Here is a 144,179-nt window from a genome sequence, read left to right on the forward strand (position 1 = left end):
CAAAGAACAAAAAATTAGTTCTGGCCCAGGCACACCACCAGCACCTCGGGGACCAGATCCCTTCCCACAACCAGGCACAACATCAGCGCCAAGGAGCATGCCAAAAATATTGCCTCCGTGTGGGTAGCCCACCACAGCCACCGCAATAACCACAGCTGCTGCAAAAGCAGCTAGATGCTACAAGCACCGTGCAGATGGCTGCCAGCCACTGGAGTGCATTGACACAAGGAGAGTCACTAGCAGAGACCAAAGAAAAGAAGAGGATGTCTCTCTCCACAAAGCCCATTCTAGAGTGACAGAAGCATCTGCTCTACGATAATATTGGGGGACCTGAACACACCTCTCAGCATTGTACAGATCATCCAGGCAACAAATCAACAGAGTAACCATTACTCTTTCAGAGGGAGAGAAGAAATCTAGGGTTATCAGAGGTGGGAGGGGGAGGGAGATGGGGATAGGGAGAGATTGGACAAGGGGCATAAAGAATAAGTATGATTTGTAACAATATCTATGCTAATAATATTGATTTGATCAACATATGTCAACATTGAACCTTCAAAAGATGTATAATCAATTATGATTCAATAAAATCTTTTTTTAAAAAAAAGACACCTTGGGTACTGTCCTATACAGCTAATTGGCTATAAGTCTCAAAATAGGCGTTTTTTAGAGGACCGAAGACAAGCAACATCTGATGTGCTCATTTCCAAGCACTTTTTGGTGGTATGGAACACTGTAGGAAATCACCACAGAGCACTGTTAAAACCTGTTATGTTTCATAAATGACAGTATGTGTCACCAACACCAAACCAGGAAGGGTGGGACAGAGCCTGTTCCAGTTCGTTTATGACTTCTCACACCCCACCCACCTACTTCCTGTCACTCCCAGGAACACAGTAAGATCAGCTCTTTAAATATGCAAGTGAATCAACTCTTTAAAACAGTTTTTAGTCAAATAAGTAATAAATTTCATTGCAGACAAATCAGAAAACAGGATAAACAAAAAGAAAAGCTAATACCTTTTAGGAATATATCCCTTCAGGATGTTTTCTTCACTCACATGCCTATATGGTTATACTCCAAAACAAGCCCGTTTGGGTTAAAGTAATTATACTTTACAAGAAGTTGCATTTAGTATTGCTACTTTGGCTTCTGAGGCATGCCTTCACATTCGTGAAGTGATTTTGATTTGGGATATGTTGTAAACCCCTGAGTGTCAAAGAAAAGCCGCCATGTGATCATCTTTGCAGCTGCGATTGGCTTAGTCTTCTTCTTAGTTCAGTTCTCTGCTAAGAATCCTTATGGTTTGCTAGGTCAGAGCATTAATAATCTGGTGCAGAATGACCCCTATGATGCCCTTGCATGTATGGTGAGTGTCATATCATTTGCACTGTTTTCAATGAGTTCTTTTTACTTGACTTCCCCCTTTTAGGGCATAGGGGAATATACTAACAGCTGAATTACTTAAACAGTGAGGGCCATGTGTGTTTTGTTTGTGAGCATGGCCTGCAGTATAGGCGTGTAATAGTTACAAAAGAGCTTAATAAGAGCGGATAAAAAGTTATGGAAGACTGGCCAGTTAGTTCACTTGGTTACAGCGTGGTGCTGATAACACTAAAGTTAAGAGTTTGGATCCATTTACCAACCAGCTGCCAAAACCCCCCCAAAAAACTTTTGAAATAATCAATGAAGGGAAAATCCCCTCATTCAAATAGGTGTGGAATAGTCTCCAGTCTGTTTCCAGTTGTGGGATTCAGAGAGGCCGCCCTGAAGAGATGTCACACTGGCCAGTGATGATCCAAGGCCTGGCTTGTTTGTAGTGGTATTATAAAGAAGCTTCAAAGGCTTTAAAAACACTATCACAAGTCTAAATGCACCTTGATTATGTAAAAAAAATATGAAAGGTTCTTACCATTAATGTTACTGATAGAGCAAACTATAGTTATCAATCAAAGAATAATCAGGGTCATCTGCAAAGGGTAGAACATAGAACAACATTAAAATAATATATTTTCATGATAAAATCTTTTCAAACAAGGCATTCCACTTAGAGATTTTGGTGAGTACCCTTTTGTAACAAAAAAACATATCTGGCAACAAAACTTATAAATGGTAGTCATGACTACACACCAGAGAACACTCTGGAAGTCACTATTAGGACTTCTTTGCTCTCTTTCATCCATGCCCAGATAGCAGCATCCACAGTGAAATCATCTTTAAAAATGGACAAAAATAATGTCCCATATTATCATGGGTAATTATAAAACAACAATAAATAAAATAACTTATATTCTCATATAGTTCAAAGATATAATTTCAACCACTACATTTTTCTTCAGTCACTAAATTTTTTTTTTTTTTTTTTTTTTTTTTTTTTTTTTTTTGCATATCCATCCTTCTGCAGTTTCTTTTTTTTTTTTTTTTTTTTTTTTTTTTTTTTTAAATTTTATTTTGTCGATATACATTGTAGCTGATTAATGCTCCCCATCACCAAAACCTCCCTCCCTCCCCCCTCCCCCCCTCCCCCCCAACAATGTCCTTTCTGTTTGTTTGTTGTATCAACTTCAAATAATTGTGGTTGTTATATCTTCTTCCTCCCCGCCCCCCGGTTTGTGTGTGTATGTGTGTATGTGTGTGTGTGAATTTCAGTCACTAAATTTTTACAGAGCTGCTAAATGCAACATAAGTTGTCATCTTTTCTCTTTCCCCTGAATGTAGATAGGTATATATATATTTTTTAACTCAAATAAATATCTGTTGAATACCTGCTATGGGCTAGGTGTTGTGAGTGATACAAGAGAAGACAAAGTGCCTGCCCTCAAGATCTTATAATTATCCAGGGAATAGAACTAACAAAAAATGCTAGCATGTGTGGATCTCCCAGAGCTATCATAGGAGTTCAGAGAAAAAAGAGACCAGTGTGATTAATGAAAGATTTCCTATGGGCAGTGTACAAAACATATAATATTAAGTTACATGTTTCTAGACATCTATGCTTTCTACAAATTATATTTCTGTATGATCCAAAGGGGACTGTATCTCAGTTCTGCTATTCTCATAGTCCAAGATGAAATAATCTCTTAGGTGAGATTGCCTTATAAGAAGTTTCTTTTGGTGCTTCAGTAACTGAATTCTCTTGGATAACGATAAAATACACCACCAATTACCAAATTCCATTCTGTAACAAATGCTACTATAGTAAGATTGTAATATAGGCTTGTTCTCTTAGGAATTTAATTTTATTTAATCCTTTCATTCCTCTTATTTCAAAATTCTAGCTATTCAACTTTAAAGAAAATCTAACATAAGAATTTCAAAAGGTCTTTCTTGGTGGCATACCTGGTAAACTTTTAGGAATTGGGAGAGGTCCTCTCCTGTAAGAAATGGAAACCAAAGTCTTTTAGGTAAGTTTTTGTCATTTTTGTAATTTTCTACTTCATGCTACAAGCATATCATACTCTGATCAGATCTGGTTTCTGCACTGGAGAGTCAAGAAAGCTCTGATGAAGCAAACGAACTGCAGCACTGACCTACTGAAATCTAAGTTGCAGACATTACATTGTGCTGAGAGGCAGGATGCATGGTGATCAGGAGCACAGAGCCCTGATCCCACACCCCAGACCAGCAGGATTAAAATCTCAGCTCTGTGGGCACCATTTCCTGAGCTCCTTGTACACCGGTGTCTTCACATGTAAAATAGGAAATACAAACAGCTCCTGACCCATGGTGAGGATTAAATCAGCTAATTCACATTAACTGTTTTGGCTTTTTTTGGTTTTTGGTGGCTGGTCATGGCCAGTGCAGGGATCAAACCCTGAACTTTGGGGTTATTAGCACCACACTCTAACCAACTGAGCTAACCAGCCAGCCTCATTAACTGTTTTGAGGAGTGCCTGGCATTCTTAAATATCGATAACGATTACTCAATCCTTCCCAAACACTCCCCATCTTTACTAAAACTGGACTGAAAATTCAACATCTTAAACTTCAGGCCGACTCTGTGTGAAATAGAAGTTTCTTCTCCTTCAGGATCCGTTATATGAGGGGTAGCAAACTTTTTCTGTAAAGGGCCAAACAGAAAGTGATTTAGGTTGTGCTGGCCACATACCGTCTCTGCTGCAACCTTACTCAACTCCAGTAAGAAAGCAACCATAGACAAAACGTAACCCACTGAGGGTGGTTGCGTGCCGATAAAACTTCATTTAGGAGCAATGAAATTTGATTTTGTATAATTTTCACGTCATGAAATAGTATCCTTTTGATTTTTTTTCAGCTATTTAAAAATGTGAAAACTACTCTTAACTCATAGATCCTACAAAAACAGGCCAATCAGATTTGACTCACAGGGAGCCATAGTTTGCTGACTCTGGCTTTCTACAGGCTATAAAAAAGGTATAGGATTCATAAATAAGAAATAATCATCACACTCAAGCACAATATAGTCCTCCTTGAACTATGACTAGTAAAATCCATTTAACATTTGCCTTAAAAATGCTATTTACAAAAAGCTTGCAACCTCACTAAGCAATATGTCTTTTAACATTAATGATAAAACCATTTCTTAAAAGTATTTTTCTCCATATGAAAGGCAGCTGGTTTTTACCTTGCCAAGTTAGGCCCACTAGCCTTTCCTGGTGAGGCTGCATTCTTCTGGGGGCAGTAGAAATTCTCATACTTGATGGGTGCTAGAAGAGTCATAAAGATACAAAATATTGATGCAAATGTCTTTTATCCTCAACGACATCTAACAAGAAAGACTAATAGAATTGCTTAGGTAACCATCCCCTTCCAGCTGCTCCACTCACCTGGTGGAGTCTGTCCAGTCTTGCGTTGATTCACAAAGAATTCAATGTCCTTCTCAATGCTGCACAGTTCTAAACTCTTACGAACTTGTTCACACATCTAACAAAAAGAAGATAAATCAATAGGCAGAAGTATGTCAATGACAACAGAGACATGCCTTGTTAAAACAAGAGGTTTGATGAATGGCTGACATTTTTCCAAATCTTGTTGTTTTGAAAAGAAAAAGAAGACATTCCCTAGTCTGAGACTCTTATAAAAGACTTATCTCTGATGCATACCTGCTATTATTTTTTTTTTTTAAGATGACAAGAAATGTATCTCTATGGCAAGATAAAAACCTTGGCCAAAAAAAAATTTTTTTTTTTTTTTTTTATAAGATGACCGGTAAGGGGATCTTAACCCTTGACTTGGTGTTGTGAGCACCACGCTCAGCCAGTGAGCGAACCAGCCATCCGTATATGGGATCCGAACCCGGGGCCTTGGTGTTCTCAGCACCACACTCTCCCGAGTGAGCCACGGGCTGGCCCCAAAAAATTTTTAAAATACTTATGGGACCAGGCTGGCAGATTAGCTCAACTGGTTAGTGCACGGTGTCATAACACCAAGGTCAATGTTTGGATCTCCATACTAGTCAGCCACCAAAAAAAAATAATAATAATAAAAAACAGAGTAAAATACTGATGGGACCAAAAAACAGATACCAAGTCCCATGACATAAGACCAATGCCACACACAAATGCAAAGACTATTACTTAGCTTGAAGAAAAGTTCTTCCATTTAATCCTATTGGTTCCCTGGGTGTTTGTTCTTCTAAAGTGAATGTTGTATCTAAGTGAGGGTGGCTATTTTCTTAGCAAAGAAGGTTGTGATAACTTGATTTCATGCGTCTGAAATCTGGGAACCCCATTGCTATCGGCTGTGCATAAGTTAAACTTGGTGAATGACACTGGGAATGCTATTGAAGTAAAACCCTGAGCCCTGGAATGACCATCAGCCTGGACATATGCCAGTCTGCTAGTACTTGGTACTGTCCTGGAATGACCCCATTACAGACTGCAGCAGTCTCTGGGATTCACATTCACACTGTGACATCTCTGTCTTCCATCATACATTAAACTGCATTTGGGTTCCCTTCTCTGTTCTCCCGCCCTAACTCTGAATTTCTTAATTAGAAAATCATGGTGGTAAAATGGACCAGGCAGTTTACAAGTTTATCTGGGTCCTTCTATCAACTCACTGTGTGGCCTTGGGCAAGTCACTTTACTTCTCTGGGCCTCAAATAAGGTGGGAATGGTAAACTAATAAATGTTTACAATTCCTTCCCCTAATGAATCCAATATGCAGAGCCACAGTCCTCCATGGTTGCCTCTGACTTACATCATCACTTGTGACACATTGTTGTGACAGCTGATTTACATGTAACCACAATGCATTCCGGAAGAAGTTTATTCGTTCACATTCTTGAGCCTCAAACACCTACAAAAAAACAATTACATGTACATACATATGCAGAGAAAGGGGCCATTCATTTAGACTGGCTGTGACTTAAGAAATAGTATCAACTCTCAATTATCTGTAAGCTTATTGTCAAATTTAGGGTACTCCCCCTGCCACCACTAAGGAAACTCCTAAACTCTTACCACAGACAAAAAATGCAAACGGATTCAATACGGTATTAACACAAACTGGATTGGATATGGTTTCGAAAGTAAAAAGGAATGATGATCCCAGACACAAATGTTTTTGTTTTGGGGGGTTTTTTTTGGCAGCTGGTCAACACCTGGACCTTGGCATTATCAGCACCATATTTTAACCAACTGGGCAATCTGGCCAGCCTAACACCATTGTTTTAACCTGAGTTCCAGCTCACATTTCCAATTACCTAATGCACATCTTCGCCTGGGCAGCCTGCCAGAGCTCCAGATTCAAAACACTGCCCCACCCACTCTGGGTTGAATGAATTCGACTGGCAAGATGGTCACAATTGTTGAGTTGGTTGATGGATACATGGGGGCTCTTGCACTTGCCTTATATTTTTGTCTATGTTTAAATTTTTCCTTAATAAAAAAGCTAAATGAAAATCCCTGCCTGCACAATAGTTCTTTCTGGGTACAAACAAATGTCAACTTTTGAAAAGCTATCCTACAAAGTGGATACTGGTCTATTCAACAGTGGATGTTATATATTAATGTATTTTTGAAATATTGAATACCATAGCTATTAAACTTGAAAACTTTTTATAATATAAAACTTCAAATATATATGAGTAGAGAGAAGAGTATAAAAAATCCCTATATACCCATCACCAGCCTAAACATTTACCAACTCAAGATAGATTGTTTTACCTATATCCCTACCAACTACCCTACTCCTTACTCCCATTTTGAAACAAACGCATTATTTCACCTAAATATTTTAGTATTCACATACTAAAATGCATGTAAAATGTAATATTTACATACTAAAGTATTAGATTACTTTTATTGTAGAATATTTCACACAGAGTCATGGAGAGCAGTATAATACCCACATACCAACCACCTAGCCTTGTCAAAAACTTTGCCCAGGCTTGCCAGTTGCTCAGTTGGTTAGAATTGGTGTTGTAATACCAAGGTCAAGGGAATAGATCCCCATACCAGCCAGCAGACAAAAAAAAAAAAACAAAACTTTGCCCATATATGCTTCAGATTCTGTTAAAACCCTGTGCAACTTCCCCAATCTCTATCACCTTCCTCCTTCCCCAGAGATAAGCATTACCCTAAGTATTATCAAACCTATGCAGGTTTTTATTCTACATATGTACCCATAAAATGTATCTGATATTGCTTTGCATGTTTTTAAATCTTATAAAACATGGCCTCATGCCAGGCTTCTCATGAGAGTGTGGAGTTAAGGAAATAAAGCATAAGAGAGTGTTTTTAGGAGAATGATAATGACTCACAGTATCAGATGGTAGAGACAGGTTAAATAAGATTAGAAACTGAAAAGGCCCACTGGACCTCACACCAAGGAAATCACTGGTGTCCTCCAAGAGAGCAGCTGCAGAGAAGCAAACCCCAGTTGCCGCAGACTGGGGCAGCACAGACAATAGGCACTTGAAACAACACCTTCAAAAAGTGTGGTTACGAAGAGAGGAGAGGGTAGCAGATGGGAGGCAAGAAAGAGCTGGTGGGTTTTAAAGCTGAAGAATGAGCTAAGTCTGTGTACAAGATAACAGAAGTTCACAAGTTCACTGTGCTCAAGGAGGAGAAAAAAGGCAAGCAGGATAGGATTAAGATCTGCATAGAGCAAGAAGCAGTTCTTTTTCCACTCTGATAGAAGAAAAAGGAAGGAGGTGCGTGAACCAGGGGTTCTCATAATTGGATTCGCATCAGAATCACTCGGAAGGTTTCTTAACACAGAGACTGCTGAGCCCTACCCCCAGAGTTGCTGATTCAGTAGGTTCGGGGTTGGTCTGAGAATCTGCAGCTCTAACAAGTTCCAAGTTGATGCTGATGCTACTGGTCCTGGGAACTTACTTTGAGAACCACTGGTAAAAATAAAAAAATAAAGTATAGACAGGGTGACAGAAACTTGAGGAGGTTTCTAGGTTATGTCTTCTATTTACTCTGGAAAATTGTGAGGTCATGAGCTGAAAATGAAGAAGGGCAGTGGTGAAACAAAAGGTGTGAAGAGAGCAAAAAACTCCAAAGCCTGCTTACCTGATATCTGCATTCCCCTTAGAATCTAGCAAGTAGAGGCAAGGCTCTGGAAAGTTAATTATTTAATCAATGATTAACTGATTAAGCTGGTTCATGCCTGTACTAATCAAACATTAAAGTGTTGGACTTTCAGGATGGGGAGGAGGCAGAAAAATAAAGTTTAGGGGAAACTATTCCAGTTCCTTCCATTCTTCATTTAAATTCCTGATTCCTCATTTGAACTCAAGCTCTTTAACTCCATTAGAATTGGGGTGCTATAATAATGAGGTGGAGCATTTTTACAGAAGTAGATTCCCCAGGTTCTAGGTGGAAGACCCGCCTCCGTCCTGAGCAGCTTCCGGTTCCGGGTACCTCGCAGGCCTTGATGTGCTCGCTCTGCCATTCTTCCCGGACCTTATCCAGCATGTTGACGTGCAGCATGTACGCTTTGTCTGCAATGGAAGGGAGGGGCCTGGGTTCAGAAGTTAGAGAGGAGGGTGACTCGCGGACCCACCCCACAGGCTCATCTCAGATGGCAAAAGGAACTCGTTAGAGTTGCGTTGAGCTCACAAGGCCCCAAGGAGCTCTGAACGTTGGAAGGACTTAATTACACTCTCACCCTCATAATATCTTTGTGAAATAAGCAAAGGAGGGTATCACTTCGTTTTTAAACATTGAACCAAGCACTGAGCAACAAACGCTCCAGGATCAAGTGAAAGCTGAGGAGGAACCTCAGCCAGAGTTTTCTTTGTCTAATCCCCCCTCAGTAGCTCCCGTCGCTTTTCACGTTCAGGAAAATTATCCAATGAGGGATGCAGAGAAGAGAACTAACATGAGCCCTAAAGGGGCACCGAGTTATTTTAGTTTTGGATTTAGAGACCTCTTAAGTGACCGGGGTCACAAGAGGCTTGTTCTGCAGGATATTCTGGGAATGAGAAGCCTTGCAAACACTTGGTTTGTATTTTAGATTTTGATGATGTCGAGGCCTTGCAACTTGTCTGTTTCTTTCACAGCAGACAAAGGCTACCAGGGCTGAAAAGGGCTTTTAGACGGATGTCCCCAATAAATCAGAGCGAGCATCTGATTACAAAGTAGCTACCACGAGACTCCACTGCTACCATTCACTCACATGTTAGGCAGCAAGAGGTAAGCAGGCAGTAGCCAAACACTGCTGACTCGTTTGCTTCCTCCCACTTTCTGGGATTCAGATATGCACCCCCCTTCCTCCTTCCACTCCCTTCCTCCTTCCTCTCCTTTCCCCCCTCCTCTCCCTTCCTCCCTCCCTTCATTCCACCCTTTTTCTCTTCTGATACCTTGTTAATCCTATTGTATATCCATGTATTATTTTTGCAAGGTATATAAAACTGCCTTTCTCAGAGACACATTTAGGATCATGTAAACCCCACCACTAACCCTCCCCCATCCGTAGGAGCGGCCTCCTCACCAGAGTCCTCTACTGCAGTCTTTGAAGTTGCCAGTTTCACAAAAAGCTGTGAAAACAGAAAAGAACAAGAATCGGAAATGCTGGGCCAGGATTTCGCAGGCAAAACATTTAAAAGCGATGACTATGGAGAGATAAGGTCTAGTCCAAGTCCTACCTACATTTCTTCCATGAACAAATCATTCAACTTGCTCTCTGATCTTATCACTATCTGTAAATATCCATAAAGCATCTTGCCCCACTTCTTCCTAAAGACATATCTCTGCCCTCTGGTTGCTGAAATCTTATACCCAGATCTTACAAAATTAAATTTACAATTTACCCAAGAAAGAGGCAGCCTGGCTATAAAGAATACATGAGCCAAGTTTTGAAGAAAAGGTGAAAAAAATCAGAAACACCCACCTCCAGCCTCTTATGACCCCTCTTCCTTCCTCATGGCTGTGCTACTCTAGTTCTTCCCCAAACCCCAAAAATGTGACAAGGGTTTTTCTGGTTCAGATGACCCTAATAGACTGAAGGAAGATATTGCCAGGAGCTTAGGGCACAGGTCTATTTTTTATTAAGATTCCTAATGGCTTTAACCTGATATATGTAAATCTCAGACTGTTCAGGTTGTCAGCCCTCCTAGGTACCTTTTCTTGTTGCTTTGGGTTTACCAGGTTGGCGGTCCGGTTGACAGCTTGTTCTGCCTCATCTTTGTCTCGGCATTTCTGCTCATAGTTCTTCTTTGCCTTTGTTGTTATGAACAAAAAGAACCCCATCAGGTGAACAGAGTGTAACCCTGAAAAGCAGACATTCTAGCCCACCAAGCCCAGCACAGAACAGGGCACTCTGATTAGTGCTGTGAGCATCACTAGACTGTGGGGTCCATGGTAAGATGCTGTGTCTTACCAATCTTTGAAAGGTCTCTCTATCTCTAGCCCTTTTCCAGATTATGCACATAGTGTCAACCTGACCAAGGAGGTAGTGACTCCTATATATATATAACTCTAAGATGTGTAATCCAAATTTTTGAAACATTCATAATCCTCAGAGTTTATGTACATTCATATGGTCATTAGTACCAACTCACACTAATTCTAATTATGTGTCAATATTCTGATATGCTTCACCATGACATGTGGACAGTGGGGAGGGCATCAGTGTCACCATTTCTTTTGCTTATGCATGGCCATGTTCCTTTTTGATTTAAAGATTTCTGTTTTATTTAGTTTAAAAGTAGGCCATGGTCCAACCTGTGCTACCACTACCACTAATGTTATAGAAACAGTTCACAAACTATAATCATTAGTGAATCAAATAAATAATTTTCTGTTTCAACTATTGAAGCAAAGATTTAACTTGTGCAAACAAAGCAAAGCTGTGAATCAAGCATTTAGTTAATAAATAAGAATGGTTAAAAAAAAAAAAAATGCTTGACTAAGAATGAAGACCTCCCTCTGAGTCCTTGTTTGGCTGGTTTCTCTAAGGCTGTGTGCAAACCAGAGATTAATGGCTGGAGCTGGAGGGCCTGGGTTTGAATCCCAGCCCCACTATTGTCTATGTCTTCTTGCACAAATTAATTAGCCTCTCTGTGTCTCAGCCTTGCTATCTGTAAAGTGGGGATTTTATATATAAATATATGGAAGGGTACTTCAAAAAGTTCATGGGAAAATATAACTAAAAGATGAGGCTTTCCATGAACTGATCTTTTAAAGTACCTTCATATAACATATATTTATTCTCAACATGTTTGAAAATAAAAGTAGATATAAACCATACTTCTAAAGCTATTGCATATCTATAAACAAATTGTGTTTATAAATAAAATTCAAACCTACAAAACCAATAAAATTCAAATTAATAATAATAAAAAAAGAATGAAGACTCCTTTGCAGAGATGTGGTTTGTACTCATCAAATACTTCATGTGCTTCCCTGCATTTCTCAGTATCCCCTGCAATTCAGTTGGGATTAGCCTTTCAGTAAACAGGCTTACAATTCTCTCTCTATGCTACACACACATAGAAATATAAGTTCATAATTTTTCATAATTGGAAGAACATAAGACAGTCATGCAACAACATTAATGTAACAATTCTTTATTTATGCAACAATATGTTGGAGACATTTCTCTGTATCAAGCATGATCCCTGTAGCTCAACAGTTTTAGTGATTGTAAATACACACACATATATATTTCATATATGTATATATGCCAGAATTTTCTTAATCAGCTGGCTATTGGTGGACATTTATTTTGTTTCCCATTTTTTCTAACATAAAAATATTCTGATTTTATTTTGAGTAATATGAATTTATTTACACAGGACAAATTCCTAGATGTGTAATTGTCTAGCAAAGGGGTATATATACATCAGACTTCCCTCCGAAATGTTTGCACCAGTTTATGCTCTTACCAATAGAATATGAGAGTATCTGTTTTCTTAGGCTCTGGCCAACATCAAGCTTAGTCAATATTTTTAATATTTTCTAATACTAAGGTAAAACTTAGCATATTGTTGTTTTATTTACATGTCTTTTATTATTACCAAAGTGGTATATCCTTTCTACTTCATGTCTTTTACTTTTCTATTGAAGCATTCTTCATTTTAATTGTTTTTTTAAATGCTCAGTGTATATTAGGCACGCTTACTGGCTATAAGCTATATAAACCAGAAATGTTTTTCCCAGTTTGTCATCTATCATGGAACTATGTATAAGGTGATAATATCTTTTACTATCAAGAAGTCTTAAATTTTAATGTTGTCAAAGCTATCAATTTTTCTCTGTATTCCTTTATTTTTAATATGGAATGTTAAATGGTTTTTCTCTGTTGCAACACAGTCATCATAATTATATTTTTATTTTAAAGACTAATTTATTTAATCCTTCCCCAATTGTTGGTCACTAGATCACTTATCATTTTCATTATTATAAGTAGTGAGCATGTTCATGCTTTGTTTTTCTTATTTTGGATGATTCCTGAAGATAGTCTTAGATTCTTAGCATAAGATTGATGGGGTATGATCACATTTATGGCTCCAAAAACGTATAGCAAAAATATCTTTTAAAAATATTATACAGGTTTCTGGAAAGATGGAGAAGATGTACTTTCCCCTATTTCCCCACAATAGTACAATTAAAAACCCTAAACATTATATATAAAGCAAATCAAGGATACTTCAAAAAAGTACATGGAAAAATACAATTGAAAGATAATACAAATCTTTCCATGAACTTTTTGAAATTACCTTGGGTAAGAAGACTCTGAAAGGTAGAGAGAAGAAGGCAGACTGGCTAGCAACCCTGGACTTGAAGAGTGACCCAACAGTGAGCTCTTTGGGTTTTCTTTTTGCGTCATATATCACGGACTGAATACCAAAGAAGTAGTCAACCCAGAAATGCCACTGATCACAGGCAAAAAAAAAAAAAAAAACCCAAGAGAAGCCTGCTCCTTCTAGCCAAAAGACCAGAAAAGGGGCATTTCTAGCAAAACAAAAACCTTTATTTCATTTACTTATTTACTTATTGATGTCTGGCTAGTACAGGATCCAAAACCTTTCCTATGGTGTTATGAGGCTGTGCTCTAACCAACTGAGCCAACTGGCCAGCCCCAGGACAGAAGCCTTTAGAAAATAACCGTTTTACTGCAGCCAAACACTACATAAAAACTGGTGCTTTACTCCCACACATGCCAGCAAAAGCCAAATGGAGAGTCTAAACTTCTACCCTCACCAGGCTGTAAAGAGGCACCCAACTCCCCAACCAAGGTGGCATCAGAGAATGACAAATAGGGAGCCAGGACTTTCATTCCCACCAGCAGGTAACAAAGCCCCACACAAACATTCCCTGCCAGGGTGGTGTCAGAGGAGGTATAAGGGAAGAGTCAGAACTTCGACCACCCTCTAGTAGTAACAAGGTGACACTTGCTCTGTGGTGTCAGTGGAGACCAAGCGGGAGAGCCTGGACTTTTATCTCCATGCAGGGTGATGCCTCACCTGTCCCTGTTGAAGTGCTGTCAGAGGAAGCCAGATAAAACTGAAGGTTTCAATAAGACCCAGAGTCTTGTAACATAATACTCAAAATGACCAAAATCAATCAAATGTCACTCATCATACCAGGAACCAGAAAAATATTAAACTGAATTTTTAAAAAATCAATAGATGCAAACATCAAGGTGACAGAGAAGTTAGAATTATCTGGCAAAGATATTAAAGCAGCCATTATAAAAATATTCAGCAAGCAATTACAAACACATTTGAATCAAATGAATAAAGCAGATAATATTGGCAAAGAAATAGAAGATATAAAAAAGAACCAAATATAAATTTTAGAAATGAAAAATACAATAACCAAATTTTAAAAATGAATGAGTTTAATAAGAGAATGGAAGAGACAGAAGAAAGAATTGGTGAATCGGAAGACAGAATAATTGAAAGAACTTTATATGAACAACAGAGAGAAAAAAGGCCAAAAAAAATTAACAGAGCCTCAGGGACCTTTGGCACTGTAAGAGAAGGTCTAACACTCATGTCCTTCGAATCCTAGAAAGAGAGGTGAAGAAAGCTGAGCTGAAGGAGCAACTGAAGAAATAATGGCTGAAAAGTTTTCAAATTTGGCAAAAGACATAAACCTACAGCTCCAAGAGACTGAGTAAACACTAAACAAGATGAACCCAAAGAAATCCAATCAAAGACTCATAGCTGAACTTTTGAAAACTAAAAACAAAGAAAATGTCTTAAAACAGAGAGAAATGACAACTTATCTAAAATGAAAAACCAATTCAAATGACAGCAGATTTTTTATTAGAAACCATGGAGACCATTAGGAAGTAGCAAAATATAGACCGTGGGGAAGTAGCGAAATATATTTCATGTGAAGAAATGAACTGTTAACACACAATCCTAAATTGAGTGAAAATGTCCTTTCAGAATGAAAGGGAGACAGAAAGTAGAATGGTGGTTGCCAAGAGCTGGGGGTGGGGGTGAAAATGGGGAGTTACTTAATGGGCATAAGATTTCAGTTTTTCAATATGAAAAGAGTTATGGAAATACATAGTGATGATGGTTTCACAGCTTTATGAATGTATGCAATACCACTCAACTATGCACTTAAAAAAATGGTTCAGGTGATAATTTTATGTTACATGTATCTTACCACAATTTTAAAAAATTGAAAAAAAAGAATAAAGGGGAAATAAAGGCACTTTTAGATGAAAGAAAACTGAGCATGTCTGTCACTGGCAGACTTATTCCGAAGCTAAAGGAAGTTCTCTAAACAAGAGGCAACTATACAAGAAAAAGCTTTGGAACATTGGAAGAAAAAAAAGAACACAAAAACAAAAAATAAAAATAAAAGGTGGTGGTTTCCAGTCAAGATGGTGAAATAGTCCCCAGCTTCACTGTCTCCCACAAATCAACCAAATTACAACTATTAAAAAGTAATGACAGCCAAGCTGGGGCCGCTAGAGCTCAGAGGAAGAGGAGGAGAGACCTACAGAGTTCACGAAGGCAGGAGAAGCCACAATGAGAGAAAGTAAGAACCGCTCTGACCATTTTGAGCCCTGGCTATTTCAAGGCTAGAGCTGCTGAGCACATGGAGCAAGAGCTGGCAGAAGCCATAGCTCTGCCCTTTGGATGCAGTTGCTTGGAGGCAGCAGGGGAGATGACAGCCTTGGTGGCTCTCAGGTGAGCAAGACCTCTAACAGGGTTCCTGTGGAGCCACGTAGGACGGAGGAGCCACAACAATTGAAAAAAGGAGCAACTAAGAGGCAGATGAGTCATTGCCAGGGACAAGTGCATGGCCCATCCCATGGGAAGGATTTGGAGTGTGGGTGGTGAGGGAGATGGGCCCATCACAGGAACAATGGGGCACAGCAAGGACAGTTGATCTGCCTCCAATCAGCACAGGCCCACTCTGTGTAGGCTGGTCAGGAAAATAGAACTGCAGGGGGTGCAGTTTGCTGAAAAGTTCAGGTCCAGACCAGAGTTTCCACACACCCCAGATGTGCCCAACCTCACAAGACCCAGAAGTACAGACAAGGTCAACCATGAAAACATGAGCTGCACAAAAAGCCTTCCCCAGGGAATCAGCAGCAAAGCAGCAATTTAGCTCAACCACAGAGCTCAAGTCCTGGTCCCCACAGGAAGTTCCCCCATATTAGAAGTAAGCAAAAGACAACAAATTAATTCCAGTGCAGAGTTTAAGTAGTGGGAACAGTAAATAATCCAACACAGAACTGAAAGCAAAAACAAAATACCCACAGATCTGAGACAAAGTTTGATATTAACTAGTAAAGGTCTACCACCACCAAAGAACACCTCTAACACCTAGAAGGACCAGAAGCCCCCTGGACTCCCAAGCCAGGGATTGGGGAGGTCCAGGGGCCTTAGCGATGCCCCACAACATCCACATCTAGCCCAGCAACAACTGCCCCAGGAAGTGCCCCAGGAAGTGCCCTGGGCTCCCAAGCCAGGGTAGTGGGGGGCCAAGGGTTTCAGCCACATCCCCCTGACATCTGCATTCATCCCAGCAATGACCAAGCCACCACCAGAAGATCTCTGGTCTCCCCTGCAGGAATGAGGGGGGCAGCATGGACCTCAATCACATCCACCCCCCTTCCTCCTCTCCCACCCTATTTCTTTCCTCCTTCTCCCCTCCCCCTCCCACCCAGCTGCTCCACAACAACATCTTAGAATGTGAAAGCAGATGGATCCGGGACCAACCCCTCCTCGTGCAAACAGGCAAAGAACACACCAAAAACACCACTTCTATGTGGGTGGCCCACCACAGCCGCCACAATAGCCATAGCTGCCGCAAAAGCGGCTAGACACCACAACCACCATGCAGATGGCCCTCCAGCTACTCAAGTGCATTGACATGAGAGTCACCAGAGGAGACCAAAGGAAAGAAGAGGATGTCTCTCTCCACAAAGCCCATTCCAGAGAGACAGAAGAAGCATCTGCTCTACAATAATAGTGGGGGACTTGAACACACCTCTCTCAGCACTGGACAGTTCATCTAGGCAACAAATCAACAGAGTAACCATTACTCTTTCAGAAGGAGAGAAAAAATTGAGGGTTATCAGAAGTGGGATGGGGGAGGGAGAGGAGGATGGAGGAGAGATTGGATAAAGGGCATAAAGAATAAGTACGATTTATAATAATATATATGCTAATAATATTGATTTGATCAACATACATCAACATTGAACCCCAAAAATATGTATAACCAATTATGATTCAATTTAAAAAAAGAAAAGGGGGTAAATACAATAGTCTTTCTTCTCTTGGATTTTCTAAATTATTTTTTGACAGTTGAAGCAAAAATAATAACATTGATATGGCTCTAAATAGAGGAAATAGTTCAGAAAATTATATTTTGATAAGACTTCCTCTTTAACTGTGAGAAAGTTTGCTCCAGATTGCTCAAAACATAAAAGGTCTAGGAGAAATCATATACCAACCAATGGTATGTCTGCATTATACTGATATCATTCCCTATTTATCAATTGCTTTTGAGATGATCTGCATCAAAGAAAAAAACAATGCAGCAGAACATATTGTGTATGCCATCAACATTGGTGACACTTTCATATCTTGTCATAGTCATAGAATATCATGATGATATTTCTGTACAAAGGTTGTGTCATATATATATATGAGTGAGATCCCTAGCAACTTATCTTACCTCTGTCTTGTCAAGCATTTTTTATAGATTACTTAAAGGAAAGAAGGCTTTTGCAATGTTCAGGTATTTTATAACAGGAAAGGGCAACTCAATAAAAAAGGTAAGCAATCAAGATTCAAAATAGTCACAGGGTAAAAGCTCAAATCCAACAAGATAGATGGCATCTTACAGCATACATGCTCTTGTGTCTTGGCCTGAAATATTTAAATCAATTTGCTATATTTTCCCAGGTTACAAGAAAAACAGCACCATTGTTTTTCCACTATCTGGTTTCATCTTTAACCTTTCCAAGGCCATAAAAGAAAGAAAACTAAACACTAAAGGCTGTTTTCTCTAAAACACCTCATTGATAAATTATAACATCATTGAAATGTTATTTGAGTAGGAATATGTTCATACACAGCATAACATTTCAGAAAATGTCACCATTACAAAAAAAGGCAATAAAATATGACTCACTTCCATGGTTTTCTTGAATTGTAAGCTCTTTTGTTTATGGACAGCATCCATTACGAGCTCTGTCTGTGAAGAGAGCACAGGGCTATTAATAAAAACAGAAGTTACGCTGAACTTTCAGAAGGAGAGAACAGAACTATGTTACTAGAGGTGGGAAAGGGGGAGGGGATTAAGGATTAACTGGGTAAGTGACACAAAGGGTAATTACAATTTGTAATGATGACTATGCTAATAATATTGATTTGATCACCACAAACTGTACACAAATACTGATAGTGAATTCTATACCCGATAAATATGTATAATGAAAAATAAATAATTTTTTTAGGAAATAAATTTAAAAACACAGAAGTTATTATTAATACTAGCTTATCTTGAGGGCTAAGTGCTCAACATGGATTATCTCATTTAGTCCTCACACCACCCAGAAGGTAGAGGTGCTATTTATTACCCCCATTTCACAAACGAGGAAACTGCAGAAGCAAAGGCTAAACAATTTGCCCAAGGTCTTATGGCAAGGTAATGACAGTGCCCATCTTTGACCTTGGGCAATCAGTAACAGAGCCTGAACTCTCAGACACTGTGGAGACTCAATGGTCAACTTAGAGCAGTCTCTTCAGTAAATCTGGAATCGAGGAACTTTGGTTGCAAAAAGGAATTTTATAACTCTTGCTAAAGTACCATTTATCTTTAAAGGGGATCTTTATTCTGTAAGCTTATGTCAGCACACTTAAATTAGGAACCTACAGACACTCACTTCTGTGGTCCATCAATGACACACCCCTAACCAGTAGGGTGCCCGGGCACTATGAGGGAAGAAATGTTTGTGGGACAACTGAGAGAAACTGTTTTGTTACTCTTTATCCCACCTAACCCAAGAAAGTTAAACTCCTCTGTCAAGTTCACCTGGGAGTAATTTCTTTATGGCTGTGTTGTTAATGCTTTTATTAGTAAAAATCATGGTGCTAATAATAAAGATGTAGCACTCAGACATAATCATCGTAGCTCCCATTTGTCAAGCATTTATGTGTTAAGCAGTTTTCATACATTACAACTGTGTGAATACTACTATCCTCATTTTCTTGATGGTACTGAAGTTGATTAAGTTACCCAAAGTAACACAGCCAGTAATAGAGTTGAAATTTGAACCGAGGAGCCTGACTCCAGTGTCCTTGTTCCTAATCATTGCCCTAAGTTACCATTATCCTTATGATAGATCTATAAAACCAAACACTGTAAAAGACTGCGAGATGCAATAATTAAAAATGAGTAATGACATTAATTTTATGCAAAAATAATATAATATTATATTAGAAATGAAATTCAAAAGTAGTTCTTTCTGGGTACATAAAAATTAAGTTTTTTTCTGTTATCATAACACACAAACGTGGTTGAATGAATTTTCAAGATGTCTGGATGAAATATTTGGGATAGTCTCACTTCAAACATGAACTTTATGGAGTATACGAAATTCCCTTTGAAGAGCTTGAGCCTTCAGAGAGCCCTGCAGTCATCTTCCAGCCCAGGTGAAAATGAGGTTCTAGGAGGCGGCCATTCACCTGCTAATGGTTATCTACAGCTTAAGCACAGAGAAACTTCTTCCTTCCTATCATTCCTCCATCTGCCTTCAGGGATTCCTGGTATTTGAAAGTTGGCAGGAACTTAGAAAGCAGCAATCCAACTCTTTAACCCGACAGGGGTGACCCCAGGGACCCAAGAGGTGATATGCTTTGCTCAAAGCCACTCAGTGAGTTAGTGGTAGAGATTTCAGACACCAGGGCTGGCTCTGTCTGCTACACCTCCTTGATATAAGTCTCCTCATGTCCATGTTCACTCAGGGGGATCTACTCACAGTGTCCCCTGTGATTCAAATGTTCTCATTCAGGTCTCCTTGGGGAAGTGCCTCCTCTAGGAATTTGAGACTTTCTGCTTAGACCAAATCCAGTGATTGTATTTTATTATTGATAACATGAAAGAGTGCAAAAATCTAATTGTCTCTGCCACAGAGTAAGGAAAAGGAAGATTTGCAAATTATTATCCTTATTTGCAAAGACCCAAATAACCCTGAGGTAAAGTATTGAAACAGCTGCATTGTTGTCCATTTTTCTGTCTACCCGCACTCAGACTGTATTCTGAAAACTGGAAGCATTGCTCTTTGTAACCAAGGAGTTTCCTTTCTTTGAGATGGCTCTTTACACAGGCAGCACATGCCCATCCCAATCTTAGCTGAGATGGCAAAACAATGTGGGTTCCAGAGGACACAGTGTCTGATCACATGTTGTCTTTGCACACTAAGGACATTTCTGGGCTGGGGAAGAAACCTCAGTACCCTCAAAGGTCAAGACACCTGAGAATGGCTCCTAAGACCCCTCCCTGCCCTGTCAACCCCAGAGGTAGGGGAGAGCCTCACCTGTCACCATTTCACCTGTATTGCCTTTCACTCTGCTGGTTTTAGCTTCAATGTATTTTCTCCAATAGGTCATCCCCAGCCTCAAGAATAAGGGTATGCTTCCCGATTTGTGTTCAGGTGGCACCATCACTTCCCCTCTCATATTAGGCTCATCACTCTTTATCATGATTACTGTGTCACAACAGCCTGTCTGGCCATGCTCTATGCTTAGTGAGAGAGGTATGACCACATCCATCTTGGTCACCACCCTCAGAAAACATTAGTTGTATGAGTGAGCAAGCCACAGACTTCTGACCAGCCATTCCATCCACACCTCCCCCACCCCAGTTTACTAAAAGAAATCAAGTGATGGCTTTCCTTGATAAGTGGAAATAGCTTAATTTCCAAGAAGTGAAACACTAAAGTGGGCAGAGTTTGACCAGTGAAAAATGAGAAGTTGCCTTTGACACGTTTTCTACTAATTGATTTTTTTTTAAAGTCTCTAAATATGGAAGGGGTACAACCACAACCCATAGTTCATTGTAACATAAGTAATTACAAATTTATTAATAAACTTTGGACTTCTCAAAAAACACTCTGAAAGCATTTTCCTGCTGTAGAGAGTACACAGAATATAGGGAACTTGGGTGATAGCAGTGGATTAAGTATAGGCTCCTCTATTGCTTAACAGAATTCAGAGCGTGTTACCCTAGCTACAAGAATTTGGTCTATGTAACTTGTTAGGAGGGGAAGTTTCAGTAGCCTTGCAAAATTATCAAAACTCCTTGCAAGAACCAGGGCTACCAAGGGCACTTGCAAATGTGAGGAAATGACTCTCCTCTCCTCTTACTAGAAATCATGTGTGCATAGACACTAGGTGTCTAAGGCATTTTGCTTCTGGAAAATTATAATTCCCCTAGGGAGGCAAGCAGGCCCGGAAATGTGAGCCAAAAGGGTCTGACCACCCCATGGGTGCAATATACACACTATTTCTGCTCTGAAAATGGCTTTGGGCCAGATACACCCCCTGAGACCTGATATATGAAGCTTGAGACAGTGTGTGAAAGCTCTTAATAGGGCACTCCCTAAATGTTCGTTTCTGCCCTTCCTTCCTGGTAAGAGGGAGAGGCAGTAGTATGCTAAGAGCAGCTCATAAAATGACAATTCATGTAAGGCACTCAGGTTCTCAAGCTGCTGCTGTCCACCCCAGATGCAAGTGGCCACCAAGGCAGCTAGATCTAGACTCCAGCTTAGAACCATAGGCAACGTTGCTGAAATTGAAGTAAGGGAAGAATCAGCTGTATTAGCTGCTGTTTATTGGATACACACACGGTAGATGATAACCTCAGGGGATGGATGGTGAAGGGTCAGAATGAGGAAAGGTTTCCCAAGGGATATCCAGGAAGGGTGAAAGAGGTCACTAAACATCTTTGCAGAGCTGTCCTGGAAGACCCAGGTGGAAATCTTTGGATGCCAGACAAGGAAGAACTTGTCCCCATGAGGACAGAATTCCAGTCTTGGAGACCAGATATAGAAAGAAATTCCGGAAGGGCCTTATTTGGCTGCAGGATCAACCTAAATATACAAATTTTTCAGGAATAAAATAGAAAAGAGTCAGAGTAGTGGTTGGACTAGTCCAGGTAACACTTTAATATAAACCTGGACTTCTTTTCTTGATCCTTACAACTTCCCAAACGTTTGCCAGTTTTATCAATTCTTGTTTACCCTCATCTCCTTCTGTGTAGTTTGTCAGAGTAAATCCCATCAGTGACAAAGAGCCTATACCTATCTTCTCTGAAGACTAAAAGGACTTGGGTTTTCCAGGGCCTCAGTTTTTGTATTTGCAAAATAGGATGATTTGACTACATTAAGGTTTTCAAGAGAGTGTAAGTCTCCTCTTCTTCCCCCTTCCCATACTGCCTTGTCAAGGAGGAAGAGTGTTGTTTGGGAGCCTGCCAGCTGGGATGTGCTAGTCTCTCCTGAAGACAGATGGGTTTCCCCTTTCCAGTCATAGTTTTAATAGTGGAAGCAGATCTGAAAAGAAGAGGGCTGCAAGGTGGACCACTAAATCCTGCAAAAATTTTAAGAACTGGCTGGGGTGTGGAAATGGGTACAGCAGCATAGCCAGCTAGATTGAGTCCCCATGTGAGGACTCCAATAAATAATTTCTCAGGTTTAAAGAAGAGCACAGTTACATGAGGGTGGAAACTGAGGGTGGTTGCATGAGGAGTTTAATAGACAAAATAGCCTGGGTTTTTCTGAAGGAGGAAAGGCAACATCTGAACAAATATGCAAATCCAACCTTTTTCCTTTGTAGCTTCTGCTTTTCCCTGAATTCTTCCATCTTCCTGGCCTCTTCTCTTAGAGTCTGCGCAAGCCGAATGTGACATTGTGCCACACTGTCTACTTCTGCAAAAAGAATATGTATAAAAAACAGAAATAATTAAGGTCTACATATGTATGCATTCAAATATATAAAACCATGCAAAATAAAAATACATGGATACAAAATATTGGAGCAAGTGGTAAAATCAAACATTAATTCATTTGTTCACCAACATTTATTGAGCCCCTCCATGTGCCCAGCATTGCCCTGGCCACCAAGACCAAGGCTAGAAAATCTTTAGCTTGGCCTCCTACCACTAACTGCTACTAACCTAGTGTGTGTTCAGACTGGGGAGAAAAACACAGCCAACATCCCAGCTCATGGCATGTACATTCTAGGAAACATTACTAAAGCCATTACGTCTTCAAATTTGATTCTTCATTCTCTTTAGATGGCCTCTATGAGACTGAACATTTATAAGAAAAGCCATATACCAAAATTTTGGCTACCAATAGTCATCTCTGAGTAGAAAAATTATTGGTGATTTTTTCCCCTTATTTTCTAAGATCCTTACAATGAGCATGGCTTGCCTTTAGAATAAAAAACAAACTTTTCATTTTACTTGTTCTAAGAAAACAAATCGAAGCATAGCATTAAAGCTAGAAAGACTGACAGATCCAATATAAGAAAAAATTTTGAAGAAGTTTAGAAGATACATGACAAACCAGAAAAATATTTGCCATTTATATAATAAAACAGCAAATAACTGCATTAAAAGACCTTTCACAAATCAAAAGAAGAATATATATACTTCAGTATTTAAAAACTGGTTAAAGAACACGAAATTCAAAAAGGAGTGGTTAGGGCTGGCTGGTTAGTTCAGTTGGTTAGAGCACATTGTTATTAACACCAAGGTCAAGGGTTCAGATCCCTATACTGGCCAGCTGCCAAAAAAAAAAAAAAAAAGTGATTAAATGACCAAAAAATATGCTTGGCTTTAAACTATTTTAAAAATGCAGAACTTTAAAACTAAAATCTTTCAGTTTAGCAAAATTTTTAAAGTGTGGAAATTCTTGGTATTGGTGAGCACGGGGAAGAGCAGCACTGTTGGGAAAAATCAGCACCACCTATCTGAAGGAAATTTGATATTTTGCGGACTCAAAAATTTTTAATGTAAAAAAAAGAGATAAATCTCTATGAACTAAGATGGAAAACTATGATATATTAGGTAAAAAAGCAAATTATAAAGAAATATGTACAATATGATCTCATAAAAACTCATTCAAGTCTATATATGTCTCTGTGTCTACAATTAAAAGAGAGTTGTAAATGCCTAGAAAAGGGTCTGGAAAGACATATACCAAACTACTAGCATGACTGAAAAATGATAACTTCATTTAAAAACATATGCTCTGGCCTTCCCCAGAAATTCTGAACCACTGCCATGGTATAATATTATTTACGCATATGAATAAATACATATATATTATACGTATATATGTTTAATTGCATTAAAATGTCTGGAGGCATATTCACCAATAACTGCTTATCACTGGGAAGTGAAAATTCCAGTCTTTACTATCCCTCTTTATAGTTAGTCATCTCATTTGAATTTTTTAAGATAAGTATATATTATTTTAATAATGAAAAATAAAACTTTTTTGAGGAAAAAAAGTTAAATAACAGCAAATATATAAGTGTATATGTATGTATGTATGTATGCAGGAGATCTAGTCTATGCAGAATTTCCCTTGGGGCACACCATGCTTGGCCTTAGAGTGCATATAAGGAATATGAAAAGATACTGTCCCTACCTTGAGAAATGTATTCATTGATGAGTTAAAGGGGGAAGAAGACACCTTCTATGGAAAAGTTAAGATGAATATTTATTTAGCTAATATTTACAAAGGTCTAGAACCATCAACTGCAGAAACACTTTAAGCATATATCACACATATAAGAACACATTACAGGAAAATATCTTCAAATAAGTTGGGTTTATTCAGGAATAGAAAATAGGATTTTAATCCATAATGCATACCATGGCAAGCCATGAACACATTTGATGAGGGGAGGGTAAGAGAAAGCTTTTATTGGCAAAAAGGGAAAGGTTCACATAAGCTGCTTGGAAACAGATCACTGGTTTTTGAGGCTCAACGTTAGATTTGTCATCAGTTCATTGGTTGAGATGTTGTTATTGGGCAGTTTCTTCCGGAGCATCTTATCTGAATTACTACAATTCTAAACAATGTTCAGTGATAAACCTAGCTGCAGAAACGTGTGTATACATGCAAAGCAGGGGATGTGTGAAGAACATGAAAGACGTGAAGGGATTTCTCATGGGTTTTAGAAAATCCTTGGAAACAGTTATTATCTTAGACAAGCCAGCATGAGCCCCTCACCCCTCCACCTCTATATGCCTTTCCAGGCCCTATTTTGTCTGGATCGGACAGAAAGTGATTTCATCAACTTTCACAGAAACACCAAGTATTCCGAAGAACAGAAAGCCTTAGAGGCAGTTTCTGAGCAAGAAGAATATTAGACCTGGACAGGACCCCTTGAAGACCAAAGTGCCAGGGCCTCACTCTATATTTCCCAACTCCTGGTTGTCATCACATTAGAATAAGCAAACCTAATAAAAATCTGGTGGCTGAATTTCAAATTACATTTACAGCCAAAGGCCACGATCCGGAAATAAGAACTGAGAAATTAAGAAAGAAAGCTGAGGGCACGTGACGTGTGTCTTCTATTTGACTTCCAAACATGAGACCAAATAAATAATTATCCATCCCAGAAAAGCAAGAACCACAGGAAGAAAATGACTCCTTACCCTCAAAAAAATGCAGGGAAGTAAAATTTCAACCCAGCAGAGATGAACAGAAAATTTTGACATTGGTATTTCCAAAGACTTTCTATTTCCTTTGTGAACCAGCCTTTGCCATTGTCAAGAAGTATAATAAAATTAAAATGCCCCATTTAAAATAGGAAAATAAGTCTGAAACATGAGGGAACTACCTCCCACTGGAGTTTCCTCTGAAGAAGCTGAAGGAGAAGAATGGGGAAGATGCCCATCATTTCTAGAATATAACATCCTGACCTTGGTGAGAAAACAATAAATAAGAATTCTCAGAAGATAAGAGGGTGTGATTCTAAAAAAAAGATCTCAAACTTCCTTAGGCAATCAGCCTGGAAGATCATGAGTTCAGTTACAAACACTGTTGAATTTACGGTGCATTTGCAACATCCAAAAAGAAACATTATGCAGCAGAATGTAAGGTCTGGGGCATAGAGAGTTCTGGACTGAAAATATCCATCCATACGTTCTCTGTGTAAAGGCAGTCACTAACGCCAGGGAACGGACGAGTTTCCCTAGGTAGACTGAGAGGTGACGGTCTAAGACCAAGCTCTGAGGACCTGCAATATTGAAGAGCTGGATAGAGAAGAGCAAAGAAAGGGACAGCAGAGTAGCCAGAGAAGCAGGAAGAACCCAAGGGAGACGGAAGGGATAAGGGTTTCAAGAAGGAAGGAATGCTCAACAGCATTGAATTCTACTGAAGATTCAAGTAAGAAGAGGACTGAAATTGTCCACCAGACTTAGTGACACAAAAATTGGAAAAAACAGTTCCAAGTGAGTGGTGGGCACACAAGCCAGATTAGAGTACGAGTGAGGAAACCAAGACAATGATTCCTTTGATGTTTGTTGTGACGGATTTCTCCTGGATAAAAGTGTCTGGTGATCTTGGAGAAATGATGCATAGGGAAGGAGGGTCCTACAGCTCATTTCAACTCTGCAGAACTATTTCTCATTGTAGGAGCTCTCTTAGTTTTTTTCACCCAATGTGAAATTATGGTTCAAATTAAAACGCACCTTTGATGACAGATACAGAGCTTGCTAAAGGCAACAAATACATTTTTTAAAAATCACTTACGCTGCTTGAAGACTTTGAGGGCCTGCTTCAGGGTGCTAAAAAACAAGCATATATAAAATTTCAGTTCTGGAAATTGTCTGTACAATCATGCTTCTCTCTGCCTACATTTTAATTTAGAGCCTACAGACTCATGTTTGCCCATGAGCTTGAGAAGAGAGCGAAAGACCAGGACTTCTACAGTCCTTCTTCCTCAATCCCAGCACATGCAATTCTTCACTGTCTGCCTGGGTAGGGAAAGATGCCAAAACTTTTTATGCTTCATTTCCCCCAGTGATAATACAGGCATTACGGTCCCTTTCTCATAAGAATACCAGTCATTCTTTAAAGTATGGCAATTAGAAAGGGTTCAAAGCCAAGCTCCTGATTGCCTCGTTTCTCATTCATCCAATCATTCATCACATACTTATTGACTGCAAACTATAGGCCAGGCATTGTGTCAGATGTTGGTGATTCCATGGTACAAGACAGGCATTGCCCCAGACATCAGAGTTTAATGGAAGAGACAGACGTTAAACAGATTAAATTCATATTTATATCGCTGCATAACCAACTTAGCAGCATAAAACCATACACGTTTATGATCTCATTATCTCACAGTTTCTGTGAGTTAGGAGTCTGGACATGGTTTAGCTGGGTTCTGTGCTTAGAGTCTCACAGGCTGCAATCAAGGTGTGGGCCAGGCTTCATTCTCATCTGAAGGCTTGATGAGAAGAATCTGCTTAGAAGTTCACTCAAAGTCTAAAGTTAATATTTTACTCTTATCCTAAACAATAAAATACCTAGAATGCCTTAACTCTCATTATCCTTCCTACCAAGGTATATGCTATTATTGTCCAATATTTTGGTTCCATCTTGTTTTTTAAATCCCTGGAATTGACATTAATATCATTTCTTTATCCTTCTGTAAAGGTTTACCCATGTTTGCCATATTCTTTGCTCACTATTCCTTTTTGTACTTGAGACCTTTTTTCCTGGATTATTTTCTGTCTTCTTGAAATATATCCTTTAAAGTTCTTTTATTGAAGATCTGCTCATAGTTAACTCTCAATATTTGTTTCTCTAAAAATATCTTTTCTGAATTTATTGAAATTTATTGAAAAATAATTTATCTGGGAATACAATTCCAGGTTGACAGTTATTTTCTTTCAGTGATTTGGAGTTTCTGGCTTCATTGTTGGTATTAAAAAATCAGCTGTCACTCTATTAAATGTTTCTTAGAGGGTAATCATTCTCTTTGGATGCTATTAGGACTTTTTCAGTATCTTGGATCTTATTCAGTTTAACTATTCTTGTGTACTTGTTAATTTCTTTTTAAATTATCATTTTGGGGATTTGTTTTTCTTCCTGAATCTGAGGGGTTATGGCTTCCATCCATTCTAGAAAATTTTCAACCTCTGTTGCTTCAAAAATTTCTTCCATTCTCTCTATTATATCTTCTGGGATTCTGATTAAATGTGCATTAGACCTTCTCATTCTATTCCCCATGTTTCTTAATTTTTTTCATTTTTGATCTCTGTTTTTTTCTGTGATGAATTCTGGTTGTTTTGTTTGTTTAAAATTTATTTATTTCTTAGTAGATAAAAATTGTATATATTTATCATGTACGATTTATCATGTATGATGTTTTGAAGTATGTATATATATTGTGGAATGGCTCAATAGAGCTGATTAACAAATGTATTACCTAACATCATTTTTTGTGATGAGAACACTTAAAATCCACTTTCTTAACAATTTTTAAGAATATAATACATTGTAATTAACTATAGTCACCATGTTGTACAATAGATCTCTTAAATTTATTTCTCCTAACTGAAATTTTGTATTCTTTGACCAACATCTCCCTAAAACCCCATGCCCATCCACTGGTGATTTCTCCATTTTTATTTTTCTAATTCCCTCTGTAGTTAACATTTAATGTGTTGTTTAATGCATCTACTGAATTTTTAATTTTAAGTATTTTATATATTATTTCTACAAGTTCTACCTGATTCCCTTTCAAAATTTCTTGGACACTTCTGAAAGTCACTTTACTCATGCTTTTAATTTACTCTTTTGTTTTCTTTAAACATAGTACATATACTTGTTTTTTGAATCTGTTAATTCCAGTATCTAAAATCTTTGCATGTCTATTTCTGCTGTTTATTGCTTCTGCTGACTCTTATTCATGGTAACTTATTCTCGTGTGTTTGTACATGTGTGTGTGTTATAATCTCAATGTCCTTTGCATGTGTGTGTGTGTTATAATCTCAATGTTCATTGCATTTGTTTAGAAAGGATTTGTGTTCACATCTGCCAGGTAAGTAGAAACCTTAGCACCCAGGGCCACTATAAACTAAAATTTTAGCTTAGGATTCTTCAGACCACTTTAATGAAATCTGGTAATTTGGAGCTCCAAATCTGCAAGAGGACTGGCTTGTAATTACAGATTCTCAGGAGAAGCCCCTCCACCTTTACGCATAGTCAAGGATCAGAGAGGTATCTTTCCTTGATACATCTTTTAGAAACTTTTTTTCTGGTTTAGCCTTTCTCTAAGACATAATTTCTCTTCCGGTTTCTCTGAGAATTAAGAGATAACACAAACACTTGACTCCAGAGAGCTAAGTGAGCACTGAAGCATGCCTTTATCTTTGGCCTCTGAGGATTTTCCTTACGTTCTTGGCAGCATAGCCATGTATTTATTTTTAATTATTAAAACATATTTTAAACTAGCATTTTTAAGTACTTTAAAATGGGAGGGTTTTTCCCGTATCTAGTCTACCATATTGTGGACATGGAAGACCACGATTCATTTTCCATACCTTCTCTCAATCTCCCGCTTCCTCTCCCTTATGGCCCGCTCCCCATCGCCCATTATTTTACTTCTCTCGCAACCTACCCTTCCTTAACCAAATCCCTTTCTGAGGCAACTTGGCCCTGAGAATTTTCTTGCTCATTGCTGCCTTCCTGGGGGCTGATCTTCATAAGGAGATGGGCTCTTCATGGAGCCCCCGAACTGGGCTCACCTCACCCATTCAAATAGATTTGAGACTTTGTAAATTCATGGTCCCCTAGCCGCAGCAGCATGAGATCATGGATCATTTTATATATGTATGCAGATATGACAAATTCTGCTATTTTACAAATTAAAAGCCCTGTATTTTCCAACTGGCCCCTTCTTTTAGCCACCTCACTTTTCCTACGCTGTTTGTTTATATCAAAACAAAGTGTTCTTATTTCTCCTTGCCTCTTCTCACATAAACATTTGCACCAGTTATTATAAACATATCAAGTAGAAAATCCTAACTGCACATTCTCCATTCACTTTACCCATCTTAGGATACAATTTTTCAAGAGCACAGTGCTCTAGAAGTGTCCATATCCAAACAAAAACACCAATGGCCCAGAAGACAAATGAGCATCTCTGGTGAGACTTGGTAATACCATTACTAGAATTAGTGAGAAAGAAAGACAGATATGGCAATAGACAGAATTGTCTTTCCCTACAGTGAGTCTTGGGGTTGAAAAGCCAGCCTTACAGATAAATAGTTTGTTCAGGGTTTAAAATTTCTCTCCCACCCCAAATGACTGACTGAAGGGCCACTAACAGAGTAGCCCCATCTTCCTGTAGTTTGTCATAGCTTTGTTGTCTCACCTCATCACTTCAAGGCCATTTCCCGTGTTCGGTACATAACAACTCTCCAGGGATCAAATCTGAACCTTAAGGACAGTGGCCTAGAAACATGCATCCCCTCTTCTCCACAGTTCTCCTTTACTGTGGGGGGAAAAAAAATGTTCTACCACCCTTTAAAAAGCCCGTTAGCCTTAAATCCTAATGAGTTCCATCAGAGCCCTGAGTCGCTCAGGTGGAAAACCTGATGAGGTGAAAAACCCTACCTAGTCAACCCATGGAAAAGCAAAGTCATTGCACGCTCATCTAGGGCATCCTCCTGCAGAACATCCTAGAGGCGGCAAAAACAGAAGTCACCTAAATAGCTTTTCCCTTCAGCTTTGAAAGCACAGTCCCAGTTCTCATTTCCTCTTCCATCTTCCTCTCAGAGGTATGTTCTTAGAAGGAAAACTGACTGGCTTTTATCACAAAACACAAGAGAATGGTGTTAGAGTCTCTCCATGAATTTGCTAGGCTGTAAGTGAAATGTCAGATCTGTAAGAATGTAAACCATCATTTTTGATCAGAATCATTCTTCTAAATATTTTTTCCAAGAAGTAGTAGAAAGAATATGGCTATTTTCCAACACATCACCTCAAAAGTTTTTAAATGTATTTTCAAATAGATTATTGTTTCTTTGTAAATAACAAGTTTTTTTGTCAACTGACCCACTAATCTTCCATAAAATTGTCTAAACCCTCCTTGAATAACAGTGAAACTTATCTAAGTTGATGCAGTTTTGATCTTTGAACATGTAAATGTTTTACATATTCAAAAAATAAAACTAAATCAAACATGAAAAAGAAAACAATCCCTAAAATTTAAAACAAACTGAAACAAACTTAACTGTATGTTAAATTGGTTACATAATCACACAGAGAAAATAAATATTTTAAGCAAACTTAGAACATAGTATTCTTAGTGGGATATATTCTAAGATCAAAAGGAACTGCAAAGAAATGTTAAACTTCATTCAAAAGTTTTATTGCTAGTAGCAATACTGATATTATTTTGAAACACTTTTGTATATATTGTTACATAAAACAAATAATTATACTAACTGTCAAGTTTCCAGTAAGAGGAAAGAGATACAAATATAAAATTGAGAAAGTTAAGAAAGACCCTATAAACTTAAATTAGAATTGGAAATATAAATATGAACTCATGCTTTTAAAATCTGTCCCCTGTAAGGTTTTGAAAACAGTGACATATTTAAACTGAGAGTTTGGGGCCGGCCCGTGGCTCACTCGGGAGAGTGCGGTGCTGATAGCACCAAGGCCCCGGGTTCGGATCCCATATACGGATGGCCGGTTCGCTCACTGGCTGAGCGTGGTGCTGACAACACCAAATCAAGGGTTAAGATCCCCTTACCGGTCATCTTTAAAAAATAAAATAAAATAAAAAAATAAATAAACTGAGAGTTTGGTCTCTAAATGCAATTAATCACCAAAAGGAACCAGATATTCCTGTAGAAATAGCTGATCGAGGTTTAAATTTAAAGTGTTTAGATGGTTAACAATTGTAAAATCTAGGTGACAAACATGAATATGGTAAACTCTAGGTGATGGGTATTTAGCGATTCATTATGTTTGCCTTTTTACTTTTCATGTGTGTTTAAAATTTTCATTTAAAACATCAGAAATAAAATAAAATAAAATAAATCAATGAATGAACAAATTCTGCTTGTACAAATCTCCTATGTCTGAGGGTTAGAAGTTTTTTAGGCTAATGTAACTATTAATATTTTCAATATTTCACAATGTTTTCCTCCTTCCATGGAATCCAATACCTTTCTTTCCAGTCTGGGATGTATGAGTTTGTGTTAGAAGCAAGAGAAGAAAAGAGGAAGGACAATGCCTTATCTGCCCCCATTTGGACCTCTGAAAGGCAAAGCCCTCCAGGCATCCCTGTAGGTATCCACAGAACAGCCAAAGCAGCATACAGTAAGTATGTCATGTGATTAGGTGTGCAGAGAGAGGGCCTGAGCTACTTCTCCCAAGTCTCCATCAATATGCTTATGTTGGAGAAGGAATCTAGAAATTACCATATGAGCAGGACTACCTACACTGCAAAATGAATATGTAGCACTCCTTGTTTATGAGTTATTAACAATGACAGAACAGTACAGCAGAGCATTAAACCAATTATGAAGCCATTTTAAGTGTAGATTCCTGTACAATGCCCATAAAGCCAGCCCTGTATATTAGAGAGTGTATTTCTAAAGTAGGCACCATGTCCTGGTCATTTCTGTATCCTACAAGTATTCAATGAATGGTTGAAGAATAAATAATTATGGTATAGAAATCTCACACTGATGGTGAGAACTATAAAATGGTGCAAAGACACTCTCTCACAGTTACCACAAACCATAAAATACATATACATAGTCACATATTTTATAAAAGTACATTATTTTATAATTATGTTATTTAAAATATATATTATTTACAAATATATATAAACAAGAAGGCCCTCTATTAAATTTTTAGTATAACATTATATATAATATAATCCTATCTACAAAATACATGTAAAAAACATACATATAAAAAGACTTAAAGAGAAATTTAGAAAATATTAATATTGGGTTGTGAAACAGAAAATAAAATTTTAAAAAATAAAGAGAATGTAAAAGAAAAGAAAAGAAAAAATAAAAAAAGAAAAGCAAAAAAATTAAAAACATTTAAAAATGAAAAAAATAACTAAAAAAAGAAGAAAAGAAAGAAAAAAATAAGACAAAAAAATAGTAATAGGTAAGGCTTCATAATGCATTTTAACATTCTTTCTCCTTGTCTAGATTTTTCACAATTGTAAAGAGAAAAAAAGATTAAAATTTTTTTCACCAAGCACACTTTAACTTGCTGACCAACTCTGTTAAAGTGACGGGGGTTCTGGGGCATTATTAGCCAACCTGTAAACCAGAAAGAAACATGGCACCTACTTGATCTCAGACTGCCCACATGGCTTCTTCCTAGAGAGGTTGAGCAGATCTTTGCCATATTTCTCTTCAATCGCTGCCCTAAGGAGAACAAAAGAGAAGGTTTTGGTTCTTTCTCAGCACTGACTTTTAGTTAAGACACACATGGAACTCCCCTCAAAGGTAAAACTGAACCTTTGACAGTAGAAGCTCGGATATAACACAATTCTCTAAAATGCAAAACTCCCTCTATATAACAGGGAAGAGTTACAAAAAGACCAGTAGCCCTCATCTCTAAGGTGGTTTTCTCCAGCTAGAAGTGCCTAGCATGGACATTTTTTTGAAGTGGATAAGATATTTCCATCAAATGCTGCATTCCTGAGGCCCAATCCCTTTTACCATCCTAGACAGCATCTATATACCTATATCTCACATACATGCATATATAGAACTTTTTTATGCTTACATAGTTGAGATCATGCTATTATTTGCTGTTCTGTTTTTCACCTAGTAATACCTCATATAGAACTTTCCTCATCAGTACCTGCAGATCCACTGTGCTCATAATATGTGCTCCATAGTTCAGGGTCCCCTGATTTGTTACTGGTTTTCACTATCACTAAAAAAAATGTAAATCTTGGACATATATCCATGGGCATTTCTGAATGTTCTTCTGAGAGTCTTAAGAGAGTGAATTTACTAGATCAAAGAGATAGGCATTTTAAGTTTGAAAAGTAGTGTTAAATTGTTTTTTAAAAAAGCCTTCTTGAGATATAACAACCACAATTACTTGAAGTTGATACGACAAGCAAACAGAGGGGACATTGGGGGGGGAGGGGGGAGGGAGGGAGGTTTCGGTGAGGGGCAACAATAATCAGCCACAATGTATATCGACAAAATAAAATTTTAAAAAAAAAATAAATAAATAATGAATAAATAAATAAATAAATAAAAGCCTTCTTGAAGGGGATTAGGTATGGCTCTGAGATGATGAGTCCAAGTTCACAGGTATCAAGAATGAAATTAAAGCTTTGCTTCAAGCTGTAATAAATAAATAAATAAATAAAAGCCTTCTCAGTTTATACTTCCACCAAAAGTGTGTAAGAGCTCCCATTCCCAGAAACCCTCACCCACACTGAATATTAACAGTCTTTCTTGTTACCAGTTTCGGAAGGGAGGTAAAAACAAATTTAAGAAGGATCTCTCATTTTAATTTTTATTTCACTGATTTCTAGTGTGGTTGTGCATCATTTTATATGTTTACTGGACATTTGCATTTCTTCTTCTATAAGTTATTATTTCAATGTTTTTTAACTGAACAAACGTTTCCCCCCCCTTTTTTTTTGCCTTTTTCCTATTATGTGGTAGAAATTCTTCATATACTATGAATAAAATACTTATTCTTACATGTGTTACAAGGTTTTTGTCAAATGTCTGTTCTAAATAATGACTTTATCCATTTCATTAAAATAAAACATACTCATCATTCAAAAATAAGCAAAAAGAAAACAATATTAAGGCCCTTTTTTTGGCTGAGGTGCATTTGCACAGCTGGTGTGTCATTTGGCTTCATCTTGCTCTAGTACTGTGAGCACCCCTATCTATTTGCCCTGAGACTGTGCAAGTGAATTCTCCTTCATGCCCTTCTGATTTTATATAGTGCTCAGTACCGCAGTTGGCCTCTAGTCCCTATGAACCCCGAATATCCCAGGGTTCCACATGTAATTTATGGCAGCTTAGTAAAATAATGCTCAAGACCCAATGAGGATGTTTCAGAAATATTAGATTATGGCCCAGACTCTAGGCACCACAAGGACCCCACATCCACCAGAACAATAGGAAAGACTGCAACCCCATACATGAAGAGGACTGCATTTCTTCACATAAATTATCCCTGAACAGGATGCAGTGAATGGAACACATACCATTCAGTGACAGCTGCCTTCTTCCTGCAAGTACACCCAGGAAGGGACACCCAAAGCCCAGGCAGGCCATGTACTCAGGGGCCTCATATCCCCACACCCAGGGCATGCATATCTGACACCAACCTAATGAGAGAACATGGGATTGGTTTCTTTTGCTATGAAACTCATGGAAGGAATTTAGATAGATAGATAGATAGATAGATAGATAGATAGATAGATAGATAGATAGATAGATAGATAGATAGATAGATAGATAGATGTATACACACACACTAGAAATACAATACAAATATTCAATAATTTTTATTTTGCATATATTTCCTTATCTTTCTATGTATTTTTGTGAAACATTGAAAAAGTGAGATCTTAGTTTCTGGGTTCTGTTTGGATTAGTGTTTTCCAAACTTGGGTCATGACCCATTTGTGAACCCTAAATCAATTCAACAGGTTATAACCAGCATTTTTTAATTAAATAGAATTGAACAAAATAATAGGGTAGTCCTGTTGTAATCAACTTTCGTTTTATGCATATGTGTACTGAGTATAAAATGTATTTCTTACTGAGGGTAACATTCAAGAAAGTGTGGAAGGCACTGATTTGACCACCAAACCCCATCGTATCAGGGGACCCTTGGATGATCCCGCCTGGCAGCTGAAGCCTTGGCCATTCGCTGACACCTCTTTCATCTGTGGGTGTCTAGCAAGGCCCTTTCATTCCCAGGAGAAAATGTATCGAAGCCACAACTGAGGGAGAAACACAAAAACAAGGGGTGCTCTGCGACCTCTAGATCCTGCATGATGATGAGCCTCTTGTTTGCCTCCACGCTGTCATAGTGCTGCTGAAGAAAGGAGGAAACCACTGCCAGTGTCCGTAAAAAGAAAGGAAAGTTGTAACTGGTGCCAAGTCTGTCAGCCACCTGGTATGGGAGAGAGGCAGCTGCTCCCTCAAAGGAGGAGGAGCCATGGACGGCCTCATGGACCCTGACTGTGGATGAGTCTCTCTCTGTCCACCCTTCCTAAGACCACTGGTGGCAGAGCTCCAGTTCCTCTTGGACCTTTGGAACAGTTCAAGGAGAGAGGCTTTGCCATCTGAGGGCAACCAGTGTGCATGATGTCTACGTCTCTGAGTTATAAGCCTTTCACTCACTGCCTTAACATATAGAACCAGTTCATAAAATTGGGTCTTGGCAAGAGTCCTGATCTTTGCCCAAAAATCCCCTTGAAAGCATTCCTCCATCCAGAACCTTTGGGAAATGAAATATTCCTGATGAATAAGATTTTCCACAAAACTGACATAACCCATTAAGTACAGAATTTTTCTAAAAACATCTTGTCCATTTAAAAAAAAAGAAGAAGAAAAGAAAATTCTCCAAACCATGCCACTTCCCCATGGATCACCAAGCCCCGCTGCTCTCGCGAGGGCTGCGACCTGCCCTACACCTTTCCTGAGGCTCCCTTGCCTCCTAGTTTCCAAATCAGGCTCTGCCTCCTTCTTACCACTTGGGCTATGCTCATGCCCACCTCTAAGTTTGCTGTCTTCCCAAAGACATCCAGATATTCCTTCACCTGTCAAATCCACTTCATCCTCCGAGGACTGCTGCAAGGATCTCCTCCACAAAGCTACCCACCTCCCATTTTTTTATTTTTTCTTTCACCAGTCCTCAACAATCTCCCTTTCCCATGGAGTCTTTTAGTGTAATATGTACCATACTATTTAGGGTATTTTGTTTACTTAATATATTTTGTTTGCTGTTTCATTTATAAATCTTATCTTTCAGGCTGGTTTCTAAGAACTTAAGGGCAGAGATGTCATTTAATTCTTTGGTACCATTACATAACCTATAGCAGAGGGTCTTCAGAACGATTAAATACAGAAAACAGAAAATCGCTTCTTGTTTGTGTGGTGGCATCTCAGCCCACCCTCTTCAGAGAGGACAAAGCATCATACCTTTCTTTCAAAAACTCTTCAAACTCCTTGCAGTTCTTACGGCCATTGTTCAGATGCTGGATTATGCTGTCGTAGCCGATGGTGCTGAGGATGTCCTCATTCTAGTGGAAAAGATAACATGGCATCAGACCAAGAATGGCATAGACGGCAGCCCCAAGGCCTGGAGAGTGGACAGGGCAGAAGAGGTGGGAAGTTGGCAATGGGACATTGCTGAATCACTTTACCTCCGAGACACACGTGACAAAAAAGAACAAATAGAAGAAGAAAGATATGCATGCAGCTATGGAAGAGTTTTTTAAATGATGAAAACCAAAGTCCACGAAACAGGAAGGAAGCGATGGAGGAATAAGAGGAACATGGATGAGAGAGCTGGCTAGGCTCAGGTCCCTCTCTGGGCCCTCCACTCACGCCCTAAGGCAGGCCAGGAGAGGGAAGAGGAGCTGGCACCTGCTCCAGCCTTCTACGGTGACTTCCTCCTACTGCTAGGTAGAAACTGACTCATGCTAAAGACCCATGTTAACCAGGGGTTATATAATTTCCACTTTATCCTTAAATTTGCCACCAACCTTGACCCTGACATCACTTCCCACAGCCAGTTATCCCTATAAAAGGCAAGCAGCTCTGAACAAGGAGCCAGGAGCCAGGACTGGGAGAAAGGCGCTGTCTGCCCCCTCAGAAGCATGAAGGGGAGCCCAGCAGCCAGCGTGTTACATGTGGTCACTGTCCCCAGTTTGGGGGAAAAGACTTTTTAAAATTTTTAAATTAGCAGTTTATTCATACTTTATTCGACTGTGTTCTCTGAATTATAGGAAGCTAAGTCCCCCAAATGAGTAGCCCCAGATGCAGTACATTTTAAAAAACAAGGTCCCTTCAGCTCCCCAAACCAACAAATCAGAGACTCTAAATAATATCAAAGTGTCCTCTAATGAGGCTGGGTCCCTGGTTTCTACTCCCAAATGCATACAATAGGTTGTCTGGTTCAGACTCCAGTCCCTCCCAGAGGTTGGCTAGGCTGCCTCTGGGTGTGACCTGGAAAGCTTTGAATTCACCCACCCCGAGCCTAGCCAAGGTGGACCATCCCTTTCAAGCCCCAGTCTGCAGAGGGAGGTACAGCTCTGTGGGGAATGAGGGATTTCTAAGGATATCTCTCTACCCAGCCCTGGACACTGGAGAAACAGATTTCTCCACTCATGAAGGCCTGGCTGAGCAGTCAGTAGTTGAGGAGAGACCCAGCAGGACTAAGGCCTGAGGCTGATTTCAACATGGCATCTGGAAACTTAACTACTCATAACTCATATTACATTTTTTAAATGGCTTTATATAAGCATTATAAATTTTACAGCTGGGCATGCAAATAAAGCTAAGTTGGAACTACATTTAATTCTAGCCCTTCTGCTCTTTCACCTTTCCCCGTATGAGGTCACAGTGTCCCTGCCTTTGCACATGCTCTTCCCTCAGTGGGAATGGCATCTCCTCCCTCTTTACTTAAATTCCACCTTTGCTTTGGAGCCCATTCAAATCCCATTTTTTCTCTGAAGTCTTCCTCAAACAATATGTCCTACAGTCCTCTCTCCCTCTTCTGAATGCCTGGAGTTTATGCCTATTCCTCTCTTTTGACTTTTAGCATATACTATTTTGTATCACTAGTTAACATCTTTTTAAAAATTAATTAACTCCTTAAAGGGTATCTAGATTGTGCCCAAACTTTATCATATCCAGTAGCTTCCATGTTAATGGCGCCTAAGAAATGTTTGTGGATTTCATACCAACTAAACACAAGGTATCAAAAAGTTTATAAAGCCAGCATAACATAGAGTTCTTGAAATCAAAAGGCCTACCATTCATTTAGGGAGTTGGTAAAAGACACTGACATAAAACAAACATATATGCACAAGGAAAATTAGAGACACATACATGTTATTTAATATAAGACTACAGAGAGAAAATATGTATTGAATGAGGTCAAAAAGAGAACATAGTCTAGGGTCACCAGAAAAGAGAAAAAAATAAGATTTAAATTTAGTCTTTTAAAAAGACTAGGACTCACATGAGAAATTAGAAAACATGTCAAACCAACTGATAGTGAAAAAAATAACACATCAAAATTTGTTAGATGCAGCAAAACAGGAAAATGTATAGCTCTAAATGTTTATATTAGAAAAGAAAATATTATTTTAAAATTAATGATCTAAGCTTTCACTTTAAGTAGCTAGGAAATGAAGAACAAATTAAACCTATAGTAAGGAGAAGAAAGGAAATACAAGTAGTGAAGTACAATAAAATAGAAATGGACAAACAACTAAGAAAGTTAATGAAACCAAAATTAGTCCTTTGAAAAGTTTAATAAAATCAATAAACCCATAGCTAGGTTAATCAAAACACAAGAGAGAGAAAGAAAACACAAATTACCAGTATCAGGATGAAAGAGGGAACATCAATACAGATTTCAATCAATACAGAAAGATTATTCTACAGATGTTAGAAGAATAATAAGAAATATTACAAACTACAATGAAATGTCTTTGAACGACACAAATTACCAAGACTGACATAAGAAGAAACATATCTGAATGGACTTATATCTTTAAGTAAACTGAATGTATTATTTATTTATTAATTTATTTATTTATCGGTAGCTGGCCAGTAATGGGGTTTGAACCCTCTGAACATATCATTTAAACCCTTCCCATAAAGAGAACATTAGACCCTGATGAAGTCACTGTTGAATTCTATCAAACATTTAATGGGGAAAAATAATACCAATGTCACCCAAATTCTTTCAGAAAATAGAAAAAGAGTAAATACTTCTCAACGTGTTTTATGAGGCTAGCATAATGCTGTTACCAAAAATAGACAAGGATATTACAAAAGAAGAATATCACAGGAAAATAACGCTCATGAAAAGAGATTAAAAATCTTACCAAAATATTAACATATCATATCCAGAAATAACTAAAAGTATAACACATCATGACCAAATGTTATTTATCTCAATAACACAAGATTAGTTTAACATTTGAAAATCAATCAATATAATTCACCAAATTAACAGAAAAAAAGGAGTAAAGTCATATAATCATCTCAATAGCTGTAGAAAAAGGAATTGAAAAACTTCAGTTCCATTTACAATACAAAGTCATTAAACTAGTAATAGAGAGAAATGTCCTCAATCTGACAAAGAGCATCTACAAAAAGCCTACAGCTAACAACCTACTTAATGTGAGAGACTGAACACTTCCCTCCTAAGATCAGGAACAAGGCAAGGATTTCTGCTCTCACTATTGAACACTGTATGTCCTAGCCCATGCAATAAGGCAAGAGAAAGAAATAAATAATATACATATTGGAAAGGAAAAAGTAAAACTACCTTTATTTGTAGACAAATGATTATGTACATAGAAAATCCTAAGGAGTTTGCCAAAACATTACTAGAACTAATAAATAAATTTAACAATGTTGCAGGACACAAGGTCAATATACAAAACTCAATTGTATTTCTATATAACAGTAGCAAAATTTTTTTAAAAAAGAAAGAAAGAATGGAAAAACTTTAAACGTCATTTACAACAACATAAAAAATATAAACTATTTAGGAATAAATAGTTAAGAAGTTGTGCAAGATTTCTCCACTGAAAATTACCAAAAAAAATTGCTGAAAGAAATGAAAGACGATCTAAATAAAGGTAGATATATATCATGTTTGTGGATTTAAAGAGTGAATACTGTTAAAATAGTTTTCTCTAAATTAAACTATACATTCAACACAATCCATTGAAAATCCCAGAAGACTTTTTTGTAGAAATTTGCAAGTTGGACTTAAAATGTATGAAACATTACAAAGGACCTAGAATAGGCAACAACAACAAAACATTTAAACATATTTGGAGGACCCACCACCTGACTTCAAAATTTTCTATGAAGTTATAGTAATCTAAACAGTATGGTACTGATCTGAGGACAGACAAGTAGTGAAACCGAATAGAATCCAGAAATAGACTTTCTCGTGTATGGTCAATTGACTTTCAACAAAGGTGCCAAAGCTATGGGGAAATGGCAGTCTTTTCAACAAATGGTCCTGGAGCAACTGCATAAACCTGCTGGGGAAAACAGCCTTTCCCCACTTCTGATACTATACACATAAATTAACTTGAGGTGAATTACAGATGCAAATGCAAAGCTAAAATATAAATTTTTTAGGAAAAAAACATAGAAAAATACCTTAGAGACCTTAAGGTAGAAAAAGATTTCTTACAGAGGACACAAAAACATGACCTATAAAAGAAAAAACTGAAAAACCAGACTTCATCAAAATTAATATCCTCTGCTTATCAAAAAAGATTGTTTTTGTTTTTGTTTTTCCCATAAGATGACCGGTAAGGGGATCTTAACCCTTGACTTGGTGTTCTCAGCACCACGCTCTCCCAAGTGAGCTAACCGGCCATCCCAATATAGGGATCTGAACCCGTGGCCTTAGGCTTATCAGCACCAGTCTCCCAAGTGAGCTACGGGCCAGCTCTCAAAAAAGATTGTTAAGAAATCAAATGGCAAACCACAGGCCAAAAGAAAATATTCACAACACTTATGTCTGTCAGAGGACTTGTATTCAGAATATGTAAATAACTCCAAAAAAATTAATAATAAAAATACAATGAAAACCAGGCATAATACTTGAACTTCATAGAAAAACACTTCATAAAAGATATTCCTTTTGCCAAAAAGTTTATTGAAAGTTGTTCAACAATAGTCATCAGGGAAATTTAAATCAAAGTCACAATAATATCTTACTTCACATCGACTAGAATGGCTAAAATTAAAAAGTCAACATTGAACATAGGTAAGGATGTTGAACTACCAGAACTCTCATGCTTTGCTGATGGGAGTATAAAATGATAATAATCATTTTGAAAACTGGTTTATCAAGGTCTCAAGAAGCTAAACATACACAACCTTAGAACCCAAAGTTCTACTCCTAAGCGTTTACTCAAGTGAGATGAAAATATATAATCCACAAAAACACTTGTACAAGAATATTAATAGGAGTTTTATTCACAATAGCCTAAAACTGGAAACAACCCAAATGTTTAATAACTGATTAATGGATAAACAATTTCTGTTGTATTCTTAGAATGGCATATCACTAAACCATGAAAAGATAAGCACTACCGACATATGAAAAAACACGGATGAATCTCACAAACATTATGCTGAGTGAAAGATGCTAGACATGAAAAGAATTTACTACATTATTTCATTTATATGAAGTTCTAGGACAAGCAAGATGAATCTATCGTAAAAGAAATAAGAACAGTGATGACCTAACAGTCAGGGTTTTGAGAAACTAGGGCTGACCGGGGAGGGCCATGAGGGAACTTTCTGAGATGATGGAAACCCATATGCCCACGTGACCAGTTTTCCTATAAAGATCTCTCTATAGAGGTGTGTGTTGTGTGGGTGTAAGCAGTTTTCAAAACTCATTCATCTGTGCATTTCATCTTATGTACATTACACCTCAAAAAAATTAAAAGGCAAAGAAAAAAAAAAGATTAGTATTTAGAGGAATAACAAAAGGTAGCCAGTCACCAGAAGAAAGAGAAGAAGCTAAGCCTTGGAAATGATTCCAGCTTTGGGGTCCTGGGTGAGGAAGGGAGAAGAGACAAAAGAAGAGGAACGGAGAGGAGGAAAGGAGTCGTCAGGGGAAGACAGCCAGGGCTGTTAAGTGACCACCTGATAGCAGACCCAAGCACCCAGCAAACCTCACAAGCACCCAGAATGGAAGGTTTAACAATGCTCAAATTATAAAAAAGGTAAATAGCTTCAAGTTTTAATCAGTGGATTACTACTTTTTACCATAAAGACACTTACATTTTTTTTAAGACAAAAAATTTGCCAGAGGCAGCAGCGAGCACACGTGCCGTATCCAGCAGATATTCAAGTCAAAGAATAATAAAAACAGTCTTGTGGTGAACTGGCAAACAGGCAATCCAGACTATGGGGGGCATGGGTTCATAGAGTCTCCCAGGACTGCATGGTAGAGCATAACTTCACTGCCTGCCAGCTCCCTGCTCCAACTCAGCACTCAGGTCTGCCCAGCCTGAGCACCATGCAGCAGGGGCCTCTGAGAACTTGTTTCTATGCTCTTTTTCCATCTCTTCTATCTGTCATGTGGCCTCTGGGCAGAGGCATAGAGAGCAGAGGGGAAGCAAATAGCACCTGCAGCCTCTAAAGCCACCATCATGGTTACAGGTGCTGCCTCTGAGCATCGCCACATCTAATTCTGTGCTGCATCTCACACCCTGTCCTAGCATGTCTGCTACACACAGTCTCTCTAGACACAGGCTCCAAGAACCACCTGATCAGAATCACCCAGGTACCTTGTGAAACATGCACATCCCTCAGTCCCACCCCAGAACTGCTGATTCCAAACCTGGGGTAGGACATGGGAATCTCCACTTTTTAAATACTACTTCCAAGTGGCTGGAATGCAGTTTGAGAACTGCTGCTGTAGAATACATAAAAGACAAAAGCACAATCATGGTTCCTGCCTAGAAGAGCTTACAAGAAAAAGAAAGCAGGATGCAGGTTCAAGAAACTAGGGAACACGACAGAACAGGGAGGTAAGAGAATGACGGTCAGAAAGTGCAAAAAAGAAGAGGTCAGAGAACACTCTCCATGGTTTGCATTTCATTTTAAAACCTCTGGTTTTAAGTGAAACATGCAAATTGTCATTAATGCCATTTGAAACCCAGAGAACCCCACTAGAAGGAGAGGAGCCCAAATACTTTGCATGATATGCAAAGGCTGCGAGTGTTTGATGCCTGGGAATAGGGTATGTAAGTGTGCTGCACTTTGCATTTAAGAACCGCATCATGTTCCATAAACACAGTGAGACAGGAGCTATTTCCACATTCTACAGCTGGAGAAAATGAGACACTAGGAAGCAAAGCTCTCCTTATCACTGCCTTCAACCACAGTGAAAAATTTTAACTGTCAGCCAACAATATTATCCAAATTTCTCAGTTATTTACTAAGAGATATATGACAAAGGTAGACTTGGGATAAAGACTGAGAAGTTAGTTTTACCTCCTTTACGCTTTCGACCTTGATCTCTCTTTCCACCCAGAAAAAGTAAAACCAAATAGAGCAAACTCTGTAAATATAAATTAATTATTATTAATAAATATTAATAATTATGTCTAGTATATATATTGAGTACTTGCTGTGGGCCAAACAGCATACCAAGTAATTGACATGGAATATCTTGTTTAATCATTATAACAATCCTATGACACAGGTGTCATTAAGTATCTTCATTTTACAAGACAGGAAACTGAAACAGACTAAAGTCTGTATGCATAAGCCACTCAACCACACAGTTTCTCTTATTTGAGGACAAGGACCATATCTAACTTTTTGTCAGTTAGTCCATTTCCTCGCAGTTCTAAATGGAAAACACCCAGACTTTAATGCCTACTTGGGTTTGAATCCCAATTCTACCATTCACCAGCTGTGTGACTTTGAACAATCTCTTTTAGTGTTAATTTACTGGAATGTAAAATGGGGATTATGTGGAAGGATTAAAAGAGATAATGTGCTTTGAGTTTGTCAAGTGCTTCACAAGACACATTAAGGAAAACACAGTCAGATTTTTCAAGACCAGCCAAGCCACGTAAGCTAAAAAGAATGTTTGGACCATGTGAATTTTTTCATTGAAAGCGAACTATGGTGAAACAAATGTAGCCTGTTAGCTATTTTAAAACACGTGTGTCATCATCTGGGAAGCAGCTGGAGAATTGTCGGAGATACCTCAGCAAGGGATACGAACACTACAGTCAGTGTGTTCAGCCACGTTCTCTTAAGTCTAAGGTTAATGTCATTATAATGGTTGTATCCTTCAGCCTTCTCTTAAGCAGTACAAGAAGTGGATTGTGAAGGCAAGAATGAAATCCCACCCCAGTTCTTGCTCCGGCATTATTCTACAAGCCCACAGCCTACCCACCTTACCTCCTGCAATCCTCAAACATCCCCAGTTCTGTCTAGTCTAGATCTACACTTGACATTTTCACATGTCCAAATGTCCCTCCTCTCATCAGCAGGTCAATTAAAAAGGCAACTTCACTCCTTTAAAAATAGTTAAGTGAAAGCAGAACCTGAGAAAGTAACTGTGCAATGGAAAAACACGTTAGAAAAAAAAAATGCTAGAAGAATATGAAGAATATGCACCAAAATGTTGAAAGTAATTCTCGTAGCAGTTTTCTTTATTTTCTAAATTTTCTACAATATACTTATATTATCTTTATAATCTGAAGTCTTTCTCCCTAGCTCCATCTCTTCATGGCAAATTGAACTCTTTTGTTGATCGCTCATTTGTTCCCAAGCCACACTAAAACAACAAATGACCCACAGCAACAACAGAAAATAAAGAAGAATCCAATGAGGAAATGAGATTTGTAGGAATTTCTGTCATATAAAAAGCAGATGGGACTAGATGGACTGAGGTCAAAACAGAGAAGAAAGTCTGCAAACTTCCCCCACAAAATCCTTGACTTTTAGCCCCAAGATCCCAGTTACCAGGGGCTGAAACTAGAGCAGCCATAGAGAAATCGGCAGGGTGTTTAGAGGACACTGGGAATCCAGCCAGTAGAAGAAGAGCAGCAGAGCAGCTGTTTCTGACATCTGTGCCAAACTCACAGCTGGTGAGGCCTCCACCCTACAGCAAGCTCCTAACATGGGCATGAAGACCAGAGCAGCAAAGGGGCACTGTCCCTAGCAGACTTCAAAACTTCCACAGCAAAAACTGAAAGAAAAAAAGGCTCAGCTCTGAGGTGCTCTAAATGCCATCCACTTCCAGGCTAATGCCTTTCCTACCTTCTTGCTCCAGACAGAGGCAAAAAAATCAGAAATTGTCAGTACAAGTATCTGCTTAGAAAACTGGAGATTAACAAGTGAAAACTGGGAATGAAATTACATATACAAAAATAAAAGCAATAGCTTCCTTACATGTCAACAATAACCATTTAAAAATGTATTCAGATCCCAGAACAAGCCAGCTGCCAATAAACACATAAATAAATAAATATGTAATTTAAAATGCAAAGATCCTATTCACAATGCCATCAAAAATCTATAAAACGTCTAGAAATTAGTCTTTTTAAAGTAAAACTGTAAAACATTACCAAAGAACACAGGTAAAGATCATAATACATCCCAGAATTAAATACTAAACCAAGATGGGAAAATCTGATGTTGGAAAGATTCGATTCTACACAAATATATAAAGTTAAAATAATTTTGATCGAAATCAAAATCCTAATGGGATTTATTTTTCAATTTAAGTTCATTATAAAGCCCACCTAGAGATATAACAATTCTGAAATTGCTCTATATATCTTAGGACTGAGTACATGAGTAATTATATTCTGGATAATGGGAGCCAGATTTCTCATACAAAGGGGAACAGTGGCATGCTAGAGTTATCCCATACAAGTTAGTGAAAACCAATTGTGCACATCTCTTCCTAATTCCCCATTCAGTAACATCCTGTTGACAGCTTGAAATTGACCATGGAAGGGAGATTTTATATCATGGATATTGGCAAATGCTGCAAATCAGACTTTTTATCCACTGGATAGCCAGTTGTTATTTACCAGCAAACCACTGGAAGGAAATGATATAACAAGTGGAGTAAAACTGGAATAAACTGTAAGGTGTTGGAACGGAATTGAAGGTATTATTATGCATAAATATATTTCCTAGCTCTGTGTGTTGAGAGAGCCTAGAAAAAATGACATCCAAATGGCAATGAGCATACCTAGAGCATAAATCTTACTGTGATATTCTCTACTTAAAGGAACCACGACTCTTTGGAGAAATGGCAAATTCTGGCACTGGGGCAGGGGAATTACCTGGTAAGCCTGTAACATCTTTTGCCAGAAAGCAAGGAAGTACTCAGAGAATAATGGAGATACATCAGAAAGAGACAGGATCCAGTTTGAGGAAGCTCCCCACTGTCCAAATCTAGTACAATTTGAGCATCAAGACTAATAATGATGGTCCAATGATTATCCAGTGAATAAAATAAGAATTCATAAATCCGTATGAACAAGTAAAGAGAAAGAAAGAGAGAGAGAGGGGGAAAGAGAGAAAGAAGGGAAAGCTCTCCCTCCAGTAGCATGCCAACTTTATTATGTAGATAAAATTATAAAACCATCATACAAAGACATACATGAATGTTCATAACAGCTTTATTTGGAATAGCCCAACACTGGAAAGAACCCAAATGTCCATCAAATAGGTCAATGGATAAACAAACTGTGAGATGTCTATGAAATGGAATACTACTCAGTAATAAAAAGTAATAAACTAGTAATACACTCAACAACATGGATGAATCTCAAAATAAGTGTAAGTGAATAAACCCAGGCCCCAAAAAAGTATTTATTGTATTCCAATTATACAAATTCTATAAAATGCAACTATTCTAAAGTGACAGAAAGCAGACCAGTGGTTGCCTAGGAAGGGGATGATGAAGTGAGAGAAATTTCAAAGGGTAATGATGAAACTTTGGGGGTGAGGGATATGTTCACTGTCTTGATTGTGGTGGTTTCCTAAATGCATACACATGTCAAAACCTATTAAACTATATACTTAAAACACGGACACTTTATTGTATGTCAAGAATTCTTCAACAACGCTGTAAAAAAAAATTAGTTGCCATTTGGCAACCATCTTAGTAACAACTGATTCAGGCGAGAATTATCAATGAATGCTAAAACTAATGGATTTAGCATTCACTTTAGGAAAAAAGCTAGGTATTTACATGTTTTCAAAGTATCTCCCCTAAGAACCCGGGGTATGGAAAAAGGGACTGGACCCCCTTCCCTCAACCAGGCACACTGTGCCAGTATCTCGGGGCCTGCCCAGGGACCCGGGACATGGAGAAGGGGACCGGACCCCCCCTCCCACAACCAGGCACCCACCCCAGCACCTCAGGCCCGCCCAGCGACCCAGGGTATGGAGCCAGGGACTGGACACCCCTCACAACCAGGCACACCTTGCCAGTGCCTCGGGGCCCACCCAGGGACCCAGGGTATGGAGAAGGGGACCAGATCCCCCTCCCACAACCAGGCACACCACGCCAGTGCCTTGGGGCCCACCCAGGGACCCAGGGCAAGGAGAAGGGGACCAGACCTCCCTCCCACAACCAAGCACACCATGCCAGCACTTTGGGACCCAGTTGGGGACCTGGGGCATGGAGCCAGAGAACGGACACTCTCCACAACCAGACACATCACCAGCACCAAGGAGCAGGCCAAAAACAGTCCTCCATGTGGGCAGCCCACCACAGTTACCAGGATAACGATGGCTGCCATGAAGGCAGCTAGATGCCACAACCACCACGCAGATGGTCCTCCAGCCACTGGAGAGCGTTGACACAAGGAGAGTCATCAGTAGAGATAAAGAAAAGAGGAGGATGTCTCTTTCCACAGAGCCCATTTCAGAGTGACGGAAGAGGCATCTGCTCTATGATTGTACTGGGGAACCTGATCACGCCTTTCAGCATCGGACAGATCATTTGGGCAGCAAATCGACAGAGTAACCATTATTCTTTCAGAAGAAGAGAAGAAATCTAGGGTGACTAGAGGGGGGAGGGAGAAGGGAAGGGGGATGAGGAGGGATTGGACAAAGGGCATAAAGAATAAGTATGATTTGTAACAATATATATGCTAGTAATATTGATTTGATCAACATATCTCAATATTGAACCCAAAAAATATGTATAATCAATTTTGATTCAATAAAAATAAAAAATAAATAAATAAATAATAAAATAAAAAAGGATCGGCAAACAAACAAACAAAAAACAAAGTATCTCCCCCTCAAGATATTTATTAAACACAAAGGAGACATCAGTAATTTCACAACAGGAAGCCTAGAAAACACCACAATGTTAGGCTGAATAATAGCCCCTAAGGATGTTCACATCCTGATCCCCAGAACCTGTAAATATGTTTCCACACATGGCAAAAAGGACTTTGCAGATGTGATTAAGGATCTTGAGATGGGGATAGTATCCTGGGTTATCCAGGTGGGTCCAATGTAATCTCAAGGGTCCATCTAAGAAGAGTCAGGAGAGTCAGAGGAGGAGGAGATATAACAACAGGTGCAGAGGTCAGAGAGAGATTTGAAGATGCTACGCTGCTAGCTTGAAGGTGGAGGAAGGGGCTGCAAGCCAGTGAATACAGGTAGCTTCTAGAATTTGGAAAAGGCAAGAAAAGGGATTCTCCACTAAAGCCTCCAGAAGTAACCAGCCTTAATGACACCTCGATTCTAGCCAAGTTAGGCCCATTTTATACTTCTGACCTCTGGAACTATAAGATAATAAATTTATGTTGTTTGAAGCCATCAAGTTTGTGGTAATTTGTTGCAGCAGCAACAGGAAACTAACACAACCACCTCAACCAAAGTATGAAAGTTAACAGCACCAGTAACAGGACAAATAAACATCACGTGCCTCCTGATAGTGAGAGTAACACAGCATCGCTTCTGTGACATTCCTGCCAAAAATGCACTGCCTGAATCTAATCATAAGGAAACAGCAAACTCAAATAGAGGGACATTCTACAAAATAGTTGTCCCATATTTTTCAAAAATGTCAAAGTCTTAAATGACACAGAAAGACTGAGGAACTCTTCAAGATTAAAAGAGACTGAAGAGACTTGAAAACTAAATGCAATGCAGAATCTTGAATGGGAAATATTTTATTCTTTTACTATAAAGGACATTACTGGGACAATTGGGGAAATTGAATAGGAGCTATATATTAGCTAATAGTTTTATATTGATGTTATTTCTTGATTTTTTTATCATCATACTGTGATTGTATAAGAAAATATCCTTATATTTAGAAAATACACATTGGAGGCCGGCCCGTGGCTCACCTGGGAGAGTGTGGTGCTGATAACACCAAGTCAAGGGTTAAGATCCCCTTACCGGTCATCTTTTTTAAAAAAAAGAAAATATACATTGGAAGTGTTTGTGGATAAAGAGAAATCATGCATGCCCCTTTGCTTTTAAATGGTTCGGGGGGGAAAAAGTGTGTATATATAGAGAGAGAATTTTAAAAATTGTTAACATTTGAGAAATCCAAGTGAAGAGCATATAATAATTCTTTGTACTATTTTTGCAACTTTTTGGTAAATATAAAAGTATTTTTTAAGTTAAAAAGATTAAAATTCAGCATAACAAAAGATTCCATAAACAAAGTAAAAAGAACAAACGACAAATTGGGAAGAAAAGAGCAATAATATTTAATCAAGGATTAATGTGCATAATGAGCACATAAAATCAATCATATAAACATGCACAACCAATTTTTTCCAAATGGGTAAGAGGTATAAACAGGCAGCACTCTTAAAAAGAAAAACAAATGGCTGATAAACATTTTTAAATAAGAGAATCATTATTGATAATCAAAGAAATGCAAACAAACAACAAGATATAAATTTTCACCCATCAGATTGGGAAGGTTGAAAATCTCCAACATTGACAAAGAAGGGTGGGGAAATAGTCACTGTCATAATCTACTGGCAGGACTGCACATTGGCAAAACATTTTCAGAGAGCAAATTAGCAATATCCATTAAAATTTTAAGTGTGTATAGCCTTTGACTACCAGGAGTTCATCCTCCAGAAATAAGTACGCAGACATAAAGATACATACACAGAGTGTTATTGCAGCATCATAATGGCAGAGAATTGGAAACAATCTAAGTATCCAGCAATAAAGATTATTTAAATAAATTACATACAATCATATGGTGAAAACTGAACAGATATTAGAATAAAGCAGAATTATATATACTAAAATAAAAAGATATTCACAAAATATTGTTAGGAGAAAAATTAAAGGTGCATATTTGAACCCATAACAAATGAGCCTATATTTGTTAAGAAAAATGTTTAGGTACATTATATGTAACTGCAAAGACAAAAGTCTGAAAATGGACACTTCTCCACATATGTACTAGTGACAACTGCTATTTCTGAATTGTCTGGATTCCTATAACAAAACTGGATATAAAACTAGAAACAATTTCACATTTTACTAACTACAGATTAATTTGCATTTTGTATGGTGAGATTGTGGCTTAGTAAAAGATCATTATCCCTATAAATTTAGTAGATTTCAATATTCAGAAAGTTGGTTAATATTTAGCATTACTCATCTAACCTTCAACATGATCCAAATCCCAGAAGAAAAAAAAAAACCCTCAGGGACATGAGAAATTTAATTTACAAATATATTGAGAGAGAAAGTCTGAGAATTGAAAGCAGGTGTTTTAATTCAGAAGGAACATTAAAGCACCCCTGAGAATACTACTAATATTAATCCTAAGACTTTTCCAGTTAATTAAACATGTTGTAGGTCTGTGATACCCCTGAGAGGAGTATGACCATATATATCACAGGATAGAATCAGTGGTATGTCAATGCCCAAAATACAGACCCAAAAGTTCTCCTCCTGGCCCATGGCATTCCCTGGAGAATCCCTCAGGCATGCCCAAGACACTGCCCAGGAATTAGGGGGCAGCCAATTACCAGGAAGTGGCTATACCTGAAACTGGAACTAGGTCCCCAAATATGGAACCAGGGGAACAGAGTGAGACACGAAACCTCAGTGGTCCAAACAGCAAAGCCAAGAAAGCAAGCCAGCTCAAACAACAAATGTGCTGCCACTTCTGTCAAAAGCAAACACAGAACTGGGAGCCAGGAATCCAAAGTAGGTTAAACCCAGCGGAATGTCCGAAGTTGCCGCCCCGGCTGATTTGTATTCCCTCTCACTCCAAGTGTGAGGTTTGAGCCCATCCATAAACTTTCCAAAAAGCTTCTTATACCTTCCACGTCACATTCTCACCACAATAGAATTTTGAAGGTCTTTGATTTCTGTCAACTACCCTTTTAGTTGAACCAGAGAAGGGAATAAATCTTGAAGTCTTAAGACACTAATAACTGTGAAGACTTAAGCAACCACATCCCTGTAGTAGTAATGGCTGGTATGCATTTCACAGCTGCTAACTGAAAAACCTCAGCTTAATTCTCTATCCCAAGAAATCGCAAGTTAATAGAAAATATTTAATGTTTATGAAAAAAACTTCATTCATTCTCATTCATTCCCATTCAATTTCATTCCCATTCAATTTCTTCCACTTTATCCACCTCCATTCCTGAAACCCCAATGCATAATCAGAAGAATCCTCAAAAAAAATTCCCTTACGTTCTATGGATTTGGATTTTCCCAAGCAAAAGTGGATTTATAATTTCTAACAAATTTTGAACCAGAAATGAATCAGGGTTAATTATCAATTAGTCAGAAGGTGCAGTTAGTCAGAATATCCCACTTCCTAAACATTCTAGGTAATCAAAGAGTCTATTTACTTTCTTACAATGTTCGAGTATTATAGTCTAGAATATTAGAGTTAGAGGACATCTTAGAGTTCAACCATATACTAACTTCCATCTTTATACAAGTGAAGAAACTGAAGCCTGGTTTACAAATTAACCAAAGTCATTATACTCTTAATACGAGCAGAAATACATAAATGCAAAAAGTTTTACTCATCCAACAACATTCAAGTCAATACAATAATCTCCAAGTGAGCACATCAGACTGACTAACTTTGGTTCTGAGGAATAACACCAAGTAATCCATTGTTTATCTCAGGAACTACTAATCCTCCATGTCTTAGTGAGTCAGCCTTCCCAGACCACTGAAATATGACTCCTGTTCCTACTAGTTCCTACTAGCTCTTTACAAAATTAACAATTTATGTTGTCCTTGAAGATTTTTTTCCAAAAACCCAAATTTAGTTAAGTTTAGATTTAGTTTATTTTTAGTTTCACCATTGCTATGTCACTGAGACCAGACCAAGTTCAGTGTATTTCGGGCTTTCTTTTCTTTGGGTATATAACTTATTGGAATGAGAATGTTTTATATATTCAAATTTGAGACTTAAGCATGTCTTAAATGTCAGGATTTTAGAAGCAAGTTATAGGAAATATTTCTTCCAATACATGTGTGCCCACTGCCTTTTCTCCTTCTCTAACTCTCTGACTTCTTACCCAGCTTGATCTAAAGAATATCTTTGAGCACAAGGAGTACAGTACTCAGGCATCTTAGACGTGAGACACATGTGAAAATGACATTCAACTGAGCTAGACCAGTAAGTCTGATTCATTGAAACTAAGTTTGAACTAAATTGAGTTGTAAACTTATGCCCACACAAACCTGCACACAAATGTTTAAAGCAGCTTTATTCACAATTGACAAATTTCAGAAGCACTCAAGATGTCCTTAAATAGGTGAATGGATAAACTGTGGTACAACTGTACAATTAAACGTTATTTAGCAATGAAAAGAAATGAGCTATCAAGCCACAAAAAGACCTGGGGAATCTTAAATGCATATTTCTAAGTGAAAGTAGCCAGTCTGAAAAGGCTACATATGGTATGATTCCAACTATATCACATTCTGGGAAAGGCAAAACTAAAGAGACAGTAAAAAGATCAGTGGTTGCCAAGGGCTCAGGGGGAAGGAGGATGACATGAACAGGTGGGGCACTAGGGATTTTTAGGACATTGACACTATTCTGTATGATACTATAATGGTGGATACATGACATTACTCATTATCAAAACCCACAGAATACAAATAATAAACCCTAATGTATACTATGGACTTTAGTTAATGATACAGTTTGGATATGTTTGTCTGCCCAAAGCTCATGTTGAAATCTGATCCCCAATGTGGCAGTGTTAGGTGTGTGAATCATGGGGCTGGATCCCTCATGAATAGATGAATGCCCTCCCTGGGGGCGAGGGAGGAGAGGATCGTGAGTTCTCGCTCTATTAGTTCCCTCAGAGAGCTGGTTGTTAAAAGGAACCTGGCACCTCCCCTTTCACATTTGCATTCTCTTGCCATGAGATCTTGCACCTGCCAGCTGCTTGCTGTTTTCTGCCATGAGTAGAAGCAGCCTGAGGCCCTCTCCAGATGTATCTGTCCCAGAATGGTGAGCCAAATAAACCCCTTTTCTTTATAAATTACTAGTCTCAGGTGTTCTGTTACAACAACACAAAAATGGACTAATACAGTTAATAATAATGTATACGTATTGGTGCATCAATTGTAACAAATGTACCACACTAATACAAGATGTTAATAACAGGGGAAATTGAAGTGGGGGGAGGATATGGAAAATCTGTACTTTTGTGCAATTTTTCTGTAAACCTAAAGCTGCTCTAAATAATTAAACCTATTATTTTTTTTTTTAATTGCTGGGGAAAAAATGAAGTAATGGCATGTTTTCTCCAGGTAATTACTAATTTTTAGTGACTTGATCATCTTGGCAAATCGGCTTTTGTCAAACTGATTTTCAGCAATTTGACCTGCTTCCTGCTGAAGCCTCACTGTTCTTTCTGTTCCTCACACTTGCCAGACCGTTTCCAGCCTCACCATTCTCTCTCCTCTTTTTCCAGCCACCCACAAGGCTGGCTCAACCTTATCCTTTACATCTCAGCTCAAATGTCACCTCCTCAGAGAAGTCCCCTATGACCGCTCTGCCCCCATATACATCCTGTGGCTCTCCATCCAATCACCCAATATGGTAGGCAGATAATGACAGCCCCCTTCCCCCCACCAAAAAAAGTCCAAATCCTAGTCCCTGGAATTTGTGAATGTGTTACTTACACAGCAAAAGGGAGTGTGCAAGTGTGCTTAAACTAAAAACCTTGAGATAAGGGAATTATCCTGGATTATCCAGGTGGACCCAGTGTAATTACAAGGGTCTGTAAGAGCCAGAGAAGCACAATTACATAATTGTTGGTTGTGAAGATGAAAGAGTCCCACAAGCCAAGAAATTCAGACAGACTCTGAAAGCTGGAAAAGGCAAGTAACTGATTCTTCCTCCACTCTCCAGAGGAGAGTAGCCTTGCAGACACCTTGATTTTAGCCAAGTCAGATTTCTGACAGCCAGAACTGTAAGATAATAAATTTGTGTTGTTTTAAACTACTAAATTTGTGCTAATTTGTTACAGAAGCAATAGGAAACTCATACATCCTGTTTATTTTCTCCACTGCAATCACCAAGATCCTAACTATGTGGTATATTTATATGGCTACTGTAGGTCTCGCACACTAGGGTATAAACTGCCAAAATCTGATGTCATGCATAGCACAAACTATAACATTTATTAAAGGCAGGAATTTCCACCTCAACCCTGATAAGTATCACCATCCGAATGTTACAGATGTAGACAGAGACTCAAAAAAGTTTCTCCACTAGCCCAAGATCAAACAGCAATAGCACAGCCAAGCAGGGTCAAACCCAGAACCACCCAGGGCCAAAGTCTGGTCCACTAAGGATAGGATATCTCAAGGATAACACCTTGTAATTAGTATCATGGCAGAAGTATGGAGATGTCCGTGAGGGCACAGAGGAGGGAGCAGCTCTGCCAGGACTTGTAAGACAGGGCCTCATAGAAGAGAATGTTCTGGAAGACTTGAGAAGAAATTTTCAGGGTGAAAAAGCAGGGATGGAGGTACTTATTTTGTTTAGATAATTTGAATTTTTTTGTTTATCAGGTAAAACTTAGGATTGTGGAGATGGGAGTTTAAGGGAAGAGGAAGTTTAAGGGAAGGTGGTTTTAGGTAAAAGACCCCTAGAACGAGCTCCCTCTAGCTGTGGGGGCCCCAGGCAAATGACTCTTTCAATAAGTCTTTCTTTTCCCTCCTGTCTCTGAATGTTGCCTGGCAGGATGTGATGCCCGATCCTGTGCCATCAGCAGGCCACCCTGTTGTAGGAAAAAATCAGCGCTGAACTCTTCCCAGAGCATTCCAAACTTTTGGTTAGCAGAAATAATGCTGAAATGTACACGTTTCTGCATTAATCATATTTTTTCATATTAGGGATTTTTTTTTAGGCTTGATTGCCAGGTGAGGAATTGCTGTGCCAACATTTGTGATTGTTAAGGCTAATAACACATACAGCCAAATCCTTTCCAAAATAACTTTAACAGTTTACCCTGCCACCAGCAATGACTAAGCGCTTGTTTTTCTTCACCTTCTGCCAGTGCAAGACACTGGCACCTAATATATTTTTTAAACTTGCTTAATTTGATAAGCGAAATATGTAATCCCAGTACTGTTTTCATTTGGATTTTTTTATTATTAGTGAGGTCAAAAAATTCTCCATGTTTTTACAATTCACTTTTGGATTCTCATTTGTAAATTGGAATGATCACTTTTAAAACAGGACAGCCCTGGAGGAGGCGGGATGGTGGGAGAATCCTGCAGCTGTGCTGGGTCCATCTCTCATGCCCAGGTGGACCCTCGGCAACATGGATCCCTTAGCTGGTCAGGGGACTCGCGGGGATGCCCCATGCAAAGTGAACGATCACTTACGTTCTCTCAATTCCCCTTCCTGGTCTCTCCCTGCCCACCCCGGGTCCAGACCTCTCCGTGCTGTGCCTTGCCCTTCCTCAAAGTACTCATCATTCCAAAATGACACCTTCCTCCAGGGCCGTGACTAGGTCAAGGCAAGTGAAGCAGGGCTGAATTCTTTCTTTAAATTTTTGATATTTTGTTCATTGTGGCGTTTTGGTGGGTTTTTTGTTTGTGGTTTTTTTGCATTAACTTTAATTTTTTTAAATATTGCACTAAAAAATTATTTATCTTGGTGACTGAGGGGTTTTGGGGGGCACCCACGTAAATTTCACACCCACGGCAAGTGCCTCACCCTGCCTAATCCTGGCCCTGCCTTCCTCCCACTCAGCAGAGACACCCCCCTCCACAGGACCGCCCTCAGAACACAGATCACTCAGTCACAGGAAGGTGCGTGTGACTTAACCACTGCATTTCTTGGGGGCACTTAAACTTTTTCTTTAATTTACAGAATATCTGTTCTATAATGAAACCATTAGCGAAAAAGAAAATAAAATCACCCATAATCTCAAAAATCAAAGATAACTTCCATTAATATGCTTTAAAAACAAAACAAAACATAACAAAACAAAAGCTGGATCAGGGAAAGAGATGGCTTTATCATCAGCAGTTCCTTACCATGCTAACAAATATACTTCTTCAATATCTCATACTGGCAAGTATATGTGCATAGGATTGGGTACACCTGGAAAAGCCTCTGGAAAGATACTCTATAGGCAATTTACCCCTGGATGTTGGGATTTGAGGTGTTGGAGGGACTTTTATGTTTTTTTACTATATACACATCTGTATTTTTTTGCTATTTTTCAATGAGCATGTGTTACATTCCTACTTTTTAAAAGTACTGAAAAAAGTATTAAAAACAAATGGTCCATCATATCCACAGATAGCTCTCTCTACTTAAAGGCTAGGGCAGTGAGGAGGGGTCTGGCTTCAGGGATCATTGTCAGTAGGCTGGGCCTGTCACCAGCTGGGTGGGGCCTAGTGTGCCCTAGAGGAAAAGGCCTTGGCCTTGGCTCAGGCAAGTGGCCAGGCCCCTGCCCTGTAGGCTGGTCCACTTCCTTCTGTGTTTGGTACTTTTATTTTATGGTCTGAATAGGTGTACTTGTTCTTTTTTTAAAGAAATTAAGGGGAAAAACTTTTTAATTCTTTATTTTAAAAGTCATACTTATTTTATTGTAGAAAAATTTTAAAGTATAGGGAAGCAAAAGTAAATTAATTATATTTTTCAAATTGCCTAAAATCCAAGAGAAAACAGAAGTTAATATTTGCTATGCAACCCCCAGATATTTTCCTAATGACATATGGACAATGTTTCATTTTTTTTTTTTAATGAGATCTTATTTTACAAATTGTTCAGTAACTTTCATTTAAACTTATTATTATAAATATCTTTCCTGGTGCTCATTTTAAATGATAAATTTTTAGAGATTAGGGGACTATAATTCATATATTCTCATAATTCCTTAAATTTTTAAAAGTGACTTCCATTCATGGTTTTCATTCATTATCTCAACTTTTCAAATGAATTTAACTGCAAAACACTACAGTGTCCTAATGCATTGCTTACAATTACACCTCCTTAACACCACTATGACCTTTTTATCATTTGAAACACATTGTGGTCCTAGGATCGGGCTTGCCAGATATCATTCTCCTCACTGAACAACAGGAAGCTCAAGCCCAGAGTGGTAAGCTGGGTGGCTTTGGGAAAGTCACTAACTTAGTCTGAGTAGAATAGTGTGTAGACCCAAATGACCCTTATCCACAGCCAGGAAGGCCGTGGCTGCCCTTGGCTGGTGGCCTTTCTCTCACCACTTCCTGTTCTCTCCAAACCAATCACAATTCCCTCCAAATGGCTGCAGTCCTTTTACATTCAGACTTTCCCAGGGGGCCCCCTGTTCTTTCCAGGCTTCCTACTTCCCCATCTGAAATCCCGCCTACAGGGCTCTCTTTTTTTTTTTTTTTTGCCCTCTTAGAGCAGATAGGCTCCTAGCCTGCTGAGCTCTTTGGCCTTGGGGCCTTTCAGTTCATTCTGCAGGGAGAGGCTACGTGCTCACAGGCAGATGCCGTGAATCTTCAGCACATCTCCTCCATTTGACTTGGCGCTGAGGATACCTGGGAGGAGCACCAAGGTTGCTCATTCATAAACTCCCCATCTACACTGCCTAAGGAAGAGCATTACCAGCTGTGTCAGCCAGGACGAGACTGCCAGCCAAGATAGTGGCCCTGAGCTGTGGCTGGTCAGAGTCCAGGTCGACCACTCTTATGAGCAGGAATTAGATGGGAATCCTGATTGAACAGGTAGGCGCTAACTCTGGACAGATAGATGAGGAAGCCTGAGTTTGGGACAGACAGCCCACTAGTTAACAGTGCCCAGATCTGGCCATCTGCAGAAGTGCTACAAAGGCCTGGAGTAAATACTTTTTATTCCTGAAAGCTTAGATATGTTTTAACCCCAAATTCAGGTACTGTAAGGCAGGACCTGGGATGGAGAAATCAGTGTCTGTGTTTGATAACCAGGGATCTATCCTCAGAGCAGATTCCAAGAGGTGAGACAACTAAGGCTTGGGGCAGTGAAGGGACTTAGACTCCTGCATTCCTAGGGTTTTCAGTCATTTGTGACTGCTTACGAACCTGTGGCTTCCATCAGCTATTGTTAAATAGCAGTGTTCAAACAGGAGCAAAGACTGAGCACTATGGGGCAAGAGTAGAGAGGAATGACCACAGCGACTATTTTCTCTGGCAGTTCGGCTTACACCCATCACTCAGCAAAACTATAGTTAGGATACTGCCCCATGCAGGACATGACTTTCAGGTAGGGATGGGGTCTCAGACCCCCTACCCTAAGTAGCCTGCTCACGTGTTCCTTAGAGCCCCATGCCACACCACACCCTCCCAGCTATGTGTTCCACAAGCAAACGCAGATTTCTCCATCTTCTTGTTGCGTGCTCACGGCCATTTTAGCACTTTCGGGACTAGCACCCCATAGCACCCAGCCATCCAGACCTGCCCATGATCCTGCCCTGTTAAACCACTTTTAGCCCACGGGAGAGTAGTAGGTCAGCCTGTTTCCCATTAGTATCATACATCTGTGTTTGCTCCCTTAAGAGCAGAAGGCCCTGAAGGCAGGGATTAATCTTCTGACTTTGCAGGTCCACATAGATCTCTGACTTCTGCAAATGTCAGAATACATAACCACCCATACTCAAAAGATAAATATTAAGTAAAACTCTGAACAAAGAAAAATCATGGAGCATTTATCAAGCTCTCAGAGTGGGGAAGAGTTTTCAAACCTTGATGTGTAATAGATGGAATCACAAAAGAATAGATCAATACAAAACTTGACTGCAGAGTTTTCAAAATACATTATACATGTTCAAGTAAAACATCATTTTACAGATGAGAATACAAAGCTTAGGAAGGTTAAATAATTTGAACAAGGGCACATCCCTCAGCTTGCAAGGGGCTGAGCTGTAATTCAAACCCAGGAATGTCCAGGGCAAAAGCTTGAGAGCCTAAGGGACTGCCTTTCACTGCCCCTTGCCAATACTGGAGGTTACAGCATGTGAATCACACACAACTGCACTTATGTATATGTGTATATGTATATGCAAGAATATATATATAAATGTATGCAGAAAATGACAAAGAATACCTTTATCCTTCTAAAAAAAAAATTAAGTTCTATTTACTTTTTTGGTAGCTGGCCTGAACAGGGATCTGAACGCTTGACCTTGGTGTTACCAACACCATGTTCTAACCAAGTGAACTCTCCAGCCTTTATCATTTTTTAAAACTTACATGAATTTATAAGCAAACCATGAGAAAGCTAATAAAACCACTTGTAAAAGGGGAAATACAACAATGAACAAATGTTCACTGTCCCTGGTGATAAAACGCAAAGAAAGTTAAATAAGGTACCGGGTTTTGCTTATTAAATGGGCAGGAATAAAACTCAATAGCCATGACTGATGTAGGGAAACTAGTATCGTCAGATATTATTGGGAAAACTGAGACTATGTCCTCCCTTTAAGAAATCAGTTTGGTTCTACATATCAAAAGTTTAAAAAATGTCCTTTCAGTCATTCAGTAGTCATTTCACTGTGACTCTGTCATGTGCTGGGCATTGGACAAGGTACCGCTGGAGTGACCAGACAAGTGTGTGTGTGGGTCCTGTCACCATGAGTGGCCATGCCAGCCCTGGAATTACCAATGGAGTAATTGTGTGAGAAGGAAGTAAACATCATCCTTCTCTAGGCCACTGTTGTTTTGGAGTTTTCTGTCACTCATGGCCAAAGCTAATCCTATTTATACAGAAGGTAACTGAGCTTTCACCAGCTGGTGTTTGCTTTCTTAACTAAGTAGAGTCAAGATCAGTGAAACAGAAAGTGTGGGAGAGAAGAGGAAGTTAAGTGGAAAAATGGTGAAATTATCACCATGGAAAGAGAGAGTGTGATCTTATCAGAGAATCATAGTAAAACAGCTGGGCAGTGACAAGTTCCATCATGAGTTTCCAAAAATAGACACTTAAAGAATCCTTACATGAATACCTTACATGAATGAAGATTTTAAATACCATACAAGAATTAGGTTAAATAACCACATTATTTGTTATAAAAAAACTTTGGCATTAAATTACATTTAATGCCAAATAGCAAGAGAGTGGTTATATCACTTATAAAATTTTTGAAATAATTATTAGGAAAATATATAATAATTATTATTAGCAATATATAAAATAAAGTTATGATATTTTAATTATAACAGTGGAATACAAATTAGTACATATACTACAATTACTACAATACATGAAGAAAAATATTAGAAAAAGTATCCAACTTGTAATGATATATTTTGAATTTTCTTCATTTTATATTACTATTAAAAACCATTATTTTAAAATGTCATGTGAGACTCATCTCCTTGAGTACGTAATAATCTCTTAAAGGTGAGATGTGTGTGTCTATCTCTCTGTGACCCCAAAACAGCTACCACAGGCTGGTGCTCAGACTTCATAGGTATTTGGTGAGTTGAAGTGAGGTTATGTAGCGAATGGGAAGGAAGTTCCTCTCCCTCACCAGTTGCTATGTTTTCTCTGCTGGGCACAAGCTCTCTCATCAGGGGGTAAGCCCCCAGTGTGTGGGCTTTGCTCTTTACGTGGGTACTGTGCCCTTCTTGGATACAGGGCTTCTGGTGGAGCCAGAGCCCATCCTTGACAATGAGAGAATGACGATGTCATTCTCCTGAGCATGAGACCCCCAGGCAGTCATAGTAGGACAGGTTCTTTAAAGCGCAGAAGGACATGTCCCACTAAAAGGAATATAAGGACAGGGGTTTACTTGGATGAAAAACTTCCATTCTCTGCCACATATGTCTCTCACTGTTCTTTCATTTGTTTACTCATTCATTCTGATGCTTGAGTGTCTGCTACATGCCAGGCATTCATCTGGGTACTGGAGATACAGTGCTGAACAAGTCAGGCACACCTCATGGAGCTTACAACCTGATGGGAAGCAGTACTAAAGAGGTCATTACAAGATGGTGGATGCATCTTCTTAAGGGTGGACACGCAGGATGCCATGGAAATGGGCGGCAGGGGTAAGCTAAGTGTTTAGTTGGAAACAATAATTCATTATTTGACCTGGAGGTGCTATATTAGAGTAAGTAAGAGGGACACGGCAGGCAAGGCTGGGTCAGGAAGAGCCTTGTAGGCCATGGTCAGACTTCTGGACTCCAAGTGCAGTGGGAAGCCACTGGAGGAATTTAAGCAGGGGAACATTACCTGATTTGTTTTTAATAGCTCTTTAGGTGCCATGGGATCTAGAAAACAGAGGCTCCAACTCGAGAGAGCACTGAAAGGAAGCCCAGGATGACAGCTATGCAGCGGGCCTGGAAAATAACCAGTCCAGATTGGAACAGGGCTCCAGGAAGGGGGTCCCCACAGAAGGATGCTGGAGCATTTAAGACAGAAAGAGAGACAGACTTCAATAAAGATGATTAATGCCTCCTCCCAAAAAAGGGAATTAGAAAGTTCAGGAATAACAAGAATGGAGATGTAATCGTAGTGTACTATTTAGCTTTGAAGTAAACAATCTTTATATGTCATGACAACATAAACAGTGATTAGTGGTTTCAAAACAGCAACATCTACTTTCAATGGTTCAGGGAAAAAATATGTATATCTATTTAGGTAGAGAGAGAAAGAGCGACTAAGTCAGCAAATGGGTTTAAACACACAGGAATCTGAGTGAAAGATACATGAAAATTCTTTATACTCCTGAGATTTCTGTAACTTTGAAATTCTTTTTAAATAAAAACTTAAAACTAGTGATATAATTATATAAGAAAGTACAGATGGTGATTAAAAAGAGCTAAACCCTCTATTATAGTAGTAAGTCAACAGAAAATGTTTAAAACTACTGTCAAGAAGAGTAGTATGATCATATGATTTTATGATATGGTGGTAACTACCAGAAGAAAGAGCTAAGAGTTTCTGCATAATGATACCGAGGAAAATCATTCTCAATATCATTATGGATGGTGGATGAGGCAGGTAAAGAGAAAATACTGTTTTTTACTATAAGCTCTTTGGAAGTATTTGGATTTTTAAAGCATGTGCTTGTATTACTTTGAATTTTAAAAAAATTTATGTTAGGGCCGGCCCGTGGCTCACTCGGTAGAGTGCGGTGCTGATAACACCAAGGCCACGGGTTCGGATCCTATATAGGGATGGCCGGTTTGCTCACTGGCTGAGCGTGGTGCTAACAACACCAAGCCAAGGGTTGAGATCCCCTTACCAGTCATCTTTTAAAAAAAAAAATATAAATAAAAAATAAAAAAATAAAAAAATTTATGTTAACTTTTCCTGGCCAAAAACTTTTTATGCCTTTCCAGTTGTCCAGATTTTGTCTTATGTATTTCAATAAGAATTTTTTATTTTCATTAAAAGATAGATCCCATGCCTCACTTATTAAATTTTTAAGAAGATAGAACAAGATAAAAGGATTTGGACAATTATTTTAAAGAGAGCTCCCTCTGGCTGTTCTAGGGAGAATGATAGAGAGGGGTAATTGTTAATGACTTCCCCTTGCCTTTTGCCACTAGGCAAAATAATACAAAATAGCCCTCATGATCTTTCTAGGGGCTGGATCTAAAACAGAGTATCAAAAAATTAGAGCAACATCTAAACATTGTATAAAATAGCACATGGAGTCATCACGAAGGGTCTGCTGTAATAGCTTATTTTTACCTCTGTTTATTTAAAAAAAAAAAAAAAAAAAAAAAAAAAAGCAGCCTCCCATACTGATCTGGAGCACTGTATAAGGAAAAGTCAGATGCAGCACCAGCTCAAACCCGGGTAATACCCAGAATGACAAGATTCCAATCTGATCAAAGGTTTAAAGCAGAGGGACAGCCTGGATCAAAAGCAGGGCCATAAGCAAGTTCAGACAGCCCCAAGACTTCCCCAGGTAAGTCCCCAGAAAGAGAGAACCCACCAACTGCAGGTACAGGGTGCTGGGACAGTAACTAGAAAAGTGGTCTGGACCAACAGCCTCAGGAATCAGGAAGCACAGATCAAAATAAGGATCTAGAGGATGTACAGAGACAGGTTGTGGATGGACCTCGCACCCAAGTAAGGAGCCTGGAAATTCCCTGGGGTGAAAGAACACTGTTTTCATCTACCTCTTCTGGAACAGGTTCTACAGTCACCTGCACATGTCCACATCTGAAGGACACTTGTGTCTGATATGCCAAAGACTGGAATTTTTCCTCCACTGTGACCCAGCCATTCCCACAGAGCTCTGGAAACCATATTCATGGTCACTGTTTTATTCTGACAAGGTGCCATCAAAGTTAACCAAGATAAATTAAACAGCATTGCTTAACCACACAGCCACAGAGAAGGGAGGTGCAGGGAAGGTGGTAGAAGAACCACAGACAAATGCGCACCAGTGTCAGGCAACCTCATTTGGGGCTGATTCCAGTTTTACAAAACATTGATTATTACTTTTTGAAATAGATCCACCAAAAGGTCTCTTTAAATAAACATCTTCACGGGGCATTTAAATAAGACTATTTATAAAATGTGTGTTGACTCATGCCTTTTCAGGAACATGTATGTACTTCAACCATGGGCCTCCCAACTTCCTTGGAACGTTTCTGTTTTGGTCCTGTGAGGGCTCTTTCCTGGCTGTATCCCCTCATCTCTTCCTCTGTTTCTCTGTCCATTTTCCCCTCCACCCTAAATACAGACATTCACCAAGAGAGCTTCTTTTTGTGTTTCTTATCTCTTCATTCACTCTCCTTAAGTAACTGTGCCCCACTTCCTTTAACGGTCACCTCTGGGTTGATGATAATAGCCAACAATTAAAAGTACTATGTGCCAGACACTGCACTAAGCTCTCTGGGTTAGACCTCACAACAGTCCTATGGAGTAGACACTGTTATTATCCCTATTTTTACGCATGGAAACAGTGACGGTTGGGGGACAGAAGTAACCTGCCCAAGGTCATCTAGCTAATCGGCAGCAGAACCGAGATTCTGAGCTGGGCAGTCCACCTCAGAGCCTCTGCTGCTAGCGGATGACACTCCTGTACTTTGTGCTGTTCCCTGAGCTCTCTCACCTGGACATCCTTTCCAAAGGGCTGGGCCATCTCTGCAGCTCCTCGAGCCAGGATGTCCACCACCACACATTAAACAATCCTCATTGACATGTTCATGCTGGTTGTTAAAATATCAACATACTTCCAAAGCCTGCTGCTTGGCACCCTGTCCCCTCCCCTGGAAACCCCGCTCAGCCAAGACCTCCCCATATCCAGCAACCCTGGCATGGTGTTCAAGGGTGGGGGCTGAGGCGGGGAGGGGCTTAGTGCTCCGCTGGCCTTGGTCCTTGCAGGGGCTACATCTGTGGCTAAATATTGCTACTACCACTTCTGCCTGCTTCTCCTTCTCTCTCCACAGACCAGTTCCTCCTGCTGCCTTCCTTATTCTGGGGCCCAAACTTCACTCTCCAGTTCACCTTACACAGAGCCTTTTTCCCCACAGTGCCTATCATGGGACTCCCAGAGTCCTATATCCTACCTGAAGAATCCCCAGGCCTCCTAGGAGGGCCAGCTGTGAGGTGGTTGGTTCTCTCTGTGAGCAGCCACAGCCCTGCACCTACAGATGAGCAGTGCCCCAGGAGAACTTCAAAAACTCCAAGTGAAAGGGGCCTCACAAGCAGGGTCTAAAGTGTGTCCTTGAGGTGGCAGAGCCAGGTTTCTCCACCCAGCAGCCCACAGTGGGGGAGAGGGACCTGCTAGGCAGCTGTGACACTAAATGGGGGGCAAGCAGCATCCCAGGTAAGGAGTCGGGGCCTCTGGGCAGCTGGGTCACCTTTGAGGTGTGTGGCTTCCTGCTCCTGTCTTAAAGGGATGAGGGCAGTTCCTCTGAATGAGGGGATATGGGGCATGGGGACTGAGAGGACAGGGGCAAGAGGACTGAACTGAGGAAGGGGACAAGCAGACCCACTGCCTCCAGACTGGGCAGGCTTGGATGTTCCCACCAGACCGTAGGGTGTCATACTCGCCTAGGCCTCCTTTGGTGCTCCCAACGAGCTGGGGCGATTGCCTGGGGAGGGAGCTCAGAAAACAGGGCTGCCAGACAGAGCAGAGCTCCAGTGAAGAGGACCCGTCTGGGACGCACGTTTCTTGGAAAAGACGATCCCCCGGGGATCACCGACGCCCCTCCAGGTCCCCTCAGATCCGCTCACGGCTAAGCCTCAGGGCCACCAGTTATTCTCCCCGGACAGGTCGCTCCTCCTTTGGGGTCCCTGTTCCCTCATTTGTGAGACTCTACGGGTTCTCAGGAGGACGCGCAGCGGCGGGGCACGGGCGGCAGAGGGTGGGCCCCAAGCTCGGCCTCCCCGGGACTCGCGGGGACAGCAGGGGGAGAGGGTCGGGGCAGAGAGGGAACAGCGGCGCGGCGTCCGGGGCTCCGCGCTGACCTCCCGTCCCTGCGGGGCCCGAACCCGGCGATCGCTGTCCGCCCGCCCGCCCCACCGTCTTACCCAGAAGTTTCCCTTGAACAGTGAGCGCGACATGCCGGCGGGAGTCGGTGGGCGCGGAGCAGAGTCGGTGCGCGCAGCGGGCGGGAGCGCGCCGGGGGCCTGGCTGTCACCGCCCGCCTGGCTGTCACCGCCCGCCGTCCCGCCCCCGCAACTCCGGAGTTCCACAGTCGCGCGGGGGCAGCCGCCCCCGGGTCCTAAACCACGCCCGATTCCGAAGGCCGCGGTCGGCGCGCCCCCCAGCGCCGTGGGACTGGAGAAGGGGCCCGCCGCGCTCACCGGGCCACCGAGACCCAGGCCCACCGCAGGCCCCACGGCTCAGGCAATGATCAGTAAGGAAGCCTTTGAGGATTGAAAATAACTCGTCCATCAAGGGCTCGGAGGGGTCGGGGGAGAGAGAAAGAGGGAGAGAGAGCGTCCCAGGGGCTCCCGCTGCAAAATAGGCCCTGGGGCTCGTTTTAGTCTAAAAAATCGCGGAAAGGTTATCGCTGCTGTCTCTCCTTGACTTAAGACCCTTAGTGGGGTCGTTATAGGGTGTTCAGGAGCTCAACTCCTCCCCGACCCTCTTCCTGTTCTCAGGACCCAAGACCCTTCTCCCTCAATCCATCCCAGCAGTGGGAGCCAGAGCTCCCTTCCTCTCCCTCCAGTCTTCCACCCTCATAAACATAACCCTGGGGCAAGCCAGACCATCTCATCTCTGCTTTGTAGCAAGCAATATGGAGCTCTATGACAAAGTGCTGCCCCAAAGCTACACAGCCTGAACCAAAACTGAGGCACAAAGAGGCTGAAAGACTTGCCCAAAATCACAGCAAATAAGGATGAAGAGCCTAAGGCTAGAGCTCTGTTCTTCTAAACAGGACCAGAGCGAAGACAAACGTCATTCCTGGGGTCGATCCACCCTGGGCAAGGAGTATGTATTCAAGGAGGGGAGGGTGAAAGCCGAGGGTACCACCTCCGGCTCATGCCCTGCCCATGACCCCAGGCCTGGAGGCAAGCATTTCCCTCTTGATCAGGTTCTAGCCAGGTCCAGACACAGTGAAAAGCAATTACCGGGGTGATTTGAAAAACTTCTAAAAGATTCTGCCCCATAATACTTGAAAGGACGAGTTGACACCAGTTGACGATGCACCTGAGAGAGCTCGCTTATTAGGCGGCACACACACATATATATAGTGCTTTTAGGGAAGGCTGATTGGCTTAAAATGCAATCCCTACTTAGCATACCGCATGGGGCTTGGGGTGAGCAGATTGGTGTGTGATTCGCGCTGGCAGGAAGGAGAGTACAGAAGAGAAGGGCAACCAGCGCCATGATGGGGTGTGGCCGAGAAGGACTTATGTGATCAGGGTGTGATCCCTTGGGGCATTTGGGTCCCTACATTCCTCCCTTTTTCTTGTTTTAGGCAAGGGGACGTTGAAGTCATCGAGCTACTTCCTGCTGAACTGGGGCTTTGTGGGGGGGGACAAAGGGAGGAAGGTACATAAATACCCATTATGAAACCCCAAAGGAGGGTGGAGAAACAAGTAATTTCAAAAGGGGAAAAGTCCATAAACGTTCCTTGAAGCCACAAGTCGAATATGCACCGGTTCCATTGTTCGTAGTTGGAGACTGGAGGGAGCAGCCAGGCCTCGGTGGCAAGGGCGCGTAGGAATGCGTTTCCTCTGTAAGGTGGTGTCTCTTCAGCATTGGCTGAGGCGCTCACGAGATGAGGCGGGGGGTTCATCAGTACTTAGAAGCTGGTAATATCTAAGCAAAAGCTGGTTAAAGGCCTGATTAGAGATTTTTCCCACTTGGGTTTGAAGAAACCTAATGATGCAGGGCAAGAAAAGGCAGGTTATGAGGATAATGATTAGAGGTCCCAAAATGGGCCAAATCCAAGTTAGGATAGGGTTTAAGATAAAAGAAGAAAAGGCGTTAGAACTGGATGTGGTTCCTAGGCTGGAAGCTAAGTCAGTGAGTTTGATGATGTTTGTTTCTACTAGACCAGATTCATTGATATAATAACAGCATTCTTCCCTAAGGAAGATGCAAGTACCTCCTTTTTCTGCAGTGAGGAGGTCTAGTGATCTGCGGTTTTGGAGGGTGACCTGAGCTAAAGAGGTGATCTGTCTCTGTAGAGAGGAAAGAGATTCGGCAGTGGAGGTCAGAGCCCCTTCAAGTTTAGAATTTATGTCTTCGACAGCCCATAAACTGTGTCCTAAGTCTCCTCCCGACTGGCCGGCTCCAACTGCTGATGTTGTTAGGGAAATACCAACCATGATCGGGAGGAAGGCAGCCCTTTTTTGCCTTGAGGGGGGATGAAGAAGATGGAACAGTTCTGAACTGGTGTACAGAGTGAGTTGAGGGACGATGGTGACAAGAAGGCATGGGGCAGTAAGATTAGGCAGGATGGAGGTAGAGAGGGTTCCATTGCACCAGAAGAAAGAGCCTGGTGGGGCAATGGTGTGGGTATAAATGGTTGAGGAAGGGAAACGTTTAAGGGGACGGCCGCCAGGAGCGGTCGCATGAGAGAAAACAATTTCCGGGAGAGAGAGAGAAAGATGAGTGTTTCAGAAATGATCTGTTGCCAGGTGTAAATGGGTGACCCTGGGGTGCTAGCAGAGGGGCCTGAAAGCTCCCTGGGTGAAATGAAAAGCCAAGGAGAAGGTTCATGTCTCCGGAATTGGGGGTAAGGCTGAGGTCCGGGATAGGCGGAGTTTGAAAGGGTCGGTAGGATGAGGGATACACTTAAAAGAATGGTGTGTTAAGTTCTTTTGCAGCTTGTTATTGGAGTTCTCGGTGGCCGAGGGCGGATCCTGAGTGTAAGGAGTAACATGATTACCTGGCAGGGCAAGTTTAGCAGCAGTTGGAGTGCAAAGGATGACAGGACATGGGCCTTCCCACTTAGGGGTTAGGGGGGTTTTGGGTTCTGGGGAAGTGTAGAATACTAATTGGCCTGGGCTGAAAGGTTATTTTTGGAAAGTGACAGATCTGGAAGTAGCCAGTCCTGGTACTTCCATAATTTGGTGCGAAGGTGGGAGAACAAGGGTAAGGCCATGGTGGGTGGTATGGGTCCTTCAGTTGCTGTGATCCCCGGGGGTAGGAGGGGCCTACCATACATTACTTCAAAACGGGAAAGATTGGAGGGCTTTTTTGGGAGAGCTCTGGTCTTGAGTAGAGCAAGAGGTAGAAGACGGACCCAATCAAGGTGTAATTCCAGAGACAATTTAGTTAGTATGGTTCTCTCTACCTTTCCAGATGCCTGAGGTCGGTAAGGGCAATGTAGGTGCCAGGGGAGAGAGAGTGACTGGGAGAGTTTTTGTATTATCTGGGCCATTGTCAGATTGAATGGAAGTGGGCATCCCAAATAGTGGGATGATTTGGGAAAGGAGAGTCTGGGCTATGGTGGAGGCCTTTTTATTGGATGTTGGGAATGCCTCTACCCATCCTGAAAATGTATCAACAAACACCAAGAGGTATTTGAGGCGCCGGACGGAAGGCATGTGCGTAAAATCAACTTGCCAGTCGGCCGCGAGTGTGAGACCTCTGGCCTGGTGGGAGGGGTATGGCCCAGGTTTGAGAGGGGTGTTAGGATTGGTACGCTGGCAGATTGTGCATGAGGAGGAAATTTTTTGCAAGAGGGCTTTGTCAGATGGGGTGATTGAGAAGAAGGCTTGTAAAAACTGGGATAAAGCTTGGGGGCTAGAGTGAAACAGGTCATGGAGCAAGCGAAAGAGAGAGGACTTATCATCATTAGGCGGTTGAGGCTGAGAGGGTATCTGTGAACCTTGGGAGCCGTATGGAAGAATGGGAAGTTGGTTTTGTGTCTGTGGGTGCATTGCCGCAGTGCGTGCGGCGAGGTCAGCCTTACAATTCCCACGAGTGATTGGGGAATCGTCCCTCTGGTGGGCTCTGCAATGAATGACTCCTAATTCACAAGGTAAATGGGAGTTGGTTATTGTGTAAGCAGACCGCGTTCTTTATATGGCGGCATGAGAGAGAAGTATATGAAAGACATATTTGGAGTCAGTGTATAAGTTAAGAGTTCTTCCTTCAGCTAGAACGCAGGCTTGCGTGGTGGCGATAAGTTCAGCCTGCTGGTTGGTAGTACCCTTGGGTAAAGGATGGGCTTCTATAACCGAATCAAGGGAGACTATGGCATAACCCACGTAATGAGTGTTTCCTTCCTTGAATGAGGACCCATCCGTGAACCATGTGAGATCAGCATGAGATAGGGGCCCCTCAGTGATGGAAGAGCGGTAAGGTATGAAATTCTGAAGGCTTTCTATGCAGCTGTGCAAACGGGTGTTGGGGGAATCTGGTATAGGCAGTAGGGTAGCCGGATTTAGGGGTGGGCAGGTAGTGAAGGATAGGGTGCAGGATTTTCCAGAAACGAGGATAGGGGGGTTAGGATTCTGGAAGGTGGGAGGGATTGGAGAGCCTTATAGGTAAGGAGGTCTTTGAGGTGATGTGGTGAGAGAATGGTGAGAGGTGCCCCAAATGTTAATTTGGATGCCTCCTTATGCAGTAACTGCCCCGCTGCCAGGGCTCTTGAACAGGGTGCCCAGCCTCGTACAGTGGGGTCCAACTGTTTTGATAGGTACAAGGGGGTGAATGGGAATGACAGAGGCATTAACAAGGCAGAGATCTGGGACGAGACGAAAGGCGCCATTAGGTTTTTTTACAGCGAGTATGGGAGTATTGAAAGGGGAGCGAGTGGGACGGAGATACCCCTTTTCTAATAGGTCCTGAATGATGGGGCTTAACCCTAGGAGGGCTGTTGTGGTTAATGGATACTGAGCCTGACAAATATATTTGGTGGAGTCTTTTAGTTTTATGTGTACAGGGGAACACTGGGCCAGAGCGGGGCTGGCAATGTCCCAAACTGTGGGGTTAACAGGGTGCGTTAGCATGGGTAAGGACTTCTTTGGAGGGGTGGGATTAGTAAGATCTTGGGCTTGAACTAGTGCTAGGAGGAAGGAAACAGGGGAAGAGGAAGAGGACGGGGCAAAGTAATGGAGACTTGAAGCCGTGATAGAATGTCCCGACCCAACAAGGGGACCGGGCATTGTGGCATGACTAGAAAGGAATGGGAGAAAACGGATTGAGTGCCTTGAAGGCAGCAGGTTAAAAGAGGGGTTTTTTGGGGAAAGATTTGTTTACCTCCTACCCCGACTATAGGAGAGCTGCTGGAGGTGGTGGGGCCTTTATATTCCCTTAAGACCGAAAAGGTGGCTCCAGTGTCCAGGAGGAAAGATATTGGGTGGCCGTCCACAACCATGGATACCCTGTGCTCTTGCTTTGTTATAGAGATGGTCGGGAAGTGCCCAAGGCTCCTTCAGTCCTCCTCAGCAAGGCCCACCATAGGTGGTGTCCACGGTTCGGGGGACTGTGGGGCAGTTGGTCCCTCACCCCTTCGGGCAAGGTGCAATCAGATCCCCAATGTCCCTTCCTTTTGCATTTTGGACAAGGAGTGGTGGGTGGTCTGGGGGTGGGGCAAGCCTTTGCCCAATGCCCTTCCTTTCTACATTTAAAGCAGGCTCCAGGTGGAGGCTTAGAGGTGGAGGCTGTGGGAGGGCGCCCAGGGGGTTTGATAAGCCGGGCCAACATCTGGAAGTTGGCGTGCTCGGCCTTTTGTTTTCGACGTTCTTTTTCCTCCTCCCGATTATGAAAAACCTTGAAGGCCACTGACAGGATTTCGGTCTGAGGGGTTGCAGGACCCTGCTCTAATTTTTTAAGTTTAGTTTTAATGTCGGGGTAGGATTGGGCCAGGAAATAGGTCATAAGGACATGCCAGCCGTCTTCAGAGTTGGGATCTAAGTTAGTGTATTGTTGAAAGGCCTGAGTTAATCTGTTGAGGAACTCAGAGGGAGTTTCCTCCTTTTTTTGGACAATTTCTTGAATTTTTTGGAAGTTGACAACCTTGCGAGCCGATTTCTTGAGGCCAATTATTAAGCAAGAGGCAAAATGGTCTCGAGCCTGGATTCCCTGGGCTGTGTTATAATCCCAATTAGGTTCCTGTTCTGGGACTGCTTGGGGGCCTGGCAGGTGATCTGGATTGGTACGATGGGTGTCAGTGGCATGGGTTTGGGCTGTATCCCAGACCCTGCAGTGTTCCTCGGGGAGGAGGGTATTGGCTAGGAGCATAACGATGTCATGATGTGTGAGGCTGTAGGCCTGCAGGATCCATTGGAATTCTTTAATGTAGGTGGTAGGGTCGGTAGAGAAAGAGCCTAGTCTTTTTTCTAATTCTGTAAGGTCAGCTAGGGAAAAAGGAACATGGACCCTAACTACTCCTTCAGCCCCAGCTACCTCACGTAGTGGGGCGATTGTTAAAGGGGCGGTGGGTGGTCCTCGGGAACAGGTGAAAGGGGGGCTTAGTGGGTCAGGAGTAGGGGAGGGTAAAGACGAAGGAGTGGATGGCACAGGAGGTGCAGAAGGTGACGCGGCTGATGGGGGAGGAGGAGCGGGCGCCGGAGGCGCTGGGGGAGGTGGAGGTCAGTAGGGTGGGGGTTCATCAGCAGGGTCGAAGGTGGAAGAATCGAGGGGTGACTGTGAAGAGGGTTTACAGTCTAAAAGGACTTGAGAGGAAGCACAGGAGGAGCAGAGGGTGGGGTTCTGAGCCAAGAGGCGAAAAGCCTTGATGTAGGGGATCTCCTTCCATTTTTTTAGGCGCTGGCAGTAGTTAAAGAGGTCTCGTAGAATGTTAGGATCTAGTGTGCCCTCAGGGGGCCATGTGTTTTGATTATCTAAAGGATAATAAGGCCAATCTTGTGTACAGAATTTGGTGCCTTAGGGAAAGGTTGGTGAGGTTTTTCAGAAGGCATTGAAGTGGAGAGTCCCCTAGGGAGGAGGAGGAAGCGCCCATTCTGGTCTCTTAATGGGAATTTAGACAGAAATCGGACAGAGATTTAGTGATAGGACAGATCCTTCAGCCGGTTGGGAAAGGCGGGATCCTAGAGGGCATCCCCAGTAGGTCATGTCAGTCCCGGCAGGTTCAGGTACGAACCAGGAGGAGAGAAGGGAGGTGTGGGTCATCACTCAGACCTCCACTTCTCTAGGGCAAAAGCCCGGTGCCTGAAGGAAACTAGCGCCAGGATTTTCTGGTTGGGTCCCAGACCCGGGAAGTGGAGAGAAGAGAGTGGTGGACAGGAGGGTGAAAGAGAGAAGGAGAGGACAGAATGGGGCTTTTAACCTCCAAAAATGAAAGTAAAAGTTTACCAGGGGTTTGGAACCTGTTATAGTTTGGGAATTTATGGTGGTCGTGAAGACCGTGGTGGGGTGGGTATGGGCGTTAGGAGCTACCAGACGATCTAGACTCCCTGTGGTAGCCTGAAAAAGGGCTGGTGCCCTTTAGGAAAGGGGGCTTACCTAATGATGAGCCGGCGGTGAGTGGAAGGAGCCAGCGCCGAAAAGAATGGATGAGGGTGGACCGTCAATGGTGAGCAGTGGAAGGGAGGCTGGTCCTGGCGGGACGGAGTTCCCGAGGGGCGACTCGAAAAGTGCTGCGGCTGCAATTTGAAAAGTGTTACAGCTCGAGGGAGCCCCGAGGGGCAGCTCGGAAAGTGTTGCCGCTGCGATCCGAAAAGTGTCGCTGCTCAAGAGAAGCTCCCTCCCGGGTTTCGGCACCAAATGAAAGGACGAGTCGACACCAGTTGACGATCCACCTGAGAGAGCTCGTTTATTAGGCGGCACACACACACACACACATATATATAGGGCTTTTAGGGAAGGCTGATTGGCTTAAAATACAATCCCTACTTAGCATACCGCATGGGGCTTGGGGTGAGCTGATCGGTGTGCGATTCGGCACCGGCGGGAAGGAGAGTACAGAAGAGAAGGGCAACCAGCGCCATGATGGAGTGTGGCCGAGAAGGACTTATGTGATCAGGGTGTGATCCCTTGGGGCATTTGGGTTCTTATATTACTCGGTGTGATCCCTTAGGGCATTTGGGTTCTTACAATACTACCCGCAGTCCCATCGTGATGAACCACTCCCCCAATAAAGTCATCCACAACTGCAAAGATGCAGAGATGGCCTGAGCGCTGGGTCTCTCTAAGGGCGTGCACCCATTTGCTTGGTTGTCCATGTCCTTTGAAAGCAGTGAGGTTAAAGGGAAGGCAGGGAAGCCCAACAGCACCATGAGGGGACAGCAGAGGCCATGGTGGGCACCAGGAGAATAGGCTAAACTGCAGGGGGTAAGAAATAGCACTAACTGGGGAGAGCAAAGAATCTGGAGTGGCAAAGGCAGTACCAAGATTTTTCCTGGAAGTTTGAAATATTAGGGACAATATTTTATATACTATTCTAATTGCCTACACTTTAATTTTTGATACATGTATTATTTTTTAAGTCGCAAAGTCTCACAAACCTCTCATGGTACATTGTGCTTGATTTAGGTAGCTCAAGATCCTGGGGCCGGCCGTGGCTCACTCGGGAGAGTGTGGTGCTGATAGGCAGCGCAAGATCCCTGAATTTTAGCTCTATTCCTCCACCTGGTGGCAAAATTGCAAATTGCAAATGGTTGTCCACGCTGCACGAAAATATTAGTCATTACTGATTTATCAAGCTCATCACTGGGAGATACTGTGAGTAAAAAAGGCAAGTAAAATGTGTACTATATCTAAGGGCCTATAACCAATTTTAGGATATTTTACTAACAAAGTTAAGTAATACTACGACAGCAATTATGAGATAAAATTAAATGATACATTTAAGATAACCAATGTTATCTTGGCATAAGCACTCCCAATAATATGCATTTGCATAGCTAAGTTCTTACTGTACATAAAATTTGGAGTCTTGCTCTTTAACTTAACAATATTTCATAAATATTTTCTAAAGTCATTAAATACATTTTTCCTAACAAAAAGTTTGATAGCACACAGTGCTGGCCACCATGTAAGCAAATAGACACTCTTGCATGTAAAAATTGAAAATCTCTGTGAAAAGAAATTTGGCCATGTTATCAAAATGTAAAATGCACCTATCTTTTGAGTCAACAATTCCATATCAAATAACTTACCCTCCAAATATATTCTACATGTGCAAAGTGAAATATATATATATAGTTATTCATAGCAGCATGGTTATTCTGGAAAAAGATTTAAAACAATTAAATGTTCATTTAATTGCTTTAAATTAATATATTGTGATATAGCTACACAATGAAATCACATTCTATCATTTAAAAAATAAGGAAGCTCTTTGCATGTTGATATGGAACAATTACCACATATACTACTAAGCGAAAAAAAAGCACAATGCAAAACAAACTGCCTCTTAAGTGAGGAGGAAAATGAATAGACACATGTTTTGAATGGTTCCCTCTAAGGTAGAGGTCTGGGGAGCTGAGGGACATAGGAAAGGAGACCTACTTTTCACTTTATTTCCTGTGGGACCTTTAAATTTATACCTGTGAGTTTACCACAAACTCAAAAAGAAAAAGAAAATTCTTCAATGTAACTTTTAATTTTTGCATAATTTCCCATCAACTGGATATACCAATACTTACTTAGCATTTTTCTAATGCCTTTGGAAATATTACTATGATAAATATCTTTTATATAAATCTTTATTTAAATGACTCATAGTGGAATTACAAGTCAAAGAATATAAACTTCTTTAAGGTTCTTGAAATATATGCATTGCCAAATTGTTTTCCAGAAAGGTTGCATCACTATTCTCTCGGCAGTGTACAGGGATGCCTGTATATCTGCCTTTTCAGAAATATTCCATAACATCATTCATAATCCATGTTAATTTGATCATCAAAACTATCTCATTATGGCACTATGGATTTAACTTGCATGGTTTTAATCACTACTTGATCAGGTTTTTCATGTTTTTCATTGTTTAGGTTATGCCCTCTTTGGGAATTTCCTATGTCCTTTGCCTATTTATCTATAGAAGTTTTGTTACTTTTTTAATCAATTTGCCATCTTTGTTGCAAACATGTCTCGCTCTGTATTTCACGACCTAGAACACTGTCTACTACATTACACATACTCAATTTAATTAGATTTTTTGGTCCAGTTTTCATGTTTATGCAGCCCAATCTATTGTGAAACACAAACATGATTTGGAAGAACCTTGGAGCAGTCCAATCTATCTCCTAGTTACACATATTAGCTGATTTCAAAATTCAAAAGGTAAAAAATCAGGGGCCAGCCCGTGGTTCACTTGGGAGAGTGTGGTGTTGACAACACCAAGGCCATGGGTTCGGATCCCTATATAGGGATGGCCGGTTAGCTCACTTGAGAGAGCGTGGTGCTGACAACACCAAGTCAAGGGTTAAGATCCCCTTACTGGTCATCTTATGGGAAAAAAAAAAAAAAAAGAAGTAAAAAATCATCCTACCCAGCCTGTATTACTTATCTATTGTGGCAAAATAGAATACCTCAAAATTTAGTAGCTTAAAACAATGAACATTTATTATCTCACAGTTTCTCAGGGTCAGGAATTGAAGAATTGTGTGATTCTGGCTCAGGGTGTCTTATGATCTTGCAGGCAAGATGTCAGCTGGGACTGCAGTAATCTCAAGGCTCAAGTGGAGCTGGAGAATCCACGTCCAAGCTTACTCCTGTGGTTACTGGCTAGTTCCTCGCTGGCTGTTTGCCTGAGGTTCATTTAATTGCTGTGTGGGCTTCTTCATAAAGCTGCTTGCAATATAGCAACCTGCTTTCCCCAGAGCAAGAGATCTGAGAGAGAGAGAGAGAGAGAGAGAGAGAAACTCAAACAGAAGCCACATAATTTTTATATCCTAATCTTGGAGCCCTATTTAGGGCTATGTCACCAGCAAGTGGCAGAAATTCCAGACCACACCCCATACCCTAATCTGCCCCCACCCCTGCGTCTGAAGGAGGCTCCCACACAAGTTAGATCCATTAGGCATTTCTGTGTCTCCTCTGCTTGTCAATGGTCATCCATGGACAGTGTTAACACTTCTAGCAGGTGTCAAACTTTTGCTTTGGGCAGAAACCTATACTCTTGACAGAAGACCCTGGTGCACTGAACCAGCCATGCCTCTTAGGAATTCCATGGCCTATACAATGAGGCGGTGTACCAGTTTGTCCCAGTATTGGTTAGGAACCTTTCTGTTGTGAGACACAAAAACCAACTCAAATCCATTTAAGGAAAATAAGAGGATTAGTCTTAAGGTCTAATTACTTCAAGGTCTCTGAAAAGACCCTGGCCAGAACTGGCTTCATGTGCTGCTGGATTCAAGGCTCAAACCATGTTACCAAGATGTGTGTTTCTCCCTCTTTGGGCTCTGCCTTTGCTGCGTTGGTTTCATTCTCAAGCCCCATGTGGCAGCTCCTGGTGACTCTAGGAACTTATCCTCCAGGAAAAGAACAGGAACCTCTCTTCCTTGACATTTCAAGCAAACAAGCAAACCTTAATCCAGCATGAGCCCAAAAGTCACGTTCTCATCTCTCCAGAGCCAGAGGCACGTAGGTGCTAATTAGTTTTGGCCTGGGACACATGCTCTACTCCAAGAGTGGATGTAATGTCCTCCAGAAGCACAGAGACTGAGAACAAAGGATGGGGAGGATCTCCCCAGAGAAAATTAGGGATCTTTTTGCTGAAATGAGCTAAAAGGATGGTGGGTGGCAAAAATATCAAATATCCACTACACTCACCAAATTTCCTGAATTTCCACACTTTAGAAAATCTGATATATACATTCTTCTCCCTTCTCCTTCCCTCCTCCAATCAAATCTCATACTGATTATAATATTAATTCTCTTTATTTTTCATCTTTATAAATTGCTTTCTTCATGTTTCTCTTCTCCTCACAAAGTTACCAGGTTTCCCTGTTGCCCATCAAAATTAAATTCCAAATGCTTCTGTCTGGCCTTTAAGAAGACTTTCCAAAGTCTGGCCCTACCCTAGCCTTTCCCATCTCCTTCCCCAGCACGCTGCCCCAGCCCCAGACCCCAGCTAGTCAGACAATTCTCAATCCTCACCCTCACCCCCAACATTTATTTGCTAATGCTTTGCAGGCTACCTGGGCCACACTTTCTCCTGCTCAAGTTGCCTTTATCACCACTTCTCCAACTTCCCCAGCCCTCAGTGTCTTCTCACTTCTTCACCTTCTAGAGCTTGTCATCCTTGTCACACAAACTAGCCCTTAATAATATTCATACAAGCCAGCTGCAAAAAAAAATCCAAAATTAATAATAATAATATATTATTTCTATCCTTATGTTCTTCTCTAATTTCTGTTCCTCTTGGTAACTTACCACCCCAGGAAGACTGCAAAGTACCTCAAGATTTTCTCAGGTAGTCTCATGGATTAGACAATCATAAAGCCAGCAGGAAATTCAATAAACTCTGATCATCAACAGCAGTACTAATTTTTATTTCCATTCCCGTAATCTGATGATCCCTTCCTTCCAGAGAACAGGGGCAAATCTGGTTCTAGTGGCAAGGTAGCTAAAGCTAGGTGGGATTCCAGGCATCAGGATCTGGCCAAGCAAAGGCCACGGTCCCAAAGCACCAGAGGGCAGGGGTAAACTGTGTTATCAGGAATGCCAAGTCGGTGTCAAAGTTGGAAAGGCTGGGCTTTGTCACTAAGGATAGAACCTGAGTAGACTGAGCGATGGAACAGAGAGTAAGGACAGCATGGGAATGGAATACAAGGGACAAACACTCAGGAGACTGAAGTGCCCAGGGCTAGCTGCATGGTGGGTAAGGAGGTTTTCCCTGTATAGGAGCAAGGGTTAGTGTGGATACCACTGAGATTTGAATCTTCTTAAGTAAAAGTGAGTGAAACAAGGGACTCAAAGATCCATTCCTGCTTAAAGTAGCATAAAGGTGGAAAAACTTTGATATCTGCAGTTACAGAGGACAATCTACAGAATGTGGGGACTTTTTTCATCAAAAGCCACCATTGAGAGTGAAAGGCAAGTCACAGACTAGGAGAGAAAATTTATAATACATTTATTCTACAAAAGACTTCTATCCTCTGTGTGTGTGTGCCTATGTGTAATCTCATAAAACTAAAAAATTTTTTAAAAGACGACATAATTTGTTTTTAAAATTTTTTGTTCGTTGGCAGCTGGCAAGTACAGGGATGAAATCCTAGACTGTGGTATTATCAGCACCACGCTCTAACCAGCTGAGCTAACCAGCCAACAGCCAACCCCATAATTTGTTTTAATAGCCATAAAGACTGTTTCTAAGGATAGGGCAGGAAATATACAAGATAAGCCTGGAGAGGGCAGTAGCATGGCCAAGCAATTTAAGGTGCTGGATCAAGCCTGGAGCATCTTGATCAGAAAGGCACATACACACACGTGCAAAACATTTGGGAGTATGGCAGAGGCACATGGGAGTCAACTAAAACAGCTCCCAGTGGCCAAATCTGGAACAATTTTAACAGAGAGAAATATAATATTGAATTCTAATCCAAAGTATAAAATAAATGACCATGAGTCCACATAATATAAATGTGATTAAATACACAAATTAATGGGAGAGAATAGACAAATCTCTCATGTAGGAAAATCCCAAATAATTTATGTAGACACCCCACCTTCAAGGAGGTGAAGCATAACTCCCCACCCCTTAAACTAGAGCTTCAAATAGTGACTTCCTTCCAAGAAATACAGTATGGCAGGATTTGAGAGGAAAGTAACTTTACAGTGGAAAAGGCTGACCACATTCCCTCAGGCAGGTGATCAAAGTTAACACCAACAGTGTGATAATTCATGTTGATAGTACTCATATGTCCCATTAATGTAAGGTGATGAGAATGGCACGTTACCTCTGTGGTCTTCCACCCAAAACTCATCACCTTTGTCTAACCATGAGAAAAATATCAAACTCAAATTGAAAGACATTCTATAAAACACCTAACCAGTACTCCTCAAAACTGTCAAGGTCGTCACGGACAAGGAAAGTCTAAGAAACTGTGACAGCACAGAGGAGCCTAAGGAGACATAACAAATAAACATAATGTGGTGTCCTGGATAAGGTCCTGGGACAGAAAAGGGACCATAAGGAAAACTAGGAAATCTGAGTAAAGTATGGACTTTAGTCCATAATAACATATCAATATTGGTTCATTAGTTATGAACCAATATACCATACCAAAGTGCTGTCATGACACTACGTCAGCCCCAAAAGGTGTTCAGGTCAGCTTCAACTTAACTGGCCAGGGTTGTGCTGTGCTGAGTTGACATATCTTTGGCCATATAAGAAAAGGTTTATACAGAAACTTGAGGAGTAAGCCAGCAGGTTTTCTAAAATCAGCCTTTATGGTTAATAGGATTTGTTCTAACAGGCTGAATCCAGGACTCTTGGAGAGAATGACTGAGGCCAACACTGCAGGTTGGTCTCACCCTGCCTCATAGGGTGCGACTGAGAATAATTTTGTTGTAAAGATGCCTGTGCAGAAAAGAGTTAATATAGCAGGCCTGGTACTGTTATCCTGAGAAAAGCCTGCTTGCAATGTTGGCCCTTGGCTTGTACCTGGGAACTTTCCCAGTAAACAATTCCCCACGATTGATGTCAAACTTCCTCTAAATGATAAGAGTGGCTTGCTGTGTCTAAATGATTTGTACAAGAAAAAAAAATTAAAGAGAAAAAAAGAAAAAGAAAAAAATCAAAGAATTAACTATTTGTACAATGTGGTTCATCCTGAACACCTGCTTTCCTTCTGGGAGTCTGGAATTTTGGTACATGCTAGACAGAGTGTCAACATGACCAGCCCATATAAAAAACCTTGGGCAGGGCCGGCCTGTGGCTCACTTGGAAGAGTGTGGTGCTGATAACACCAAGGCCATGGGTTTGGATCCCTATGTAGGGATGGCCAGTTAGCTCACTTGGGAGAGTGTAGTGCTGACAACACCAAGTCAAGGGTTAAAATCCCCTTACCAGTCATATTTAAAAATAAATAAATACATTCAGGACCCAGGCTGCTTTCCTCTCATGCCTCCGTTCTCTCTCCTCTCTCCTCTCGGAGTCCTCTCGGTTCTTCTGGAGGGGCAGACACAGAGAGTGGCATTTCAGGCCAGAGGTCAAGCTATGGCGGTTCAAGTGCTTGGAAAGGAACCTTCCTAAGGAGAGAGAAGCCCAAGCAGGCCTGCTAGATTCCCCTGGTGGCCAGTACAGTCAATGTAAATCCTGGCCTTGGAAAATGAAAATTAGCTCTCTCTGCTCTCTCTGCTTCCACCATCTTGCAGTGTGAGACCACTGGGTCACTGTCACCACCACCAGATAGACTTTGGACTTCCCAGCCTCAGAAACTCCTCTGAAACTAGCCAGGTATTAAACAGCCCAGCCGAGTGCGCGCAGAGCAGGGAGACATCCAGCAGGGGAGGCAGAAGCTCTGCAGAGACCACACACCCTGCAGTGCCAGCACGCAACCCAGCAGCCTGCCCCAGCGCGCGTGGAGCAGGGAGACATCCAGCAGGGGAGGCAGAAGCTCCGCAGAGACCACGCCCTATGGTGCTGGCGCGTGATCCAGCAGGTAGGCCTTACCGCTGCCATCCAACTCCATCCCAAGCCTGGCTGAGTGCATGCTGATCAGAGAGGCGGCTCCCCGGAGAGGCCCAAGACCCAAGGCAACCACACACACAAGGCACTAGTGGCCAACTGAGCAGACACTGAGGTAGCCATACGAAATTGGCAGCTCCAGCAGCATTCGAGCCAGACAATGGTGTCAAACCAGTGGACTGTGAATCCCCAAGCCACAATGACTAAACATCAAAGGAAAGATACAAGAAATATGAAAAATCAAGAAAGTACACCACCAAAGGGTAATAACTCTCAAGCTCTAGATCCTATAGAACAAAAAGCCCTTGAAATGTCTGACAAGGAATTTCAAGTGATAATTCTAAGGAAACTGAATGAGATACAAGAAAACTCAGCTAGACAACACGATGAAACGAGGAAAAGTATACAGGAACTGAAAGAAGAAATGGACAAGGAAATCAATGCCCTGAAAAAGAATGTAGCAGAGCTTGCCAAACTGAAGAATTCATTCAATGAAATAAAAAACACAACAGAGAGTTTAACCAGCAGGCTTGCAGAAGCAGAAGAGAGAACTTCTGACCTTGAAGATGGGCTGTTTGAAATAACAGAGGCAGACAAAAAAATAAAAAAGAAAAAAGAATTAAAAGCATTGAAGAAAATCTAAGAGAGATATCAGACAACCATAAGCACTCAAATATCTGAGTCATGGGTATTCCAGAAGGGGAAGAAAAAGAAGATTGCATTGAAAACATATTCAACAAAATAGTGGCAGAAAACTTCGCAGTTATTTAAAAAGACACAGATCTTCAGATTCAGGAAGCTCAAAGATTCCCAAACATATTGAACTCAAAAAGGTCTTCTCCAAGACATGTTATAGTCAAACTGGCAAAACTCAAAGACAAAGAGAGAATCTTAAAAGCTGCAAGAGAGAAGTGTCAAATCACCTATAAGTGAACCCCAATCAGACAAATATCAAACTTTTCATCACAAACCCTAAAAGCTAGAAAGGAATGGGATGATATATTCAAAATACTAAAAGACAGAGATTGCCAGCCAAGAATACTCTACCCTGCAAGCTATCCTTCTGAAATGAAGGGCAAATAGTATATTTCTCAGACAAACAAAAACTGTGGGAGTTCACTACCACATGGCCAGCCTTACAAGAAATTCTCAAGGGAGTACTGGGTTTGGTACCTGAAAAATAACTACCACTGCCATAAAAATCCAAGAAAAATCAAAACCCACTAGTAGAATAAAAATGGCATCCATGAAGAGAAAACAAACAAACAAACAAAAGGCTATCTACAACCCAAGGAACCAACAAATACAGAAAACAAACAGTACATCAGAAAGAAAGGAACAAAAGACATCTAAGACATCCAAACAAAAATCAATAAAATGCTAGGATTAAATCAACACTTTTCAATAACAACTCTTAATGTAAAAGGCTTAAATTCCCCCCAAAAAGACACAGACTGGCTGACTGGATTAAAAAGGAGGACCCAACTATATGCTGCCTTCAAGAGACCCACCTCACCCATAAAGACTCACATAGACTAAAAGTGAAAGGATGGAAAAAGATTTACCATGCAAACAAAAATGAAAAATGAGCTGGAGTAGCTATTCTTATATCTGATAAAATAAACTTTAAATAAAAACCATAAAAAGAGATAATGAGAACCACTACATAATGATAAACGGATTGATACATCAAGAAGACATAACAATCATAAATATATACGCACCCAATGTTGGAGCAGCCAGATTTATAAAACAAAACAAACTCCATTAGACCTAAAGAAGGAAATAGACACTAATACCATAATAGCAGGAGACCTGAACACCCACTGTCAATATTGGACAGATCATCTAGGCAAAGAATCAGCAGAGAAACACAAGATCTAAACAACATATTAGACCAATTGGACTTGGCAGATATCTACAGAACATTCTATCCAACAACCTCAGAATATTCATTCTTCTCATCAGCACATGGATCATTCTCCAGGATAGATCGCATGTTAGGTCACAAATCAAGTCTCAACAAATTCAAAAAAATAGGAATTATCCCATGTATTTTTTAGGACCACAATGGATTAAAAATAGAAATCAATAACAAACGAAATTCTGGAAACTATACAAACACATGGAAATTAAACAGCATTCTACTTAATGACTTATGGGTCCAAGAAGAAATCAAGCAGGAAATCAAAAAATTTATTGAAACTAGTGAAAATAATGATACATCATACCAAAACCTGTGGGATATGGCAAAAGCAATACTAAGGGGGAAATTTATCGCATTAAATGCTTACTTCAGAAGAATGGAAAGATGGCAAGTGAACAACCTAACGCTTCACCTTAAAGAACTAGAAAAACAAGAACAATCCAAATCTAAAGTTAGCAGATGGAAAGAAATCATTAAAATCAGAGCAGAACTTAATGAAATTGAAACCCAAAAAACAATCCAAAAAATCAATGAATTAAAACGTTGGTTTTTTGAAAAGATAAATAAAATTGACAAACTATTTGTACAACTAACTAAAAAAAGAAGAGAGAAGATCCAAATAACAAAAATTAGAAATGAAAAAGTTGATATTACAACTGATACCTCTGAAATACAAGGAATCATTCAAGACTACTATAAACAACTATATGCCAACAAATTTGAAAATCAGGAGGAAATGGATACATTTCTGGACACACACAAGCTACCGAAACTGAGCCAATAAGATGTAGAAAATCTGAACAGACCAATAACAATAAAGGAGATTGAAGCTGTTATTAGAAGAATCCCAACAAAGAAAAGCCCAGGACCAGATGGAATCACAGCAGAATTTTACCAAACATGGAAAGAGGAATTGACACCAATTCTTTACAAACTATTCCAAAAGATTGAAACAGACGCAAATCTCCCAAACTCATTCTGTGAAGCAAACATCATCCTGATACCAAAACCAGGTAAAGATACAACTAAAAAAGAAAACTACAGGCCGATATCCTTGATGAATATAGATGCAAAAATCCTCAATAAAATACTAGCTAACAGAATACAGCAACACATACATAAAATTATAGACCGTGATCAAGTAGGATTCATCCCAGGGATGCAAGGTTGGTTCAACATCTGCAAATCAATAAATATGATACACCATACTAATAAAATCAAAACAAGGACAATATGATCATCTCTATAGATGCTGAAAAAGCATTTGATAAAATTCAACATTCATTCATGACAAAGATGCTCTATAAGTTAGGTATGGATGGAAAGTATCTCAACATAATTAAAGCCATATATGATAAACCCACTGCCAATATCATCCTGAATGGGAAAAAGCTGAAAGCTTTTCCTTTAAGAACAGGAACTAGACAAGGATGCCCACTCTCACCACTCCTATTCAACATAGTGTTGGAAGTACTAGCCAGAGCAATCAGAGAAGGAAATAAAGGGCATCCAGATTGGAAAAGATGAGGTCAAACTGTCCCTCTTTGCAGATGACATGATCCTATATAACGAACAGCCTAAAGCCTCTACAAAAAAACTCTTGGAGTTGAAAACAGATTTCAGCAAAGTAGCAGGATACAAAATCAACACACAAAAATCAGTAGCATTTCTATTCTTTAATAGTGAACATGCAGAAAGAGAAATCGAGAAAGCTTGCCTATTTACAATAGCCACCAAAAAAACAAAATACTTAGGAATTGAGTTAACCAAGGATGTGAAAAATCTCTATAATGAGAACTACAAACCACTGCTGAGAGAAATTCAAGAGGACACAAGAAGATGGAAAGATATCCCATGCTCTTGGATTGGAAGAACCAACATTGTGAAAATGTTCCTACTACCCAAAGTGATATACAAATTCAATGCAATCCCCATCTAAATTCCAATGACATTTCTGTAAGAAATGGAAAGAACTATCCAGACATTTATATGCAATAACAAAAGACTACACATATCCAAAGCAATGCTGAGCAAAAAAATAAAAATAAAACTGGAGGCATAACACTACCTGACTTTAAACTATTTTACAAAGCTATAACAACCAAACCGCATGGTACTGGCATAAAAACAGACACACTGATCAATGGAATAGAGAATCCAGAAATCAACCCACACACCTACAGCCATCTGATCTTTGACAAAGGCACCAAGCCTATACACTGGGGAAGAGACTGCCTCTTCAGCAAATGGTGCTGGGATAACTGTATATCAATATGCAGGAGAATGAAACTAGACCCATACCTCTCACCATATACTAAAATCAACTCAAAATGGATTAAAGAATTAAATATACACCCTGAAACCAAAAACAACTTCTTTTTTTTTTTTTTTTAAAGATGACCGGTAAGGGGATCTTAACCTTTGACTTGGTGTTGTCAGCACCACGCTCAGCCAGTGAGCAAACCGGCCATCCCTATATGGGATCCGAACCCAGGGCCTTGGTGTTATCAGCACCACACTCTCCTGAGTGAGCCACGGGCCGGCCCAACCATAAAACTTCTTAAAGAAAACATAGGAGAAACACTTCAGGAAGTAGGACTGGACACAGACTTCATGAACATGACCCCAAAAGCACGGGCAACCAAAGGAAAAATAAACAAATGGGATTATATCAAACTAAAGAGCTTCTGCACAGCAAAAGAAACAATTAACAGAGTTAAAAGACAACCAACAGAGTGGGAGAAAATATTTGCAAAATATACATCTGACAAAGGATTAATATCCAGAATATATAAGGAACTCAAACAACTTTACAAGAAAAAAACAAGCAACCCAATTAAAAAATGGGCAAAAGAGCTAAATAGGCATTTCTCAAAGGAAGACATACAAATGGCCAACAGACATATGAAAAAATGCTCAACATCACTCAGCATTTGGGAAATGCAAATTACAACCACACTGAGATACCATCTCACCCCAGTTAGGATGGCTAATATCCAAAAGACTGTTAATGATAAATGCTGGTGAGGCTGCAGAGAAAAAGGAACTCTCATACATTGTTGATGGGACGGCAAAATGGTGCAGCCTCGATGGAAAATGGTATGGAGGTTCCTCAAGCAATTGCAGATAGATCTACCATATGACCCAGATATCACACTGCTGGGAATATACCCAGAGGAATGGAAATCATCAAGTCGAAGGTATACCTGTTCCCCAATGTTCATCGCAGCACTCTTTACAATAGCCAAGAGTTGGAACCAGCCCAAATGTCCATCATCAGATGAGCAGATATGGAAACTGTGGTACATCTACACAATGGAATACTACTCTGCTATAGAAAAGAATGAAATACTACCATTTGCAACGACATGGATGTACCTAGAGAAAATTACATTAAGTGAAACGAGTCAGGCACAGAAAGAGAAATATCACATGTTCTCACTTACTGGTGGGGGCTAAAAATAAATAAATAAATACACAAAAAACCGGGGTGCGGGGAGCGGGGAGAAGACACAACAATTAGAATTCCTTGAAGTTGATACGACAAGCAAACAAAAAGGACATTGTTGGGAGCGGGGGGAGAGGGTGGAGGGAGGGAGGTTTTGGTAATGGACCACAATAATCAACCACATTGTATATTGACAAAATAAAATAAAATTCGGAAGAAAAAATAAGTAAATAAAATAAAAATTAATTAATTAATTAAACAAATAAGTAAAACAAAAAATAAAAATGAAAACCTTGGGCAGTGAGCTTCCCTGTTAGGCAACAATTGACACATGTCACAATTCATTGCTGGAGTAATCAAGTACACTCTGTGTGACTCCACTGGCAGAGGACTCTCGAAAGTTTACACTTGATTTTCTCCAGACTTTATCCCATGAGCATTTTTCCATGGCTGATTTTGCTTTGTATTCTTTCACTGTAATAAATTATAGCCACGAGTACAACTATATGCTGAGTCCTGAGTTCTTCTAGCAAATCACTGATTTTGGATGTGGTCTTGGGGACCCCTAACACATAGACCTAAATATGAAAACAATAAGACTTCTAGAAAAAAATATAGAAGAATATCTTCTTAACCTTAAGGTAGACAAATACTTCTTAAGCAGGACAAAAGCAGTACCACCATAAAAGTAAAAATTAAACATTAGGAAAAAGGTAAAGTGGACTTCATTAAAGTGAGGACTAGGAAATGTTCCATAATGCAACCTCTTTTGATAATTCCAATACCGTCAGCAAACCCTTCATTTTCGGACCAAGTTGTTTGGGAAGACACTCACATTAGTGCTTCATTATTGTGTTACTTTTGATTACAGACAGTCCCCAACTTACAATGGCTCAACTTATGATTTTTCGACTTTGCAATGGGACATAATCCCACTGTTGAGGAGCATCTGTAGTTATCTCTTAAATACCTATATATCTCATCTTCTCAGGTACATTATAAACCCCTTGAGGGAAAGAGTCATGATACATTTTTTTAAGTTAATTTTTTAAAATTATTTTTTTATTAATATTATTTTTTTACATTCTATGATGTTGCAGAGCAGTTGGGAGGGAGGGGGAGAGGGGAAACAGGAAGGAAATTGTGTGGAGGAAGGAGGAAGAAGGGGCAGGATTGAGGCCTGTGGCACCCCGCTCGTTCCCACAGGGAAGACCAGGGGGTTTCCATCATGATACATTTTAATTTCCTAACACGGTGGTGAACAAATAAATATCTAAAGTATCTGAAAAAGCTGACAAGTTGAAGGATGTCCTACTATTCATTTTGATGAACTTGCAACATTGTCTCATGCTGGACTTGAGGAACCCACTATAGGAACTGGAAATACAGAATATTTACCAATCAAGGAGTGTAGCCTTGGACTTACTGTCACTCAGTGGGCATCAAAAACTGCCTTAACAATATTTATGGGGAATGACTTTAAGGAACTTAGGTCATTAGATACTATATTTCTTGATAGCATTCACCCCCACAGTCGAGGTGATTTTGCCAAATTGCATTTTGGTGTAAGCCCTTGTCACATACAAAAAAAATGGAGTAGCCTTGAGAACCTGTCAGTGTTTTCTATAAGGCCCTCCAATAAGATATTGTTCATTACTTCAGTGTCTTCCTTTTGAGGACCGTCTGAAGAAATTTCTGGCCTTAGTAAGTTTGAAACGAGGAACATCTGAGATATTAACTTCAACAAATAAATAACAATCTTGTCCAAAACTAAATGCGGTACCTTCCACCTGTTTTTTCCTCATTTCTCTGGTTGCCCAGACTGTAAGCCTCATGGTCAATGTCAACTTCTCTCTTTTTAGTCACTAATTTCTACTCTTGTATATTATGCTTCCATATAATGTCCCTTAAATCCACATCCTCTCTCCTTTTCTACAATCTCTCTTTCACCTGGGATTTTGGATTAGCTTTCTGATCTTCCTGATCCAAACTATCATTGCCTTTTATTTTCCTAAGGAGTATCTCTAATCATGTCTGCATCCAACTCAGATGTCTTCAACAACTCCCTATTACTGAGGATTCCAAATGCTTTGGTGTGGTATTCAAAGCCCTCTGTAACAAGGCCCAAATGTATAATCCATGACCCTGGTATGCAAACCATACACTGCAAGCAGGTTAAATCACTACTCCCAAAGTAAACTTTCCCACTTTCATTCCTTTGTGTATGCAGCTAAGCATACCCTTAAAGCCCTTGACCTTCATTCTCCCCTTGTCAAAATTGGACCTATCTCACAATACACTGAATTTTTAAAAAATTCCGTGAAATAGTGTAGAAGAGTATTATTCATAATTAGTATAAGAAACCTGGAATATAAAGGCAAGTTAAGTAGGGCTCCCAACCCACCAGTTTTTTGTGTTTCAGCTATATCACACAGATATGAGAAGGGAAAAAAAGCTTTCCTTTGAGAGAAGAATGCAGCTAGTAAATGTAGAAAGGAATTATAAAATCGCCATTTTACAACTCCTGATGTTATAACTACTTCAGGCTAGGATCAGTAGATTCTAAAGCCATTCAGTGAAAGGTCATTGTGGAACAAGATATTCACATGATCTCAAAGTATCACTCAAAGAATACTTATTAATTACAAAAGGAAAAATGTATCTTGTCACATACAAGTGTTCCTGCCAAAAATGTTTATCCTGAATCTGAATCTAATGAGATTCCAATCAAATTAAAAATGTAAGACATTCTATAGGACAACTAGTTGACTTCTCAAAAGATTCAAAATCATGAAAAACAAAAACAAACAAAAAAAGACCAATGGGATATTCGAGTTAAAGAGAGTACAACAGGCAAAGTAAATGTAATATGTAAACTTTGCTTGGATTCTGGTTTAAAAAAAAAATTACAAAAGATGCTTGAGACACAATTGGGGAAATTTTAATGAACTGCATATTATTGAATTGTTAATTCTCTTAGGTTAAATAATGGTATTGTGGTTATGTATAAAATGTATTTATTCTTACGAGACAAGCACTGAAATTTTTAATAGATGAAGTGTCAAGATGTCTGCAACTTACTCTAAAATGGTTCACCAGAAAAATAAAGCAAATGCACCAAAATATTAACAAGTGCTGTATACTGATAAAGGGTAAACAGTGTTAACTGTACAATACTTTCAACTTTTTTTAGGTCTTAATATTTTTTTCAATTTTATTTATTTTTGTGGGTTATGGTTTGTCATTTCAATACATGCACATACTGCACAATGATTCACTTAGGATAGATAGGATAGTTTTGTACCTATTAGTCCACCACTTCTCCTACCCACCCTCCACCCATCCCAGCCTCTAGTACCATTATTCTACTCTCTACTTCTATGAGAACCAGTTTTTTTTTTTTTCTTTTAGATTCCATATATGACTGAGACCAGGTGATATTTGTCTTTCTGTGCCTGACTTACTTCATTTAACATGATGGTTTCTAGTTCCACCCATGTTGCTGCAAATGATAGGACATCATTTCTTTTTATAGCTGAATAGTAGTACTTCATTGTGTATATATACCACCACTTTATCCATTTGTCCATTGATGGGCATTTAGGTTGATTCCACCTCTTGGCTACTGTGAATAGCATTATGAACACAGGAGTGCAAGTGTCTTTTTGCTATGTTGATTTCATTTCTTTGGGGTATATACCCAGTGTGGGATAGATCTTTTTTTTTTTTTTTTTTTTTTTTTCAAAGTGCAGAAAAAACTATCAAACTACAATTCTAAATCCACTGAAAATGCTTTTCAAAAATAACGTGAAACAGACATTTTAAGCCAAAAAGAAAAATAAAAAACCACCAAAAAGTGAAAATCTGAAAAAACTCACCAGTAGACCTACCACACAAGAAATGCTAAAGAAACTTTCAGGCTAAAAGAAAGATAACAGAGTGCAATTTGAATCTACAAAAAGCATTGAAGAATCAGTGGAGGGCTACTTCTACTAATAGAAATGGGAAGATATTGGGTGATTTCCTTATGCAGAAAAGTATAAAAGTGGACAAAATTGTCAAAAAACAACCAATCTGGGGCACTGAAGATTGAGCAAAGTTAGACAACAAATTTAAAAATGTTTATTCTTGAAAAACTGTTCAGTTTTGGACAAAAATGGCAGCAATACTACAACCTTCTATGCTTGGTGATGCCCCATGCACCTGTCACTCGGTAGCTTTTTCAATTCAGGGCTTGTTGCAGCCAGAGTAGTGGACTTGATTCAAAAAAAACCCTTGATTCAGCAAGGAAAACCCATAGCTTTGCTGGATAAAAGTGGCAGACTTGATTCAAAAAGAATGGGGAAAATCCATACATAGCTTTCCTAGCCCAAAGTTGCAGGCCCAGTTCATGGCCATTGCCAGACCCATCAGAAATTAAAACTGATACCCTGGAAGTGAAAGAACTATAGAGGGGCTATGATAAGCTCACACACATACCTGACTGACTGCTAAACTAGCAAATGAAAACAAGGGATACTGAGAACTGACTGCAACCTTGAATAGTATTCCTCAACTCACATGTAGCTCAATACCCTCAACAGAAATTATTCTTGCAATTTTCTCCATACTCACGCTATTATGTTTCAGAATTAATTCTTCTACTTTCTGCAAAAATATAATTCTTGGTTGAGGGAAAGTAAGATTAAAGGTAGTGACTTGCCAAGCAGAGTCATCTACCTGTGATCAAAAACATTCTTCAGGAGTCCCAAGTACTTTAATAAAAACATGCTTATTTCTTAGTACCAACCTATAACAATATGAATCAATGAAATAAAAGTTGGATATCTACAGTCTCAATAGAAATAATACCTGCAATTTTCTCCATACCCATGCTATTATGTTCCAGAATTCTTATATTTCCCTGCAAAAATATAATTCTAGGTTGAGGTAAAATAAGATTAAAGGTAGTACCTTGCTAAGGAAAGAGTCACATACCTGTGGTCAAAAATGCTAATCCTAAAGGATAAAAAATAAGTTTTGTTTTCTTACATGTAAATCCTCTTCAGCAGATGAGGGATTGGTTGGAAGGGAATGGGAGAATCAACAATCCACACTTGAATAACAAATGTTTAAAGTAAATTAAAATCATCTTCCTGAAATCTAAAGTTTCTAGTTGTGTCCTTTCAATATACTTCAATAGAAAAGAAGCAATTATTTAACTTAGAGGATAATGATTAACAGTCCACAGAGGAATTATTACCAAAAAGAACACACACGCACAGGTAAGACATGACTAAGTAAAGTTAGTTTATTTTACCTACACCTCTTCCTATATAAACTGTAGATAAATGCTAATACTGAGAAATGTTTGGTAGAATTACTGATAGAAGTCAGAACATTACGCCTTCCAATCCATCCTCCATGAACTTCTTATAAAGTGCCATAAATTTGGCCACAAATGCTTCCAAGTGATAAATGGCTTTGCTACCCAGCTGTAGACGATGTTCATAAAAAGCTGCCATCTGGGCCACTTCTCCTTTCAGCTGTCCATCACAATTATGTAAAAGTTCTGAGAGAAGACCCTTCATTATTATCTCGGGAGGAATACAATGGGTTAGAAGCTCATAGAGTCTTCCACGAACTTCAAGGAGCCTTTGTGGTGTCTGCTGACTGACAATTGCATTTGCAGTCTCTCTCAGATACACCTCCCAATCCGTCTCAGGGATTTCTTGATCTGCAGTAAAAGGATATTGTTGTACTCTGCAGGCTTCACACATAAGGAGGGCTTTCCTGAGATTTCTGCAGGACTTCTCTGCAAGTCTATGAGCCATTTGTGAAGGGAGATTCAGACCTTCCTTCTTGCACACAGTGGATAACACATGGCAAATGTCTTCAATGCTGGGAGCAGGGACACGAACTGCCAGACACCTACTGCGAATGGGAGGTATCAGTTTAGATGTAGAATTGCAGCACAAGATCTGCAGGTGGACATATACTTCTCCATGGTTCTGCGCAAGGCATGCTGAGCATCTTTGGTGAGTTTGTCAACTTCTGTCAATAATACCACTTTAAAATCTCTTTGAGAGTTTGTTTCAAGTTGCTGTGATTGTGCCACTGTTTTCAACATCTCCTGAATTACTACACGGTCACTATTCCCAGCATCACTTGCATGAGTTTTCAATGCCTCCCAAACAAGATTCCAATCTTACTGTAAAGTAAGGTAAATCATAACCAAAGCCAAAATTTTCATTGTTTTAGCTATTATTTTAGTTATACTAAGTTTCCATTTATATTGTCAGAGCTAGAGCTCAGACCCCATTACATAGACTGGGTCACCAGACCCCTCACAAAAGATGCCGGAAGCTGCTGGCAGACGAAACGACCTCAGTACTCAGCGGCAGCAGCTTACAGGTCCAGCAGTGGCCTTGCAGAGTGTCCCGGGGGCACTACTACCAGCAGCAGCAGCAGCAGTAGTTGCCTCCCCATGGCCCCCCCCCCGGGGGGGGCATCTGGGGGAGGGAGGTGTGGATCAGAGCCACTCATCCTTTATACTTAAGTCCATTACCCAGGACACCTGGGGGCCTGGGATAGATCTTTTTGTAGTAGATCTATTTTCAGTTCTCTGAGGAACCTCCATATGTTTTCTACAATGGCTGTACTAATTTACATTCCCACCAACAATGTAGGAGAGTTTCCCTTTTCTCTGCATCCTTACCAGCATTTGTTATTTTCTGTCTTGTTAACAGCCAAGAGCTGAAAGAGGCATTAGGAGACTTTCAGCAGAGCTAAAAAGACAAGAATTTACAGTTAACAAATAATTTCAAAATTCAAGTCTGAAAGCCATAAAACCTCAAATTTCAAAAGTCAAGTGCCTTATTTCTCAAATGCTAACCATCCCCCAGTGAAAAGATACACAAAAAATTACATTTTATGACAGCCGTTTGGTTGCCACATAGAAAGACCATAAGGCAGAATATTTAGGCCTACCTGGTAAGAACAGCCGGGTGCCAGTGAAGTCTATCTCATGTTAATAAAAAATAGTATTTGAATCTCAGATTTGTTTTTCCTGGTTCATTGCCGTAATAGGAGTTGGGCTCTCGCTCAGCAAAACCAACCAGGAAAAGGGCCGTACAGCTTTAAGGAAACTCTTAACATCCTCTAGCATAACTCTTAATTTACATGAACAGTTAAATGACTTACCAAATTCACACAGCTTATGGACAGTAGAAACTAAAATCCAGATTTCAAGACTCACAAAGATTCTTTTCATAGAGCATATTTGCTCTTATAGTATTGTTTGTCCCACTTTCATTAGATAAATTGAACCAGACTTATTTTAAAATATTCTACATAAAGGGCCTGCTAAAGCTCACAGAGAGGTAGGTATAAGAAGCATTTCAGCTTTCAACTGCTCATAAAAGATTACATAGGCAGCATTTCTGTCCATCTATCTCACAATTAAAAATTGTTTGGACCCATCATGAGCAAGTTAACAGAATAGATAAGGACCGACTGGTTAGCTTACTAAGTAGAGCATGGTGCTGATAACACCGAGTTCTAGTGGTTTGGACCCCCGCACTAGCCAGCCACCAGAAAAAGAAAAAAAGAAATAGTGTAGAAGAGTATTATTCATAATTAGTATAACAAGAAACCTGGAATATAAAGGCAAGTGGAGCTCCCAATTCACCAGTTTTTTTGTTTCACACTGGCCAGACACACACACACACACACTGGCCAGACACACACACACACACACACACACACACACACACACACACACACCACACACACACACACACACACACACACTGGCCAGACACACACACACACACACACACACCCCACACATCAGATTAGACCAGTAGTTACACACACACACACACACACACACACACACACACACACACACACACACACACACACCCCACACATCAGATTAGACCAGTAGTTACACACACACACACACACACACACACACACACACACACACACACACACACACACACACACACACACACACACACACACACACACACACACACACACACACACACACACACACCCATCAGATTAGACCAGTAGTTAAAATTTGGGATTTGATTTATAATGGACAAATATCTTCACTTAAGAGATGTTTATTGAGCATTTATGTGCCAGGAGTGGGCTAGGAGATCCAATCAACAAACAATATGTAGTCCCAGTAATAAATTAGATGATTCCAACCCATTAGGAATTCAAAGTTATTTTTCTTCAAAATGGGAATCATCACTGACACTACTACGTACAAAATGCTACAGCAGCAGTTCAGCTAAGTCACTGCATGTGCCAGGTGACACCTTAAATAGGTCCTAAACAATGAATGTAGCAAGATATTAGGAAAAAAGCAAAAAGCACAGGAAAATGAGCTGGAAGGAAGGGGAACCTAGGGAAGTCTTAATACAGGACAGGTTAAAGAAGATGGCTACTAAGATTGAAATGTATAGAACTTTCTAATCAAAATTGACTACCATGTTCCAGAAAAGGCAAATCAGATCCAGAAGTGATTTTGAGAGTCAGATATCTAGAGGAAAAATCAGAAATAACTACCTGCTGTCTAGTCCAATGTTCCTGTAAGCACTGAAAAAGATTTAATTTGGTACTTGAAGGACTTCCCCTTCCCTACTAAAGGTAGTGGAGTATATCCATATATAATAAACATATTTTGACTTATTGGAGGAGGAGAGAAAGAAACTGGTTAAAATGAAGTTTCTGTATAGCAAATCCCCATTACCAAAATAAAATGGGGGAATCCTGAATACTTTAGAAACATTATAAAACATGATCCTTGCAGACAAAAGCTTTTATAGATCAGTAAAAAAAATTTAATTCAGTAAGAAGAGACAAAGTCTATAAAAAGCTAGTAATAGAAGAAATAAAAAAGCTATTAAAATATAAATAAAAATACAAGTTAGACGAATTTCTGCCTCACAGACTGACAAAAAAAGAGGAAAAAAAGAACCCTAGAGAACCAGCTCAGGAATCCAATATTTCAAAGAGCTCCTGAACAGAAAAAATGGAAAACAGAAAATATATTCCAAATTAAAGGATATGCACTGCCATATTTAAAGAAACCATCAAGTGCTCCAGCACAATGAATAAAAGTAGATCTACACAGATATATCAAAATAAAATTTCACAATTAAAGGGATCAGTAATCCAAATAGCTTTAGCACCTGCAACACTAGTGCTTCAACACAACAGAGTATATACCAGCCCACCAGCACCACCAACCGAGATGGTCTGAGAAACATTTTCAAGATGAAACTTGTAGAATGTCTGTTAAGATTAAACACATTAATATGAACAAGAGGAGATTTGGGGTTAAATTAGTGATATCACACGACTTAGCCAAAAACAGCTTTTAAGGTCAAAGAAATTGCAACTGTGAATTGCTTTATCCTAAATCATAACCTGTTCATATGGTCATGATAAAATTATGTTGGGGTGTGTGGTGTATTAAGTGTGCACATGCAAAATTCTCATCATCCATTGGGTGAAATCAATAGATTATACATATGTAAAAGAGGTGACATAATAACTACAATATGGAGACAACTGACAAAATAAATAGAAATTGGTTGCTTTTGGAGTGGATGAAGAGGTTGGGAGTAGGCAAGGAATTACCGTTTTCATGAACAGCCTTGTCTTGTCTGATACTTTAAATTATATACGTATGTAACAATTTTAAAATGGAGCAAATAGAATACAGAAAGATCCAGGCATAGATGAAACTTAAATAAGAACCATTTAATAAGTGGAGCTGAAAAAATTGGATATGCATATGAAAAATAAATGTATTTCTAACCTCTACAAAAAAAAAGTGAGTTAATTTTGTGCCAATTTGTTTAGGATATGTATAGGAAAAAACACTGCTTTTCCTTCTATATCCACAACTCTCTCAATACTTCACTTCCTGACACCCTGTGTGTGGGGTTTTCCCCACCAAGCAGTTCTCCAAATCTGTGGGCACCAACTGCGTGTCCTATAATTTAACCCAATTCTACCTACTTGGAAATAACATTAGATCCCACAGGTTCGGGGCTCAGTCCCACAAGACTGCCCCCATTTCACGCACCAATTGCAAACCTAGGCTGTCACCTGTGCTTCTGACCTACGTACTATAAGTCAGAAGCTTCCACAATATCCCCTCAGGTTTGATCACTTGCAATAACTGATCATAAAACACAGGAAAATAGCATACTTACTAAATTATGGGTTTATTCTAAGAGGATACAACTCAGAAACAACCAGATGTACATGGAGAGGTGTGGGTGAAGGGGGATGGAGCTTTCTCACCACTCCAGGGACACCATCCTCCCAGCACCTCCCATCAGCCTGGAAGTTCTCCAAATCCTGTCCATTTGGGTTTTTATGGAGGTTTCATTACGTGGGTGATTGATTAAATCATTGGCCTAGTTGGAGGGCAGGGAAAAGGCTGAAAGTTCCAACCCTCTAATCACTTGGTTGGTTACCCCAGCAACAAAGCCCTATCCTGAGGATGTCCAGGATCCCCAACATCAGCGATCTCATTCTCATACAAAAAGACACTTGTAACACTGCAGATTCCAAGGGTTTTAGAAGCTGTGTGCCAGGATGTAAGAATGAAGACCAAAATGTTTTTCTTATTACATCACAATAGTTTGGGACCAAACACCAGTCTAGTCTACTACAAAGGAATTTTAGATGTGATTAATGTTTAAAATCAGTAGACTTTCAGTACAGCATATTACCCTCCACAATGTGTGCTTCATCCATCTAAAGGCCTAAGACCTTCCCTGGGTCTCCAGCCTGCCCACCTGCCCTTTCAAACTTGCCAGTCCCCACAATACTGTGTACACTGTATATATATACACACACACACATCCTATTGGTTCTACTTCTCAGGAGAACTTCTACATGAATTAAGCTCTTAGATGACAAAAACAAACCTTTAAAACCCTTGGTAGAAAATAGTTATCTTTGTAACTGTGGAGTAGAGATTTCCTAATTAAGATCAAAAATACACACCAGTTTGATTAAATTAAATAAATACTAACAGTCTGATTATAATTAAGAACTGTTGCTTATGAAAGGATATGTTAAAACAAACCACACAATGAGGTCCAGATACTTTCCCACAATTCTTTTTATTCGTATCACCTCAGTTTTTGTCCCCATTCTTCATATTCCACTTACCAATTTTTCATTCCCTTGAGAATTTTAGTTGTCCTATTCTTTTCCTGCCCACAGTATCTTTACGCAGATAGGTCTTCTGGATAGAGAAGCCAATCAGGCTCTTCAATATTATCAACTTGCCACATATACACAGTCATCCAGTTTGTCAGTTTCTCTTTCACCTACCACAAAGTACTCTAGAACCTTGAAAAAGAGCTCAACCTTGAATTATTTAGCTCTGCTGATTGTACTAATACTCAAATAAAATAGGTTAAGAAGCATATTTACCAATTCCTCAATGTAATCTCAGTTGTTTTAAAGAATACAATATCATAAAACAAAGGTAAACAGGGCAGCTGCCAAAACAAATAAAAACACAAAAGGGCAGGCCAGCTAGCTCAGGTTGTTAGAGCACAATGTTATAACACCAAAATGAAGGGTGCAGATTCCCTTACCTGCCAGCCACCAAAAAAAATAACAACAACAACACAAACTACAGAAAACCAACACACGATACCGAGCTTTTATTTTTAATATGATTTCTGTACATCAGGAGTTTGGGAGTAATTCTTTTACAAATGAAACTGATTTACTAGAAGAAATGATGACAAAACCAAACCAGTATGTGATGTAAATCCATAGGCATTTAGGCTTCAAATCCAGCCAAGAAATTTGTTACAATCTCTTTCAGCTTTGCATCTGACTCTTCAGAAATCTTTCCATCAGCCCTATTTGGAAATAAAAAGCAGACCATCAGTTCTGACCTAGAGAAAAAATTGAAGGACTGACCAACTTCTGGTCAAGATGGCGGAATAGACGGTCCCCAGTGTCATTCTCTCCCATAAATCAACCCATTTACAACTATGAAAAAGCAACAACTGCTAAGATGGGGGCATCAGAGCTCAGGAGAAGAGGAGGAGAGACCTACGTAGTGTATGAAAGCGGGAGAAGCCATGATGAGAGAAAGAAAAAAACCACTCCAACTATTTCAAGTCCTGGCCACCTCTAGGCTGGAGCTGCCGAGCACACGGGGCAGGAGCTGTCAAAACCCACAGCTGTGCCCTTTGGATGAAGGTGCTTGGAGGCAGCTGGGGAGAAGAGGACCTTGGTGGCCCCAGGCCACAGGGAACAATAGGGTTCCCACAGACCCACACAGGAACAAGGAGCCACAACTGAAATAAAGGAGCCACTCAGAGGCCTGTAAGTCATCGCAGGGGACTGGCACATGGCCCGCCCCATGGGAAGTGTTTGGAGCACAGGCAATGGGGGAGATGGGCCCACCGGGGGAACAATGGGGCACAGCAAGGACAGCTGCTCTGCCTCCCAATCAGAGCAGGACCAGTCAGAGGAGACTGGTCAGGAATATAGAATTGCATGGGGTGCAGTTTGATGAAAAGACTCAGGCCCAGACCACAGTTTCCACAGAACCCAGGTACACCAGATCTCACAAGACCTGGAAGTACTTATAAAGTCAACCATTAAAACCTGAACTGCACAAACAGCCTTCCCTAGGGAATCAGCAGCAAAGCAGCAATTTAGCTCAACCAAAGAGCTCAAGTACTGGTCCCCACAGGAAGTTCCGCTGTTTTAGAAGCAAAGGACAACAAATTAGTTCCAGCACAGAGTTTAAGTGGTGGGAACAGCAAATAATCCAACACAAAACTGAAAGAAGAAACAAAATACCAACAACCAGAGACAAAGCTTGATATTAAGTAGTAAAGGTCTCATTTCACCAAAGAACACCTATAACACCTAGAAGGACTGGAAGTCCCTTGGGTTACCAAGTCAGAAAGGGGGAAGGTCAAGGCCCTCAGCCATGCCCCCTGACACCCACAACCAGTCCCAAAGGTGGGGGCAGGGCCTTGGCTGCACCCCCACCCCAACCCCAGTGACCAACCACCAAGCTACTGCAGGAAGCACCCCAGGCCCTCCCAAGCCGGGGTGATGGTGGGCCGAGGGCCTCGACCATGCCCTCTGACATGTGCAACCAGCCCAGCAATGACCACCATGCCACAGCAAGAAGGGCCCTGGGTTCCCGAGCTGGGGTTGTGGGGGCTGAAGGCTTTTGCTACACACCCCCATATGCTCCCACCCCAGCAGTGACCAAGCCACCACTGGAAGCCCCCTGGTCTCCCGTGTGCGAATGAGGAGGGTGTCACAGGCCTCAAGCCTGCCCCTTCCCCTTCCATCCCTTTTCCTTCTCCTTTCCCCCTCCTCTTCCAACTAATTTGCAACATCATAGAATATAAAAAATATTAATAAAAGATAATTTTTTTAAAAAAAGGAATAAATTGAATGACCAACCTAACTACAGAATTGAAAAGAATTCTAAAGAGCTTATCCTAGAACTTAGCTGTTTATAAAAAAAAGGCCATCAACTGCATTCATACCTGATATTGCCCAACAGGGCTTGGTGCTGGCTGACAACATGTGTCAAGAAAGCATTCTCAAACTTTGTGATCTTGCTGGGCTCCAGTTTATCAAGATACCCCCTTACACCTGCATAGATAACAGCCACTTGTTCTTCAATCGCCATAGGAGCTGAAAAGAAACAAAGAATGTCAAGTGAGTTGATATGTTAATAAACTCAAAGAAACTTGTTTTTTCCTCTAATTACTAATACGTCCCTACACATCACTTACGCTTATATTCTCACAGACCTAGAACTCCACTTAATACTCCTTCCCACCTCCCTTCCCAGGGAACAGTTTTTTCTTATATATGCAAGCCTTGATGTGTAATCTTTCGGTATAGCCCATAAACACTGTTTATAATCTGGCAGTGTTTGGGGTATAAATAATTAGTTGAAAATTTTGGGTTAAATAAAAACAACTAACATTCTTTTAAATCTGCCAAATTCCACAGTCATACCGCTAAGCGGGTAGAGGAACATAAGAGGTCTTAATTCCTAAAAGAAATTTACTTAGTAAATTTTTCTGATTATTAAGTTCGTACCATTTACATTCAAATGGTGATAAGAACTGTACTTTAGTTACGTAATGTATACATTAATTGCACATTACTTAATTAACTGATGAAAGATAACAGCACAAATTACAGTCCGTGATACATGATGTAGCTCTGTGGGCCTGGGAAGACCCTAACGTACAATAGAAACTTGACCAAATGAAGAAAAGAACTCACAATACTGTCCTTGCTTCAGCAACTCAGTCAGACGCACACCACGACTCAACAGTTGTTGAGTGGCAGCATCGAGGTCAGAACCGAACTGGGCAAAAGCAGCAACCTCACGATACTGAGCCAATTCCAGCTTCATGGTACCTGCCACCTGAAATACAGAAATTATTGGTATTATAAGTCAATGATAAAGAGCACCACACAAATAGTCAATATACTGTAAGATTTTGACCTAATAATATACTCCAACCCTGCTACAATGATACAAAATTACCTGCTTCATAGCCCTGGTTTGGGCAGCAGATCCGACACGGGACACAGATAAACCAACATTAATGGCGGGGCGGATACCTTTATAGAACAATTCTGTTTCCAAGAAGATCTACAATGTAAGGAGAATACACATGCTAGCAATCTTAAAGAAATCATTAATTTTCAAATTTAAGTCACTGTGCCAAAAAACTAAAATCTAAAATCTGAGGAAAAATGCTAAGTGTCTGCTTATGGTAGAGTCCCCCAAATCTTTCACAACCCAAATCGACCTATATATCCTATTGCTGAGATAAGGAAGTGTGCATGAGAAAAAACAGATAATGTATTTATATTGAAATATATACAAGTGAAGTAATAAGGATCTCTGGGATTTGCTTCAAAATTATCTAGGGGTAAAGAATAGTAGTGGGTATAAATAAAATAAGAACAAAACACACTACTCCATGAAATGATAACTGAGTGACACATGTGTTTTCATTATAGGAGGGTACTTCAAAAGTTCATGGAAGGATTCATATTATCTTTTCATTTTATTTTTCCAGGAACTTTTTGAAGTACCTTCATAGTATTCTCCTTATTTTTGTACACGTTTGGAATTTTCCATAATAAAAAGTAAAAGGCATTTAACAAATCAGTTCATAACCACTAGTCTCAACCAATGTCTTGGGAGTGCCCAAACTTTTTTTTAATGCTTACTTTAATCATTTAAATAATACCTGTCCATCAGTGATAGAAATGACATTCGTTGGAATATAAGCAGACACATCACCAGCCTGTGTTTCTATGACTGGTAAGGCAGTCAAGGAACCACCACCAAAAGCATCATTCATTTTGGCTGCTCTCTCTAGCAGCCGGGAGTGTAGGTAGAACACATCACCAGGATACGCCTCACGGCCAGGGGGTCGGCGGAGCAACAGAGACATCTGACGGTAAGCAACAGCCTATGGTACAGAAGAGGGTCATGAAGTTCACCTATTAAAAGCTGCAGAAATCAACTGTGATTGTAGTGCTAATACACAGATTCTAAAAATATTTTTCCTTTGACCTGTTTGGATAAGTCGTCATAGATGATCAATGCATGTTTGCCATTATCTCTAAAATACTCTCCCATAGAACAGCCAGAATAAGGAGCCAGGTACTGAAGTGGGGCAGCATCAGAAGCAGTAGCTGACACAACAATGGTGTACTTCATGGCATCTAAGGAAAAAATAAAAAGTTTTACAGGGTTATCAACATTGTAATTTTAAATCAGAAGATACTATAATAAAAATTATCTAAGTGCTAAAAAGATTTTACTATTAAAAATTAACATGAGTCAAATAGCTTCCACTTTAAAAAAACTGACAAAACCTTTAGATTTACTGGTTTTATACATATTTATTTTTTACTTATTGTTTCTGTTTTACTTCTTGATTTATATTAAAAAGTGCAGTTCATTAGGGAGCAATTAAAATCAACCTTCAATAAGTAGAAGCTGTTCAATAGATTAGCAGCAGCAGAACAGCAATGGGACTAAAGTTCTTTAATACCTGCATCTGTAAGTCTCTTCACCAACTGGGCAACAGTGGATCTCTTCTGACCAATAGCAACATAGATACAGTACAGCTTCTTCTTTTCATCAGATCCATCATTGAAACGTTTCTGGTTAATGATTGTGTCAATAGCAATCGATGTTTTCCTTTAAAAAGAGAAAGTAAACATAAACCTTACTAAATACTTCAAAGGACTTCACAACTAAAATTGTACTACTAGTATTAATCCTCATATCACATTCTACTGCCCCTTTTATATCCAAAGCATTTACCATTTCTAGACTAAAAAGTAATTTTCCCATTGAGCAATTTTAGTTAAAAACTTTTAAAAGGCTTTTGAGTCTTTACCCAGTCTGTCTGTCACCAATAATCAGCTCACGCTGACCACGACCAATTGGCACCAAGCTATCTACAGCCTTAATGCCAGTCTGCATTGGTTCCCGCACAGAGATTCGAGGAATGATTCCAGGGGCTTTCAGGCCAACTCGCCTACGAGTCTTGGAACCAATTGGACCCTGTAAAAAATAATAATAACAATAATAAGGAACCTTGAGAATAATCAGTTTTGATGTTTGTTAGAAGCTGCAACCACATCTAATGAACATTAAACCTACCTTTCCATCAATGGCATTACCAAGGGCATCTACTACACGACCCAATAGCTCCTCGCCAACTGGAACATCCACAATGGCTCCTGTCCTCTTCACAATATCTCCTTCCTTAATTAGTTTATCATTTCCAAACACGACAACACCAACATTGTCAGGTTCCAAGTTCAGAGACATACCCTATACAAAAGACACAAATGAACACCAATGAAGCTGCGACATTCCTTCCTATACACCAATATTTCATGATATGAAAATAGGGAAGGAAAAAAAGCAGTACTGTATTGTCCTTTTCATCTGGTTTACTTGACTATTTTTCCAATTAATACACAACCTTCTTTGGTTAAGACTTAAAATATCAACATGTTCCCTTGGATAATCTTAGGATAGCACTAGGGTAAGCCTAACATGCTCATCATCACATCCTGGAAGAACTAAAAGCAGCAAAGAAATTGGCCAGGTTAAGTTTTTTCCCACTGCATTGCCTTTGGTTAGGACATTTGAGCTGAGTGCTCACTACGAAATAAAGTGATTTGGGTCAAATGGAAATTTTAAAATATGTTTGATTTACACCTTTTTATCTATCAGAAGCTCCATAAACAGTACAAGGAATTATCTAATCAAAACCTGTATCCCGGGCCGAGCCCGTGGCGCACTCGGGAGAGTGCGGCGCTGGGAGCGCAGCAACGCTCCCGCCGCGGGTTCGGATCCTATATAGGAATGGCCGGTGCACTCACTGGCTGAGTACCGGTCATGAAAAAGACAAAAAAACCCAAAAAACAAAAAAAAAACCTGTATCCCTCCAGTTAGCTCACTTGGACCATGGTGTTGGTAACACTAAGGTCACAGGTTTGGATCCCTGTACCGGCTGAAAAAGAAAGAAAACCTGTATTCCTTGGGTTAATAGGAAGTGAAATTATTAAAAGCTACCCAATTGTAGCCAATCAAGAACAAATTTTCATAACAGAAGAGCACTAAGTCATCTCTCATGATTACAACTAGATCTAAAATTGGTAAGATTTTAGGTTCCTAACTCGTGTCTGAAGCAAAAGGCTATTCCAGGAAGTGTCCAGTCAGTAATGAAAGCTCAAGGGAAGTACTTAAAATAAATACAGAAGAGTATGATGGCGTATCATTGCAGTACAAAAACTTCAGCCTATATCTAATGTTCAATATGGTATCCACTAACTACATGTGGCTATTTAAATTAAATCAAATTTAAAAAATTAAAAATTCAGTTCCTCAGTCACACTAGCCACATTTTACATGCTCATTATCTGTGTAATAGGTACTGTATTAAACAGCACAGGCCAAAACATTTCCACCACTGCAAAAAGTCCTATTGGACAGTACAGTTCTAGATACTTGGATCTGAAAAGTTAAAGGGAAATTCACAATTTATCTATTTCAACCTAACTTTTTAAAAATATATGGTAGTCCCCCCTTATCTAGTTTCGCTTTCCTCAATTTCAGGTACCAATGGTCAACTGCAGTACCAAAATTAAACAGAAAATTCCAAAAATAAACAATTCTTAAGTTTTATAATCCACGCCATTCTGAGAAGCATAATGAAATCTCACGCCACCCTGCTGTGTACACACTATACACGCTACCCGCCCGTTAGTCACTTAGTAGCCCTCTCAGTTATCAGATGGACTGTCACAGTACCACAGTGCTTATGTTCAACTAACCCTCATTTTACTTCAGAATGACCCCAAAGCACAAGAGTAGTGATGCTGACAATTCAGATATGCCAAAGAGAAGCCTGAAAGTGCTTCCCTTAAGTGAAGAGTTCTCAACTTAAAAGGAAAGAAAACTTGTACGCTGAGGTTGCTAAGATCTATGGTTAAGAACAAATCTATCCATGAAATTGTGAACAGCATACATACGTGTTTTTTTTTTTTTTTTTTTTTTTGGTGGCTGGCCGTTATGGGAATCCAAACCCTTGACCTTGATGTTATCAACACCGTGCTCTAACCAAGTGAGCTAACCAGCCAGCCCTAGTTATTGTCATTAATCTATATCTAATTTATAAACTAAACTTTATCATAGGTATGCGTACATATAGGAAAAAAACAAAGTGCACATAGGGTTTGGTACTATCTGCAGTTTCAGGCATCCATTAGGAGTGGTCTTGGAATATATCCTCTGCGGACAAGGTAAGAATTCCCCATGAATAAGGATGGATTACTGCATATATTGAAAGTAAGAGAGGTTAAATTTTTATTCAAGGTCCTACAGCTAATGATAACTTTGGGCTCTACAATTTGTCTTCCACATCAAGTGGCTCTTATTCCAAACTGGACACTAGGAAGGAGGATCAAAATTATCCTCCCCCGTATCTGTGTGCTCAGTTGATAGTCCTACTGCCCTGATCCACCCAGATATCATTCTCTGCTTTTCTTGCAGAGACAATGACTCCTACAACTTTTATTTCTCACCCCACTGGCTGACTAGGCTAAACCTAATAGAAGGGAGAAGACCTGTATCATCAGGGAGCTTCAGATAGCTACACCACTAACTCACCTTTTAAGAATAATAAGTCTACTCTTACTAGAAATACAGAGTCACTGACTTTCAACTCTCCATCAGAAATGAATGTAGCTAAAATTACCAAATGCTTTTGTATAAAATGATCTTAATGGCTAGTAAGAACAGACTTGAACTTCTTGTAACTTAGATAAAAGTTAACTCAATTTTATATCTTGGAGCCAGTGGCAACAACTTATGTGTAAATCAGCCGCAAGAGTAAAAAACCTGGCTAACCAAAACTGTTAAGTTTATTCTCTTTACAATCTGATGACAAGGGAAAAAAAAAAAAAAAAAAAAAACCTGAGGCAAATTGAGACTTAACGTTTTAAAAAATCTGACACAATTTCTGAACTGCTTATGAATAACTGAGAAGACACAGATCCTAAAACACCAAAATCTCACTTTATAATCTACCTTTAAGCCGGAAGAAAACTCGACCATTTCTTCTGCTTGTACATTCCTCAGCCCATGTACTCGGGCAATACCATCACCAATACTTAAGACACGCCCAGTTTCTTCAAGGTCAACAGAGGTATCAGCTCCAAGAATACGCTCTTCAAGAATAGAGGACACCTCAGCAGTGCCTATTGAGAGAGCAAAATTCAATTAAAAAATAATCCGGCCTTCTCTATCACATTTACAATGTGCAAATTCGAAGACTGTCAAGTATAGAGTAGCAACTATCTGCTTTGAAAAAACCTATAGATTAGATTTGCCTACTTTTCTCTAATGCTTTTTAGGAGAGGAAAAAAGAAATCTTTCATAGATCGGAAAGGGTACCCACTGCCTAGTATGTATATTTTTTGTTTCCACCCAAGGGGCATTATCAGAACAAAGAAGCTATACCAATATCAAAAGATAAATACGTAACTGTAGTTCATTTCACTAGAACAAGAGAACCTACCAACACAAGGCTAAATGGCACACTGTGGTTTATAAATCTGAGATTCTGTAATCACAAAACAATGAGAAAAAAACTGAAAAACCCACAACAGTTATATAACCGACGTAACATACGTCTTCACTTAAAGATAAGGTAGTTAGGTGTCATGTGGACATGGAAATAATGACCTACCAGTCTTCTGAAGACGAGGGTTAGAGGCATGGAGGTTCCTTGTAGCAATGAAGGATGATCCCAAAGCATTTTTGGAGACCTAATGCAAGAACATTCTTAAAACTTTGATTTTTAAAAAGCCTTTATAAAACTGACAAGCTTAAACAAACGCAGGCTTACCCTAAATAAATTACTGGTGAAAATATTAAATATATTTAAAATGTTTTGCTTAAAATCTGAAGGCTATTAATCACATGGGAAAATACCTTTTGATAACTATAAAAATCTATTACATAGTTCCTGGTACACAGTAAGCACTCTATAAAAAGCTTATTTTAAAAATGCAGTCTTTTTAAAAACAGCTGTTAACAAAGTTTAAGTATTTTTCCATTTAAGTCACCCAGGTACTATTATCGAGACTTTAGATTTATTTCAATTGAGTTGTGGAAATTCTCAGTAAGATAAACTGCTTCCTACAAGGGCCAAATCTCCCTATATTTCCAATTTTACTTAAAAAGAATCAAGCAAATAAACGAAATCTGAGTTAGTAAGTAAATACTAGATTAGAAACTAAGCGGTATGACGTGAACTTTTTATTTATTTATTTACTTTACTGCCTTCAACAAATCCTGCAGCAACCTGGAACCTGGACCACTTTTTCTCCATCCTTCAAATTGTAATGCTGTGATTGGTCACCATCAATACTGAAGCTAATACCTTCTTATCGGAACTAGATGAAAATCATTTAAAATGCTTTTTTGCTAACAGAAGACCAAAATGCTACCACCAGTTGTGTTGGGGCAGTAAAACAGTCAGTATGTTTATTTCATCTTTCAGTGATTACTTTTAAGACAAAAAAATATAAGTAAACGTAAATGCATGTACACAGGACTTAAGGGTTATGTTCTTAACATCAACGGAGATAAGTAACTAGGAGAGCACTGATCCTTACAGGCATTTTCCAACCGTACATTCTATTTACATGAATTCTCAATCACTGCCTAACAACTCAAAACACCAAGTGGACAACTAAAGGACGAAATCTTTAAACGTGTCAAAGTACCACAAAGCAAAATCTTTCTGCCAGGTTGAGACAACTTAGAAACCAGCCTCATTGTTGTCACGGTATCGGCCACATAAAATACTTCTCTGCCCCTGAACGGTGTTTTCACAATCGTTTCTGTATTCAGCGCTAAAGGATCGTCTATTTTTAAGTATTCCAAAAAAACACCTTCGTGTGTTCCCATGCTCTGAACTGACCTCTGAGCATTAGTGAAATGCCAGGACCTGCTAACCTTCATACAATGTCAGGCTCCCTAACTCGCTTCACCAAGAGCTGACAGCAGTCTCTGACCTTCAGCGGGGCGACACCCCGATTATCAGCGGGGACCAGCCTCGCCGTTCTGTAGCAGGCCTCGGAGAGGTAATGCCCAAGCCCTGACCTTCGCCCAAGACCCCCTCTCGGGCCGCTCTCAGACAAAGACAGGAATCCTCTTGATGCCCGTCTGTGGACAACATCGAGGTCACTGTCCCCTCTGCACCACTCTGCACGGGTGGCGAGCAGAAGGGCCGCTCGGCCGCCCGCCCTGCCCAGCCCGAGCAGCCAAGGGTGCAAGATGGCGGCGCCCGCCACAGCCCCTCACACTCCCTGCAGAAAGAGATCCCGGCTGGCGCACCACCGCCCGCTGCAACCCCGCCAGGCGCCTCCCACAGGCCGGTCCCCGGTGCTCACCAGCCCGGCCCGCCGAGGAAGGGCGCGGGCCACGGCCGCGGCGACGCGCACGGACAGCATCTTTGCAACTCCTCCTCGGTTAGCTCCTCCACAGCCGCAACCTCCGGACTGACTGGGACAAAATGGCCGAGCGGCGAGGAAGGTCAAGGAGGCCGGCCCACCTGACCCGGAAGTACCGCCCCTCACCTTCACCCCCGGACGCGAATCGTTTCTGGCAAGCAATTTATTTTTCAAGTGTCATTTTTAAGTTTAAACTTCCAAATGAATGATTAGACCTTTACCAGTTTCGGCCCTGGCAATGTTACACATTTATTTTTGCCTTTCAAGTTGACCTTGTGGTTGCCCCGGGCGACCACGAAGGAGCGGAACCAGCTAAGACGCAGTTCCCAGGCCCCGTTGTTGTGAGGCACCCTCCCGCAAGAATGCACTTACACGCCACTCTTGCAGAAAAGGGCAGTTTATTCACTCCAGGTGGCCAGCGACCGTCTCTCAAGGAGCAACCAAGGGAGAACGGCCCGGGCCTTGGTCTTGTGGGGTTTTTAAAGGCAAAAACCACATCCCGTTGGCACATGGATCTGTCCAGGTGCACAAAGCAAGCTAGGGAGCTAGGTTACAAAAGCCAAAAATGAGCCCTTAGAGCAATCAAGCATACAAATTTTCATTGTGTATGGTTCCTGTTCCCATGTGATAGTTCACTGCGTTTGGCTCCTGTTTCTATGCAACGGTTTTTGTTTCTGTGAGGTCAACGTTTTCTCACGCAGAAGAGGGGGTAGTCTGCAGGTCAGACGGAGTAAAATGGAGTTACTTAGGTTAAGAAAGCCATTCTACCTTATGCAGGTGTAGGGAGCTCTATTTGACCATCCCAGGTGCGAGGTGATGTGGTTGTCAGCCCATCCTGGAGCGCGGCTGGCTTGACCAGGAGGTGGATTAATAGTGTTGTAGCAATGGTGAACAGTCATCCCTCTGGATGGGCCACTTGCACGGCATCTCCCGCGGGGCCAGTTAATCTGCAGGTTGCTGGCCCCACCTTAGACCATCTGAGTGGAAGATTTGGGGCAATCTGAGTTCTTAACCAACACCCACACGATTTCCAGCTGATATGTGAGGCCCGCAAATTAGATTAGATTTGATCCAAAAGAATCCTGTCTGTGAATTAGAGCAAACTGTTTAAAAATTTGAACAACCACAAAGAGTTCGAGTGTTTGCCAATCTGCTAGGAAGAATGGTCCAGAATCATTAGTCTCATACAAGGCCAGAGTAGGGCTCAAGTGTTCCTCTGCCAGCAATTAATTTTATGACATTGAGGACTGTACTTTTTCTTTCTGGTTAAAACAGCGATGACGAAAAAAAAATTTTTAAACCATTTTCTACATCTACTCAATACGATTGGGGAGGAGCTTCTTTTTCCCACACAGAATTTTTATTATACTGAGACTTTTGTGATATGTGCAGAAATTTTTTTGTGTGATGCAGGGTATTATGTGATAGTGGAAACAGTTAACGTTGCCTTAATTTGCAACTGTTCTGAGAAGCATCTTTCAGCTCCATCCACCAAATCCTGGTTTACACCCAAAATCTTAATTTGAGTGAGGCACGTAAATATCTGGGTTAAAAGAGTCATCTCCTGAAACATGGCTTGCAAATAAGTGCCCGGTCAGCAATCCCTTTTTCTAATATGTTACTTCCTGAGCCAAGGGTAAATATGGCAACTGTTCTCCTGGTAATCAGGAATAGGCTAATAGGAAGCAATATGATTTGTAAAAACAACAAAATTGAGGGGATATTTTGTAAACTTTGGATGATGAAAGAGGACAAAGGGTATGAAGATGACATTTTTTTCCATACTCGAGAGTTGCACCAACTTATCTGAAATTTGGTTACTAAGCAGAGATGTATTTGTAATTATAAGGAAGCCATAAAATATGGTATTTTCTAGCTAGTAAGATTCCTTTGAAAATATTCCTTTCGTCGGATTCTAGCTCTACCACCTAATCTTGGTCGAGTCATTTAATCTGTGTGTGTTTTAATGTGAAAAGAGGCAAAAATAATTCGTGTCCTCCTATTTTACAGGGTCCCTCTAAGAATGAAATTAAAACACATGGAAAACTATACCTTGCTATATAAATATAAAGAACCTCTTATAGTGTTAAATACAGAATAATGGAGGGAAGAGAGAACTTTAGGGAAGGCAAGAAGTTAATGGAAGAATGGCTGAGTGGCAGTGACAATCCAAGCAGATAGGCACTGTTAAACGTTTTAAAACATTCTTCTGCACATTTAGTTCCTTTGTAGTGGGAACTAACGGATAAGGTTAAGATTGCTGCAGCCCATATTGCCAGGGTAGAATAAAAATTTTAGGTTTATGCAATCAATGTGGAAGAAACACAAACATCTGCTGACAAAGAACCAAAAGTTTCAGGTATGTTTTTAGGACAACGTGATTCAAGCGAGAAGTAAAAATATAAGAAAGAAAAAAAGAGCCTGGTTCTAGGCAGCCCTACTTCTCGTCCTGGAGTTTACACACGGAGGACGGAGAGAGCGGGGAGGTAGGGAGGGAAAACAGGCTTGCTATGCTGGATGGAGTCCTGGACCAGCCACGTCCGAGGGCTCACGGGCCTGGAGTCTGAGTAAAAACCACAACTCCCAGAAATCCCGGACCCTGACGAGGGGCGGGACCAACGGCGTGTGGGCGGGGCCTTGGCAGTGAGCGGGGCGCGTCTCCAGCGAGGAGTTCCGCGTGAAGTGGCGGGAACGGCAGCTATGGAGGCGCAGCAGGAGAAAGAAGCGCAGGTGATGGGGCCGGAGCTGGGATTTGCGGCCCCCCTGGAAACCCAGTCTTTGACGTACCCGCGTCTTCGGCGGATCTCCTGCGCGTGCCAAGTCTACTTTTTCTCTCCTTCCACTTCACACGTCCTTCTTTAGTGGCGCCCTCACAATCTGCGAGCCCGCCTCTGCTAAGACCCTCCTCAAAAGCGCGTTTCCCTTCCTTCCTCGCTTTCACCTGCTTGGATCGGGGCTTGCAGTAGCGTTGAGCAGCCCCAGTGACGAAACTCCACCGAGCTTTCTGGAGCAAACCCACCTTCCAGCCAAGCTGCTACTTCCTACTAGAATTTTCACACCTGAGCTGTTCCTGCATCCCGCATCCCAACTCTGGGAGCCTCCCGGCACTGCGGGGCTTATGATGTGTTGGGGACAACGCTTTTTTTCAGACCATGCATATATAGTAATGCCTTCGCACCCCCATATTGACCTTTAAGGTTTTTTAAGTGAGGCAAATTATTATCCTATACTGCTTTTGTAGCTTTGGAAAAGAATGGATTGTTCTCTGGTAATTTTGACTTGTAAAAGAACGTTGTTCGTTGTGCTTGCTCACTTTTTTTTTTTTTTTTTTTGCTCACTTTTTAAGTTTATTTCTGAATATCTACTACCTCACTAAAGACAAGTTAGAATATGAAGTAGGACAACAGTCATCGAAAACATTTAGTTTGCTTTGCTCACTTCTTTGTCATATTCGAATCGTGCCATTACAATAAACAAGGCTTATGATATTTTCTTCCTTCTGATGGTTAGGTTGCTGCGTGGTTGAAAAAAATATTTGGAGATCATCCCATTCCACAGTATGAGGTGAACCCACGGACTACAGAGATTTTACATCACCTTTCAGAACGCAACAGGGTCCGGGACAGGGACGTCTACCTGGTAATAGAGGACTTGAAACAGAAAGCAAGCGAATATGAATCAGAAGGTGAGATTAAGTCCAGGGTTTGAATGAGATAAATAGAAGTAACCAAATTTTATAACACGAAATGTACAAGATTAATTTAGTGTAGACTACTTGTTTTATTTATTTTGCCTAGATTTGTCTGCCACTCTGTAGTCATAGTAGTAACTTTCTAAATCATAAATTTAATTATAGTAAATATTTTATTGGTACTCTGATAGCAAAACAGTAAGCCCTAAAAGATACGAGTCTAAAGTTTTTAGCCTGACATGCAAGATATCTTATGGTTTTTTACTTACATATCTATTTGGTCTTTTCCCAGTCCCCATGCTTTAGTCTAATGAGCTATCAGGACACCTGAGGTCACAGCCAGGAAGTGTGAGACTTGGACAAATCACCTTATAGCTATGTATCAGGGGAATGCATTAGAATTTTCTTCTGGGCATACATAGTTTGAAAAAGTGCCTTCAAGACACCTGTTGACTTATAATACAAACCACAAAAGTAAAGATTGACAAAAATCTTTTTAGGTATGGGAATATACCAAAGACAGAAGAAGCAAGACCTGCATTTGTCCTATATTCAAACAGGTGTATGGCATTTGTTACATAAGATGTTTTGATGTTTTGAATTAAAATGTATGTTTAATTCAATTGCATATGTGCTTTGTTTCAATTTTCTTTTTAAAACTAACATATGGTGAAATTGACTTTTTGTTTTGGTATACTATTTTAACACACATATAGCCTAGAACCACTCCCTACAATTAGAGTACAGAATATTTCCATCACCCCAAAAATCTCCCCTGTGCTGCTCCTTTGTAGTCATATTCTGTCTTACATGTGCTTTGAAAATTCCCTTATTTTTAAATGATTTTAAAGATTTTATTTTTGTAGTTATAAAAATACAATACACAGAAAGGAGCTTTGAGTCCAGAAAAAGCTCATTTTGTAAGAGCTTGCTCTTTGTTTATTGTATCCTATAACCAAAAATCTAAGGATTTTCAAAGTAAGATTATTTGTCTGTCCTTACATACCTTTCAGGGTGACACATATTAAATAGTAAATGTTCCCATTAATATGTACAACATTTTGACACAATATTCTTTTCCATATTTAGGTGTCTAAAGGAGCTCTGCCACCATCAATATGTGAACTCTATGCATCATGCACTTCAGTCATTACTTCTCTTTTCTAGGTTTTTCCTTCTTTATACAGTGAAGGTGTTGAGCAGAAACAAAATATTTGTGGAGCCTTGTAACGAGTATAGCTTCATGTGGATTGCTAAGGAGTTCCAGCATTCTCAGTCTGTAATTCTAAAAATTGTGAATAGTGATGCCATATATAGCTTTCTGGATTTGAAAGACTTTTGAGTTAAAAGTCATAGAAATCATTTTTTAGATGCAGTTTTTATTTCCGCAAAGTACAGTTCTTTGCAGCACATGAGATTGGAACATTTTGGAAATATATTCTGCAATTGGGAAAGGATGTAAAACTTTTGTATAATGACCTTTTAATCGTGAGTAATACAGATGAAAGTATTGAAACTGTTCGTTCTTTATGTTGCCAATTCGTCAGTTGAGGAAACAAATGAAAAGAAATTGCTTGCCTAGAACCTCCAATACAATATTGAATAGAATTGACAAGTGCAGACTCCTCGTCTCTGATCTTACAGGGAGAATGTCCAGTATTCACCATTCTGTATAATGTTAGCTGTGGGTTTTTTGTCAACTTATCAAGTTGAGGATGTTTAGATCTAGTCCTAGTTTGTTGAGTGCTTTTACCATGAAAGGATGTTGGATTTTGTCAGATGCTTTTTCTGTGTCTATTGAGATGATCATGTGATTTTTATTTTTTATTCTATTGATATGATGTGTTACATTAATTTACTTTTGGATGTTGAACCAATGTTTATCCCTAGGATAAATCCCTGTTTCTCATGGTGTACAGTTTTTTTTTTTAATAGATTGCTGGATTCAGTTTGCTAGTATTTTGTTGAGGGTTTTTGCAACCATATTTGTAAGAGCTGTTAGTCCGTAGTTTTCTCGTGATGTCTTTATCCGATTTGGGTATCAGGGTAGTACTGGACTCATAAAGAGTTGGGAAGTAGCCTCCTTTCTATTTTTTGCAGGAGTTGGTGAAAAATTGATATTAATTCTTTAAATATTTGGTAGAATTCAGTGGTGAAGTCATCTGGACCTGGACTTTATGGGAAGATTTTTTTTTTTTTCTGTTACTAATTCAATCTCCACTTATTATAGTTCTACTCAAATTATCTATTTTTTCTTGAGTCAGTTTTGGTAGTTTGTGTCTTTCTTGGAATTTGCTGATTTCATATAAATTATCTAAATTGTAGGCATGCAATTGTTTATGCTATTCCTTTATAATCCTTTTTATAAAGTAGATAGGTATAGGAATGTCCATTCTTTAATTTCTGGTTCTATTCATTTGAGTCTTCTCTCTTTTCTTCTTAGTCAATTTAGCTGAAGGTTTTTCAATTTTGTTGATCTTTTCAAAGAACTAGCTTTTGGTATCATTGATTTCTTTTTATTTTTCCCTCCACTGATTTTTTTTTTTTGGTGGGGAGGGGGGCAGGGGCAGGTGGCCAGTACAGGGATTGAACCCTGGACCTTGGTGTTATCAGTACCATGCTCTAACCAACACTGATTTTTTTTTCATTAAGAAATAAGGAAAAATATGATTAAATGCCTGATGAATGATGTAGACAATAACTACTTATTGAAGTTCAGAAAAATGGGATACATATGGAATTTTTTTTGTCTATGATTTATTTTTTTACTCTTCTATAATTTTTATTAATTATACATATTCATGGGGCACAGAGCTGACCGTAAGCACCTGTGCCCAAGATGTGATGATCAGATCAATACTATCAGCATGCCCACCACCTCAAAAATTGCAGTTGTTCCCTGTGTCCCTCAGCCAACCTCTCCTCAACCCCCCTTAACCTTTCCCCAACCCCCTCCCTCCACCCTCAGCAAACCTGGAGCTTTTCTCTCCCTCTGTAAATCCAACACAGCACTATGATCTTTCTTTCCTTCCTTCCTTCTCTCTTAGCTCCCACAATGAGTGAGGACATGCAGCATTTTTCTCTCTGTGCCTGGCTTATTTCACATAACATAATTTTCTCCAAGCTCATCCACGTTGCTGTGAATGACAGAATTTCATTATTTTTTATGGCTGAGTAGTATTCCACTGTGTATTTATACTACATCTTCCTTATATCCACATGCACAAGAATGAAGTTGGACCCTGACTCACACCATATATAAGAATTACCTCAAAATGAATCAAAAGCCTAAAAAATGTAAGAGTTAAATCTAAAACCCAGAGAAGGTGTATTACAGTTCACTTTGTGTTGCTATAACAGAAATACCTAAGATTGAGTAATTTATAAGGAAAAGAGGTTTATTTGGCTTACGATTCTGGGACAGCTGCATCTGGCACAGGCCTCAGGCTGCTTCTACTCATGGTGGAAAAGTGGCAGGCAGCCAGCAGGTATAAGCAGATCACATGGCGAGAGATAGCAAGAGAGAGAGAGAGAGAAGGTGCCAGGGTCTTTTTAAACAACCAGCTCTCGTGGGAACTAACAGAGCGAGAACTTACTCATTTCAACCCCCTCCCCTAGGGAAAGCATTAATCCATTCATGAGAGATCCACCCCATGACTCAATCAGTTTCCAATACTGCCACATTGGGGATCAAATTTCCACATGAGTTTTTGAGGGGACAACACATCCAAACTCCATCAGAAGGTAACATAGGTATATATCTGTGTGACCTTGGATTTGACAATGGTTTCTTAGATACGATACCAAAGACATAAGAAAAAAAGAAAAAATAGATAAATTGGACATAATCAAAATTAAAAACTTTTGTTCTCAAAGGACACCATCAAGAAAATGAAAAGATAACCCCCAGAATGGGAGAAAATATTTGAAAATCATATATCTGATATTGGACTTGTATCTATAATATGTAAAGAACTCTTATGACTCAATGATAAGTTAAATAACATGATTAAAAAATGGGCAAGGTATTTGAATAGACATTTCTCCCAAGAAGATACACAATGGCCAAAAAGCACAGAATCATTAGCCATCAAAGAAACGCAAATCAAAACCACAATGCCACTTCACATCCACTGGGTTGGCGATCATCAAAAAGATGCATAATAACAGCTTTTGGAGAAAATGCGCAGAATTTGGTATCGTATAACTCCTGGTGGGAATGTAAAATCGCACAGTCACTTTGGAAAACATTCTGGCAGTTCCTAAAACAGTTAAATGTAAAGTTGCCATATGACCTGTAATTCTATTACTAGGCATATTCCTAAGAAAAATGAAAATATAAGTTCATATCAAAACCTAACATGAATGTTTATAACAGCATTACTCATAATCAAAATAAAGCACTGGGGAAGTAGAGATGGATAGGATAGAACTGCCTTCAGTCAAATAATAATAATAATCAAAATGTGGAAACATCCCAAATGTTCATCAACAGAAGAATGGATAGGTAAAATGTGTTATAACCTTACAATGGGATGGTATTTAGCCGTTAAAAAGAATGAAGCACTGGTACATGTTCTGGTGTGGAAAAAACCTTGAAACCATTATGCTAAGTGAGACAAGCCAGTCACAAAGGACTACATATTGTGGATACCATCTATATGAAATGTCCAGAATAGTCCAATGAATAGAGACAGAAAGTGGTTGCTAGGGCTTCATGGGTTGGGAGATTGAAAAGTCATGACTAAAGGATGTGGGGTTTCTTTTTAGGGGTGATAAAAATGTTAAAAAATGGATTGTCTGATGGTTATACAATTTTTAATATGCTAAAAGACATTGAATTATATACTTTAGTTGGGTGGATTATATAGAACGTGAGTTATAGCTCAATAAGGCTATTAACATTGCAAAAAAAATACACACAAAGAAAGCATCTTAGTCACCATGGAACTCTTATCTTTTCAGCCAAGCATCTTCAAGACCTTCTCATGGAAAGTGTGAATTTTTCCCCTGCCAATCTGTCTACCACTGGTTCCAGGTATCTGAATGCTTTGGTTGACAGTGCAGTCGCCCTTGAAACAAAGGATACTTCACTAGCTAGGTAATTCTTGTGACAGTTTAAATTTCTGCAGTCATACATGCTATAAAGATCTTGGCCTAAAGACCTTTTGGTTCTCAGGGTAACTCTGTATACAAAATTAACAATAAATGAAAAAGCACTGAAATTAGTTAACTCCTTATCTATGCTAGTGAGTATAATTCAGATAAATTTGGTATTGGTTAATTTTTAGTGCTTTCTTCTTCAAGGATTAAGTTTGTAAAGGGTGGTTCTATGTATATTGGAAAGGGACTAGGTCACTTACATTGTTTCCTGTACACAGTAAGAAAAACAGTAGGCTAGATGATCTGATTGAAGGGCTGGCCAGTTAGCTCAGATGGTTAGAGTGTGGGCTGATAACACCAATGTCCAGGGTTCAATCCCTCTACTAGCCAGCTACTAAATAAATAAACGATCTAGTCAAGCGTAGTAAATTTTGGTCATGTCCCTACCCTGTTGGGTTTTTTTGGGTTTTATTAGTGGCTGGCCAGTACAGGGATCCGAACCCTGGACCTAGGTGTTATCAGCATGCCATACTGGGTTAGCTAACTGGTTAGATCCCTACCGTATTTTACAAAGTAGGTTAGGGACTTTCATTCTTTGTAACAGGCATTTCACCTGTATAATGACATGATTCTTCCAGTAACTCAAAGAGGAAGCTGAGGATCAGGAGGGGTGGTTTTAAAACTTCTCCAAGCAAGTAAATGGCAGAGCTGTGATTCAAACCCATTCTGACTCCAGAGTCCACATGACTATCACTGTAGGACTTAGCTAGAACTATCGCTACAACTTATCATAATCAAGGAAATGAACAGCTGTTCTTCTTAATTGCTAATATAAAGGAAATTTATACATATGTTCAAATATATATAGTGTTTAGCTATAAGAATGTGTGGGCTATATGGCAGCAGAAATCTAGACTTGAATTGGTTCAGCAGACACCAAATACCAGTTGTATGCTAGGTATAAGCACTGGGGAAGCAGAGATTAATAGAATAGAACTGCCTTCAAAGACAATCTCCCCTCATGGTCAAATAAGGGATATTGACATGTACAACTATAACAGTGTGACAGCTGCAACAGTACAACAATATACAGGCTGTAACTGAATGTACAGTTGTAGCAGAGAAAGGGGTAGTAAATTCCAGGATGGGGGTAAATTTCATCTGAGTTTTGAAAGACAAATGGAGCTTTTCTAGCTGAAGAAGGGCATTCCAGGCAATGGGAACAGCATGTAAAAAATGTATAAAGGTATGAAACAGAATGGTTATATAAGAATCCACAGAGATAAAATCATTTATAGGAATGAAGAATAATTATAGTTATTGTCCTTAATGTCCATTTATGTGACCAGATTCTTCTTTTAGTTTTATCCCTGCAGTGAATGATTTGACCTCTGATCTTTTTCGTACCAAATCCAAAAATGAAGAAATCAAACTTGAATTGGGAAAACTTGAAAAAAATCTAACTGCAACTTTAGTATTAGAAAAATGTCTAAGAGAGTAAGTAATTAAGTTGAAAGTGGTGACAATTTTTATTATAAATGCAGTAACAGGACATTCTCATATTTTGTATTGACAATAGGTATGATTTTTAAAAACATTTTAGAAAATGGGATCCATAAAATGTTTTTTTAAGTAGAAAATTACTTCAGTGGGGGGGGCAGTGGTTGGGTACAGACTTTATTCTTTACTTCAAACAATTTCTTACTTTTTTAAAAATATAAATAATGTGGATTTTATAATTTTCAAAATATATGTGTTTTTTTGTTTTTTTTTTTAACTTATAGCCTACTATAAAACTTAAAGTGATGTTGTATTTTGTTGCACTTTCTTACTAAAACTCTGGTATCCCTCTTTTGACACTATGGGCCTTCTTTAGGTCCTTGTTTCCCCAAAGATTAGGGCCTTTGGATCAGGAATATGTATATGATAAGTAATTTAGTGTTATATAAATTTATTCAACAAATATTAAATATGTGCATGCAAGGCACTGTGTCATTTAGTAGAGACACATTTATGCAAGGCACTGTCACATTTAGTAGAGCGGCCTATTTTAAATTGGCTTTAGGATATATTAAGTCACTTTTTTGAGTGGCAGATTTCCTTTCTCTATGAATAACTGGCACAGGTTAATCTTACAATTATTTTGTATTCCTTGAGAGAAATTCCAGATGGCAACATGGAAGGGAAGTTGACCTGGAAGAATGCATGGTAGTCTGGGATATAAAATTTATGGTAGAGAATCTAGCAAGTAGGTTATTTGCTCCTGGCTAAGCCAGACTTGAATCCAAAAATAGTAGAGTTTCTTCTTTATAATAATTTCACTGAGGAGGAGAAGAAGAAATTGTTTTTACTTTTATTTTTTAAAGGGATCTCAAGAAGGCAGAGCTGCATCTGTCCACAGAAAGGGTCAAAGTTGACAGTCGTCTTCAGAACATGGACTTCCTAAAGGCAAAGTCAGAGGAGTTCAGATTTGGAATCAAAGCGGCAGAGGTTTGTATGAGGGACTGAATATAATTAGCTCTCTTCAAACTTCTTTTTGACCTTCATCCTCACAAGTAGGTAGTATTATTGTTCCCTTTTTACAGATGAGGGAACTACAGAGAAGATATGTAGCTTGCCTAAGGTTACATGACTACTTAGCAACAGATCCAGATTTATACTTAGGCATTCAGGCTCCGAAGCTCAGGCCCTTAAGCATTGTGCCTATCTTGTCACAGATGATGTGAGTGTGGAAAGAATTCATGTGTAACATGAAAGTGCAAAGATGCATGTGCAGTTTTTCATCTATGATTTGTAGCTCCTCTTTACTGTGTTATATGTTGAAAATATTTCGTGATGGTCACTTTCAAAAGATAATTTTTTAACTGAAACTGCTTTCTTGTAATTGCAGGAGCAACTTTCAGCCAGAGGCATGGATGCTTCTCTGTCTCATCAGTCACTAGTAGCACTATCAGAGGTGAGCTTATTTTAACCTAATTTAAATTTCTTTATAATATTAGTCCACAGTCTGCTTTTTCATTTGTTTTTTCTTATAGGGTTTTTATTCACTATTGACCTGATTTATTTTCCTTTACCTTTATACTTTATGTTCACCTGTTTAGCTATATATATATCTCCTCATGTTTGTTTGGTTTCCTTTATTACTAAAGACTAGAAACTCTTGCTGGAGCCAGTTATATATTATTAATTTATTTATTAAACAAATTTGTTGAGGGACTATGTACGAAGCATGTAGGTGCTTCTCTTTCTTCTCTTTCACAGTACAGTGAAAAAGCAGGTCCCAAAACTCCTGTACTTTCCAAATTCAATTCTGGGTTTTTAGGTTGTATAAGGGCTTTATCTATTTTGGTAGGAAGAGGAAGTAACAGGGGTTTTTTTATTTGATTATTCTCAAGTATTTTTGTACTTTGATTCTTGGAATCTAAAGTTGACAATTCATAAATATGTATTTGAGACTCTAGTTGGTCCTTTACATTCTGATTCCTTTTAATCACATTCTTTTGTGTTCCTAGACAGCATATTTCAATCCTATTCTTAATAAATGAGAATGTAATTTTTCCTATTTTAAGCATCTTATAAGTATTGTTTCCATTGGAAGTGAGTTTGTCTATCCATTTAGCTTTGAAGTTCTTTATTTGGTATATTATTTTAAATATCCTAATATTAATGCCATATTGTGCTTTATTTTAGAAATGGCTAGTATTTAATTGCATTGTGAATATCTCTATTACTCTGTGACTGTGTTTTTTCACCAACAGAAACTGGCCGAGCTCAAACAACAAACTATACCTTTGAAGAAAAAATTGGAGTCCTATTTAGATTTAATGCCGGTAATTATTATTGTGAATTTGTTTTTCAAAAAGTCATTTCCTCCAACCTCCACAGGGGCACTAAATGATCATGAAAATAGTGGCTTCATGTTTAAGAATTTATAGTCGGTGCTTAATTTCAGTATTGCGCAAAGGTACTTCAAAAAGATTTTGTATTCAAAAATAAAATCAAAAGATAGTACAAATCTTTCCACGAACTTTTTGAAGACCCCCTCATATGTACGTTGGATATTCCCTTTATAGGTTTTTTGCCTTTTGGAAAGGATTGTGGCATTTTTTCTCCTTCAGTCTTAATTGAGACAATATATCATTTTCTTGTTTTTGTTTTTCTTTTTTTTAAAGAATCCATCTCTTGCTCAAGTGAAAATTGAAGAAGCAAAGCAAGAATTAGTAAGTAGTTCCCATTTTTTTCTTCAGATTTTTAAAAAATAAAATAAATGCTGACATAGCTAAACCCTCTTTATTCTTTTCTTTCTCCTCAGAGGTAAACCATAGTCCTAGAGTTGATGTGTATCATTCTCATGCATTTTTAGTACTTTGTTGATGTATGTGTGTATATATGTATATTTTCCATAAAATATACATAGTCAGGGCTGGCTGGTTGTGCAGTTGGTTGGAGTGTAGCCTTATAACCCCATGGTCACAGGTTCAATTCCCCATATGGGCCAGCCACCGAAAAAAAAATACATAGTGGTGTTTTATGTCTTTTAAAATTTTGCATAGATTTCCCTAGTAGAAAAGAGGGGTTGAGAGATATAGAATATTCTAGGCAAAAAGAATTAGCAAAGGCATACAAGCTGAAAAATGTAGACTTTTCCAAGCTGTGGCAAATGATGAGGTCCAGCAGCATAGAAGTATGCAGTGTGAGATAGGGTTGAAAAAGGTCAATGGGCTTATGGTGTAAAGGGTCTTAAATATAAAGAGGTAAAGAGTGATCTTCAAGAAAGAAAAATATATATGTGTGTGTGTGTGTGTATGTGTGTGTGTGTGTGTATATATATATATATATATATAAATATAAAAAGACGGTTGAACCTGGAGGCTGTAGGAGACCACTAAAGTTGCTGTTTCCTTGTTTTTTAAGCTCAAGAGAGTTGTGATCAAAGCTATGCTTTTTGATCAGGCCATAGCTTTAGGAAGATTATTCTGTAACCAGTGTAAAGGGCACATTGGAGGAGAAAGAAAATTGTAGAAACCAGTTGGTCTGTTTAGGCCAGATGAGAAGTAATGAGGACAGTGGCAATGAGTGTGGAAAAAAAGTGATGTGAGAGACCTTGTTGAAGTACATTGCTTTAGGAGTAAAGGTTAGAAGAATCTAGTCAAGTATCATTACACTGATTCATCTTTCTAAAGGTTTCCTACCACTTCAGATACTTACTAGAATCAATTAGGAGTCTGAAAACATTTGGGGGGATTGTGGGGGTAGAGAGAGGAGATGCAAAAGCAAGGGAATGTTTAAAAGCATACTTAATATTCATTATAGTATTTTTTTTCAATTTTGGGGTTTTCTTGTTTTTGGTTTTGGTTTTGGTTTTTTCAGGGGCAGCTGACCATTCTGGGAATCTGAACTCTTCACCTTGGTGTTATAACACCACATGGTAACCAACTGAGCTAACCAGCCAGCCCTAAAGTTCCTGTTTTAATGTTTTTCTTTTTTGCTTCCCTTATTTTAAATAACATTAGAAAGTAGAGTACTTTATTTATGGTATTTATCGTGTTTCTTTCTTCCTTTAGGATACCATTGAAGCTGAACTTACAAAGAAAGTGGACATGATGGAACTGTGACCAAAGCCAAATAAACATGTTTTTCCTAACAAAGTAAATTGAATAGAACTTTAAAGAATTTTCTTCCTCTTGGCATTCCTTAATAACATAATTTCTGTTTTTCTTAGGTGATATAATAACGTCATTATTGATAAATAATGGTTTCTGGTTATTATTGCATTTTTGTGACCAAATACATAGTTTTTGTATTAAAAAACATTCCTCTTGTTGGTTTTCTGTATAGCTGGTGGTTAAGAATTCTTAAATAGCTCTACTGTATTAGTTGAACATTATGACAGTTGTCATGCATGTGCTTATTGGGTCAGCTAAAGTGAAAAGGAAAGTTTCTGCAACTCCAGTTATGTTTTCCCACACTCTTCCTTCTCCAGGGCTTTGCTGTTGTTCTTTCTGATCAGCTCACCTGCCTACCTCCAAATGTTAATATATGCAGGAATTTAGTTTATGAAAAAGCTGACCTTTTAAATCAACAGTAGAAAGATCAATAATTCAGCCCATGAGGCCGATCCCGTGGGCACTCGGGAGAGTGTGGCGCTGGGAACGCAGCAGCGCTCCCGCCGCGGGTTCGGATCCTATATAGGGATGGCCGGTGCGCTCACTGGCTGAGCGCGGTGCGGCCGGTCACAAAAAAGACAAAAAAAAAAAAAAAAAAAAAAAAAAGACTAAAAGTCTTAGTCATAATAAAATACTTAAAAAAATAAAAATAAAAAAAAAAAATAATTCAACCCATGGTGCAAGATCCATACTTTACACTTTATGTCAGGATAATTCCAAGGGATCAACGATTTAAATATAAAAAATTTAAAACTAGGAGCTGGCCAGTTAGCTCAGTTGGTTAGACCATGGCACTGACAACACCAAAGTCCAGGGTTTGATTCCTGTACCAATTACTTGCCAAAAAAAAATTTTTTTTTTAAATGTACTAAAAGAAATCAGAAGTTAGTTTTAATGCTTTGATTTTTAAGAAATCCTAGAGTCAGCAACATATGAACAAAGCTCAGCCTCTATAAATGAAATGATTAAAATATTTGACTATTTTGAAATATGAAAAATTCTTGCATGGCAAAATCTGTCATAAGTAAAATCAAAGGACACGACAAATGTAGTACAGAGAGGAAGCAAGAGAGATTTTTCTGTGCACTTTTTTCTACTATTTATTTATTTATTTATTATTTATTTGTTTATTTTGGCAGCTGGCCTGTACTGGAATCTGAGCCCTTGACCTTGGTATTGAAACACCACACTCTAACCAACTGAGCTAAAAAACAACCAGTTTTTTAAAGATTATGTAAATGACATTATAATTTTCCCTCCTATTCTCCTTCCCTTACTCGCAGCAAAAATATATTTTATTTTGGACACTATTCATATCCTTTAGCCATTCATGCATTAGTTTCTTCTCTTTTTCTTAACAATTTATAGAAGCTCCTATGTATTAGCTAAATTAATCTTAAGTGATGTGAGTAGAAAATGTTTTTCCAAGTTTGTTATTTGACTTAATTGCAGTGCTTTTTGTAAGGCAAGTTAGTAGATTGATTGTGGAAATGGCTACAATAATTCCTCCCATTCCTGTGCACTCATCCTTTTCTAATGTGACTTTGACACTTCTGTCATGAGAGGCAGAGTCTGTATCTCTTGTATCTGGCATAGTCCTATGATTTATTTTGTACATCTTGTATCTGGCTTGGCCCTATGACTTATTTTGGCCAATGAGACAATAGTAAATATGACAAAAGCAAAGTAATAAAACCTGCTTGTGTATTAGAGCCTGCACTCTCTTACTACTCTGGAATTCTGAGACTACCATGTAAAGAAGCCTGGACAAGTCTATTGGGAGATTAGAAACTACATGGAACAAAGACAAGTAATTCCAGCTGAGCTCTGCGCCCAATCCCCGAGACCAAATAGGCTGGCAACTGCCAGATGTGCGAATGAGGCCTTCTTTGACTGTGTAGTCCCAAGTGAACCACCAGCAGACTGCAGAGATCAACCAGGCTGGTCCAAGCCAGAAGCTCAACTGATTTGGAATGTTAATTACATTTTTGAAATCCTTATATGAGGGAACTTCAAGAAGTTCAGGAAAAATGGGATAAAAAGTTAAAAATAAGGGCCGGCCCATGGCTCACTTAGGAGAGTGTGGTGCTGATAACACCAAAGCCGTGGGTTCAGATCCCATATAGGGATGGCTGATTAGCTCATTGGGTGAGCGTGGTGCTGACAACACCAAGTCAAGGGTTAAGATCCCCTTACCGGCAATCTTTAAAAAAAAAAAAGTTAAAAATAAGAAATATAATCTTTATTTCTCAGCATAAGTTTCATGAAGTTCAAAACACCTGTAAGCAATAAAACCAGCCATTTAGTCCATCCCTAGAGAATTGAGGGTTCTGGGAATTTGACCATGTTAATGCCATCTTTTTTACACTATTAACTGAAGAAAACTAAGTGCCCTTTAAATGTTTTTTAAGATTAGGAAACAAGAAGTAGTCAGAAAGAGCCCAATCAGGACTGTAAGTTGGATGCCTAATGATTTCCCATTGAAACTATCTTCAAATTGCCCTTGTCTCATGAGAGGAATGAACAGAAGCACTGTCGTGGTAGACGAGGACTCTCTGGTGACTAGCTTTCTGGCTAACTTTCTCAAAACACTCTCATATCGCTGGCCCTCCAGAAAGTCAACAAGCAAAATACTTTGAACATCCCAAAAACTTGCCATGACCTTTGCTCTTGACCAGTCTGCTTTTGCTTTGACTGGACCACTTCCACCTGCCTCTTGGTAGCCATGGCTTTGATTGTGCTTTGTCTTCAGGATCATACTGGTAAAGCCATGTTTCATCTCCTGTTAAAATTCTTTGAAGAAATGCTTCAGGATCTTGATCCCACTTGTTTAAAATTTCCATTGAAAGCTCTGCTGTTTGTCTGCAGCTGATCTGGGTGCAACAGTTTTGGCACCCATGAAGAAGAAAATTTGCTTAACTGTAATTTTTCAGTCAGAATTGTGTAAGCTGAACCAATTGAGATGTCTGTGGTGTTGGCTGTTGTTTCTGCTGTTAATGGTTGGCCCTCTTCAATTACGGCACCAACAATATTAATTTTGTCCTCATAAATTGATGCAGATGGTCTGCGGCTGCCAGTTTCATGTTCAGCATCATCTCATCTCTACTTAAAATGAATTATCCATCTGATTTCTTTGGGGCATTGTCCCCATAAACTTTTTGTCGGGCATCAATGATTTCACCATTCTTCCATCTAAGCTTCACTATAAATTTGATGTTTGTTCTTACTTCAGTTTTAGCAGAATTTATGTTGATCTAATAGGTGTTCTTTTCAAACTGATGTCTTATCCTTTTAGTGTCTCAAACTAGATCTTGTTCAGACATGTTATAACAAGTTAGCACAAGTTTGTTTTGGTGCAAAATTTTTTTGAAATCCATTTTTTTTTAATAATATGCATTTTCTTTTCTTTTATTTTTATTTTTATTTTTTTGTCGTTTTTTCATGACCGGCACTCAGCCAGTGAGTGCACCAGTCATTCTTATATAGGATCCGAACCCGCCGCGGGAGCGTTGCTGCACTCCCAGCGCAGCACTCTACCAAGTGCGCCACGGGCTCGGCCCAATAATATGCATTTTCTATGAACTTTTTGAAGATGCTTCATACAGCAGCTCCTGACTGGTGCGTGAATGAATAACTGGGAGAATGTGTTTGTATGCTACAAAATGTCTTCTGCCCCACTTCCACTCTCCAGCTCTCATGAGGAAATCTTCCTTGTAACCTACCCTAACTGGAAACATACTAGAAAGGGAAATCCGTAGACAATAGTTCACTCTACCCAAGTTAACATATCACAAAGCCATCTCACACAGATTCAAGGAATCAAACAAACTCTAAGCAGAATATGTACAAAACATAAAGAAGTGCATAAACACAAAGATCACAGAAGCAGAGGAAAAAATATTTTTAGAGTATATAGCTTAACTTACAGTGAATTCTGAACAGTGACAATGGAAGCAAAAAGTTAGGGGAGTGATATCTTTAATGGGTTAAGAGGAAAAACTGTCACCCCAGAATCTATATCAAGGAAAAGTACCATTCAAGAATGCAAGTGAAATAAAGACATTAGACAAACAAACATGGGACACTTCATTAACAGCAGACCTACACTAAGGCAAATTCTTTTTAAAAATTATCAGAAGGAAATTGATTCCAGATGGAAGACATGGAGCATAATAAAGAATTAAGCGCAGAGGCCAGAGAGGGGTGGGGGAAGGAGGAAAGTGGTTGATTAATGGATTCAAAGCTATATTATGTACCCTAAGGGAATCAATGTACAGTTTATACATGTATAGAAATAACAATGTACAGTTTATACATGTAAAGAAATAACCCACAAATATGTACAAATGTTAATTTTTTTAAAAAAGGAATTCCATACAAATAGTGTGGCAAATATGTGGGTAAATATAATAAACATTGACCAATGAAACATTAACAAACTGACTAGTGAATTTTTAAAGAAATGATAAGGTTCACAAAAATATGTAAGTCAGAAGGGTAAGTGGAAATAAATTTTCCTGGAAAGAGAGTAAAACCATATATATACTTTGATAAATGTATGTTGTAGTTTTTAGTTGCATGTAATATGTATGCAATTTTAAACTCATACAGGGAGAAAATGAGATGTCAAAAATATTTAGACAAGCCAAAAGAAAGAAAGGATAGAAAAAACTTGGAACCAGCATAATTTTTAATTAAATTATATTAAAGCATTTAACTATATTAAATGTAAGAAAATGTTTTAGTTAAGAGAAGGATTGAAAGAATAGGTTTTTTAAAACCTTCAACCATATGCTGTTTATGAGAGAAATATATTAAAAGTAATGATTCAGAAAGAGTGAAAGCTAAAGGATGGAAAAAGATTCATCATGCAAATACTAACCAAAGAAAAACATATAGATATGTTAATATCAAACAAAATAGATTTTAGAGCAAAAATCATTACTGGAGATAAAGAGGTAACTTTACAATGACAAAGTGTTCAGGCTACCAGGAAGGCAAAACAATTTATATGTACCTAATAACAGATTCTAAAAATATATAAAGCAAAATTTTCTAAAGTTCAAGGAGAAATAGATGGATCTACAGTCATGGTAGACAGATTACACACTTCTCTCAGTAATCAATAGAATGGGCAAAAAAAGTGCTCGCCTCGGCAGCACATATACTAAAATTGGAACGATACAGAGAAGATTAGCATGGCCCCTGCGCAAGGATGACACGCAAATTTGTGAAGCATTCCATATTTTTTAATAAATCTCAAACTCTAGATCCTATAGAACAAGAAGCCCTTGAAATGACTGACAAGGAATTTCGAGGTATAATTCTAAGGAAACTGAATGAGATACAAGAAAACTCAGCTAGACATCATGATGAAATGAGGAAAAGTATACAGGACCTGAAAGAGGAAATGTACAAGGAAATCAATGTCCTGAAAAAAAATGTAGCAGAACTTGCTGAACTGAAGAAGTTATTCAGCAAAATAAAAAACACAACAGAGAGTTTAACCAGCAGGCTTGTCGAGGTTGAAGAGAGAACCTCTGAACTTGAAGATGGGCTGTTTGAAATAACAGAAGCAGACAAAAAGAAAGGGAAAAGAATCAAAGACATTGAAGAAAATCTGAGAGAGATATCAGACAACCTTAAGCGCTCAAATATCCGAGTCATGGGTATTCCAGAAGGGGAGGAAAACGGAGATTGCATTGAAAACATATTCAACAAAATAGTGGCAGAAAACTTCCCAGGTATAGGAAAAATCACAGATCTTCAGATCCAGGAAGCTCAATGATCTTCAAACGTATTCAACCCAAAAAGGCCTTCTCCAAGACATGTTATAGTCAAATTGGCAAAACTCAGAGACAAAGAGAGAATCTTAAAAGCTGCAAGAGAGAAGAATGGGCAGAAAAAAATTAGGAAGGAGTCAGAATATTTAAATAACATAATTAACAAACTTGATCTAATGGACATATAAAGAATCCCATACCAAAGTAAAGTAGGACACATATTTTTTTCAAGTACATGCAGAACATTTAAAAAAAATTGTCCGCATAGTGAGCAGTAAAAGAAATCTGAACCACTACAAAAGAACTGAAATTGTACATAGCATGTTCCCTCAGCACAATGCAATTTGTAAAAATAAGTAATTGAAATTTTTTCTTATGTTTGGAATTTAAGAAATTCAATTCTAAATAATCTATGAATGAAACAAATTATAAATTAGAAAATATTTAGAACTGAATAATAATGAAAATTGTATATATCAAAACTTGTGGATTTCTGCTTTGGGCTATCATGGAGTAACAGGGATCAGACTGACTATCTTGCTTTAAGCAGCCTGAAAATAAAACAAAATATAGGAAACTACAGTCTTCAGACATCGATTAAGAGAAACTCAGGATACTGATCTATGAGAGAAGAGAAAGAAACAAACTGAGCCCTAGAAATGATTGCCCTAACTTACAGTATGGAGAGAGTTTCTACTCTGTAGCTCAGGGAAGTGGAACCCAAGTAGACTGGTGGTCTTGCCTTGTTGAGAAGAGATGAGAATTTGAGGAAAACAAAGTAAAATTTGAGAGACAAAATACTGGAGAACTCAGCAGAAGGGTTCCCTCAAGTTTTTGGCTGAACTAATGATGTGCACATACAAGTGAAGAAACCACCTCAGGTCAGTGAAAGAACAGCTGGAAAGGGTAGGCTGAAAAGTCCTGGAACACACAAAGGTCTGGGACTATTTCATGTTCCCACAAGCCAAATAGAAACACTTCCTACTACACAGGACATCAAGTAGTGTCTTCAGATAGATATGTGCCTTAGTTGTGGTGCCAAGTTAGATCTAGACCCATGTTTACAAAGCATAAAAACGAGGCTTAAAGGGATCAAACTAAATAAAAACTGCATACCAAAACAAAGACCAGCAATATTTAAAGGAATACAGTAAAACCCAGCACCCACCAATGTAAAATTCAAAATGCGTGCCATCCAATCAAAAATTATTAGGCACACAAAGAAGCAAGATAATATGATCCATAACTTGGAGAAAAAGCAATCACTAGAAACAGACCCATAAATAAAAAAAGAGGGTAGAATTAACAGAAAAAGATGTGTAAACATTGATTATACATATTCTTTGTTCAAGGAAGTAGAAGAAAGCATGAAAACAATGAAGAAAGAATTGAAAGATATAACAAAGACCCAAATTAAACTTCTAGAATTGAAAAAGTACATTATCTGCAATGAAATATATGCTTGTTGAGATTAACAGCAGATTAAATACTGCAGAAAAAAGAAATCAGTGAACTTGAAGAGGTAGCAGTAGAAACTGTCTAAAATAAAACATAGAGAAAAATTATTTTAAAGAGAGATGGGACAGAAAAAATATGCAGAAATAATGGTTAAAATGTTCCAGATTTGATAAACATGATGAACTTACAGATTCAAGAAGCTAATGAACCCCATGCAGAACAAAGAAAAAGATGTCACCAAGGCCCATTAGCCCATTATAACAAATTCCTGAAAACTAGTAATAAAGAGAAAATGTTAAAGGCAGCCAAAAAAAAAAAAAAAAAAAACCACATAAAGAAGGCACATTACAGAAAAATGGAGATAATAACATCAGATATCAGAAACTGCAAGCTTGAAGACAATGGAGTGATATCTTTAAAGTACCAAAAGAAAGAAATCTGTCAGCCTAGAATTTTATACCCAGTAAAATAGCCGGCAAAAAAAAAAAAAAAAAAGTGAAAATAAAAACATTTTCAGTCAAATGAAAGCTGAGATAATTTAGTGCCTGCAGGCTGGTACCATAATTAAAGACTAAGGAAAACTATAATAGATAAAAATTTGAATGTATGCAAACGAATAAGAAACCCCTGAAATGGAAAATAAGGATAAATATAAAATACATTTTTCTCATTTTAAAAATGTCTTTAAAAAATAATTGGTTGTTTAAAGCCATAATAATAAGGTATTTTGGGATTTATAACATATATAGGATTAAAATGTAGGACTACAATAGCACAAATGATAGAGGAAGGGGAGAATGAAATGCAAGTCTCTTACAATATACCTGAATGTTATAGTATTATTTAAAGGTAGACTGTGATAAATTGAAAGTGTATTTTGTAAACCCTAGAGCAGAAGCTGGCAAACTTTTACTATAAAGGATCCCTAATAACAGAGCACCAAAGTACTTGAAGCAAAAACTGAGAGAAATGAAGAGAGATATACAATTAATTAATGATAGAGATGTCAATATCCTATTTTCAATAATGAGTAAATGGGCTGGCCAGTTAGCTCAGTTGGTTAGAGCATGGTGTTATAACACCAAGGTCAAGGGTTCTGATCCCCATACCGATCAGCCACCAAAGAAATAGTAATAATACATAAATAACAATAAGTACAACAACTAGGCAAAAATCAACAAGGAAATAGAAGACTTGGACACTATAAACCAACTAGACGTCTACAGAATACTTCATCCAACAATGATAGAATATACGTTCTGCTCAAGTGCACATAGAACATTCTCCAGGATAGAATAGCTTCTTGTCAGGCCATAAAACAAACTTCAGTAAATTTAAAAGCATAGAAATAATACAAAGTATTATTCCCTGATATGAACCAAATTGTGTTTCCCCAAAATTTATATTATTGTTGAATCCCTAAACCCAATGTGATGGTATTTGGAGATGGGGCCTTTGGGAGGTAATTAGGTTTAGGTAAGTTTATGAAGGGGGTCACTCATGATGGGATTAGTGTCCTGATAAGAAGATACACCAGAGAGCATTTTCCATCTCCTCCTCCTTCCCCATGTCATGTAAGGACACAGTGAGAAGGCACTGTTTTGCAAGTCACGAAGGGTTCTCACCAGAAACCAACTACACTGGCACCCCAGTCTTGAACTTCAAGCCTCCAGAACTGTGAGACCATGAACTTCTGTTGTTGAAGTCACTCAGTCTTTGGTATTTTGTTATGGCAGCCTAAGCAGACAAATATACTCCCCAATCACAATGAAAATCAATAACAGAAAGAAATCTGGGAAACTCACAAATACATAAACATTAAACAGCATACTTCTCAATAACTAGTGGGTAAAGAAGAAATCAAAAGGAAATTAAGAAAATACTTCGAGATTAATGAAAATGAAGAAACAACATATCAACACTTATGGGATATAGGTAAAGAAGTGCTTAGAAGTAATTTATAACTAAATTTTTATATTAATAATGAAAAAAGATTTCAAATCAATAACTTTCCACCTTAAGTCACTAGAAAAAGAAGGGCAAACAAAATCTAATGTAAGCTGAAGGATAGAAATAATACAGATTAGAGTGAAAACTAATAAAATAGAGATTATAAGAATGATAGAGAAAATCATGAAACCAAAAATAAAGTTGGTTCTTTAAAAAGATCAACAAAATGGGCAAACCTTTAGCTAGATTAACCAAGAAAAAAAAAGAGAAGACTCAAATTACTATTGTCTGAAATGAAAGAGGGAACATTTTTACCACCTTTACAGAAGTAAAAAAGGATTATAAGGAAATACTGTGAACAACTGCATAAAAAAGTTAGATAGCTTAGATGAAATGAATGAGTTCCCAGAATGGCAAACTACCAAACTGACTCAAAAACAAATAAACAATGTTTAATAGATCTATAACAAGTATAGAGTTTGAATTAGTAATTTTAAAAAATCTTCCCACAGAGAAAAGACAAGGTACAAATGACTTCACCACTAAATTCTACTAAATATTTAAAGAAGAATCAATACCAATTATTCATAAACTCTTTCAAAAAATAGAAGCAGAGAGAATACTTCCTAACTCATTCCAGGAGGCCAATATTACCCTGATACTAAAACCACACAATGACATTACAAGAAAAGAAAACTATAAACTAACATCTTTTATATGGATACAAAAATCCTCAATAAAATACTTGCAAGATAAACCCAACCCAATTATAAATAAAAAGAATTATGAACCATAACCAAGTGAGATTTATCCCAGGACATAAAGTTGGTTTAACAAAGAAAAATTAGGGACTGGCTGGATAGTTCAGTTGGTTAGAGTAGAATATTATAACACCAAGGTCTAAGGGTTCAGATCCCCATACTGGCCAGCCACCAAAAGAATTTTTAAAAAGGTTAATTTGTGTAATATAGGATATCATTAAAATTTAAATCAAAAATTACATGGTCACCTTAGTAAACACAGAAAAAGCATTTGACAAAATCCAACACCTTTGCCTGATAAAAACACTCAGCAAACTAGAAATGAATAAAATTACTTCAACTTGATAAAGAGCATTTGTGAAAAATCCACAGCTAACATCACATTCAAAGACTGAATGCTTTCCCCCTAAGATCAGTAATAAGCCAAAGATGTCTTCTCTCACCACTTCCATTTAACACTGTACTAGAGGTTTGGGCCTGAGTAATTTGGCAAGAAAAAGAAATAAAAACCATCCTGATTAGAAAGGATGAAATAAAGCTATCTTTATTTGCAGATGATGACATTATCTTGTATATAGACACTCATAAGGAGTTTGCTAAAAAAAGTATTAGAACTAATAAATGAGCTCAGCAAGGTTGCAAGACACAAGATCAACACACAAGAATCAATTATATTTCTATATTCTTGAAATCCTATAATAAAATTAAGAAAATTTAATTTACAATAGCATCAAAAAAATAAAATAGTCTCTTAGTCTGTTTAGTTTTGCGATAATGGAATACCTGAGGCTGGGTAATTTACAAAGATTTATTTGGCTCATGATTCTGGGGCTGGAAAATCTAAGATTGGGCAGCTGCATCGGTGATGGCCTCATGCTGTTCCAACTTATGGTAGAAAACAGAAGGGGAGTGGACATGTACAGAAAGGTCACAGGCCCTTAGAGAAAGTAAAAGAAACCAAGGAAACTAGACTCTTTTTACCAACCTGTTTTCAGTTCCCATGAGTGTGAAAACTTATTCATTTCTGTGGGAGAGGATTAATCTATTCATGAGGGATCCACCTGCATGACCCAAACACCTCCACTAAACCCCAACTCCCAACACTGCCACATTGGAGATCAGATTTTAACATGACTTTTGGTGGGAACAAACCACATCCAAACTGTAGCACTTAGGAATAAATTTAGCAAAAGAAGTAGGAAACTTATAGTCTGAAAAGTATAAAACATTATTTGTATTAGTCTACTTCTGTTGCTTATAACAGAGTGCCTGAAACTAGGTAATGTATAAAGAAAATGAAATTTATTTCTTACACTTCAGAGGCTGGAAAGTCCAAAGTCTAGAGGGCCCATCTGGTGAGGGCCTTCTTCTTAGTGGGAACTTTACAGAGAGTACCATGACAACCAAGGTGTCACATGGTGAGAATGGGCTGAGCAAGAGAGAGGTAAGCTTCTCAGTCACTCTCCTTATAAAGCCATCATAACCACACCTATGACCATCCATTAAATTATCAATGGATTGATCCATTTACAAGGGTACAGTACTTACAATCTAATCACCTCTTAAAGGCCCCACCTTTCAATTACCATAATAGGATTTCCCACCCTGTTAACACAATCTCCTGTTACAATGGAGATAAAGTTTCCAATTCATGAATTTTGGGAGGATACATTTAATCCATAGCATTACTCAAAAAATTAAAGAAGATCTAAATAATTGGGAAAACATTGCACGTTAATGGATCAAAAGACTTAATATTATTGACAATACTCCCCAGATTGATCTAGAGATTCAATGCAATTCCTATGAGAATCCCAGCTGACTTTGTAGAAGTCAACAAGGTGATTCTAGAATCCATATTGAATTGCAAAGAACCCAGAATAGACAAAACAATCCTGAAAGGGAAGAACAAAGTAAGAGGACTCAGGTATTTTGATTTCAAAACTTACTACAAGGTGATGGTAATCAACACAGTATGGTACTGGCACAAGGACAGACATATAGATCAATGGAATAGAATTGAGAGAGTCCAAAATAAACCCAAACATTTATGATCAACTTGTTTTTGATAAGGATGACAAGACCATCCAATGGGGAAAGAATTGTCTTTAACAAATGATGCTGGGACAACTGGATATCCATATGCATGAGAGGAAAGTTGGACCCTTAAATCTCACCATATACAAAAACTAATTCAAAGTGGATTGAAAACCTAAAGGTAAGAGTTAAAACTATAAAACTTTTAGAAGAAAAGAGAGGGGGAAATCTCTATGACCTTACATTTGGCAAAAGATTCTTTGCCAAATAATATGACACCAGAAATACAAGCAACAAAAGAAAAAATAGATAAATTGGACTTCATGAAAATTAAAAACTTTTGCACTACAAAGGACACCATCAAGAAAGTGAATAAACAACTCATGAAATGGGAGAAAATATTTGCAAATCATATATCTGGTAAGGAACTTATATTCAAAACCTGTAAGAACTCTTACAACTCAATAATAAGAGAAAAATAACCCAATTAAAGATGGGCAAGGAGTTTGAATATGCATTTCTCCAATAACGATATACAAATGACCAGTAAGTGCATGAAAAGATGCTGGACATCATCAGTTATGAGGAACATAAATATCAAAAGCACATTTAGATACTATCTTACATTCACTAGGATTGCTAGAGTAAAAAGACAGATAATAACAAGCGTTGACAAGGATTTGGACAATTCAAAACTCTCATACAGTACTAGTAGGAATGTAAAATGGTTCAGTCACCTTGGAAAACAGTTTGGCAGAGTCTAAAACAATTAAACATAGAGTTACTATACGATCCAGCAATTCCACTCCTAGATATACTCCTAGGTATTCACTCCTAGAGAAATGAAGACATATGTCCACACAAAACTTTTTCATGAATGTTTGTAGCAGCATTATTCAAAATACCCAAATTGTGGAAACAACCCAAATATTCATCAACTAAGAAATGAATTAATAAAGTGTGGTATATCTGTACAGTGGAGTATTATTCAGCCATAAAAAGAAGTGAAATATTGATACTTTCTATAACATGGATGAACGTTGAAATCAAAGAAGCCACTCGAAAAAGACCATGTATTGTAAGAGCTATGGTTTGAACATGCCCTCCAAAACTCATGTTGAAACTTAATCCCCAGTGTGGCAGTATTGACAGGTGGGGCCTTTAAGATGTCATCGGATCATGAGGGCTCTGCCATCATGAATGGATTAATCCACCCATGGATTAATGGATTAATGGGTTAATTGGTTATCGGGGGAATGGAACTAGTTGTTTTAAAAGAAGAGGAAGAGAGACCTGAACTCACAAGTTAGCATGCTCAGTCCTCTTGCCATGTGATACCCTGTGCCACAATGGAACTCTGGAGAGAGTCCCCACCAGGAATAAATCTCTCACCAGATACCAAGCCATGCCTTTTGACTTCCCAGCTTCCAGAATTGTAAGAAATAAATTTTTTTCTTTATAAATTACCTAGTTTCAGGTATTCTGTTATAAGTGACAGTTAATGGACTAAGACAAAAGGACTCCGTTCTTATGAAATGTCTAGAAATGCATAGACATACAAAGCAAATTGATGGTCATGTAGGGTTGGGGGTGTGATAGATAGCGGGTGACAGACAAAAGTATGAAATTCCTTTTGAGGTGATGGTTGCACATGTCTGTAAATATACTAAAAACCATTGTACACTTTAAATGGGTGAGTTGTATGGTATGGAAATTATATCTTAATAAAGCCATTGAAGAGAAGGTATGCAGATTTAAAAAGAAGTAGACACAGGGAAGATGAGGTGATACAGGGAGAAGACAGCATCTACAAGCCAAGGAGACAGGTCTCAAAGAAATTACCGCTGCCAACACCTTGATCTCAGACACCTAGCCTCCAAAATTGTAAAAAAAAAAAAGAAAAAAGTGTGTCGTTAAGAAAAAAATAAAGAAGTACGACTGTCTTTATTCAAAGATGAAGTTAGTGAAGCAAAACTGCATCTCAGGAAGTTAGTAAAAGAAGAGTAAAATAATCCCAAAGAAATTAGCAGAAAGAAATGACTAGGAAGTTTGTAATGTCTAAATTTTGAAATGTACAGTGTCTTTGCCCGTTTTGTGTTGATTTGACAAAATACCACAGACTGGGTTATTTACAAAGAAAAGTTCATTTCTCATGGTTCTAGAGGCTTGGAAGTCCAATATCAAGGTGCCATCATCTGTCAAAGGCCTTGGTGTTGTGTCATCTCATGGCAGAAGGTGGAAGAGCAAGCAAGGGCAAGAGCAGGAGACAGGGATGGACTCACTCTTATAATATCCCACTCTCAGGCTGGCCAGTTTGCTCAGTTGGTTAGACGAGATTGGGTGCATTTTGAAAGGAAGAGTCGACACCAGTTGACAATCCACCAGAGAGAGCCCGTTTATTAGGCAGCACACACACATATATATAGGGCTTTAAGGGAAGGCTGATTGGTTTAAAATATGATCTCTACTTAGCATACCGCATGGGGTTTGGGGGGAGCTGATTGGTGTGTAATTCGCGCCTGCGGGAAGGAGAATACAGAAGAGAAGGGCAACCAGCGCCATGATGGGGTGTGGCCGAGAAGGACTTATGTGATCAGGGTGTGATCCCTTGGGGCATTTGGGTCCCTACATTCCTCCCTTTTTCTTGTTTTAGGAAAGGGGACGTTGAAGTCATCGAGCTACTTCCTGCTGAACTGGGGCGTTGTGGGGGGGGCAAAGGGAGGAAGGTACATAAATACCCATTATGAAACCCCAAAGGAGGGTGGAGAAACAAGTAATTTCAAAAGGGGAAAAGTCCATAAACGTTCCGTGAAGCCACAAGTCGAATATGCACCGGTTCCATTGTTCGTAGTTGGAGACTGGAGGGAGCATCCAGGCCTCGGTGGCGAGGGCGTGTAGGAATGCGTTTCCTCTGTAAGGTGGTGTCTCTTCAGCATCGGCTGAGGCACTCACGAGATGAGGCGGGGGGTTCATCGGTACCTAGAAGCTGGTAGTTTCTAAGCAAAAGCTGGTTAAAGGCCTGATTAGAGATTTTTCCCACTTGGGTTTGAAGAAACCTAATGATACAGGGCAAGAAAAGGCAGGTTATGAGGATAATGATTAGAGGTCCCAAAATGGGCCAAATCCAAGTTACGACTGGGCTTAAGATAAAGGAGGAAAAGGGGTTAGAACTGGATGTGGTTCGTAGGCTGGAAGCCAAGTCGGTGAGTTTGATGATGTTTGTTTCTACTAGACCAGATTCATTGATATAATAACAGCATTCTTCCCTAAGGAAGATGCAAGTACCTCCTTTTTCTGCAGTGAGGTGGTCTAGTGCTCTGCGGTTTTGGAGGGTGACCTGAGCTAAAGAGGTGATCTGTCTCTGTAGAGAGGAAAGAGATTCAGCAGTGGAAGTCAGAGCCCCTTCAAGTTTAGCATTGATGTCTTTGACCGCCCATAAACTGTGCCCTAAGGCTCCTCCCGACAGGCCAGCTCCAACCGCTGATGTTGTTAAGGAAATACCGACCATGATTGGGAGGAAGGCGGCCCTTTTTTGTCTTGAGGGTGGGTGAAGAAGATAGAACAGTTCTGAATTGGAGTACAGAGTGAGTTGAGGGTCAATGGTGACAAGAAGGCATGGGACAGTAAGATTAGGCAGGATGGAGGTAGAGAGGGTTCCATTGCACCAGAAGAAAGTGCCTGGTGGGGTGTAGGTGTGGGTATGAATGGTTGTGTTAAGATTACAATAAAATGGGGGAGAAGTTAGGGAGGAAGAGCTCCCGATGAGACAGTGACGGGGCAACAGAGTGTTGTTGTCTTTGTCGTTGGGCTCCCAGAGAGGGACGCCCGGAAGGTTAAGGTGTTCTGGTGGTGGGGAGGAGGTAGCATTGAGAGGAAGGGAAGCATTTAAGGGGACGGCCGCCAGGAGCAGTCGCATGAGAGAGGCGCAAAGAAAACAATTTTCGGGAGAGAGAGCCGGCGAGGTGTGGTTGAGAAAGATGAGTGTTTCAGAAGTGATTTGTTGCCAGGTGTAAATGGGTGACCCTGGGGAACTAGCAGAAAAGGAAGAGGATTGTTCTAGGGCAGAGGAAAGTTGTTCTTCCTGATGTGAGATGTCCGTGGAGACATGAGGTATTGGATTGTGGACAGGAACGTATTTGCAGGAAAGATCTAGATTTCCGCATGGATGAGAGGCATAGCCGTTGCAATAGAAGAAGGCAATGATCCTGGTAGCCCATCTGGAGTCCCAGGGATCGGAAATTGTTAGGGAGTATTGCCTGCTGTTGAATGTAAACAACCTGCCGCCCACCCCAATGAGTGGGTCATGGATCTTGCAGGACCAATACGGACAGCCTCCGTAAGTGTCCGGCCACCATTTACAGTGGGCGGCGGTTTGGTCATAGAGAAAACATAGGTAGGGATGGGTGGCTTGTTTGATTAACTTGGACATAGCGAGAGGGATGTTTACAGGTTGAGAGCAACCGGAGGTGGGGCAATCTGTGGTCCCAGCTAGAGAGCCGCTGATCCGGGTTTGTTTTTCAGTGTAGGTCTCAAATGCCTCAAATTTCCATATATGGGAAGAGGCCTGAAAGCTCCCTGGGTGAAGTGAAAAGAACAGGGGAAGGCCAAGGAGAAGGTTCATGTCTCCGGAATTAGGGGTAGGACTGAGGTCCGGGATAGGCGGAGTTTGAAAGGGTCGGTAGGATGAGGGATACACTTAAAAGAATGGTGTGTTAAGTTCTTCTGCAGTTTGTTACTGGAGTTCTCGGTGGCCGAGGGCGGATCCTGAGTGTAAGCCTTCAGCCTAGAAATATGAATCCATGGAGTAACATGATTACCTGGCAGGGCAAGTTTAGCAGTGGTCGGAGTGCAAAGGATGACAGGACATGGGCCTTCCCACTTAGGGGTTAGGGGGGTTTTGGGTTCCGGGGAAGTGTAGAATACTAATTGGCCTGGGCTGAGTGAAAGGTTATTTTTGGAAAGTGATGGATCTGGAAGTAGCCAGTCCTGGTGCTTCCATAATTCGGTGCGAAGGTGGGAGAGCAAAGGTAAAGCCATGGCGGGTGGTATGGGTCCTTCAGTTGCTGTGATCCCTGGGGGTAGGAGGGGCCTACCATACATAACTTCAAAAGGGGAAAGATTGGAGGGCCTCTTTGGGAGAGCTCTGGCCTTGAGTAGAGCGAGAGGTAGAAGACGGACCCAATCAAGGTGTAATTCCAGAGATAATTTAGTTAGTATGTCTTTTAAGGTTCTGTTGGTTCTTTCTACCTTTCCAGATGCCTGAGGTCGGTAAGGGCAATGTAAGTGCCAGGGGAGAGAGAGTGACTGGGAGAGTTTCTGTATTACCTGGGCGGTAAATTCAGGTCCATTGTCAGATTGAATGGAAGTGGGCATCCCAAATCGTGGGATGATTTGGGGAAGGAGAGTCTGGGCTACGGTGGAGGCCTTTTTATTGGATGATGGGAATGCCTCTACCCATCCTGAAAAGGTATCAACAAACACCAAGAGGTATTTGAGGCGCCGGACAGAGGGCATGTGTGTAAAATCGACTTGCCAGTCGGCCGCGGGTGTGAGACCTCTGGCCTGGTGGGAGGGGTATGGCCCAGGTTTGAGAGGGGTGTTAGGATTGGTACGCTGGCAGATTGTGCATGAGGAGATTTTTCATAAGAGGGCTTTGTCAGATGGGGTGATTGAGAAGAAGGCTTGTAAAAACTGGGATAAAGCTTGGGGGCTAGAGTGAAACAGGTCATGGAGCAAGCGAAAGAGAGAGGACTTATCATCATTAGGCGGTTGAGGCTGAGAGGGTGTCTGTGAACCTTGGGAGCCGTATGGAAGAATGGGAAGTTGGTTTTGTGTCTGTGGGTGCCGTGCCGCAGTGCATGCGGCGAGGTCAGCCTTACAATTCCCGCGAGTGATTGGGGAATCGTCCCTCTGGTGGGATCTGCAATGAATGACTCCTAATTTACAAGGTAAATGGGATGCCTTGATTAATGTGGAGATTAAAGCTGAGTTGGTGATTGTGTTACCCTTGGTGTTAATTTTTTGTGTGTGTGTGTGTCGTTTTCGTGACCGGCACTCAGCCAGTGAGTGCACCGGTCATTCCTATATAGGATCCGAACCCGCGGCGGGAGCGTCGCCGCGCTCCCAGCGCCGCACGCTACCGTGTGCGCCTCGGGTTCGGCTACCCTTGGTGTTAAGCAGACCGCGTTCTTTCCATATGGCGGTATGAGAGAGAAGTATATGAAAGACATATTTGGAACCATGCGAGATCAGCGTGAGACAGGGGCCCCTCAGTGATGGAAGAGCGGTAAGGTATGAAATTCTGAAGGCTTTCTACACAGCTGTGCAAAGGCGTGTTGGGGGAATCTGGTATAGGCAGTAGAGTAGCCGGGTTTGGGGGGGGCAGGTATTGAAGGATAGGGCAGGATTTTCCAGAAACTAGGATAGGAGGGTTAGAATTCTGGAAGGTGGGAGGGAGTGGAGAGCCTTATAGGTAAGGAGGTCTTTAAGGTGATGTGGTGAGAGAATGGTAAGAGGTGCCCCAAATGTTAATTTGGATGCCACCTTATGCAGCAACTGCCCCACTGCTAGGGCTCTTAGACAGGGTGCCCAGCCTTGTACAGTGGGGTCTAACTGTTTTGATAGGTATGATACAGGGGCAAAGGAGGGGCCATATTCTGTCCTAGGACGCCTAGAGCTTGTCCCACATTTTCATGAACATAGAGGAAAAAGGGTTTACTAGCAAATAGAAATTGGGGATCCATGCTCTGAAATATCTGGCTAGACCCAGGAAAGATAGGATTTCTGTTTTGGTTTGGGGGATGGGCAGGTCAGTAAGAAGCTGTTTCCTGTCCAGTGTGATTTCCTTCTTTCCCGGGGAGAGGAGAAAACCAAGGTAGGTTACAGACGGTAAGGAGATTTGGGCTTTGGCGGGGGACACTCGATATCCCTTACCCGCTAGGAAGTTAAGCAAATGGGCAGTGTCATGGGATTGTTCCCATGAAGGACTGCATAGAAGGAGATCGTCCACATATTGTAATAAGGTGGACTCTGGATGGTTTAAGTGAAAAGATTTGAGGTCCTGTGCTAGGGTCTGCCCGAAAATATGAGGGCTATCCCGAAATCCCTGTGGCAGGACCGTCCAAGTGAGTTGTTCGGAGTGGCGGGAATGGGGGTCGGTCCATGTGAAGGCCAAAAAGTCCTGAGTGCCAGTTTCCAGGGGTATGGAAAAGAAGGCATCCTTTAAGTCCAAAACCAAGAAATGAGTAGAGGTCGCTGGGACCTTGGAAAGAAGAGTGTATGGATTTGATACAAGGGGATGAATGGGAATGACAGCGACATTAACAAGACGGAGATCTTGGATGAGACGAAAGGCACCATTAGGTTTTTTTTACAGCGAGTATGGGAGTTATTGAAAGGGGAGCGAGTGGAACGGAGATACCCCTTTTTTAATAGGTCCTGAATGATGGGACTTAACCCAAGGAGGGCTGCTGTGGTTAATGGATACTGAGCCTGGCAAATATATTTGGAGGGGTCTTTTAGTTTTATGTGTACAGGGGAACACTGGGCCAGAGCGGGGCTGGCAGTGTCCCAAACTGTGGGGTTAACAGGGTGCGTTAGCATGGGTAAGGACTTTTTTGGAGGGGTGGGATCAGTAGGATCTTGGGCTTGAACTAGCGCTAGGAGGAAGGAAATGGGGGAAGAGGAAGAGGACAGGGGCAAAGTAATGGAGACTTGAAGCCGTGATAGAATGTCCCGACCCAACAAGGGGACGGGGCATTGTGGCATGACTAGAAAGGAATGGGAGAAAACGGATTGAGTGCCTTGAAGGCAGCAGGTTAAAAGAGGGGTTTTTGGGGGAAAGATTTGTTTATCTCCTACCCCGACTATAGGAGAGCTGCTGGAGGTGGTGGGGCCTTTATATTCCCTTAAGACCGAAAAGGTGGCTCCAGTGTCCAGGAGGAAAGATATTGGGTGGCCGTCCACAACCATAGATACCCTGGGCTCCTGCTTTGTTATAGAGATGGTGGGGAAGGGCCCAAGGCTCCGTCAGTCCTCCTCAGCGGGCCCACCATAGGTGGTGTCCACGGTTCGGGGGACTGTGGGGCAGTTGGT

General features: G+C 39.8%; 3 protein-coding genes, 1 non-coding gene and 1 pseudogene across 5 annotated transcripts; 2 read left to right on the forward strand and 3 right to left on the reverse strand.

The window, feature by feature from the left end:
• Window positions 1–1,912: 1,912 nt before the first annotated feature.
• Window positions 1,913–66,828, reverse strand: PSTPIP2 (proline-serine-threonine phosphatase interacting protein 2). Of its 2 annotated transcripts, XM_063076849.1 has the most exons (14): window positions 66,679–66,828; window positions 37,134–37,234; window positions 33,285–33,362; window positions 26,695–26,729; window positions 22,742–22,848; window positions 18,054–18,116; window positions 10,557–10,655; window positions 9,928–9,973; window positions 8,856–8,935; window positions 6,181–6,279; window positions 4,806–4,902; window positions 4,604–4,685; window positions 3,340–3,374; window positions 1,913–1,970 (listed from the first exon to the last, which is right to left on the reverse strand). In XM_063076849.1, the coding sequence occupies exons 1-14, from the start codon at window positions 66,709–66,711 to the stop codon at window positions 1,921–1,923; spliced, it is 1,005 nt and encodes a 334-aa protein (XP_062932919.1). In that variant the 5' UTR covers window positions 66,712–66,828; the 3' UTR covers window positions 1,913–1,920. The 2 variants fall into 2 exon arrangements, with proteins under 2 accessions (XP_062932919.1, XP_062932920.1); XM_063076850.1 differs by lacking the exons at window positions 26,695–26,729; window positions 66,679–66,828 and having other exon boundaries at window positions 37,134–37,223.
• A 25,917-nt stretch (window positions 66,829–92,745) lies between these two features.
• LOC134361622 (replication factor C subunit 3-like) lies at window positions 92,746–94,791 on the reverse strand (annotated as a pseudogene).
• A 4,425-nt stretch (window positions 94,792–99,216) lies between these two features.
• ATP5F1A (ATP synthase F1 subunit alpha) lies at window positions 99,217–109,711 on the reverse strand. Its single transcript, XM_063077257.1, has 12 exons — window positions 109,577–109,711; window positions 107,866–107,944; window positions 107,205–107,374; window positions 104,265–104,438; window positions 103,999–104,165; window positions 103,648–103,796; window positions 103,164–103,315; window positions 102,835–103,059; window positions 102,120–102,227; window positions 101,852–101,996; window positions 101,098–101,248; window positions 99,217–99,435 (listed from the first exon to the last, which is right to left on the reverse strand). The coding sequence occupies exons 1-12, from the start codon at window positions 109,634–109,636 to the stop codon at window positions 99,354–99,356; spliced, it is 1,662 nt and encodes a 553-aa protein (XP_062933327.1). The 5' UTR covers window positions 109,637–109,711; the 3' UTR covers window positions 99,217–99,353.
• Window positions 109,712–112,330: 2,619 nt separating this feature from the next.
• Window positions 112,331–124,112, forward strand: HAUS1 (HAUS augmin like complex subunit 1). Its single transcript, XM_063077446.1, has 9 exons — window positions 112,331–112,366; window positions 113,147–113,321; window positions 118,293–118,428; window positions 119,793–119,927; window positions 120,797–120,920; window positions 121,321–121,386; window positions 122,189–122,260; window positions 122,603–122,650; window positions 123,995–124,112. The coding sequence occupies exons 1-9, from the start codon at window positions 112,337–112,339 to the stop codon at window positions 124,043–124,045; spliced, it is 837 nt and encodes a 278-aa protein (XP_062933516.1). The 5' UTR covers window positions 112,331–112,336; the 3' UTR covers window positions 124,046–124,112.
• Window positions 124,113–129,239: 5,127 nt separating this feature from the next.
• LOC134362349 (U6 spliceosomal RNA) lies at window positions 129,240–129,346 on the forward strand. Its single transcript, XR_010021605.1, has one exon. It is a non-coding gene; the product is annotated as a U6 spliceosomal RNA (small nuclear RNA).
• Window positions 129,347–144,179: the final 14,833 nt, after the last annotated feature.

The sequence above is a fragment of the Cynocephalus volans genome, chromosome 13, assembly GCF_027409185.1.
Source record: "Cynocephalus volans isolate mCynVol1 chromosome 13, mCynVol1.pri, whole genome shotgun sequence".
NCBI classification, from domain to species: Eukaryota; Metazoa; Chordata; class Mammalia; order Dermoptera; family Cynocephalidae; genus Cynocephalus; species Cynocephalus volans.

Excerpts from the sequence above, each read along its gene's own strand:
- PSTPIP2 (XM_063076849.1), bottom strand. The coding sequence starts at position 66,711 with ATGTCGCGCTCACTGTTCAAGGGAAACTTCTGG. Across the intron at positions 26,730-33,284 it reads TGTGGGCAGTCTGAGATCAA|CACCCTGAAGCAGGCCCTCA; the intron begins GTAGGTGCCATG and ends CTTGTTTTTTAG. Across the intron at positions 4,903-6,180 it reads AATGTGTCACAAGTGATGAT|ATGTGTGAACAAGTTCGTAA; the intron begins GTAAGTCAGAGG and ends TCTTTTTGTTAG.
- HAUS1 (XM_063077446.1), top strand. The coding sequence starts at position 112,337 with ATGGAGGCGCAGCAGGAGAAAGAAGCGCAG. Across the intron at positions 112,367-113,146 it reads AGCAGGAGAAAGAAGCGCAG|GTTGCTGCGTGGTTGAAAAA; the intron begins GTGATGGGGCCG and ends TCTGATGGTTAG. Across the intron at positions 122,651-123,994 it reads AAGAAGCAAAGCAAGAATTA|GATACCATTGAAGCTGAACT; the intron begins GTAAGTAGTTCC and ends TTCTTCCTTTAG.
- ATP5F1A (XM_063077257.1), bottom strand. The coding sequence starts at position 109,636 with ATGCTGTCCGTGCGCGTCGCCGCGGCCGTGGCCCGCGCCCTTCCTCGG. Across the intron at positions 103,316-103,647 it reads GAAGAGACTTACAGATGCAG|ATGCCATGAAGTACACCATT; the intron begins GTATTAAAGAAC and ends TTTTTTCCTTAG. Across the intron at positions 103,060-103,163 it reads ATGACGACTTATCCAAACAG|GCTGTTGCTTACCGTCAGAT; the intron begins GTCAAAGGAAAA and ends TCTGTACCATAG.